General features: G+C 45.5%; 4 protein-coding genes across 13 annotated transcripts; 3 read left to right on the top strand and 1 right to left on the bottom strand.

Annotated features, from left to right (window-relative positions):
• Positions 1 to 10,003: 10,003 nt before the first annotated feature.
• Positions 10,004 to 40,580, top strand: mov10l1 (Mov10 like RISC complex RNA helicase 1). Of its 10 annotated transcripts, none has more exons than XM_049008422.1 (27): positions 10,004 to 10,158; positions 29,862 to 29,973; positions 30,242 to 30,429; positions 30,629 to 30,788; positions 30,904 to 31,016; positions 31,857 to 32,044; positions 32,130 to 32,264; positions 32,444 to 32,791; positions 32,910 to 33,104; positions 34,285 to 34,399; positions 34,584 to 34,761; positions 34,873 to 34,943; positions 35,522 to 35,613; positions 36,178 to 36,236; positions 36,309 to 36,400; positions 36,468 to 36,549; positions 36,636 to 36,817; positions 36,921 to 37,067; positions 37,338 to 37,459; positions 37,595 to 37,694; positions 37,878 to 38,024; positions 38,738 to 38,911; positions 39,049 to 39,198; positions 39,403 to 39,510; positions 39,919 to 40,059; positions 40,145 to 40,236; positions 40,319 to 40,580. In XM_049008422.1, exons 2-27 carry the CDS (start codon positions 29,874 to 29,876, stop codon positions 40,392 to 40,394), a joined length of 3,555 nt encoding a protein of 1,184 aa, XP_048864379.1. In that variant the 5' UTR covers positions 10,004 to 10,158; positions 29,862 to 29,873; the 3' UTR covers positions 40,395 to 40,580. The 10 variants fall into 10 exon arrangements, with proteins under 10 accessions (XP_048864379.1, XP_048864373.1, XP_048864383.1 ...); XM_049008416.1 differs by lacking the exon at positions 10,004 to 10,158 and adding an exon at positions 24,174 to 24,471; XM_049008426.1 differs by lacking the exon at positions 10,004 to 10,158 and adding an exon at positions 24,269 to 24,471 and having other exon boundaries at positions 31,944 to 32,044.
• On the bottom strand, positions 15,005 to 25,581 carry LOC125738905 (NUAK family SNF1-like kinase 1). Its single transcript, XM_049008428.1, has 7 exons — positions 24,572 to 25,581; positions 20,036 to 20,156; positions 18,373 to 18,524; positions 17,656 to 17,721; positions 17,412 to 17,531; positions 17,187 to 17,319; positions 15,005 to 17,083 (listed from the first exon to the last, which is right to left on the bottom strand). Exons 1-7 carry the CDS (start codon positions 24,839 to 24,841, stop codon positions 16,155 to 16,157), a joined length of 1,791 nt encoding a protein of 596 aa, XP_048864385.1. The 5' UTR covers positions 24,842 to 25,581; the 3' UTR covers positions 15,005 to 16,154.
• A 3,399-nt stretch (positions 40,581 to 43,979) lies between the features above and the next one.
• On the top strand, positions 43,980 to 84,977 carry LOC125738904 (protein kinase C-binding protein NELL2-like). Its single transcript, XM_049008427.1, has 20 exons — positions 43,980 to 44,406; positions 44,737 to 44,865; positions 51,196 to 51,346; positions 53,358 to 53,531; positions 53,655 to 53,751; positions 54,484 to 54,556; positions 54,663 to 54,745; positions 55,244 to 55,372; positions 55,921 to 56,023; positions 57,934 to 58,025; positions 58,106 to 58,208; positions 58,606 to 58,734; positions 64,724 to 64,849; positions 70,212 to 70,334; positions 71,215 to 71,310; positions 77,545 to 77,685; positions 78,298 to 78,491; positions 79,844 to 80,020; positions 81,504 to 81,728; positions 82,021 to 84,977. The coding sequence occupies exons 1-20, from the start codon at positions 44,355 to 44,357 to the stop codon at positions 82,060 to 82,062; spliced, it is 2,439 nt and encodes an 812-aa protein (XP_048864384.1). The 5' UTR covers positions 43,980 to 44,354; the 3' UTR covers positions 82,063 to 84,977.
• A 17,573-nt stretch (positions 84,978 to 102,550) lies between these two features.
• LOC125739274 (twinfilin-1-like) lies at positions 102,551 to 110,508 on the top strand. Its single transcript, XM_049009177.1, has 9 exons — positions 102,551 to 102,725; positions 103,617 to 103,694; positions 103,943 to 104,121; positions 105,218 to 105,313; positions 105,425 to 105,529; positions 108,147 to 108,266; positions 109,056 to 109,206; positions 109,519 to 109,640; positions 109,749 to 110,508. The coding sequence occupies exons 1-9, from the start codon at positions 102,701 to 102,703 to the stop codon at positions 109,845 to 109,847; spliced, it is 975 nt and encodes a 324-aa protein (XP_048865134.1). The 5' UTR covers positions 102,551 to 102,700; the 3' UTR covers positions 109,848 to 110,508.
• Positions 110,509 to 126,696: the final 16,188 nt, after the last annotated feature.

The following is a 126,696-nucleotide window of genomic DNA, read 5'->3' as shown; positions in this document are numbered from 1 at the left end:
AAAACATACAATATTGGTTAAAGGCATGATAATTTCACCTATGGTTTTACCATTTGAATATTTCAGAGTGAATCCTGCATGTTCCGCTAGCTTCGTGATTATGTCCAAAACAACGTGATCGTATCTCCTTATCAGAAATCGGTATGACTCACTGCCACACACTTTCGATTACCCCGCATTGTTTTTCAGAGCTACCAAGATTTTCATATTTTTTTCTCCTGTAACTGTGCACCAAACTGAGGTAACTGTATCACCTTTACCTTGGTAATGAACAGGCTGAGATACACGCTACTTAAATATTAATGTTGAGGCCTGTTATTTGGGATGTCGGCATTACACATATTAAGTGGCTACATACCTTGCTTGTAGTATAACTACAGTTTAATTGCTCGTTGCCGAAAGTTATTCTAACAGTGGTAGCAGGCCCCGTTGATGCTGAAGTTCTCTTGTATATACAGTTACGTACCAAAACCTCGATCCAAGGTATTTTTATGCTTAGAAATATCCTTTCTAGAGCTATACATCTGGGTACAGGAATTACGTTAAAGTTATGCCTCGTCGAAGTAATTTTTCCCCCTGTAAATATTTAACCTCCCTGAGCTGCTCTAAACCATAGTAGCTAGCAGTGGACATGTAAACCTGGTTTGTTGCTGCCATCTCGTGGCATGAAATGGAATTATTCTAAAGGTTTACAAATTAAAGTAGTCTAACAGCATAATCTAACTTTTTAAAATATTGTGGTCTGTTATCCATAGCTGCCTTCGTAATTATGCATTGCAGTAAAAAAACTGTAGGGAAGCAGTGTACAATATAGTTACACATTACATATATATTCTTACTACAATGTTTATTTTTGCGGTCATTTAGGACCATTAACGTGAAACAGCTCTTAAACCAGGTCTTGGAAGATTATGTAGGGTATGTGCAGGTTTCACTTCTAACAGAATTGGATTAAACAAAACACTTTGTTAATTTAAACTGTTTGCTTTACCCGAAGCGTATCCCAGGCAGCATAGGGCATGAGGATGGGGTACAATTGTGATAGGATGCCAGTTCATCAGAGGGCACATATATGCATATGCACAGTCATTCGCTGCACACAATTTAGAGCTGTTAGTCTAACTGCATGACATGGTAAGAACTCAAACTCCGGATGTGTGATTCAACAGTGCCACCCACTAAGACACCTTGTCGTCCTGCCAGGTTAACACTGTGTTCCAAATTCTTCTGGTAACACATTCAAGAGTATAATTACCTACAGTGTGATGATGCAGTTGATGAGGTTTGATCAAATTGACCTAAAAATGACCAATAAATGTGACCCTTAAATTTGTCCTGCAGTTGAGATTTTCTGCCAGTTGATGGCAGTAGTTACCCTCATTCCACTTGATATACGGTTCCTAAACTAAGAAAAATAAAGTGCATTGTACAATGTGCTACATGTTTTTTTCAGAATCAATTTTACAGTGATTCATTGCTCACAAGAGTCTCACTTCTCAATGGTCTCAACGTCATTAAAAAACAACAACTAGTCTGGTGTACATGGTGTTAGATTACGTTACCCTGCAGTGCATACATGGACTAGATAGACACGCTTCTAGCAGTATATATTTCAAGTCCATGCATATTATATAAACAGTATTTATTTTATTAGTTTTCTCAGTGTTTACTGAGATAGACTGATGCACATGATTTAATCGTTTTTCTTTGTAATTTACAAGACACTATTCTTTGTGAGTAAACCTTCATGTTTCATATAACATAAACACAAAATACATGTTGAAAATAAAACTGGAGGATCTACATAATTTTCAGCGACAGCACCCAAAAAAAACCCACAAAATATTGTGTAACAACAATATTTAAAAAAATACTTAAAAAAATAAATAAAATAAAAAATTACACAACATTGAGTGAGTTGACACTTTAGGCACGGAACTGGGAATAGATTCCACAGAAGCTAAAAAGGGAAATTGAAAGGCTTAAATTTAAGCTGATAAAACGGCGAAGTTAAACTCTAAACAGCAATTAAATGTCTATTTTCAGATTCTTGTCATCGAACTGTTTCTTCCTTGGTTTACTCTTGGAACACCCGTAGTGGCAACAGTTTAGAAACGATGTCCTGAGAGAATTTTTTAAATGATCAGATAGAGCCAATCATTTTGTTTGCAAGTAATATCAGGAAGTAGCAGATTACAGGCGATTAAAAGTTCACCCCAGAGATAATTTTTGGATCTTTCATGCAAATACACAAAGCTCAGAAAATTTATTCTACTGACCCACATCTCCAGGCAGCAAAAATAACCTGTTTTTTCAGGGTCTGTCCCCCCCCCCAGCTGTTCAGGATAAGCGGGAATGAGCTTTAGTCATACAGAGAAAAAACAAAAATACAACTGCAGTAATTAGTCCTGTGCACAAGGAATGAGGTTTTTAATTTCAACATGGACTAGAGTGGAGGTATTCCCTCGTGTTGTAGGGGAGTTGGGGGACTGAGGATCTGAAACCATGGCAAAGTCAGAGGGTTAATAGGTAAGAAACTGGACTTGTGACAAAAAGGAATTTTAGAAAGGAAATGACAAAAAATGGAATTTTACCAGAATATTTTAATTAAAGAGTTTCCAAAATATGTAATTAAGAGTAACACCATCAGGCCAGTGGCCTGAGTACAGTCCCAGTCCACCTGTTTTCATTGCTCACAGGAAGAGGCTTCATTAGTCAATTAATGAGCTGTACCTTAGGATCCGATTCTGGCACAGTATGTAGTGGCTATCAGCGGTACAGTCATCACCCTCCCCTTCACAAGCGCAGTAAATAACAAGCTTGACAAAAAATCTTCCTGCCTTTTTATTGAACTGTTCTGTCTGGGACAAGAAGTCAGAGATCATTAAGAACTTTTAAAATATGTTCCATTTGAAAGGAGGTTCCCCAGGGAGTATTTGGTTTGAGACAGTGTGGTCATCGGGAAGCATGGTGGCACAGTTGTTAGCAGTGTTGCCTTCCACCTCTAGGACTGCAGTGCGTGCCTCTGCTTCTCCTCTCGAGCTTGCATGTTCACCCCATGTGCTTGTGGCGTTTCCTCTCTGGGTTGTCCAGTGTCCTCGCCCACTCCCAAAACATGCTGCGGTGAATGGGAGTTGCTGAATGTGTGTGGATTAGGTTTATATTTCATTGTGAGGACCAAATGTCCCGCACAATGTGTTAAAAACCTGTTATTTTGACATTGTGAGGACCATCTATGAATCCAGTCAAAAAATGCCAAAAATCTTGTATTTTGTTTGGTTATGGTTAAAGTTATGGTTATGGTTAAGGTTAGAGTTGAGTAGGGGTTAAGGTTGTATGTTGGGATTAGAGGTTTCCCCATAGAAATGAATGGAGAGTCCCCACAAAGATATCATTATAAACCTGTGGGTGTGTGTCTGTCTGTGTGTGTGGGTGTGTGTGTATGGGTGTGTGTGTGCGTGCCAAACAATGGGTTGGTGCTGTGTCCTGTGTTATTCCGTACCTTTGCGCCCGTAGCTTCTAGGACAGGCTCTGGGCCCTGAATGGACAGCATGAGCACCATGCAAAGGAAGCGCGTGTCATTTTCTGATCTTCCACATTGAGTCCAACTGACTCAATGCTGCGTAACACACATAGAGTTTTATTTTAAAAATGTATGCGGTTATCAAAGTAGCTTATTGCTAATAAGCACGTTCTGGATTATAATGTGTTTAGGGAATTATCTCCTGTCGAAAATAGTCAAAATGTGTCTGCAGTCCAGGGCTGGAGCTCTTAATTAATTGACTTTTTGCGCTGAGCCATTGACCTAATGGATCTCACAATTTAAATCACTAAATGAAAAGTTAAGTCTGACTCGCTGTCATTTTCAGCTATAATAACTCTCAACTGTTATTTGAATACTCCTATAAATCCCCCCCCCTTAGTGAATTCATTATGTCCATCAGAATATTTGTTTGGTTTCTTTCTACAGTCGACAAAACACGGTTTAAGTGGATTGCTGCCACTAAATTGCCATTTACAGGCCCTGCAATGGACTGGCACCCCACCCAGGGTATCCCTGGCATGCTGCCCAGTTTTCTCTAGGATAGGCTCCAGAATCATCACCAACCAGTATTACCATAGGAGTTGGAGATTTATACTAGTGTCAGTATAGTATGCGTTGTATTTTAAATTGCTTTGTTGCTGACATGAAAATAAACCAGCATAATTAGCTGATTTTTTTTATTTGCAGAGACGGTTTTCTCTTTATCTCTTTTCTATCCAAGGGTTATACTGTCAACTTTCGTCAAAGCAGCGATTTGGCTTAACCTTCCTCTCAGACAAGCGGATTAGCTGACTTGGGAAGAGAATCATCATCTCTGTCGGAAGCTGTAATCTGACACGTGGCAAGCTGCTCGTCTTGGCGTACAGTTTACTGGGTAACTTGGGGGTAAGAGCAGACCTTCTGCTGTCTACAAATAGTGGTAAAAACAAGACTGCAGTCGCTGCTTGGAGGCACATATGACTGGAAGAGCAGGCAGTCAGGAAGATGGAGACTAGTATGGACATGCGGCTAGAAAGTTCCCGACATGTATGTAATCTTTATGTTCATTGAGTCATGGGTCCAGGAGAACCTGAGTCACAATTTTCTTGTCCAGACTTAATTTGGCAATGGACAGCTCGTGTACAGGCCTGGAATGTGGAGTTAAATGTCAAGGGTCAGATGTTAGAAGTATGCACATTCTGAGTGTGTGGATACAGGGCAAGAGGGACATATGGTGAGATCAAGTTTGCCCCTACAGCCATATACTTTGTGTCATCTAACTACATGTTCAGGACTTCATTTAACAGGAGTCAGGGTCCATAGAAAATACGAGGCATTACATGTCAGTCTTAAAGCTTGTCAGCTTTTAGGCTTTACCAATTTGTTTTGGTTTCATTCCATTCACAATCTCACACACTGATCATTTCTGCTGATGCATGTATAGCGTAGCCTACTGTGTAAGGTGCCGCTGAATTCGGCAGCTGTGGATGCCCATTGGCTGGTATCTAACACAGATAGTCTGCCAAAAAAGTACAGAGGGGTGTGTTACACTGGAGAAAAACAAAACACGCTATGGGCCCTGTTGACATGTCAGGTTCAAGGAGAGGTCAGTTATGCAATGCCTGGCAGCTGCTGTTTGTCTGAATCGGTACCTCTGTGCATTTGACTTCTGGGGGGTGGTTAGGGTGTGTGCATCTGTAACATGTCCAAATGCGGTTGATACCTGATTTGATTGCGTGCTGGTTTCCAAAGTGACACTAGTGGTGGGAAATTTTGGAATCTTTCAACATTGCACAGCTTTTGTTAATTCACAGTTTGTCAACAGTCTTCTAGTCTTTGGGTGGATCCTACCTCTGATTCATTATATTGTCACCACTTAAAGGCCCTTGGAATAATATACTGGCAGTGCTATAATCTTGTAGTTCGGGCAAAATATTCAACTTGTGTCAACCTGCGGGGCAGCGTGTGTCTCAGCGGGTTAGGACACTGTGCCTGTGATCAGCAGTACACAGGTTCAAATCCCAGGAACAGTAATTTCACCACTGAGCAAGGCTCTTAACCCCCAGTTGATCCAGGGACCGTTTGACTCCGCTTTCTGAAAGATGTACATTGCTTTGGCTAAATGAATAAAAGAAGTGTAATGTCTCATAGGAGCCTACCTGACACAGAGGGACAATGTGTGGTGTAAGTCTGGGTTATAAGGGGGCAGTGTTTAGGGGAAGCAGTTTTATGAAAGAATGAGCCAGCTGGTTCTATGGTAGACATGTGAGTCATGAACAGTGAGTGTGACAGGAAACTTACCAGGTGATTTTCAACGTGGGTCTTTGAATAGGGGTCTCACGGTGACAGAATTAGACTGGAGGCTAGACTGTTGCAGGCTCAAGTCCCTGGAGGGCATTTTGAGTACTTTTGCCTGAATTCTTCATATGTGATGTAAAAAGTAATCTGCCATCCAAGCAATGAAATGTTCTAAACAGCCTTTGACTGGCAACGGTTTTCTTTGAAAACCCAGCCATGCAAATGTTTCCATAATGTCAATACGCACTGGGAGATGATTGTATGTTAACTAGGTGGACTTGGGACACGTTTGGAACACCAACATGTGCTGTGCCAAAGCATACAAACCCTGTCACAAACAGGACTCAAAGCACTTAGTGCAAACATCTTATTTACTTCCACAGCTGACAGAGTCAAACAGACCTGGCTCAGTCCCACTATCAAAACACAATTTGGTTATAATAAACCCAACTGTTTGTCTAGATATTCTTGTCTAGATCTTCTACAGTGTCCAACTTGCACTACGGTAAAGTCAAAGAGAGCAACGGCCTGCTAGGCACACAAACATTGTACCAGGAGCAGGCATCCATACACATGTTCTGCTTTCTTCTGTGCTTTTCAGTACAGCTGTCTTGTTATGTGACTGTGACCATCGTAGCTATTCATAGTCCGTTCAAAGTGTCAAGGACGTAGGGATCATCTCTTCTGAATGTTGTGTTTAATGATGAACTCCCTATTGTAAAGACTGGCCACTTATCTACTTTGGGAGCTATGTGTGCCTCCTTTGGCCTTGATCTAACTGTCATGTGGTTATAGCCCCCTGCTAAGCTTAGAAAAAAAAACATCTTAGACCTGGAACTGAGGAACTGGTTCGTGCACATGTAAAATAGCAGCAGAAGCTGACATCACAGTAAAATGATTCACATTATTTCGGCTCTGCAGGTTAGGACTCTGTGCTCATAACTGGAAGGTAACTGATTTAAATCGTGTGACTGGCAGAGTGATGTCACAGTTGGACCCTTGAGCAATGATCATCAGTTACATGTTGCTTTGGACAGAAACATAGGCTAAATATTAATGCAAAGATATGAAGGGTTTTTTATGTTGCTTTGTCACTTCTAGGTTGCAGTGGGGAAATTGCACAAATCTTTGGTCAGGTTATCATTTTCCCTCTGTGTTGTTTGTGCTTAAACTTTCATTATCAGTGAAAGCATGTTTTTGTCAAGGTGAGTTGCATGACAAAGGATTGGTGTGTGTGGATAACCTGACTCATAAAAGGGTTCAGTCATTCCCGGCTGTCTCACTCCAAGCTATAGACAGGAAGCTGTGGATGCCACCTGAGCACTGCTCTGAATCACGCAAGTCCATCTTCCTGTTCGTGCTCGACAGCAGAGCCAGTGATGAGAGCTAATGCAGCTCACCAGTGACAATCAGCAAGATGTGGCTGCTTAGCCTCTTCTCAAAAGTCTGGCACAACAGTCAGCTAATGTGTCAGTTATCAGTTTCACTGACTGATACTCCTAGTCACAGTGTACTAATGAGAACAGAGTTTGGGAGCCTCTCAGAGCCAGGAGCCAATGGCAAATCCTCTTAAAATCTCAGGAACTGAAATGATTTGTGCCCCTACCGAGAAGTCAGTTTGCTGTAAAGTCTTCACTGTATTGGTAAGTAATAAATCTTACATTCTTTTCCAGATAGTAAAACAGATCAACATCATCCTTGTTTTACCTTTTCATAACATTAGACTGATTCCAGAATGAAGAACCAGCCAAAAATGCCCTTTGTAGATTCACCCGTGTAGGAATGTGAGTGAAACTCGCTCACCGGTTCCATCAATTACCTCACTGACCCTAAGAGCTACAGTCTGCTGACCCCCAGGGGGCTGATTCATGGCTTTCCTCCTGCGCTGTCTGCTGTCCTTTCCAGTTCACTGGTACTTGATGCCTAACCATGCAATTATTTCTTTCCCCCCCCCCCAGAACAGCCCCACTGCTGGTGGTGCAAATTCCAAAGGCAGCAATGTAGATTCCACAGGCCCACTCAAGTCCAGGGGGTTGGGGCTGGGAGGGAAATGCACGGTTAAGGGCATCAGTGATCTGTGAAACTCCTCATTCATTACACCAGGAAGGAATAGTCTTATTTTAACATTGATTGAGGCTGGTTTCAGCCAAGCTGCATACTAGCATGTGCTTGCACACTGGCCATAAGTTTGGCACAGTTCCTTTCATTTGTTTAGTGGGCAGACTTTGAGGAGACCATGGGATTCACACCTGGAGCAGTTAATCATGTGAGCACTGCTGCCTTCCAAAACAGGGCAGCCTCAAAACATTTTGCCCCAAGTATTAAAAAAAAACAACAGACCAGATATTTTCTCCTGAAATATTCCCTTGGTAGTGCTTGATTATTCTAAAAATATAAGGCTGTAAATTACAATGAAGAGGACACGGAAAGCTGGTCTTGCTTTGGTGCAGATATTAAAGTAATTAATACAGTCTTTGGAATGGAATTTTGCAAAACCAGCCAGCTGTATTTTATTTTATTTAGCTGGGAATTTAAATGAACTCATTCCTGTCAGTTATATTGCCAGATCATAATTTATCAGAAATTGTGCAGACACTAAAAGGCCTTTATTTAGAGAATGAAGCAGACTTGCCGTAGTTGAAGATTTCATCGAGTTCTTGATTCCAGGACGTTCTACGCTGCTGGAACTGAGTGGTCGGCTGTTTCTGTGCTCAGCATTTCTTGTGACCACATACTTTTGGGTGCTTATGAGAGACATGTACCCATGTAGCTCTGCAGCTGTGGCTGATGTTGGCCCACTGGACACCAAAAATGCATCATTGTTGCATCCTAGGGGTGGTTTTGATTTTTGACTTTCTTGGCAAAATAACTATGACTGAAAGACCACTTCAAAATTAGCTGACACAGGGGCTAACACGGGGCCATTGGGTGGTTTTCAGTACAGGAATACCGTCACACTTTAGCCAGCATTTTGTATACTGGTGACGGATTGAGTTATAATACATTTGCCAATACATTAATAAAGGGCTTCAAACCCAAGGTATCGCTGGCCGGCACGGTTCTCAGCAGACCCGGGTTTATAAATGTATAATTGTTAGTGCAGAGCACTGTTGCGTCACCAAAAAATAAAATGAAAACATTCCATCAGTTTGGTTTGGTAGGAGATTTATAGCCGTACATTAGAAGTACATTTTCTCTGAGTAACATCAATTGTTAGATGCCCACTTTAAAGGCGACCTGAAGACTTTACTAATGAGGAGAAACAATGCATAACAACAGGGGAGCATCATAAAAATACTGCAACAATGAAGTAATTGTTGAAGGAGCTGTGTGGATTCTAGAAGGTTCTAGAAAGTTAACCAGACACACTCCCTTGGGTCTTCGGGAATTAAGAGGAACCATCTAAATTGTCGATGTAGTACATGCTGGACACCATTTGCCCCCACATTACTGGATCAGAATACAGGCCTCGTCTTGTCTGTCATGAGCAGTGTCAAATGCAGTGCCTGCAGTGATCCTGTTACATGCAGGGCACTGAGGGCAGCTGACTTTACCCCTCTGTTTAAAACCTCTGCTAACTCTGATACCTTTATATTGCAGATTACATACTTACAGAGCTTTTTATTTTATATAGTATTCTTAATCACTGTATACTTCCATTATTTCTGTTCAGACCTATCCATGCACACCTCCCAGAGAGACAGCTTAGGTATATTCTTACTTTCTCCTCATTGGCTGTTAGATATCTTACACGAACCTAAATGTTGATTCATTACCCATAAATCATTTGAGATGTTCTGCTGACCAGCTATCTTTGTTAGGTCTTAAAACTGTCACTCAGACAGGACTTACCTGCAGGAGCTCTTAAAACTGCTTGTACAGGCAAGACTTACCTGCAGGGCAGACATTTTCCAGGCATGCTAGAGCCCCAAATAAGACTTCGTGCCTCCCATATGCCTCCTCTTAAACATGTAAACACCATCTGTTCCCACTTGTGCAGCAACAGTCAACAAGAAATTTGCATGAAAGACATCAGTACTATGAAGATTTGAGGGTTTGACCGTGGCATCTAGTCTCTCCTTTCTTCTTGGTTTTAATGACACGAAAGACCCCTTTCCCTTGTTTTGTTTCCAGCCAGAGACTGTAAACATGTGCATTACTTATTATTTCTTTGTATTTAGCCAGGAGATACTAAACAGCAGCCTTGAGTGATGAATAATAAAGAGCTGGAAGGGAACCTTGGGGTACAAATGGAAACAGAAAATCCAGGAATGTCAACATTGGGTCTGGATGGAGTGAATGGACTGCAGTGATGAAACATCGACTCGACTGAACTAGTAAGTGGATTAGTCTCAAAATACAGCTTTGGCATTGTAGACACAGCATTGGTGGTAGATGATTGAAAACAATGTGTTTACGGTTACAGTGTACTTCATATTATGACATATATACATGCCTAAAGAGTCGTTTCAATAAAAACACAATATAAATGTTTACAGAAATGTCCTGTATAATAAAAGCTCGTTTAGCCATCATGCACTCTGACAATGTTTAATTCACGCACATTCTTGCTGATGACTTTGAGTAAACTCACCGTTACTTTCCACACGATATCACACAGTCTAGCACAATGGTCACCAACTGGCAGCCTCCAGTCCACATCCGGACTGAAGCAGCTGAATCTGCAATCAATCCTCCTGGCATTTTTTTCCCGATGCAGCAGACCCTTTGTGTATGTCGCTAATGAAATTTAGCAAACAAGCAATTTCACCTGTGGAATCTCTGTTAGGATTCCTACTGATTCAGGCCATAGACCTAAAATGTAACAGGCAGGAAAATGTCTCTTTGGGACTGTAATGCTCAATCGGAGGCCCTTAATTCTTGAACAGTTGTAATGAGACCTAAACTAAACTGCTTCTGGGGTGGAGGCAGTTCCTTTATGCATATCTGTATCCGTTGACCAAAGTTAGTGTTGATGGGGGTTGGGGAGGGGGGACAGATCAGACTCCAAAGCATGCATATCGGCCTGGGGTAGAACAGTGCTGCATTTTCTGTGGAGTCCAGTGACCACTGGTCATGCTATCTGTCCGACATGGTGAATGCGATTGTGTGCGCTAAGATGACAGATGCAGTCATTAACACATTATTTATTTATATAACTGCTGTTATACGAGCCAGTCTAATTCCATTTCACTTACCTCACTTATGTACAAGCCCTTCTGTACTAATTTCACACATATTCACACCAGTTCTCTTGACTTCATACAACTTCAGCTGTATGTGGAGCTCTTGACATAAATATAAAAATTATATACTTGTACTGGCTTGTACAATGAAACACATGCTACTGATGAACCATTTGTGTACAGCTCTACAGATGTAGAATTTAACACAGTAGATTGTAGAGAAACTAAACTGTTTATTCCTAAGGCTGCATGAAAACAGTAATTTGAGGGTGAACTAAAAGCTTTGATTTTGTGGCACAGTGCTGGAATCCTGAGCTGACCCTTAGTTGATAACATTTCTCCAACTGGGAAACCAACATTTCCATCACGTTAGTTTCTTAATCACAGTATCTGCGGTGAGCCATAATTAACTTAAAACATAAGTATGGCATCCGGATTGAAAGTGCTTAAGAGTGTATAGTTTGAAGGCGAGCCAGCATGCATCAGAGTCTTAGTAATATCTTAGTAGTATCTTAGTAATCATAGATGCATTTCAGAACTGTTTGCTAAAACGCCATGTTTGTCTCTTCATCTTTATTCAACACCCCCTAACGTCTGACAAAGACATATTTGAACTTCACATGTCACCTAAAGGCTGCTTGTCTGATGGTGATTCTGTTGGAAATCGATTATTTCCATTTCCCAAATATAGCATGATGCAGATGCAAAAAGCATGAATCACAAGGTGCTGAGAGAGACTTTCTATCTTGGGCGATTACCTCAGGTGTGAACAGCTTGCTGCTTGTGACTTTACTTGGGCCTCCAGGCCGTTGATGATGTTGATCCAGCACCAGGTGTGTGAGAAGGGCTGCCCTGGTGACGGTGCTTCATACCACATCTGGATCTGGCCTAGAGATGTGTCTGGTTTTCTCTGCAGGATCCATGCACACCTCCCAGAGCGATCCATCAATAGGGCAGAGAGACACATCTCTGTCCATTTTTGACACTGCACACACTGCAGGTCAGAGGGCTTGTGGAACATGACCGAAACGGTCAGAAGCTTTTACTTCTTCAGGACATTTTTACATGCTTTTCTTCAGATACTTCTTACCAGATTCTTCACTGTAAGCATTCAGGGAAGAGTGTGCACCAAATTTTCTTTTACCCCTTATGAGTATAAATTGTATAGCTTTTTTAAGTGTTTGTGCACTACATAAAAATATGCAGAACACATTTTTATTCTTAGAAAGATGGTCTTACAATGTTTCTGCTTAAAGAGGAGGATGGAAATTGAAGGCCAGTGTAAAGGAAGGCCTGCTAAATGCTGTGGCTTTGAGACAATCCCAAAGCCAGATGCCACGTATTGCTGGGCTGTGGCTAAAGTTCTTCCCAGAGGCCTCTTGCCCGTAGCTGAGAAGGTCGGTTCAAATCTTAACGAACTGTGTGTGCATGGGCCTTCCTGTCCAAATGCAAAACCTCTAGGCCAGTTCCTTCAACCCCATGTTGTTTTAAGAGTAATGGCCACTAATGACTTCCTTGCATTTCCCCTGCAATTACTACATAGCAATTACGGTTGCTGCACATCCCTGTGATCATTTTCCTTGCCGAAATCTTGACTTTAGTGCTGTGCTCGGGAAATTGTAATGGATCAAGTGGCTTTTGTAGCAGGATTAGAACACAAAGTAGCACTTGGAATTTTGAGCATGGGACAAGTCGCATTAAAGATCCATCTGTAGTCAAGAATTCCTATGAGTGCAGTAGAGGTGTTTCAAAGAACATGAAGGAAGTTCTTATCAGCACAGTAACACTGAAAGCAAACCAAATGACTGCGACTTACCTGGAATTGTTAGCATGTAACGGAGTGTGAGCTTCGTGGTGAAAGAAGGCGTACTAGTTCTCAAAGGGTGCTTTTAGAATCCATGAAAAGTGCAAAGGAAGTGTGCTAGTACATCGCATCCTAGGTTAGTTGTCACTGCCTGCAGTAGTATGCTTTGCGTATCAATACCTGTGGATGGACGTCCATTTGCAAGTTAGGTGTCTATACCTGTGACTGCACATCCCTCCCTGAGGTGGCAGTGTCTTTTCTCGATTGGCTGTCTCTGGCCCATTTCCCAAGCTCTACTGGTACTGAGTGCAGGCCAGACTTTTCCCACAACGTCATAGCTCAGATGACCTGGCCTAAAATTCCAGTGCTACGGGCTAAAAGCAGCCTGACTAAATAGGAATGGTTGGTGGGTGGGGAAGGGGTGCAGCACAATCCCTCACAGGTTAGCAAAGGAGAACTGGGTGACCCAAAAACCACCAAGCATCGACCTCAGCAGTGACGTCAAAGGAGACCTCATTGTGGAAAAGCCATCAGCTACTGTTCAGAGTGGAGTATGCAATCTCCTATTACAGCTACTCTCAACAGACAACACTGAGCAGACTCTTTAAAAAAAAAAAACTTAAATCCAGTCCGTAACTCATTATGTCATTCATATCTATATGTATATAGATATGAACTTTAAAAAATAAAGTTTATATATATATATATAAACTTTATTTTTTAAAGTTCATTCACTGCTTCATGGCTTCATGGATCAAGATATTGCTTATGCCATTTTTTGCTTGAGTCAGTTTTTATCTTAAAAGACTCCCACAGAAAACTCTTACCAACCTTATTAAAAGTTAAATTCTATAATGCTAACCAGGGCCTATAAATGTCCCATTAACTCCAGCTCAACATTTTTATCTATAATATACAGTTTTATAGAAGTATGAGATGGGGATTATTGAATTATTTGCATTTATCAGGACAAATAACAAAAGAGATGATCTGGAATGTTCAGTTTATTTGAAAAGACAGCTAAGAGGGAGCAATAAGCTGGAAATGGGATCTTGCCCGCGATAATGTTTTCAGTGACAGTGCCAATTCACAGGACAAACACGGATGCCAGTTATCCGGCTGCGCCCACAGGCCGCCTCAAAGGATCATGGGAATTGTATGCTGTACCTACTCCTGTCACCATGTTTTTAACCCTAATACATACGAATGAAACGAAAAGGTAGCAGTTATCACATTCATAAACAAACAAGATCATGTTGATATCAAAGGCACTGAACACCAGCTAAGTTATCCATACCAGAATGACGACCACGATAGTGTCAGTGATTACCATACAGAACAAAATGCTTAAATAACATACTATTTTTAAATTTAATATAAAGCCATTTTTTTCCAGGAAACTTTCTTTAAAATGGACATGCAAGATAACTGAAATTTAATTCCAGTTTAGCAGAAAGTTTAAATTGGCTTACATAAAAAAGAACAATCTTGATTTAAACAGTTTAACTTATAATAATCTTGGTAAACCTGCAATAGTATTAACAACATCTGTAAACCCAAATGAGGCCAATGAGAAAGTATAAAGGAAAATATACATATTTTAAGACCACCAACTTGCTGTGCTTGGGATACCCTACTGCATTCTGCTATAGACCCGTAAAGAACGGCTGTACAGAGGGTTAAAAAGCATTTTGGTGCTCTGGCAGCAAAACAGGGATGTATGGTAAACATCTGTACCTGCTTCAGACACCCAAATCAGCTTTCAAACAACTATTTTTCTCCACTGAGGTTCAACAGCACCACTGCTGGTAGTCAGGATAAAAAAAAGAAACTTACCATTACACAACGCAATATAATTTCTGTATTCTGATCGACAGTTTTGTAACAATAAAAAAATACTAACATAGTATGAACAGCATAATCCAATCACTGTAAATCCAGTTGATGACAAATGGTTGCAAAACACATTACGACATAATCTGCCATTCCCATTCATATCCAGTAACTGGTTACACACGCTGACACTACTACATACTAAACAGGATGGTGACATTTCCTTCGCAAGCAGAATGTGTATATAAATGGCATTACTTAATGCTGTGATCAAGAAATATCAATAGATTGGCTTTCAGTGCATAGTGATGTTGTATCACAAGACCCCCACCCACCAGCAAAAAAATTTAAACATGGGGGGGGGGGGGGGGGGGGGGTGGATTCCCTGTTGGGTAAACCTGATGTCTTCATATGGCTTCCATTGCTTGCATCTGCTCTTTACAAGGGTTTATGATTAAACCCTACTGTTGCCTTTAACAGCCCATCTCTGCCCCAGGGAGGGAAAAGCAAGTATCAGAGTACTGAGGCCAGACGTTTTACTATCATTGCTTTCAATTCTCATTTCATCCAGGGAAACGTTAGAGTGCATTTTACAGAAGCTTTCTGTCCAGACAATTACTGCATGGTGACAAAATACAATCGTAATCAAGAGGCAAGAGCAACTCAATATTCTCTCTCTGTTACTTTAGGTTCTCATTTTACTGTTTTCCACTGAACACATTCCCAACCTTCCATCCCTTAACTCAACATTTTTGTTACTTCCTGCTTAACTGACTCTCCGAACCAGGTGGGTGGCCACTGCCTCAAAGAGAAAATGGCATCCCTTGGTTCTCCCTCAAAGCCATTCTGTCTCTTAAGATATCTCCCCCAATCATCTCCCACATTTCCTACATGCACTTCCTATTCACATTAAATCAAATGGAGACATGTACAAAACATTCATTTACATAAGGCACTTCCTACAGCGGAAATATCTAACACTCTATATGCATAATCCTTTCATAAAGAGGGAATATAAGCCTTTATTGGTATATACATGCACTCGTGTTTTCCACATGAAGGTTACATCCATGATGCACATTTAGATAGCAGAGTATATAATTTATACGCATGTCAGTTCCATAACAGCAGACATGCCAACTCTTATTTGCAATGATGCATTTTCTACCAGAAACTGTGATCCACATTACCAGTCTTTTGAAGTTTGATCTTTGGGGTTTTTTGTTTCACTGAGGTCCAGGCACCTAAACACCAAGTAATGTGGTGCTTCTTCTATGAACTGAGCCCTTCCCCACTTGGTGGACCTTCTCTACTTCTGTCACTGGTGTCTGTAAGAGCAGTTCCTACTAGGTTTTCTGGTAAGAGTGTAAACATCTGGATGTGGAAAGCACTTGTACAGATGAGACATGATTTCTACAATGAATGTGCACACGTGGCAGGGGCTGTTAACACCCTCATCGTGGTTGGATGGCAAACTCACAAAAACCCTCCCAGCCAATCCACCACTGGATCACAAGTATATCCGACGAGTGATATCCTTGGCTTGCTGGTACACTCGGTTTAGGTTGCCCATGTCGCTCAGTATTGAGAAACCATCGTTGTCTCTGGCGGAAACTCGTGTTGCATGGCATAGCTTTGCTGTGGGGAAGTCCGGCTTGACCCTGAGGCTCCCAAAACGGCCTGGCTGGAGTATACTCTCTGCTGAGAGAGATGCCCTGACGTGGGGCCGGGAGACACCCTCATTACCTGCTATGCCAGAGGGCCGCTTCTGACTATGGAAAAGAACGGGGTCCCTAGTGCACACCATGGTTGGTATGGTATACTCAGTTGGGTACTTCCCACTCCGTTTCAGAATTCCTTTCTTACCCACTGCTCTCCTGGGGTGTGTGCCAGTGGGAGAAATTGGCACAGCTGCCCCCATCAGCTCAGAGGACTCACTGCGCTCTGGTGAAGAGTAGTAGCCCGATTCCCGCTGATTGTTCTTTTTCAGAATGCCCTTCTTGGGCAGAGGAGGTGGTACTTCAACTAGCAAGCCGCCTGCTATGGCAAGACCCCCTGTTTCATCCTCTTCCTCACTAGAACCAGAGTTTACATCCTGTGTAAAACGTGGAGCCTCTGGCATGGGAACTCCCAGTATTCTTGATTTCAGGATGCCCTTAGGCCTCTTCAGACCCGGTTCACCCTCTCCTCGGATGCAGACCTGTCCCCCGTCGCCTTCCTGACTGGGCTTCCAGTATCGCAGACGGCCCAGGGTCCGGGTCTCAGGAAGGTTTTGCCGCCGGGGCGGCACCGGGGGCGAGCTGGTCGGGTGGGTGGTGACACAATCACAGACGCTGTTCCTGCAGCCCCAGTTAACCCACCAGTGGTGGGCGATGTCCTCCACTGTGGCTCGACGTTCCGGGTTTACCATCAACATCCAGCGGATAAGGCCTCGTGCATCTACAGGAGTTGAGAGGGGCAAGGTAGAGAGAAAGAGTGTGAAAAATAAGCAGAGAGATTGCAACAGGGCAGAAAAATATCTAAATATTCGAAAGTACTGTACCTGAGGGCTGGGCTGGTTCTCGATATTCCCCATTGCTGATCTGACGAACAAGGTTTCTGTGATCTCCTCCATCAAAAGGCATGGTTCCATAAATTAGAGTGTACAGCAGCACTCCCAGTGCCCAGCTATCCACCTGCAAACACAGGATACCTCAGTCCCATACTTATGTGCACAAAAGTCCATTCTGGGCCCACTTACGGGGACAGCATGCCACGGGCCGTGTACCTCTGGGCCGCGGTAGGGCCGTCCATTGATGATCTCAGGCGAGGCGTACAGAGGGCTACCACAGAAGGTCTGTAGGAGTTTGTCTTTGTGGTACAGGTTGGAAAGGCCGAAATCTGCAATCTGGGGGAATGGAGGGGGGGGGGTCAGTTTTGGGAATTGCAAATTTGGTTTGTAAGTTTATCATTGGTTGACAGTCCCTTTTTAATTTATAAGAAGAAATGTATCTATAAGGAGCTCTCCATACCTTGATGTTAAAGTTCTCGTCCAGTAGCACGTTTTCCAGTTTCAGATCCCTATGCACTATCCCATTCTGTGAGTAGCAAAAACACACGTTAGGATAAAGTTTTCGCAAGGTGCACCAATATGGCTGATGGATGTGATGCAGGAAACCACAAAGAAACAAACATATAATGAACGCATTACCATTTCTTAATATACAGGATTTTTTAAAATTATTATTCTAGTTTAATTGTTATGTTCGTGTTTTGTTCTTATGATTTTATATTCTGTGTGTGTGTGTTTATATATTTTTCTTACAAAGCATTTGCACACTCTGGCTTGAAACATGCTATATAAATAAAATTTATTATTATTATTATATGAAGTTGAGAATTTTGACCAGGAAGTTGCCTGAACGTCACGTGTGGCTAACTGATTTGGCGTATCGTACATGGCCATTCTGTACAGTGACATGCCTCACTGTCCACCCTATCCTGGTTTGCCCCAGCTGGGACTAATTTTGAATGGCTGGCCTATAGTAATCGTTTAGCGATGATATCATCCTTCCGGTTTTCAGCTGTGGGCATACTGGGACATAGGAGTGATTTGCTCTGCCGATGGGACGTCGACTGGAGGAAGGAATCAGGTGGATTATAGGATGTGATCTTGTAAGATGGTACAGCCTCTCATGGCTGAAAGCCAGGCCAGCTGCTTCAAGTGTGTCAACTCTTGCCTCCCTCACCTTGTGGCAGTAGTGCACAGCAGAGACGATCTGCCGGAAGAAATGCCTGGTTTCCCTTTCAGTGAGCCGGTGCCGCTCATTCAGGTAGTCGTACAGCTCGCCCTTGCTGGCGTACTCCATCACAATCACGATCTTGTCCCGGTTCTCAAACACTAGAGGATGACACAGAAAAAAAGGCCCGTGAAATGGGAGCAGCCTTCTGGTGACAGTTTTCTGTCAGTCTCGGATCCGGGTCAGAGGCCTACACTGAAGCCGTCGGTCTTCTTCACGTGCAAACACACTTAGCGGGATGCCGAGAGGGACCGTTTAATGCAAGTCCGCCTCGCTGCATGGTATTCCAAGGCAGGCCGAGTGCACACAAGGTCCCTCACCGCCTTCTACGGCTTTGCAATTCAGCCAGATATCACACTCCCCCACAACAGACGCTGTTAAGGGAGGGTGGGGGTGGTCAACAGATGGAAGCTTCTGCTGGCTAGGTACATAAGGGCTCCCAAAGATGGTACCATCTACTGACTGCCATATGGACCACCATATTCACGATCTCAAAACCAAGCCCTGGGACAACAGGTACCAGGTTAAGGACCTGGTATAATCCTGCCCTTCCTCCACAAACTGGCACCGCTTATGATTTACTTTCCTGCAAAGCTGCTCATCCTGTAACCGATGCATGCGTCTCCCTGCCAGGTTCTCGTAACCTGGCTACCGGGGTTGGGGCTTGTCTGTTGCCGTGGCGACATGTAACCTGACACCAAGGCCGTTTCAGGATGTGTCCTGCACCTGGCTCTGATACTGCGACCGTGGGATCTGTGTTTGCTGATCTGTTTTTAGCCTGATGGATCTGCTGATTGTCTGTGACCCACCTGTCAGCAAGGTCTGTGACCCAGTTCACAGAAGCTGAATTATCACTGGCCACCGGCCTGCATTAAGCGCTATCCCATCCGCTTCAAAGACACCCCTCAAATCGCGTTAGATCACAAGGGCCTGTCAGCCTGCCCATAGCCACTGGCCAAGCTGTAGGGTTCAGCCACTAGCAGGCTGGAAACGCCACCTATGATTGGAGGGCAAACGAAGGCTTGGCAGGCCTCGAGTTTGGCACTGAAGTGACAGATATGACTCCTCGTCCTCATTTTCACTTGGCTGTAGAATAACGCTTCATTCAGGAGCTGCAGTCCTGTTTCCTTACTTTCTCATGTCTCTGCCTAGGAATTGTCAAGCTTAACCTTAGAAGTAGGCTAACAGACTACGAATGACTTTGTGCTGGGTATGAGTGACGGGCTGTTCCAGACCAAGTCCAGGGAAGAAGAAAAGTATAGTTGATACATGGTTCAGCCATTTCGCTTCTCCCATTAACTCTGGAAATGGGTGATACCAGAAATATGGGTTTCACACATATTCAACACACACAGCGGTAAATAAGGAGCCACCCCTTAAGCCTGCTTGGAAGATGCCTGCAGAAATGTTTTCTCGGGACAGTGACTCGAGTTTGACACAAGGTGGGGGGGGGGGGGGGGGGGGTGGCGTGGGAGGGGCACAGGGTGTGCCCTAACTGGGTCAAGAGCAGCATTTCACAAACTAACGAGCGTCTGGCTGGCAGATCATTGCCCCTGTGATGTAGACACACAGAGAAAGAGCCGCAGTGGCGTTTCTGCACAAGGCAGCTAACCTTCATAGATGGTGATGATGTGAGGGTGCCGGAGGGACGACATGATCTCGATCTCCCTGCGGATGTGCACCATGTCCTGCTCGTCCTTGATTTTCTCCTTGCGGATGGACTTGATGGCCACCTGACCAGAAAGAAATGATTTATCATAAGCAGTCAGGATGACAGACTGTGAAGTAGTAACACCAGAAGCCGGATATAAATTAAGGCAATGTGAATACACCAGATAGTCTTTCAAATTGCCCATAACAATACCTTCATAAGAAGGATACTACCATTACATCATAAGGTTAAGAATGCAGGACAGACATTCTTGAATATCTCAGCCTCATTTGGAATCTCACTGCTCTCCTCCCACTGAGTGGGGGGATTAGGCCTATGACCCCTGTAACTAAAAAAAAGACAAAAAATACCAACAGAATATTAAAGCACCAATAAGTCATACAGAGCCAACTGGATTTCATTAATTGAGTCGTCTGTGGCCTCAGTACCAATGATAAATCACCATGGAGACACAAAAGGCCTATTTCATTCCTTTGCCTGTGACTCCTGCCAGCTCACGCAATAACAGTCCAGCCGAAAAGAATCTGTATCTCTGCACGTTACTTAGAAGTAGAAGTGGCAAAGTACGCAAAGCACACTTTTCACAGCAGTACAGGGGAATCCTATTTGTACAAACATGCAGAGGTGGACAGAGCAATCATCGGGATGGAAACTTGCATTTTGGTTAACTCTGGTATATTTATGGTAGTGTTATTAATATGCATTGTCAAATAAAACAATAAGGCAACAGACACCTTGGTAGCAGAACGCAGCATTATGAAAGTGTTCAATCATCGATGCAAGAACAACAAGAGTCAGGCCTGGACAGCAAGTTTGAGAAGAAGATATTATTTCATTCTGTGGTCTGTCTGTGCTCCCCCAACCTTGCCTCAACCTTTCACGTTACATGAAGTGCTATGGACCCCTGTGGCTTAAATCTCCAATATCAGTGAGCTTCCACGCATCTTCCCGTTTATGGGGAAACATGCTACATTTCAGGGTCTGTTTGTAGGCAGCAATATGGGGCAGCTTCACCACTGAAGTGACCAGCCAGCACGGTGGAAGACTTCCCCATTTAACAAAGGACAATAAGAACCATATGTTGTTCCAAAGCCAGGATAATTACCATGTGCATCCATAAAAAGGAAGCCTCTCTGAATACCTCAAGTCGTTTGCTGATTATGTAGCGTAAGGAACAGAAATGCAAACAGGAAACTGGAGACATATTCCACCGGCACCGTGATGGACATTAAATGCTGTTCTTTGTAGGAGTCGTAAGCTGTCCTATGCCGTTTTCCATTACCTCATTAGGTAGAAAATAGGGCTTTTGCTGCAGCTCAACCTCTGTTTGGCCAAAACTTTTAACTATTCCTCTGGAATGAAGATCTTGCTGCATGCAGATGGGTAGCAGGCACTGGGATGAAGAACTGCAGCGTATACAGGAAAGCAGCACTATGAAAGTCTAGCTAGAGGGATGTGCTCAACCGAAAGACTTTAAGAAATGTATAACATTAACTTCCAGTCTAATTGTGCTTTCACTGCTACGTTATATAAAATAATTGTGCCAAGCCTATCTGTAAAGCAATTGTTACATCTATGTTAAGCCCGGTGGGAAAACCATACTTGGAAGGGTGCTATATAAAAATAGACTGAACTGAATAGTGGAGATTATAGAATACTTTTTAATTAATATTACACTTACCTGACATTTGTATACTGAGCCAAATTGGTTAAGTAGGCCGATAACTCTGCTCATAGAAGTAACAGCTGCTTCTATCCTGGGATTTAGTCTTACAAACCATTAGCCTCAAATCAATCTCCAGGAGACCATCTCAATACTGTAGGGCAAAGAAGGTTTTTACGTCTCACTCCACCATTTTTCCCACTGATTTTTAAAGCAAAAAATCAGGCCAATGACAAACCAGGCTGGATTTATTCGATTTTTCCATTTCAATCAGGAACCCGCAGTAAAAAAGGAAACAGTCACAGGGTTAGCCTAGTTAAAATGAGCAGCTCTAATCTGGGGTGAGCTTCCCGAAGCCTCCTTAATGCTACGTTGTTCGTAAGTTCTGTCTTTTCACATAGAACCTACGTATGGCTTCGACAAACGTACCCCAGAATGTATATTCATCAATACTAATCAGTTTGAAACAGCAGTAAACAATCATGCATGAATATGCACAGACGTCAGTTAAACTGAGTACTATTAACTTAAATAAAATAAGCAGAATTTTCTTAGGTTTACATCAACTGAAAAGCATTGGACTTTTAATTTAAAAATTGTGTGGTTAGCTATTAAAGTGCAACATATGAAGAGCCACACTTCGCTAAATGTTCTTTTATTTCACTTCATTATAGTATTTTATGAAAATCAGGAGAAAATGTATGAACAGAGAAAGATTCTGTAAAATTCTCATTGGTTGTAGGAAAAAGATTAAATAATAAGTAAACACAATGTGAAAATGATATAGCTGGAGCTAGAGTCTGGCTTTCCTAGTTCCCAGGAATAATCAATCCAAAAACCTTCATGCTTCAAAGCTGATGCACTACCCTGTTTTTAATAATGTAATCAAGGCACGATCCCTTTTGACTGTCCTCCAAACAGGCTTTGTCACATGTGGATGTCTGTCCTGCCGAGAAATGCAGTGTTCTGCATAACTTACCATGTGGTGGAAACATGTTTGCATATAACTAAATTAAAATGTTTATCGTACGTAGATGTTTCATCCATACAAACTGAGCCCATGAATGCAGAATGAAAAATTGAGATTAAGCTCCAAATGGTCTTAATTGTTTATTGAGAAGTATGAATTTCGCCGGGCTCCTTAAGTCACACCTGCCAGGAGGTTGTAGGGAAAAGACGTCTGATCATTCAGAAGGTGGCCTGCAGCCATGTCCTTCAGCTTGTGCTCTTACGGATCCATGGACATGAGTCCTTCGTGGGATAAACATAGACTAAGCATGACCTCCCAGAGCATTCTGGGAATGATCACATGATGTGCAGGGTAACACGCTCCCGCACAATCAGCCCACTCTGTCCCCTCAGTGGGCCTCCCTCTGCCCTTCTGGAGATGCTCCTCTCCTCTTCATTTCCCTTTTCTTGATTATTTTTTCTCTCTCAGAATAAAGATCATCAGAGCAGCAGACTCATGGGAGTTTTACTTACAGAAAAATGTTCTGAGGGGAAAACGAAAAACGATTGGTTCAGGGAGATAACCAATCAGATTGGAGAGGAGGTGTCCAAGCAACCAATTCCATATATTGGTCCCGCCTCCTCTAGTTGCTTGGCTGCAACTCCTCTACAATCTGATGAAGTATCTTTCTGAACCAATCATTTTTCGTCCTGCCCTCAGATGATTTTTATGTAAGTGAAAATCCCATGAGCCAGCAGCAAAGGCAGGTGAACAGTATCCCCTTCATCTATCAATCCTACTGGCAAAATGATGTGCCTAGCCATTCCTTTGCATATCACACAGATTAAGGGTTAGAAGTCTTACCAGATGGGCTATCACCCAACACACACCTACCTACAAGCATTCATTTCCTGTTACACATGGCAGTAACCAGCCATCAACATTTCTACCCACTGTCACTGTTATAGTCTTACAGAATTTTATTTTCCAGGAAAAAAAACAGTGTATGTCGGTTGTAACATTCTTTATTTCCCTGCAGGGACTGGTGTCGGAAGCGCTGGCAAGTTTTTGGAACGAAAGAAGCTTTTAAATACTTTTAGAACATGCCGCATTAACACAAACGTTAATGCGTGGTCTGGTTTTAATATTTTTTACAACAGGCTCAGTGGGCTAAACCTCTGTGCCTGGAATCGGAAGGTTGCCAGTTTAAGTCTGGCCTTAGCACACCTGCAGGGTCCTTGAGCAAGGCCCTTAACCCCCAGTTCCCTGGGTGCCGCTATGGGTGGCTGCCCTTCTTGGCCAGTTTGCTCTCACCTACGGAGAGGACGCTGGGGGAGGCATAAAGAGAATTTCCCTACAGGGATCAATAAAAGTCCAAAAAAAAAACAATTGGACCCTGGATGCAGACATCAGCAGTACTCAAGTTATTTGTTTCCTCCTGAACTTTTAAAGACAGGCGATGGCATATGAGGCTTTTTGTTTGTCTGTTTTTGGTCGTTTAAGTTCTGTCAATGGTTCTCTCTCCAGCATCCGTCACAATCAGAGGTGAGGACAAGGCCGAGTGACCGAGCTGCCTGCGCGCTCTGGCATCGGGAAGTCCGGCAGGGATCAGCTACCTACGTTAACATTTCATTACGGGGGCCTCAAATTGCAACCGCAGTGTTCTCTGCTGTGCTGGCAGCCGCACTTGGAAGAACGTGCAGCGTTAATTGCATGATTGGTAATTGCCAAACAAATCGCAGTAAATTACACCAAGGCCAGAAAGTAAGTCATGCGTTTCGCCGAAGTTAGAAGCTTCCATGCGATTTCCGGTCACTGTTAGATTGCTTGCTAAGCGATTTAACGTTTCGATTGTAACACTTACCTCTCTCCCGGTCTGCCTCTCTACGGCCCTTTTCACTTTGCCGTACGTTCCCCTCCCCAGAGTCTCCAACAACTCGTACCGGTGTTTCAGGTTGTGTTTATGGTGGTGCTTCTTAACGCTGGAGCCCCGTCGGATTTCGCTGGCTTTCTGCTTCCCGGGGTAGTCTGCACATAGAGCCGCGTCTTCTCTGCGATGCTTTCCTGCAGAAATCTGTGTTTTCTCGGCTCCCAAACGACACCGACGGTTCAATGACAGGGAGCTACTCTCCATCCTGTGTGCTGCAGCTCCGACACCTTGCTACCACTTTTTTTAAATCAAGTCGATTATTTAATATCCTGATCTGTATAATATGTAATAAATAAGCCAATGGCTATTTATAGATGAAGCTTTAGGGTTAATATTATGATCTGTAAAACAGTGCCTAACTTTAAACATGCCCGGTACATTCACCAAGCTCAATAAAAAAGATAAACTGTAACAGATATTAAACGCAAATTCGTATTAATAAGTGAAAGACCTTTAAAAAAATGAGACGCATGCACGCATTTTGAGACTTAAACCATAAATTTTAAAAATGTCAAATTACAGTAATCTGTGTAACAATCACTTCTACTTAAAAGTTCAAAGTGATGAAGATGTAATATAATGATATACATTAAAACCAATTTCCTCTATTTCTCTTGTCCCGGCATCTGATATAACCTAACACCTACTGCAGTGTTAAAATTATAAATAGCAGACAGTCATCTCCAGTGCGTCCTGGTAATTCGAATACAGCGAAGCCTAATTCTGCCTAATTCTGTCCCGTAAGCGACTGCTCGGTCCACCTTGTGCGTGATCCATGCCCGTGTCGTTATCAGAAACGTACAACATTCGGGATCCGAAAAGCGGAGGTTCCGTGCAGAATCTCAGCCATAATACTCCACTACCGCGCCTTTTGGCTCAATCCTTCGCCTCCTCTGAGCGGAGACGCTCTGAAACCGAGGAAGGGATCTGAGCCCAAGATGGGCGGGGTATCGGAGCTGCTCCCGTACTGTAGCTGTCTCGCTGTATCATGGGGGTGCGGAGGGACTCTCAAATTCTTCGCTACTCCAACCCCCACAAACACGAGCGCTACATACAAGTTATTTCTTTCACGAAGCGATATAGTGATATATATACACGTGTTTGTGCATGTATGTATCTACACATATATGATAATATGAAAAATGAATATCAATTACTGATACCGTTAAGTCCTCAATTTTTAGTAAATGTGTTAACTTGGTCTGTTGGATAATTCTTGAACAGCCTGGGTCTGCTTTGTGATTATTCAGAGAATCGTCTGAAATATCCTGAAAATATGAACATTTGAATTACTTGCAGAAAAATTATGAACCCTACATTTGTTCAGAGTTGCAGTGACCGGCTCATTAGTCTATATAGGCCTAATTTATAAACACGTCGTGTGGTACTTAAAAGTAAGAACTCAAGTGATTGTGATCAGGATAAGTTTTTGTTTTACTTTTATTTGCGACACAGAAAATACAAAATGACTGTAGCGTTAGAGAAGATACTGGTTTGATAAGCGATACCTTTTACAGACGACATTATTGTCCTGCAGGAGGAATGTCTGTTCAAAGCAATTCACCTTTACAATGTCCTTCACTATTGGAATGCGACGAATGCAGTCCGCTACCAATATCCTCTTCCATCAATACTGCTTTGGTTTGCAATATGACCCCAAAGCATTCCATTCTAACCCATCCCCTACCCCCTACGCTCATCCCAAGAGAGACATGACCTTATTTTTTATAACATCTGAAGACAGACAATGTTCAATTAGCGTGGGTGATGCCTGCCTTTCTTCCTTGAAAACAAACAACTTTGAAAGCTCCTGGAACACTTAATGAAATCAGAAATGTTTTTCATCTGAAACGGAATTCGGAAATTACATTCTAGACACAGTACAGTCCTACTTGCGTAACCTTTTAGAAACATATGTACACTGCCCTCTCGTGGATACAATGAGCAACGGGAAAGCAACGAAGCGACATCTGAGATATAATTGGTCACAACAAAAATAAGAAAAAGCGAACAACGGCTGACTAACCGTGTTATTAGATATTCAGTTTTCCTCTGTTAGCATATGAGCACGACATTTTTAAGCTGTGATGGGACTGGAAAATACAAAAAATGCTGAAAATTATTATTCTAGATATCACCTATGGAAAGAGGAGTTATAAATGCAAAAGAACGAACAAGTGTTCTGCTGCCTGTATGAAGTGTTCCTTGTGAGAAACCGCGCTAGAACATAATAATAGTGAATACTCAATTTTTATCCATTGTCCCAGTATGAAATTTTAAAAAATGCTTAAATCTGACCCAAGAAGAATAAGCAGGCATATATAAAGCTGTGGGGCGGCATGGTGGTGCACTGGTTAGCACTGTTGTTAAATTAATTTTCCATTCAGATTTTTTTTTTTGCCCGAGTGGAGAATGAGTACTATAATAATGTTTGGAAATAAAAATCAAGAGTTATGAATCTTTTAAGACTGGCACGTGAAACATTATTTCACAATCTTCTGATGAATATCTAGGGGAACAGTTAAGGAAGGAGACATCTCTACCCATGGCTTATCCTGCTGGGGGATGGGTGGTTGGGCTGTTTCTGGAGAAGGCTGCCATCAGCAAGAACATGAAGGATGTGAACTTGTAGCATTGTGGGATGCGGTCATCGCTCTTTAGTGGAGTCCTACCAAGTCAACTGGTTTTGACAAGAGATGTGCCTGTATATGCTCCTGTAGTTGAACAAGTAGAGCATTGTGTGAACAATGTGGAGGTTGTGGGTTTAAATCCCAGGGGACTCACATAAACTGTAACCTTTCAATCTACTGTAAGAAAAAAATCATTAGATAAATGAGCAAATGGCTCAAGGACTCCTCAAATGCTTTCTGGATAGTAAATGACACAAATTCAGTCTTAAAATAGCATTAGACCGTCTTGTTAATATACTGTTCTTAAGTTATAGCTAATATCTATGATGTTATTTCAGTTTTATTTATCTTCCATTCTTGGGTACACTGCTGTGCTGCTAGACTCCTTACTCACAGGAGACAGGAAGACGGCTAATCACAAAAAAATTACCGTTGCCACATTCAGTGACATCAGAATGTTAGTCAAAATTCCAGATGGATCCAGCAGGCACCTTCAGCAAGTTCTGAGAATTGACTGGTCAACATTACAGCATTACTTGCAACTTCATACGCTAATAGGTGGTAAAGGACATTACTGCAGTGTACTGATGTAGGTAGTGTATGTAGCAGTAGACTGTTCTTGCAACAGTACCTTAAGTATTGAGGAAAAAATAATAATCTAGGCCATATGTAATTATGAATCAGATTATCATTATTTTAACATTGAACAAAACATTGTTCAAAATTCTTCAAATGGCCTTTTATAACTTATCTACAGTCCCACACTAATCTTTTTACAGTATGCTAGATTAAAGCTTGAAATCCCCGTCCTGGGTTCTCCCCCGCTTCGCGCCGGAAGCTTCCAGAATAGGCTCGTGACCCTCGTAACGCTGCGTAAGACTTGCGGGTACGGAAAGTGTTGATGTTCTGCTCCATATAATAATATCAATATTTTAATTACTAGGTAAAATATTTTTATTCTCAAAATGAAACATTTGTACCGAAAAAGCGATTTTTGAGTCACACGTCTTTATGGCCTAGGCTAGCTAACTAGGCCGTGTGAGCTAAACGTTTAGTTTGCTGCTTTAAAATCTTTTAAACGTTTCGGATGTTAAGATTCTCAGTGATTTATGACAAAGGTGTAGCTGCAACGCGGCCCTTCGGAAATAGTTATATTCCAGGGGCGGAATTACTAAAAATTAAATCTAATTAGGCTCCAAAGTTTTCCACATCGGAGTGCCAAAGCAATTAGCAAATCTGCTGTTATTAACCCAATTAATGCACAGCATCTCTGTTAAACATGGCATAATTAACATTTGGACTGAATAAGGTGTTTTACTGCTCCGAGCACCTGTCGTCTGCGCCGTTTACCGGCGTTTAATTACAATCGATAGTAAGATCTAGCATGACTAATTAGGTCATTTCTATCAGAAATATGCCAGATGCATTGCTTTTTTGAAAAGGTAGTTGATTGGATGCCATGATGCCTATTCATAGCGTTTAATGACAAACTGACATCCATCCATGTTCTGTACAGAGTTTTCCTCAATTTTGACAACTTTTAATGGCAGCGACAAGTCATAAGTGACGGTTTTTATTATTGTATCACGCCTGCTCTGTATCGCACATTTCGTAATGCATTTGCTGGAATAGCCGCATTCAGCACGGAGCGTCGATCGCGGGGCTACAGCTCTTCGTTGATCCCTTCTGCCGGGAGGCCTGGTACTCGCATCTGTTTTTATCCGGTGAAGTTCGGCATGCACGCTGCTTGATCGGAACACGGTTCCCCTTTTGATATTATGATTTACTTTCATGTACTTTCCCGTGTTCTGGATATGGGTGCAAAAGCTGTCCTGGTGTTTAAACCGGCAGCGCCACGTGTGCCGCCTTCCGTGACAGGGGTGACCCCATGGGAACGACGCCGCTCCCTGCAGCGTGAACGAACGCGTGGAGGTTTATTTAACGCCAATCTCGCTTAGAATAGAAATGAATACGGCGTTGAAGAGGAATTGAATTCCGCTGAACCAGTCTCGTCACCTTGTGCGGGTCTGATATGTCTTCTAATTGAACATATTATTTGAATTATCCTTGCGTTATTGAGAAAATAAGACAGGCTATATGTGATCATGAATCAGATTATCTTTGTTTTTAACAAGAATTACAAAATATTGTTCTGTTGCCGATGCTTGTCGGGTTTCTAGGTTTTCACGAGGAATTGGGCCGGTTTGGGAAAAAGTCTGAGGTTTTTTTTAAAGCCCTTTCAAAAACAGACCGTGGTTGCAAATTTTTATTTTTAAAACGGGACTATTAAAATGAAATGTCAGTATCAGCACAAGCACCGGCTACGGGTAGAGATATAGGGCAGGCCGAGCGGTTATGGCTAAAGTAGCAGTCCAAGAATTAGGCGTCACACACACATCAAATTCCAAAAGTATTCCATGCAATGAAATGTCAAAAACAATGCCGTTTGGATCCCGAAAGATACTAATAGTATATTACGCGTGGATTCATGGCATATTGTGCAGTGATTGTGCTGGAAGTTTCGCCAGCACGCGGTAACCCTGCTGCTACGCCGTCCGAGCGTTTGTTACGCGCTGCTTTCCTTCCGCCCCCAGAAAGCCGGAGACATGATGATGATGAGCACGGTACAGAGTGTCATCGTTCGGCTCCTGTCACCCCTGTGGAGGGCCACGGAAGAGGACCAGGATGCCGCGTTTTATGGGGCAGGTTTGTTTCGGTGTTGTGGTTGATCAGAATGATCTGAATTAGGGATGGATTGACGCGTGGGTTAAAGCTCAGGGCCTCGGAACGGTATGACTTATTAAATCAGGCAGATTGATCCACTCCTTCTTTCCATCAGTGCTTGGAAACCCTTAAGTGTTTATAATGTCCGGGGATATTTGCTTGGTTTTAAATAAAACAATGAGTAACCACTACGTATTATCACAGGAATTTTTATGGTCTTTAATATGCTTGTGCTCGGCTCCCGTCTCAGCTCCAGAAACTGTCCGTGACGTGCGGGAGGGTGTGGTGACACAGCTATTACAGGACTACGGGCTGATCGACGAAACGGTGTACTTCACTGACGCGCAGGTGCTGGGGGGCTGTCCCCTACACGTGGGCGACCATGTCAGCGCCATCGCCGTCAGGGATGGAGCCCACGGCGGCTGGAGGGCGCTTAGGGTGGGTGAGCGCCCCCTAGTGATCAGGAGGTAGAATCGTATTCCAGGAAAAATTGGGGCGATTAAGTGTGTTGTTTCCAGTAAGTTATATATGTAAGGGGTGCTTGTTTTACATTTGCTGTTAGGGGCTGTAGCTTAGACAGCCTATTAGGTCTGAATGCACATGTGCTATAATCTGTTATTGGCCCCTCCCACTCTAGGTAGAGCGGTTGACCAGTACCTGGGAGGATGAGGGTGGTGCTGGCCTTCAGCCAGAAAATGGCGGGCTCAAGCATCTGATTGGCACTGTCACGTCATGTGACCAGGATGGAGGCTTCATAAACCAGAACACCTTCTTTCCACGACAGGCACTGTGTCAAGGTACATACCGGCAGGGTGTAGGGGTGTGACCGTCGCTCTGTGAGCTAAAGAGATGCTGTCCATCAACAGGGTGGACAAGGTGCTATATGTGTAACTAAGATGTCTGCTTGTTTAGGTTATAAGCCCATGAAGGGGGACTGGGTTCAAGCGCAGTATTTCATCAGCGCCACCCAATGGAGCAGCCAGGCTTGTTCAGTCGGGCCGCTACGGTACCGCCGCATGGACCAGGTCAGCCCCCCCCCCCCCCACTGGCCATATTTGGGAAATTCAATCAGCTGCAAAGAATCATCGAACATTTTTGTATATATTACTATTCATTACTACACCAGGACCCTCGGGGATTGGAATCATGCTGTGAATTAGCACTGCAGTGAGCCTCCTGTCCTGTGCATATGTAGATATTCTACATGCAGCTGTGTAAATTGACTTTATTCATGGTTTGGTATAGGGGTGTGCAATATGAACAATTAAAATGTCGTCTGGCTCTAATGCATCTACCGTTTCCACACACTAATAATCTGGTGGAATGGTAGGTGTTGCCTTAAATTTCTTCCTCTCTCCTTTTCGCTCCCTTATCCCAACATGCAGCACATTCCCTATCTAGCAATATAGCGGCCTGGACAACATGGAGTTGGTCTCTGAAATGAATTTGCCTTCAGTAATATGAAACTTGTTCGGGTTTTCTAAAGCTGGCATTGGTGCAAAGAGTTATTTTTGTTAACATTTGCATAGATATGGTTGCGTTGCCATACAACATATGAACGAGGCATTTTACCCACCTGAAAAGGAAATGAGTGAAGAGTGCAGTTATTTTAAGTTTTATTGCATTATAGGGCTGTGTATTTTTTTTTCCCCAAGTAGTGTAATTTGTTTGTACCGTTCAATAACTTGCAAAATAATCTTAAACCAACGTGAAAAACGTTCATGATGAAGATTGTGTTTTGTGATCCTGTCGGGGGGGGGGGGGGAATTGTGCACCCCTAGTTAATCTTCATGTATTGTAGAGAAGGTTGTTCTGTCCCGTCGAATTGAGGGGTGGATCTGGATCAGCATGCGACCTGTGCTCAGGTGCACGTCACGAGCATGTGCGGAGGCAGTGGCGTGGTGGCGGACAGCGTGTTCTTCAGCGCGGACTCCTTGCTCCTCCCGTCGCAGTACGCCCCCCAGCTCGGTGACCTGGTCAATGTGGTGGTCTTGGAGAGTAGCCAGTCCTTCTACTGTTGGAGAGCGCTGTGCATGGCTCCTGTGCACTACAGGTGACTGGAGTGGGGGGAGTTAGGTTGCCCTAGCAGCATGTTGTAGTTCCACTGCAGTGCCAAAACTGTCTTCCATGGCCTACAGCCCAGACCTGGGGAGGTCTGTCTCTGACATGGACATTCAAGGCCTCCTGGAGAACAAGGGTGGACTTCTGGTTGATGAGGTTCAGTTCGGGTCCCTTCCTCTAGGGGGTGCTCAGGAGCTGCTGGTCTATATAGAGTAAGTGAAGCAGCGAGAAAATGCTTTAACTTGCATATTGCCGAACGCAAGTCAGCTCTAAGCTAATGGCGCTGGCTAAGAGCAAGTTCTCTTGGAATGATACACGTGATTGAAAATGCTCACATGGGCTTGTGTGCCGGTCGAGAAGTACTCTGCCTCTGCCTCTGTTGCCGTTGTAGGAATCGGGGCACGGAAGTGCACACACTCTGCCGCTGTGAGTTAGCAGGCTGGGACCCCCAGGAACAGTTCACCCTGGGGCCCGTCGCGCCCAGTATCTCCAGCTCTGGAAAAGCAACTAAGCAGAGAGCCTCCATGATCCAGGCTGTCTACATGGGCATCCCGTTTGGGTCACGCATGATGGGCCTACACTTCTCGATAATGGGATCTGTGGGAGACTCAATCCCTGAAGCGGATGAGGATGGTGTGGGAGAAGGAGGGGCAAAGGAGGCTTCAATAAGGGAGAAGCAGGAAGACCTAGAGATCAGTCCAGGTGCGAAGGTGTCCATCACGGTGAGCTGCAGGGCCAGGTGAGTGTCTCCATTTGGGCAGCCATCTTGTTTTTTAGTTTTGACCCGTTTTAAGGTTTTCGAAATTGCTTGCTAAGGGTTGTTTCCTGTCGCCCTCTCCGCGTCTAACCTGCCTCAGGAACCTTGGCCGCTGCTCTGAGCTGCTGCTGCTGCACTTCCCCGCCTTCACCATCGGGAGGTGCCTAGACATTACTGTGAGCGGTGGGTTGGAGACCCTCTTGCAGCCCGCTGCCCCCTACTGCCCACCGACTTCTTCGCTTGCCAGGAAGACAGACACGCAGGTGGTCACGGTCCAAGCAGATCCACCTGCCCGGTACTTTAGCGCCCCCTAGCATTGAATTGTGGTATTCTGTAGCTTGTCCTATATTCCATAAGCTTCTGTGTCCAGGCATTGCTCACATATGTAACAGAAGTTCTTTCCCCGTGGATCTGAACATGTAATACTTTAGATCTCTGGCCGCGCTGCCAGCTCACCTGGCTGCAGTTTGTGTCCAGATGCTTCATTCGCGCCTTAAATGAGCGCCGTGCTGATGGAACCTCCACGGGGTAGAATTTTTAATCCGACGTTTAATCTAGTTAATGGTAGGCATGGGTCAATCCACATTTTTTCAGTTCTGATCCGATTCCGATACACAGCTGCTAATATGGAATCCGATACGAGCTCTCTCTACGTTAATATTTGAGTAAATATCTGTATATACAACATAAATATTTATGCTTTATTAATATTTTTAAGCTAGTAAATGCAAACGGGGGAAAAATGTCTGCCAAAAAATCTTTAATTTGGCTACGGTAATCGTGTATAACGTACTGTTCCACCTCGTTTGTGCATCTTGTTTTAAGCATTTATGAGGCATTTGCAGTTCAGCCTGAGTATCTTCCCAAGCGTGTACACAAGTGGTGAATGCTTAAATGACCCCACGGTTTGTCTGCCACTGGCGTTGCGATAGCGGCCCCTTGTGTACCACAAGCTACCGAGAGCGCGCAAAACAGCCCAAGCTAGCGACTCCCAAATCATCCATTGCATTCTTCATATTACTCTCATTGTCTCGCTTTTAGTGAGATTTTCCACTAAACGCTACTCCAACCTCTTAAAACATTTTATTTTTTTTTACCAAGATTGCAGTCGCTGTGCTGCTAATTGTGTTAAAGCGTAAAATCCTTCCAGATCGTCGCCCTCTTATCTGATGTTTTTACACTCCTCGTACTACAAAGGGTATGCGCATGACATCACTGCGCTCACACCCACTGAGTTGCAGCGGTAGCGGTCAGTTTGAATGCTGCAAAGAACGCGTCTAAATTGTGGAAGAGCTGTTGTGTGACTTGTAGAAATTGATTTTAACGATATAGGAGCGATCTTTTTACAGACTGCCGAAAACTAAGTATGAGGCGTCGAGCGGTCACATGGATCCGTCTAATCGTATCGGCACAAATCCAGACCCATCTGAATATGGGATGGGTGCACCTCTGTTAACGGTCACCGCGTCTCGCAGGCTCTCCAGGCGGCGCCTGCCCAACTTCCTGGGGAGCTACCCTGTGCCCAAGGCCCTGCGGGACTGCCTGGAGGCCAAGGGGGATGTGCTGCTGGTGCAGCCCCTCTTGGCGGAGGTGAGCGGGAAGAACACTGGTGAATGAAAGCGCTAGATTAAATTAGACAGTTTGCTTCCATTTCCCAACTTTTATTTATTTTTTTGTTTTACTGAAGCACTTCTAAATTGATTCGTAATGGTATTCAATAGTGACCCCTCCATTGCTGCTTCGTTTGCTCCATTGTGCCTCCTCCTTTCCCCAGCCGCTGTCCCCGGCTTCCTTGCAGCCGAGCTTCTCTACACTCCTATGGTTGGAAGAGCTACAGGCTGAGCACGAGCTGCAGGTGTTCAGCCTCACCGGCGCCCTCCTCAGGCGAGGCACGGCACACCTGCACCTGGAGGTGCCTGGTATCGCAGAGGGCCGCCCCAGCGTCTTCGTCGGTGAGGCCTGCGCCCAGTGACGCAGTCCTGGTTCACTCGGCCGTCCTCCGTACTTGTTTGGCGCTGCCGTGCTCTCATTGGCTGCCTGTCTCCCTGTCTTGTTGCCCACAGGTGACAAAGTTCTCCTGAAAAAACCGCTGAGCGGCGGCATCGTGGTGGAGTATGTGGCCTATGTCATCGAGGTACTGAGATGTATGCTCACACCTGAATGTCTACAGGGGATCCTTGCTGTGTATGTATAGGCAGGGGTGGAGATTTCAGGTCCAGAGAGTACAAATCCAGTCCAGGATTTTGTTTCAACCAACCAGTTGAGTACCCTGTGACTTATGACTCTTTATGCTCAACTGGTTGGTTGAAACAAAATCCTGGACTGGATTTGTACTCTCTGGACCCGAAATCTCCGCCTCTGCATGTAGGCTGTTAACAGTATAACCAACAGTAATGACTGCAAGTAAAACATCGTTTTGTGTTGGTGTGTAACGCAGGCAGTGTTAAAATGGACACAACAAAAGGTATCAAACAACCACAGGGCCCTTGGTAACTTTGGCCTTGGTGAACCTAGTCAAGCCATTTTATATTCTTGTATGGAACTAGGAACTTGTATGGAGCTACTTCTGTCAGTGAGAGGAAATGAGCATTGAGCATTTTGGGGAACGAATGCCCCCCCCCCCCAAAAAAAAAGGATTCAATGACTTGTGTAGGTTTGTCTCCCTGTTATGTAGTTTTCTCTGTGTGTACGTGTGTGTGTTTGTGCATACAGATCAAGCAGGAGGACCTGACCCTGCGAGTGAATAGTGAGTTTCATCACAGCTACATGGGAGAGCCTCTGGATGTGGAGTTCACCTTCAACAGGTATCATCTTGGGTGGGCCTGGGGGTGGGTCCAGATCCGAGTGAGAGCTCCTGAAATGCTGCTCTCTGATGGTCGAGTAATCGGCTCATTAGCACATTACTACAGTCCTCTGTAAAAGGGCAACATGGTGAGGGGTCAATGTTCCTGGGAGATGTGACATTTCACAGTCAGAGACGGCAAACACGAGAGGCTGGTTGCCGAGACATGATGCACGATGTAACCAGGCCAAGATAGGGTTAGATCCCACTTTTTTCTTTTTTGGGGGGGTATGCACTTGCACTAATCTTTGTGTTGTGTACCCTGTGATGGGTTGGTGCTTCGTTCTGAGTTGTTCCCTGCCTGGGATAGGTTCCGGACCGCCCGCGACCCTTAATAGGACAAGCAGTTTCAGAAAAATGGACTGATTGTTCCATTTCCAAATCATTTTTAAAAATTTTAATGTTCCAATTTGTATTCCGTTTAGTTTATATTCTCATGAATAACCGAAACCACAAATGTCCAACTTGCGAATCTGGAAAGGCAGCTGTACTCATTTTTCTAGCTCGATGTCACCTGTGCACTTAGGCTGACCATGCGGAGGTGTCACTGCGCCATTGACCAGGCCCAGTTTTTTGAGAAGAACGGTGAGTGCGTGTCCCCCTCCGTTCGGTGAACAGGTCGTGTTGAGGTCTGAACCGCGGCCTCCTCTTCCTCAGTGCTCTTCCCCAGCACCCTGAGCCTGCAGCCTCCTCGCTGCGTTGGCCCTTGGGACCAGGAGCTGACCGGAGAGCCCGATGGAGCCCAGGAGGTCAGTCTGCTGAGATCCTCCTGCAGCAGCTCCTGAGTTCTGACTGATCTCTCGCCTGTGCTTCTAGATGAATGACGTTTCCAAGACGGGTTGGAGCGTGCAGAGTCTGTGCGTTGACATGGTGTCCGTGGCGACGCAGACAAAAACAGGCGAGTGATTGGCTGTTCCCTGGCTAAACTGGCTCTTTTGATTTGATGTAAGTCTGAGGCGTGGCCACATTTGCCATCCATTCCAGATTCCAGCGTGCAGCACACAGAGGCCCCCAACCCGGGCTGCTTCTTCAACCCGGACCTGAACCCGGCCCAGAGGGAGGCGGTGAAGCGCATACTGGCCGCAGAGTGCCGACCCATCCCTTACATCTTGTTTGGGCCCCCCGGGACAGGCAAGACTGTCACCCTGGTGGAGGCCATCCTGCAGGTGACCGTCGTCTGGCCGATTTGGTTGTAGAGAGTCACGCCCAGGTCCAACTGTGAATCTCGAAACTCCAGCTGCGCCCCCTCACTGCATCTATCCCTCTCAGGTGCACCACCGACTCCCCGGCAGCCGCGTGTTGGTGTGCACGCCCTCCAACACGGCCGCTGACCTCATCTGCCTGCGCCTGCACAACAGCGGCTTCCTGCATATGGGCAGTCTAGTGCGCGTCAACGCCACCTGTAGGCAGGAGGAGGTATCGCATGTGCCGCAAAGTAATGCTGTTCTGTTAGTGTTTCCCACCTCGGTGCTCGGGGACCCCCCCCAGATGGCCCACATTCTCGCTCCCAGCCAATGGAAAAACACCAAATTCCTGATACAGGTGTGCTGGGAGTTTGAAGGAATCTTAAATGTAGGCTGTGTGGGGGGGGGGGTGTCCATGAACTTGGTTTGGAAAAGTTGTACTAAAGCGATTATAGGGGTGGCACAACCTGTCCCCAATCTCTCTCCCCCCCCCCCCCAACAGTCCACCCCTGAGGTTCTGTGGCAGTACTGCAGGGCGGGAGAGGACATCAGACAAGCCTCCTTCCACCGCATTGTAGTTAGCACCTGCTCCAGTGCTGGAATGTTCTACCAGATCAACCTCCAGTGAGAATTTGCCCGCACTTCCTCATAGCAGCAGGTGGCACCGCGGTTAAAGACTCGGGGTGCCATTCTATGTAGGATACAGACTCTCTGTATCATGAGGCTGCTCTCAGTGACAAGTCTGTCTCCGTCTCCTAGCGTGGGTCACTTCACGCACATGTTCATCGACGAGGCGGGTCAGGCCACGGAACCAGAGACCCTGATCCCCTTGGGCCTGCTGTCCGAGAGTGAAGGCCAGGTGATTCGAGTGGCTGTCCCCGGTGGTGCTGATACGCATTGTGTATATTACTGACGTCCAGAGTTCGTGCTTGATCTGCATGAATATCATATTGGGATTTTACATAATTTATTCATTAAACACCCTCAACACATGGGATAGGTGTCCTTCATTTGTGGTCCACTGTCCTCGTCCTGCCCCCAGATAGTCCTGGCGGGTGATCCCCACCAGCTGGGCCCGGTGGTGAAGTCCCAGCAGGCCGATACCTTTGGACTGGGCGTGTCCCTGCTACAGAGGCTCATGAAGAGATCGCTGTACTCGCGGGGCAAGAATGGCTACAACCCCCTGCTGGTGAGGGTGGGGACTGCATGCAGGGAGGGCTCAGGATGGCGGCGTTCTCACACCGGTGCCCTTTGTCCTGATGCACAAATCACGTGACTTCAAATTGTGTTATACTGAGCTTTAATTATTTTACGTTAGTGGAGTAATATAGATTTGTACATGATGCTGGTTTTAAGGATTTTTCTACTTCTGTGTAGTGAGTATTGTCCAGTGTTGTATTCAATGCAAGGTCTTAGATGTGTAATGCAACCCAGTTTGTTGTCTTTGGACAGACTAATTTTCCTGCAAATTCTCCTCTGAAATACCTTGGTAACAATGTGTCAAAGTCACAGAAATTCCATCTACTGGGTGGTGTGTGTGTGTGTGTGTGTGTGTTTTGTAAACTCTGCAGAGTGTGAGAATCCCAGGAGGGTGGCTGTTTCTGAGATGTATTGGAACCACAATTTGCGGTTCCAATATAATCGGACCACCTTCAGAATCTCTTGGATCGGACGTCTTGGCCGTTCTGCCGAGTCTAACGGAAGCCACGCCTCCTGCCCATGTGCTGTGTGCATTCGGGGGCAGTTGCACAGCTGGCTGATTGCTAGCTGATTTTCCTAATAACCTGGGCACTGCACACTGGGGTTTAGCTATTAATCCCGGTGGTAAATTTTGGGGACCCCTAAATTGCCAGGATGCTTGTGCCCCTGAATGGATGTACGGTGCTTTTTCTCCTGCCTCAGGTGACCAAGCTGGTGTATAACTACCGCTCCCATGAAGCCCTCCTGGCTCTGCCCTCCAGACTCTTTTACAGTGGGGAGCTAGCTGCGAGGGCGGACCGTGCAGTGGTGGATGCCCTGAGCAACTGGGGCCACCTGCCCACTAAGGGCTTTCCCATCATCTTCCACGGGCTGCGGGTGAGGGGCTGGGCGACCCGCTGTGTTTGGTTTTTGGGCCCTGAAGCCAGAAGGTTTTGGGTTTGAATCCTTCATACCCCAAATGACTGTTACAGGTGTGTTACATTTTTGCCCTCTTTTGTTCCTCTGGCGCTCAGGGCAAGGAGATGAGAGAAGGCAGCAACCCATCCTGGTTCAACCCCACAGAGGCCGTGCAGGTCATGTTCTACTGCTGTCAGCTGGCCAAGTCACTGTACAAGCCTGTCGCAGCTGCGGACATCGGGATCATCACCCCGTACAAGAAGCAGGTACAGTGTTCTCCCTCTCTGTACAGGTCACTCTGATGTCCTTAACATGTTTATTAAATGGCTTTTTTACTAGTGCACATCTGAGCAGTTGGCCTGAAGCATCTGGGCAGGCTAACCAGTGTATGCATGATCCTACTGCCATCCTGCATTCTCTCTCTCTCTCTCTCTCTCTCTCTTCCCCCCCCCCCCCCCCGTGCCCTGCAGGTGGAAACCATCCGTACGCTGCTGCACAGGGTGGGCCTGGCAGACGTCAAGGTGGGCTCTGTGGAGCAGTTCCAAGGACAGGAGTCACTGGTGGTGATCCTGTCCACGGTAAGGACACCCAGACCATACTAGGGGCTTCACTGGTGCAGTGATTCCCATTTTGGTTCTCAGGGACCCTGCAGACAGCCCATTTTTTTTTTTCTTTTTTTGTTCCCTTCCACCTCTCATTTGGGAGCAAGAATGGACTGTCTGGCAGTGAGCAGGGAAGGAACAAAAACGTGGACTGTCTCTGGGTCGCGAAGGGCTGATAGCGAGACACTGCACTAGTGCGTTAGATCCAGTGACCCCTCTTTTCTGTGTCGTGGTTTTCGTTTGTTAAAACCGCATGTAGTGCCAATGGAGATCCCTGTTTTTCACTCTCTGTCCGTGACCTCGGGGTCGTTTGCCTACCGGCGGTGCCCTAACCCCCAGTCCTTTGGGATCGTGACTAGTTTTAAAGACGAGCATGTCTGCCAGGTGCGCTGCAACGAGGCCCTCGTCGCGGAGGACGTGCACAGCGTGCTGGGCTTTCTGTCTAATCCCAAGCGCTTCAATGTGGCCATCACACGTGCGAAGGCCCTGCTCATTATCGTGGGCAACCCGCACGTGCTCATTAAGGTAAGATGCACCCATCAATCCCTGTGCTCCTGTACTGGAGGCGTGTGTGTGTGTGCTCACTCATGCATTAATATCATGTTGGCAGGACCCCTGCTTCTGTGCCCTGCTGCAGTACTGCCGCAACAACGGAGCCTTCCTGGGATGTGACCCCCCCCCCTGCCTTAGGCTCTCTCAGAGGTTGGGTTAATCCCGCATGCAAATCTGCTGATGGTGCCCCCCTCCCCCCTATTCTGATGGGCTTGATTCTGTCTACTTGTAGGACTGCAGCAGGGAAGCCCCCCCCCCAGGAGGAGAGCCGAGCCAAGCTTTTTAACACTGTCACCTGCGCAAAATAATCTGTCACATGACCCCCATTTCATTCACTTGGAAAAAAAAATAATAAAAAAATGCTTGAAGTTGAATAAATTGAATAAATGATGGTAGGGTGGTGGTCTGGGCCTCGGAGAGTGTGGCGTAACTGTGGGTGTAGCTGTAGGAGCTTGTTTTCCGTTGGGTGCAATTAAATTTTCACGCTGCCACAAGATGTCAGTGTTTTATTTTTGTACAATTTTGAAATGCTTCTATACATTTTCGAGCAGCTACTCCTGCTGAGTGTTGTTGCTTAAAGCGCTACTTTAGAATGTGAAATGGTCCGCCGACATCAAGACCAATTAACTGCAGTTAAATAAATGAAAATGCAAGCCCTGGAACACAACTATAAATGTTAACGGTCTTTCGAGTTGGTCACAAATCTAAAGGGAAATTCCACCCATCTTTCATAACCTGCTTATGCCGGACAGGGCTGTGGCACGCCTGCAGACTATCCCAGGAAAAACATATGGCTGGGGCCACCTCGGGTGGGATGCCAGTCTGTTGCAGGGCACACATTCACGTGCAATATGGGCTATTTGGAGACACCAGTTTGCCAACTGCATGTTTTTGGATTGTGGGAGGGAACTCTCAGAAATGCAAGAGAGAATGCAAAATTCCAGTGGGGGTGAGAATTAAACCTGCACCCCTTAGGGAGAGGTGAGCTAGTGCTACCCAAGGGGTAGATTTTTTATTTTTTTTTCTTGACGGCAGAACCAGTATGATGTGGGTTTTTTTCCAGTTGGAAATGACCTGTCAATTTAATGTAAAGCTGCACAGACTAATTGATCTCGCGTGTACCAGCTCGCTAACAATTTGCAAAGCTTACAGCACATGTACATTCAGGAGACCCTCAAATCCAGCGTCACAAGTGCTCAGCAGTAAATCACATTATGACATGAATGGGGAAAATTTGGACTAATTCTCCCTTTAAAAAATGCAGTGTTGCAGGCCAGGACAAACTCCCTTGTTCACTCACGATGTCCACTATCAGTACAGCTGATGTCACACAAGTGCACTTGCAGGACATTAACTACTGAACATGTACGTGGTAGGGAAAATCTAGGGGCCGAGTTGCTGAAAATAGCTTTGCATAGCATCTATGTTTTTCCAGAGTAGCGCAAAATATCCAGGTTTTATTTCCACCCTAACGGCCTGTTTTGTGCTGAGGTAAACCTTAAACGGTTCCTGCTCGCCGTGTTCAGTGGGAGTGGGAAGTGGGCCAGAACAAATACACTCTCAGAATAGCGGGACGGCATTAGGCCCAGTTTGCCACTTACGTCAGCGAGCGTCTGCCAGATCTTCCCTCCGGGCTCCCTCATATGGCTGTGTGTAAGCTGCACTCACCTTGGCACTCATTAGCGCCCCCTGAGGGTGTGCTGGCCAAAGCCAAGCGATCTTTTTTACCCTGGCAAAAAAAAGAAAAAAAAACTGCTGAGTTTAACTTCTTTTTGCTAAAGGTCACAGGCCTGCTTGAGGTTTAAATCCCTAAACAATTTCACCCCTTGTCCCCGAGGGAAGGTCTTAAGCTGAAATGGTAGAATCTCATGGGGAAGTGAGATACTTTTCACTATAAACTAGAAATGGACCTAAAGCATTACATTTTCAGATGAGGGATTTCATAAATGCTTTATGTGCTTTGACATCTATGCAGAGCAGATGTAGCAACGCCTTCAGCTGTTATTGGCTCCTTCTGACCAGGATTACCAGTTGGAAGATGGATAGATGGTTTGCCCTTTTTATTTCTGTATGTAAGTCGTGGGCTGGCCAACAATGCACCTGGCTTATTGAAGCTCATTGATTGGCTTGTTTTTATTGGTTGGTTTTATTGGTTGGTTTTATTGGTTGCCTGCAAATCACACGCATTGTTTTCGTACTGTTTGGTACTACTAGAGATTTTGAGCCACATACAAGCATATCATATTGGGCATTTAACCCAGATCAATCCAATTCTGTGACAATTCTTAGGACCCCTTTAATCGTCCTTACCCTCCGCCCCCCACCCCAACCCCATATGTGGCGCCCCTGCGTACTTTAATATAGTGCATTCACAAGGCCTAATACATGTTCTTGTAGTACTCTAAATGTACACTAGATGGTGGAAGAACACCATCTACTGTGCATCTAGTTCAAAACTACAATATCGTGGAGGTTGGTAATTTCCAGTATGACACTTAGCGAAATGGAATTAACAGGAATATTAGTTGTTTCGTCTCGACATAATTACGGGAAAATAGAAGGAAAGCCATGTGTAAAAACTCCAATCTTACCAGTGAAAATGTGGGCGTGATTAACAATTTCTTATTAACTCCGTAAAGAGGAGATTACTCTGTAAATGCACAAGTGCGTTCATAAGTGGACTCGGCTGCTGATAAGTGTGCAGTCCCTGTGGCATATAATTTTCTCGCATATGACCGGCCGCCGTGTCTCACTGCAGAGTGAAGGGCAGAGAAAGGTCATTCACATCTTACACGTGCCCTTCAATCTCCAGCCACAAGGAAGGGCTGCAAAGGAAGCGAGACTGATAACTTGCAGCTCCAGCCGAAAGGGTTTTATGGGCCTGTCTATATTGCTTGTGTGTTTCTATCCAAGCTTAGATTTATCGTGTTTAAGTAACAAATGAAGATTATTTACCACACGTACAGGGTTTCTCAGTCCTTCTTGAACTTTGCTGATGCAGTGAAATTTCTCCATCATCAAATGACTACTCACCCAACTGAGTAGTCTTATACATTCCTTTTACAGAGTAAAAATGTGTGTTTTATATGGAAAACGGTTTCTTAAGCGGGATCTTATCTTGAAAGAAGCATCGGTGCACATCAGAGCCGGATAATTCGCGCGACACGAAACAACCCATTGATGTAATAGCAATGAATGCTTAAGTTATAATTAAACTGCAATATCATCAATGCTAGTACAATCATAATGCAGATACTGTAGTAAAATTAAATTACCATCAGGAAAGGGTGTATTATTTAGTGTTAGTTGTTTATCGCCTGTTATGAAGTCGGCCTCTTTGGAAACTTTGGCATTGCACGATAATCCTTTCTGGATTTAAGGTAAAGCTTCATAGCGTGCAGCAAGTATTCATTTACTAGGCATATTCAAGAGCATCATCTGAAAAAGCCGGTATCATCAACGGAAATCGTTACCATAGTCCGCAGAAGTAGGTCTGTGATCTTACTTAATGTGCAAAGTTCACGTCTGCCGATTCCATGCTGATCTCCCAGTAAAGATAAGGCAGTTTCTTCTGTTATATAACCAAGCCAAAAATCGAGATTACAAATTTTAAAAAGCAGGTCGTATCTCGCATTACACAATTACTGATGAATGTCACGTATTGCATCTGTCATTTTGGATTAAATCCACGTAGACTACACAAACAAGCGTGCGGCTGTAGTATATAAAAACCAAGGTGACTTTTCGAAAGCCTTGTTCATCATTTAGCTACACATAGTTAAAAGAACATTTCGTAAACTTCTGTCACTTCTTTATCTCATTGTGGTCATTTCTATCTATATATATAATTATTGTCTTTGTTTTGTGTATCTGTGTATTCATTTTAGGTAACTGTTCAAGTCAATCGCACGTGTTTGGTGAAGAGCGACCGCCCAGGTCCAGCAGGGGGCTGGATCAGATCCGCTTTCCTGGCTGCCAGCAGCGGCAGAGGCGGACACTTGGCGGACGGGGCACCTGTGCGTTTGCGTGCGGTCAGGGTGTTTGCACGGCCAAAGCTGCACTAAATGGAGCGCTTGGTTTTAGCTGTCAGCCCTCTGCGCCTGTCCTGCATTTAAAGCCCCGGCGATGCGCTGTCCGGCGTCCGTGGATGTGTGATACGGCAATCCGGCTGTCATTATCTCTCTCGCCGGCGGCTCGTTGTTGTAGAAAATCTGTTTTTTGAAACTGCAGGGAACAACATGGACTAATCGCCTTTTTCCTCGTTCACGATGGGACTATATAAACTTTCCCTTGTGTTTTGTACATTTTTTGTCGTTTCAGGTAAGACTGGGATTTTATTTATTTACACCGCATTACTGTCACTAGATGGGCATCCACGCCCGAACTGAGTGAACTAGAATATCTTATTTTTCGAATTAATACGTTGCGGGTTTTTCCCTTATTGTATTGCGTATAATATGCGAAGTCATTCTTTTAATGTATATGAGTTTTTAACAGTATAATGTATGAATTCATATTTCAATGGCATTTTTGCCAGTTTTGATGCGGCTGACCAAACACCCTGTTTCAATAGCGATCTTTATTGATTATTTTATTTTTTTAATTTATTTTTTACCAACATCTATATGTTTTCCTGTTTCTGCTATTAAGTTTTAGGCTTCGGCGTGGATCCTGCTTTGCGCATCAATGTTTTCGATGAATTAAATCTTGGAGAGGGGTTCCCTGGAGTTTCTCAAGTCCAGGGTTTCCACAACGAGAGCCGAGCTTTTCTCTTCCAAGGTGAGGCAAGACAAATCTCCTGTTTATAGAAAAAAATGCAGTTTAACTGAGTACACGTTGCGGAACACTTCGTCGTAAAGCGCCGAGTAAGATGCAGAAATGTATAAGGGATATGGGGACGTCCTGTTTCTGCTGCATGCGTATGTGTCATTGCTACGCGGACATTCCAGGATTGGAACTAAACAAGTAAGCGGCTTGAGGAAATAAAATCAGCATTTCAAACAAAAGTTGAATGTTATTGGTTTATATGTGAAGGGCACCAGTATATATTTGAAGCAGCAGATGGTGTTGTGGTTAAGGCAGCGTATCCAAGCAGGGGAACCGCTGGTGCATTTAGAGGCACTGGACAGTCCGCAGCGGAACAGGATGGTGCTGCACTGTTGTAAACCGTGCTAATCAATTCACGCTCTGATATGCATAAACAATACTGTCAGCACACAGCTGTGGCTCATCTCTAGCAGGTAACATTTGGCTGAATGATTGATGGGTCTGTGACTGAAGGATTGATTGGTGCACTTACTGCCTTGATAAAATAATTAAACACGTCAGCACTGCGCTCAGCACAGTGGTCCCAAATGGTTACTCTCTACCTGCTGTCCAAAAGAGCTTCTTATAGGCTTCCGTGATTTGGAGTTTACTTGCCTTAACCATCTCGAAGAATAAAGGTGTTTTTTTTTTTTTTAATGTGTTTCCTTTCGGCACAGTGACGCAGTGGGTATGACTGTAACCTCGCACCTCCTAAGCCCTGTGTGTGGAGTTTGCTTAATCTCTGCATGTTGTGTGAGCATTTTTTGGGTACCTCACCTTTATCCTGTGGTCTAAAAACATACAAAATTGGGGGGGGGGATATTTATATTACATTGTGAGGACATTTAGTTTGTTTGCTTACTTATGGTTAAGGTTAGGACTGGGTAGAGGTTAGGGTTGATATTGTTGGGATTAGGGTTTTGTCCAAAGAAATGAATGGAAGGTCCCCACGAAGATATCAATACATATGTGTGTGTGTGTGTCTGTGTGTGTGTGTCTGTGTCTGTGTGCCTTGCAATGAACAAATGTCCTACCGAGGGTAATCCATGTATTGCCTGATTCCAGGTCTACCACAACCCTGAATTAGATAAACAGTACGGATGAATGGATGGTTGGATGGATGGATGGTTGGATGGATGGATGCATTTTCTTCAGCTTCCTCTCATCCGTTCTGTCAGTTTTCTTTTGAATTCTGGTATAAACGGTACCATTTTTAATGTAGAGATATCTCAGTGGTCAGGGATTCCAGCCGTGACATGCCAACACGGCACAGATCAGCAGATCAGCTCCCGAGTCTCATTGCCGTGCAGTTGACTTCCATCCAGAGATCCAGAGATCACACATGCCGCTTCTCTTGCACTATGTCGTTACGACACCTCGCCTACCTGTGTTCTCTCAACCAGCTCGCAGAAATCGGAAACGCTGAACTTCAGATTGCGTTTTTTTTTTTCCCGTATTTTATTTTATTTTCAGCACTGTCGTTTGAATACCAAATACAGGTGATGGGATTCCTGGGTTTAACTCTTCGCTGAGGCAAAGGAATCGGGATGTAGATGTTAATTCAAAGATAAAGTCAAGGCTATTCTGGTCAGCCATAGAAGGTGCTGCTGGACGTAGCTGCTGTGCTTCCTGTCTGCCGAACACCCTGAGGCGCAGGTGCGTGTTTGGGCTGGAGCGAGTTAATCAGCCGGTCCAGAGCTTTAGCAGAGAGTGTCCATTAAGACACCATTCCATCAGTCTGCTGCTGTCACCCACGTTCATGAAATCATGGGTTCCTTCAAACATTTAGAAACCTACAAATGCTAGAGGTTTTGAATGGTGGAGGTGACATGCCTATATTATGGACAGAGCTGTTAGATTGGAACATTTGGTTTGGTTCATCTGCGAAGGGCTGTTTCGTTTTATCTCTGACATCTGAGCTTATAGCGCCGAGGCTTACTGTTGCGGAGGCAGGAACTATGCCTGACTCCTTTTGTCCATCCTGTCATTCTGCCAGAGAAAAACCTTGGTGTGACGTGAGCTTGCGGTTCATTAGCATGCAAGACGCCACACCTGATGACAGGCACTCTTTGCGAGCGTCTTGCGCGCTGCTCCCCGTCGCCGCCCTGGTGACTGACAGGGGCAGGGCATGCCATTTGTGACATTCTCACTGGCATTAAACTCAAACCGGGTCGGCAGGCAGGAAGGGGGTGGTTCAGGTCGCATGACCAAAAAGGTCAGCAGTACCTGCCTTGGGAATGTAGCCGTGTGAAAACCGCTTAACCTGATTTGTGTGAGAGGCAGATGGGAAGTTGGCCAGTGGTGCTACAGGTTTAAGGAGCTGCATCCGACCATGAATGCAAACGTCAGCTGAGTGAAAAGATTACAGAGAGGGGTACAATGACTCCTGCAGAGCGTAAACAAAACTGACGCCATGGCGACCATGCCGACCCTTTGTGGTCTTGTTGTCTTGCAGGTGTGATGCTTATTTACCAACTGCCAGGCAAGGGAGGGGGGCAATGCTCTTTAATATGTAGAGGGCTTGCCAGGTGGTGCATGCTGGGCCAGGGGTGCCGTTTCCCCTGGGATGGAACAGACAGAAGGCATCTGACGTCTGAATGCTGGGCGGGCCCCTCCACCCCTCCGCAGGCGCTGCAGAGGAAGCCAGAAAGGGCTTCCTGTGTCATGGAACGCGCAGCGCAGCCATGGCCAAATTCTTCATGCTCTTCCTTTACCTCCTTTCGTGCGACAAGCCTGTGACCAGAACATGAAACCAGCAGGGATGTCATCTGCTCTGAGCGGCATTTTCCCACAGAGCCCTGTGTTAAAGGGGGACTGGAGATGAAGGCCTGTGTCAGAGTAGCAGCGAATGTGGTTAGTGTCTGGAGAATGGCTCTGTACAGCCGCACAGAAGCGAATGTGATTAGTGTCTGTAGAATGGCTCTGTACAGCCGCACAGAAGCAAATGTGATTAGTGTCTGGAGAATGGCTCTGTACAGCCGCACAGAAGCAAATGTGATTAGTGTCTGGAGAATGGCTCTGTACAGCCACACAGAAGCAAATGTGATTAGTGTCTGTAGAATGGCTCTGTACAGCCACACAGAAGCAAATGTGATTAGTGTCTGGAGAATGGCTCTGTACAGCCACACAGAAGCAAATGTGATTAGTGTCTGGAGAATGGCTCTGTACAGCCACACAGAAGCAAATGTGATTAGTGTCTGTAGAATGACTCTGTACAGCCACACAGAAGTGAATGTGATTAGTGTCTGTAGAATGGTTCTGTACAGCCGCACAGAAGCGAATGTGATTAGTGTCTGGAGAATGGCTCTGTACAGCCACACAGAAGCGAATGTGATTAGTGTCTGGAGAATGGCTCTGTACAGCCGCACAGAAGCAAATGTGATTAGTGTCTGTAGAATGGTTCTGTACAGCCACACAGAAGCAAATGTGATTAGTGTCTGTAGAATGGTTCGGTACAGCCGCACAGAAGCGAATGTGATTAGTGTCTGGAGAATGGCTCTGTACAGCCACACAGAAGCGAATGTGATTAGTGTCTGGAGAATGGCTCTGTACAGCCGCACAGAAGCAAATGTGATTAGTGTCTGTAGAATGGTTCTGTACAGCCACACAGAAGCAAATGTGATTAGTGTCTGTAGAATGGTTCGGTACAGCCGCACAGAAGCGAATGTGATTAGTGTCTGGAGAATGGCTCTGTACAGCCGCACAGAAGCAAATGTGATTAGTGTCTGTAGAATGGTTCTGTACAGCCGCACAGAAGCGAATGTGATTAGTGTCTGTAGAATGGCTCTGTACAGCCGCACAGAAGCGAATGTGATTAGTGTCTGTAGAATGGCTCTGTACAGCCGCACAGAAGCGAATGTGATTAGTGTCTGTAGAATGGCTCTGTACAGCCGCACAGAAGCGAATGTGATTAGTGTCTGTAGAATGGTTCTGTACAGCCGCACAGAAGCGAATGTGATTAGTGTCTGTAGAATGGTTCTGTACAGCCACACAGAAGCGAATGTGATTAGTGTCTGGAGAATGGCTCTGTACAGCCGCACAGAAGCGAATGTGATTAGTGTCTGTAGAATGGCTCTGTACAGCCACACAGAAGCGAATGTGATTAGTGTCTGTAGAATGGCTCTGTACAGCCACACAGAAGCAAATGTGATTAGTGTCTGTAGAATGGCTCTGTACAGCCGCACAGAAGCAAATGTGATTAGTGTCTGTAGAATGGTTCTGTACAGCCGCACAGAAGCAAATGTGATTAGTGTCTGTAGAATGGTTCTGTACAGCCGCACAGAAGCAAATGTGATTAGTGTCTGTAGAATGGTTCTGTACAGCCACACAGAAGCAAATGTGATTAGTGTCTGTAGAATGGTTCTGTACAGCCACACAGAAGCAAATGTGATTAGTGTCTGTAGAATGGTTCTGTACAGCCGCACAGAAGCGAATGTGATTAGTGTCTGTAATGGGTGATACTGCATGCTAAAACTTCATGCACCATTCATAAATTCTAGGCCAGCTTGAACAGGAATACAACACTTTCAAACTGTGCTCCTGCTGTCAGTGGACACAGTATAGTCAGAACATCTGCTCTGTGGCTGGGGTTTTTTGAGCCAAAGTTCCAGATGGGGGGCTGATTTGGTGGTTAAAAATGAGGCTGGCTACTGCCCCCTCCTGGACTTGGCTTTGACATGTAACTGTGGGGGAGGTAACGGCACATTCCCCTGTCACCAATCCCCTAGGATTTTACCATAACCCTAATATATTCTAGGGGAATTCTACGAATTTTAATTAAAAGAAGTGCCAGCTTCCTGCAGGCGGATCATCTCCATCTGCACCCCCAGATGAGCAGCACCTCGGATGATGTGCTCGACTAGTAGCCAGAATATCTTGCTACATGGTTCTTTGCGGACAGGAGGTGGTTTTCCTCCGGCTATTAAATGTCAGGGAGGTGCAGTTACGGTAGCCTCTCACACATCGATCCATCTGCCACTGCAGAGTGATTCAGTTCCCCCCCCCTCCCCTCCCCCACCCCAGTACAGAGGCTGATTGGGACACCTCTTCAGCAGGGAGGGTTTTTGGTTTTTGCAGGGGGAGGGGGGACCTCCTGCCATGCTTTACACACCCCCTCACTAGCATGTGCTCATTCTGCTAAAAGTCAATAATGTTTGGTTACTTTTGATTTTGAATGCATTTTTAATCCAGAGTATAAGTTGCAGGCTGCGCTTTGACCTCCATCCTTGTGAAAATTCTGTCCAGTCTTAATAAAAAGAGCATCTGGGTATTTGACTCTGAATAAGATTGTTTGAGCTGTGTGGAATTACTATTATTTATTGTTTAAAATGGGCTTACCCCATTTTAATTATTCATACGGCTTATTATATTCCAGCACTCTGGGTGCAGCTTCTGTGACTCCAACTTGGGATCTTTGTGTCCCCAGGCTTGTTCTGTAGTCACTGTGACATGGAGTAAAGTCGCTCTCTGATTCACCGATGCAGGTTGTTGTTCGGGGCTTTGAACTGTTCTGACTCCTCCCCTTCACCTCCCTGCCTCCTCATATGCCCCGCCCCTTCACCTCCCTGCCTCCTCATATGCCCCGCCCCTTCACCTCCCTGCCTCCTCATATGCCCCGCTCCTTCACCTCCCTGCCTCCTCATATGCCCCACCACTTCACCTCCCTGCCTCTTCATATGCCCCGTCCCTTCACCTCCCTGCCTCCTCATATGTCCTGGCCCTTCACCTCCCTGCCTCCTCATATGCCCCATCCCTTCACCTCCCTGCCTCCTCATATGCCCCACCACTTCACCTCCCTGCCTCCTCATATGCCCTGCCCCTTCATCTCCCTGCCTCCTCATATGCCCGCCCCTCTCCCCACCACTTCACCTCCCTGCCTCCTCATATGCCCCACCACTTCACCTCCCTGCCTCTTCATATGCCCTGCCCCTTCATCTCCCTGCCTCCTCATATGCCCGCCCCTCTCCCCACCACTTCACCTCCCTGCCTCCTCATATGTCCTGGCCCTTCACCTCCCTGCCTCCTCATATGCCCCACCACTTCACCTCCCTGCCTCCTCATATGCCCCATCCCTTCACCTCCCTGCCTCCTCATATGTCCTGCCCCTTCATCTCCCTGCCTCCTCATATGCCCCGTCCCTTCACCTCCCTGCCTCCTCATATGCCCGCCCCTCTCCCCACCACTTCACCTCCCTGCCTCCTCATATGTCCTGGCCCTTCACCTCCCTGCCTCCTCATATGCCCCATCCCTTCACCTCCCTGCCTCCTCATATGCCCCGCCCCTCTCCCTGCCTTCTCCCCTCAGACTCACGGCGAAGTGTGAGCTCTTCGCCCGATGCCTCCCGCCGCATGTGGCAGAAGCTGCATGGCAGCACCGAGTTCACGCTGCTGGTGACCCTGCGGCAGGACCGTGCTAGCTCAGGAGTCATTCTGTCCATCCGAAATGCCGAACACAGGTAGGCTCTCTCAGCTGATTAGCCCAGTGCCTTGGAGGGCGGGATCTTAGCCTCGCCTTTTATGTCACATATCCTACAAAGAAACTGAGGCATTTAAAAGATCATACATCACTGCAAGGTGGCTGATTAGCCCAGTGCCTTGTATAACACCACTTTGTATAACACCACCCATTGACAGTGGAGGGTAACTGACAGCAGTATGACATCACTCATTGACACTATTGGGTGACTGAAAAGAATATGACATCACCCATTGACTGTAGAGGGTAACTGACAGCAGTATGATATCACGCATTGACACTATTGGGTGACTGAAAAGAATATGACATCACTCATTTACTGTAGAGGGTAACTGACAGCAGTATGACATCACTCATTGACACTATTGGGTGACTGAAAAGAATATGACATCACCCATTTACTGTAGAGGGTAACTGACAGCAGTATGACATCACTCATTGACACTATTGGGTGACTAACAACAATATGACATCACCCATTGACTGTAGAGGGTAACTGACAGCAGTTTGACATCATCCATTGGCACCGGAGGGTGACTGACAGCAGCATAAATCCTTCCGCTTTGATGTTTCTAAGCGTGTTTCATTTTACAGTGATTAATAAACTTTGTCCAGGATGTCATCAAGCTTTCATGTTTTGTATTTTTACAAATAGAAATATTTCCAGGCAATGCCAAAAGTACACTTTCTGTACTAAGCTATTAAAAAAATCTAAATCTATATTCACGGAGGTCAGAAGTATTTTCAGTTCCTTTGTTGAGCAGGGTACTTCGGGAAAACAATCACGTCTCCCACCGAAAAGGGGATCAGACGTTATTTTTTCTTATTATTTCCCATTTATTGATCTTGATCCTTCTAAGCGACAGTCAGCGACTGCATGACGGACGTCGGTGAAGTGAAGCGCGAAGGCTAGAGAGCTGGAGGTGCTGCTGTGTGCGGGGAGGAGGCTCGTCTCAGGGGACTCACATGCTCAGAGGCGCCCGATTGTTTAGGTGTCAGTCGGGCTCTTGGTGGACGCCTAAGAGCTTACGGCCGGTGTCTGGGAGGCAGGGGGTAATCCTTCTGTCTGCCCGACCAGAGCGTCTAATGGAGCTGGTCAGGTTTCGATCGGTTTAGACTCGGAATATCAGTTTTAGAGTAATGTGATTCGGGAGCTCACACTGCGGTGGCACGTTTGTTCAGGTTATTGTTTCCTGTTTTCCCTGTAACACGGGCAGGGAGGATCATGCTCTTCTTCAGCTGATCTGATGACATGAAGCAGGGGCTCCCACTTGCTGGTGCCAGTATTCCACCGAGCCGCAGAACACTGGGGATTTAGGGGAGCGATTAGTTACTTTCCAAAAATAAACCATATCGGGGTGTCAAACTCCAGTCTTGGGGGGGGCGGAGCCCTGTGTAGCTTAGTTCTTTTCCTGTTCCACCATAAATGATTCAACTCAAGAGCTGTGTGGTAATTAGCACCAGGAGTTGAATCAGGTGTGTTAAACGAGGGGAAGCCCAAAAACCTTCAGGGCTCCGCCCCCCCAAGACTGGAGTTTCACGCTCGTGAACGATATACTTTCAAGCAACACCTTTATAACGACCCCTGACACTCACATGTTCTGAAGCAGTTAAACTTAATAATTCAAGCCCTTCGATTGATCCAAAGGCGCCCCCAGCCCCACTACCCCCCAAGGGCAAATTTTACTGCCAGCACCCATCACCTCAGCGGTTAACAAACAATTCATGTGGCAACAATTTTCTATTAAGCATCTGTAATCCAATCTGGGATATTTCTACGCATCTTGCTGATTAAAAGGTTGGGAACCTACAATAAGGGGATTGATAAGTGGGAATCTTTATTAGTTGACACTTATATTTGAGCTTAATTTGGTACAACATTATTATATTTAAGGATCTGGATATGTATGGGATCAGTTGTATTAAAGCAAGACGGTCGCTGTAATGCCCTGTGTTGTAGCCGTTTTTCAGCCCTCTGTGATGCCTCTTAGGTTCCTGGAGCTGGAAAGCAGTGGACAGCGAAGCGAGGTCCGCCTGCACTATCGGTCCCAGAGCCATCAGCCTCGCACCGAGATCTTCCCCTACGCTCTGGCAGATGGCCAGTGGCACAAACTGTCAGTGGCTCTGAGCGCCTCTCACCTCCAGCTGCATGTGGACTGCAACAGGCAAGCAAGCCCTTCCCGTGGCTGAATAGTGGGTGTGTCCACGTTCAGTGGGCGTGTCCAAGTTCAGCGGGCGTGTCCATGTCCAGAAAGCTCCTCCTCCATCAGCCCCTTTGTCTGTTTTAGGGTGTATGAGAGAGTGTTGGAGCCCCCAGGCATGGATTTACCAGAGGAGGCTACACTCTGGCTTGGACAGAGGGGCAGTGGCCACGCCCTGTTTAAGGTACTCACCCAGTAGCTTCTCAGTTCAAGGCCCACATCAAGATCATGCACATTCATCAGATCCTGTTAAGGCTCCAGTTCCAGTTCTTGGGCCGCATCCCCAGACCCATTACAGAAACTAGCCTGGCAGCTATGATCCTAACAAGCATCCTAAGCCTCCGGACCTTCTGAGGTTTTATTAGTTCATATTGTTGCATTATGGTTATTAGTGTCAGAGTTTGAGGATTTGATGAACTGGAGGACTTTTCTTCTGGTTGTTTTTTGACTGTCAAATTTATCAGCTCCTTGGTATAACTAATCTGAAATTTGTCTTGTTCGTTTGAAGGTAAAATACGATCAGGATCAGAGTTTTGTAGGTTTCCGTGGCTTCTGATCTAAATTTGACAAGATACAACTAAATATATCAGATGTAAAAAACAACCAAAAATAGTTTCTTCCACCCAATGTCCTGTATGATAACTCAATCATTTGAACAAGTAATCACAAAACAGCAGTAATAATGTCTGCAGCCTTTGCTCCTCACAGTTAATGGAACATTAATCACAGAGTACAAATTTCTTCTTAATTACATGACTTAATCACTATTCACATGGTTTCACTGGAACATTCAACACCCTTCTATCTGACTTATGGCCAAGCGAGCAACATGACGTGACTATGACTCGGAGTTAGCATCAGCATGCTAACTTCGATGGAGCCCTGATCTCATAAGATAATTTCTTGTTGCTCGCAGGGGATAATGCAGGACGTCCAACTGCTTGTGATCCCTCAGGGGTACATTTCACAGTGCCCTGACTTGAACCGCAGTAAGTTTTTGCTTCGATTGCCTTTTGTGATTTTCAAACTCCAGGTGGTTTATCCTAAGTAAAGTGTCTGAAATGGTGAGGGTTCAGTAATGCTTTCTCTACTCAGCCTGCCCCACTTGCAACGACTTCCATGGACTTGTACAGAAGATAATGGAGCTGCAGGACATTTTGGCCAAAACGTCCAGCAAGGTATTGATTGAAATGCCTCACTTCTGCTAGTGGAGAGCAGAGCATTATGGATACATTATGAAGGTGCACTGAATGTTCTACGGATGCATTATAAAGACATTTTGAGGATGCAGTGAATGTTCTATGAATGCATTATAAAGGCATTATGAAGGTGCAGTGAATGTTCTACGAATGCATTATACTGTAAAGGCATTGAGAAGGTGCACTGAATGTTTGAATGCATTATGGATGCTTTATGGAGATGCACTGAATGTTCTATGGATGCATAATGAGCGTATTACAAAGGTGCAGTTAATGTAAAATGTTACCCATCATTGCACATTTGTAATCACGTATGAGTTGCCATATCTGTAAGTCAGTTGTAGTAATGAAATAGTTGATTAATTGGAAAGTTATGCATGAAAAAAGAACTCGGTTCAATTCTTGATGTGAATTTGCTGATGTGCACAAACAACTGCACACTGACCGAGACAGTGGCTTGTCTGTTTCTTTGGACAGCTGGCTCTAGCTGAAGACAAGATGACCGACCTGGACCGGTGCTACTGCGAGCGAACCTGCGACGTAAAAGGCGTGGTCTACAGGGAGGGCGAGGCCTGGGCGGACGGCTGCAGAAACTGTTCCTGCATGGTATTCTCCTCTTTCTGCTTCCTCCGTGGCTTTGTTTTCTTCAGAAATATTATCCGTCGGTTTATTTGTGAGACCCCGACGGTATTACTGCCTGCCAGCTGCAGGTAGCTGCCTCTTCAAACTAAGAATCAAATGGCACCATGCAGGAGACCTAGGCGCTGATTCGAGGACCAGTGCAGCTCATTGCATTGCTCAGTCAAAGGCGCTCTTGTAGTGAGCAGCCGAGATACCCAGGCCTGTTAATCCCTTCATAGAATGAGATCTGCATCTTTCCTGGAGCTCCAGTTACAGGCCGTGATCTGAGCCATAGGTAGAGTCCTTACCAAGCTTATCAGAAGGCCTGGTTCGAAGGGTTTAACCCTAAACTTGGATGAATTTACACCCAGACTAAAACATAGACCTTATAATAAATCTGATAAACAGTTCTGTCATTCCTGAGGTTTCAGCAGAGGCCTTTTTGAAAGCAGATTTATATGAAGATGATTCAAAAAGTCTCGCATTTTGAGAGCGAGATGACACAGTGATCTTTTTTTTCTTCCTTCCCCCAGAACGGCACAGTTAAATGTGAGATCATTACCTGCCCCCCTGTCCAGTGCCCCCCAGATGCCACCCCCATTTATGTGAACGGCTCGTGCTGCCAGGAATGCCAGCGTGAGTAGACCCGCTATCCCAAACCCCATCTCCAAACCTTCGCGCCATCTCCCGACGCGATTGGCCGCCACCGGCTGACCGTGTCTCCGTGTTGCTAGGCTACCCCGCATCGCGTCTCTGGAGACGTTTGCATTTGCATCCACATAAATAATTCAGGGCGAGGTTTCCAAACACAGATGTTTAGAAGAGACTTAAATATGAACCACAAAAATCAAAGTTTGAGTAATGAAATTATCTCTCCTGTGTTTACCAGTCTGGGGGTTTTCTGATAAGAACTATGTCTCTTTGGTCTGTTTTCTTGTTTTAACGATTTTTCTCCAGTAGATGGTGATTTTTTTTCCAGATAAAAGGACATGTGCAAAGCCCTTCTGCAAACTGTCTCTTACAGAAATAACATTTAAGTTATATCTATATACATTTTACCAATAACCATTTAGCAGAAAAATTGGGCATTTAATATATCACAGTCATATAAATAATTCTGTTTTATTTAGGGTACCTGGACAGGGAGTGTCTGTCTGTCTGTCTGTCTGTCTATCTATCTATGATCTGCTGTGGCTGATATTCAAATTTAGAACTGAAGAAGTCTAACAGTTTAAAGAAGAGAGTTTTGTACATATACGATAATCTGTAATTTCCCGGTGATTAAATCTATTAGCAGTTATTAATATGGATCAAATATATATCAGCATTTTAATTATGCTAAAGGAGGACTTTGCTTCTAATCCATACGCTGAGGACACCTTTCCCAGCTGTTGCTCTGCTCATGGTGTTGTGGAACGTGGAAGCTCTGTGTTTCAGGAGGCCTGGATTAAACATCAAATGTGCCTTTGTGCCACAGACCTTAGGTCTCAGGAGTCCTTTGCCTGGTTTTTGCACATTTAATGGTGTCGTGCAAGAGTGCTTGTGGCACAGCTGTGGGGATTCATCTGGGGAAGGAGTTGATTAGCCTTGAGGATGCAGTTTTGGGTCCACGGTGTTTAGCATGTGCATGCAGTTGTTTATCTGGCAGAATGAGTGGTTTCTTTAGGTCACGTCTTTTTGAGGGTGGGGGGTGTGAGTCGTCCCTGAGAAGCACTTAGACCACTCCACACCCCCAATACGCTTGTCTCTTTGCTTAAAATCTGCCATTTCACTGGTAAATGGCAGGTTAATAAGCTTTTACACATGGACAGATACATTTGTCCGCGAGAAGATGGTGAATCTGACTTTGGTCTTTTGCAACCAATTTTCAGTCATTTTCGGTAACATGTATATTTTTTTGAGACAGAAGGTCAATCCAAGTCTTCACCTGCAACAGGGCACAACAAATCACCATTTTCTTGGTTTGCACCCATTTGTATCCAGCCTGATCTGTAATTTCATCCTTTTATTGTGGCTGAATGTTTTACTTGGGGGAGGGGGGGGGGGGTTTGTTAAGTTCCAAGCTCACGGTGATTAGAGAAAGGCCCTTTTTGGAATGTGACCTGCCAGTCTTCAGGTTAAATCTTCAAATGTCCATCTAATTTTCCCTCAAAAGAAAAAACAAACAGACATCACACATGCAAATAACATTTCCCTCCTGCAAAATTGTTTTTGCAAAATTTACTATTGTTATCCTCAGCTTTTGTATGTCCGTTAATGACACTGGGGGAACTATGTTGGGAAGGGAACTATATAAAGGCAAACTAAATTAAACTCAGAAACAAAGAAAATAACACTGATTTAAAAAGCAAAAAGCTGTTTCCTTTTCTGCTCTGTTAGTAAATTGCAGTTTTTAATTTCACACGCTGAAATTGTTAGCTGTGAGTGAGCTGTGAACACAGTAAATGCTTCTGTATTGGAGCTAATTCCATCCTGCGGGTGTGTGTTTGTGTGTGTCTGTGACTGAGCACAGGTGGTCCCGTTTAACTGTCTGTTTCTGTGTTCAGTGGTGTGCCTGTTCGGTGGAAGAGTGTACGTAGAAGGGGACAGGAAGGCCATGCATCACCCCTCTGGAACATGTACTCTGTTCGAATGCCAGGTGAGTAACATTTATAACCTCAATAGTGCTTTTTTCAAGAGCATGAGCTGCTGGTTGCTAATAGTTGCGTCTGCGATCAGGATAGGGCGATGCGTCGAGTGGAGCCCCCTGGCTGCCCGGAGCTGAATTGCTTGGAATCAGAGCAGATCACCCTGACAGACCGATGCTGCAGAGTCTGCAGAGGTGGGGAGGCATTGACACTTGCAAAGACTGGCAGAATAAGCGTGCGCCATACCTGTGGTTGGAAGACTGACGGATCAAATCCCAGGGTTGGCAGAGCGATGTCACTGTTGGGTCCCTGAGCTCGTCCCTTAACCCCAGTTACTCCAGGGACTTTCTGTCCCTGTTTTTTTTTTGTATGTTGCATTTCACAAAAGAATTAGCTAAATAAACACATGTAAATGTATAATAGCCAAGAACAGATTACTTGATTAACTGCTCCTGATCAGCAGTTCCTGATTGGCTGGATTAAAATCAGGGCAGTTAACAGGAAGTTACGAAATTCTGGGTCACAGCAAGCAGATGTCACCCTCTGATAGGCTACTTCCACTCCCCAACCACTTGTGCCCCCCCCTCCCAGGGCACGACTTCTGCGCCGAGGGTCACGGCTGCATGGAGAACTCGGACTGCATCAACCTGGAGGCGGCGGCCTGCTGCAGGTGCCGGGACGGCTTTCGGCCACTGCGCGCCGACGAGGCTTACTGTGAGGGTATGAAACCACGGCAACCACCTTCCGGGCTCATCGCCAGGGTGCCGACCCCTCCCTCGCAGAGATCCTACCTGAGATGCCTGACATTCCGAACGTGGCACGTTTTGCTGAGCACAGTCGTAAATTTCCCAGTTCCCGCACACACTGCACATTCCAGTACTTCCCTACCTGCTGACTAGTCTTCTGCATCTCGTTAACTGGCAGTTGGGTATCAGTTTATATGTTTTATGGGCCGGCTCCTTGGTCCTAAAGGGCTTGTAAATGCAATCTCCTGATGTATTTCTGCTCCAGCAGCCAGCTCTCCTCAGAACTATTGTTTGCTCAGTGTAGCAGTGGTGTGAAGGGTCTTCCCTCTGCTCCGCCGCGATGGGATCATGCCTTCAACCCGCACATATGTGATTAATGTGTAGCGCGGGCAGGAGACTGCCGTGGGACGGCAGGAAATGACACGCTCCTGCGACTTCGCCATGCCGCCATTCCCTTCTCCAGCTGTGAGGTCCCTGTTTCCGCTGTTAGGTGGCGCAAAACGTGCCATGAAGTATAGTGCGATGGTGTCGTATAGTGCAGCTGCGCGTGAAGCGGCTGCCGTCCAGTCAGACTCTTCGGTGTACGTTTGAACCCCTGATAATCGGTGAACATGTGCTGCAAAGTGGGTTTTAATATTTTGCTCAATTAAAATGTGCAGTAGAATCCAGTGTTGTCTCTCCTGCCATCAAAAGACATGCACTCAGGCTAATTGGAGTCTCTAATAGTGTAGGAGTGCATGTACGTGACCTGTGATGCGCTTGCCTCTCAGTTGGGGTGTACCCCAGCCTTGTGCCCTTTGCTGCCTAAAATAGGCTCCAGGTCCCTACGCAGCCTTGACTAGAATATGGATAGATGGATGGTGTAGAATCCATCATAGAAGCAGAAGGACAAATTAACTAGCAGCTCGGCATCCATTCCCACTTCGATTGTTGGCGTTTGGTCTGGAGAATCGGGTGGTGGCATGATTGTAGAGCACAAGGGGCTTCCTGCTCGCATCCCACAACCGATTGGCAGCTATGGGGGTCGGGGATTTTTAACAACGCAAGCAGAATTAAAGCCTTCAGGGGATTTAATATGTGAGCGTTCGGCCTGCTAATCACTCCGGCTTGGAATGTCTGCACAGTTGTCAAGTTCCCGGCTTCCTGCGTAGAAACCCAAGCATTCGGGGCGGCCCACCTGCTGGGTGTAGCATACACCTATCAGAGGCTGTCAGGCTGCCGGATGCACCCTGATTGGCCCTCGGTTTGAGTGGCGGTGACCTGAAGTGTTGGTGGGGAATGATGAAGGAGGACACACCCTGTGACAGAGACCTGAGGATGTCCTTGTGATTGACGAGCATAGAATTAGAGAAACGTTTGATAATCATGAAGAAAATATTTGACAAACATGTATTTGAAGGTCCTCCATGTGTTTTAATTGGTTGCGGGGGGGATTGTAAGTATGAACACGATTGACAACCTTCCAGAACTGAAGATGTGCCTCAGCCTTGCCCCCTTAAAAAAGATGGTGATATCATTTCTCACTAAATGTTTTATGAAAGTACTGGCATGAATTCTCTGGGGCATACGGCTTTCTCAGCCTGAGAGCTGTTCTGTCAGATTGCAATGACGTGCTCGATAACTCAACACTGCAGAAATGGTATTTTCCAGGACTCTGTTAAGTAGCAACATAGGAACATGGTATGAAGGATCAGAATGAGCCGTCGCTGCGAGCTAAAGAGACATCAGCGTCGGTCCTACTGTGTTGCTTGTTTAACTTGTGTTAACACGTACTGGCTGTTTTTATATGCTTTTGGGAAGCATTTTAATTAGCCTCACGCACACTGATTAATCTTGAGGGTATAGTAAGAGGGACCATTCAAGGGCCCGGAGCCCCGTGGATGATCATTTGCAGTATCGTCATGGGATGCGAGAGACTGTATGTTTTCGTTCAGTCTTGCACCAACAATCTTGATTCGAGTGATGAAGGACTGGATGAATAGCTGGCTGACTGAGGTGCGTTTGTACTGGGATCAGAACACAAACATGTCGTCCCTAAAGCTCTCCTGTAGGAATTATCCCACTTTACCATGTCCACAGTTCTTAAGCTATTGTTGTCCACCATCATTTATCCTGTATGGATTTTGGATGTAATAACGGATCCTTGGGACATTCATATCTATTTGATTTTTTTTTTTTGTCAGAAAATGCTTACAGTCATACCAAAATGTTCTTCTCCTGTGGGACAATGCATTGGTCCTTGTCATGCATGCGGTAGAATTTAAAGTCTTGATATAACCAAAACCTTCTCGCACCGAACAGCATATCACTCGATTGCAAATCACGCCGTCGGAGTCATGTATCGGGCGAAAGGCTGTTTTCTGGCAGTAACGAAGCATCGAGGGGCACTTCTGTGATTCATCGTGGCGGTCATCCGTTTTGGAATGTTCTTAATTTAACATCCCCCTCCCCACCTCGCAGAGCACCTATCCAGCAACGCTCCGGAAAACCTTCACTCTGCCAAAACTTCGGCTGCCTTCCGGCAAGATCTGCTCCTGTCAAAACACCGCCCCGTCTCCCTGGCGTGTGTCCCGCTGTAAACGAGGCGGCGGGTTTGTTCTTGCCTCGTGTCTTGGAAGCGTCTCGGAAAAGGAATGAGAGTGTGACGGCACGCCGGGGGGTCACCAGGGAACAAAGCCGCAACTCCAGGGTGCACTGACAGCGTCCCCGGAAAGGGGCTGCTTTTTGTGGGAGTAGGTGGGCCCGCAACTCAATTTCTCAAAGAATCCTGGGAAAAACACCAGCAAATGAGACCCGAAGAGCCCCCCTCCCCCCAATTGATAACGAGGCCACCAATGTCAGTGAAATATGGTCCTTGCCTCGCGTTGGCTGGGCCTGAGGGGATGCAGCCATGTTTTTCGCTGTTGGTCGCCTTAAACCAGAAACATAACTAGGTAAAAATAAACAGCAAATGCAATATTGCGTGATATTTTGTCACAGTGCCATGGTGCACTTTGCTTGTAAACAAAGTATGTTTTTTTTCTCTGTTTTGTTATAACAGCAAAGCAAGCATGACCACACAATTCTGTCCATGAGCTTGTGTTCTTTTACTCCACACTGATATTATCGACTTGCTCTCTTGAATCAGGGACTTAAATCGGCTCACAAGAGACTCCTAATCCTTTAGTGTATGTATTTTCCCCTAAGTCGGTCCAGTGCTAGAGCCCAGGGTTCGATCATGTGTTATGTGTGCAAATCTCCATATAGTGATGATGATCAGCAGTGCGGGGGCAGCCTGAGTGAGTTTCTACAGCCCGGCGATCGCATCGTCTGTTTCAGTATGAATGTCTGTTCCAGTATAGCTTTGCAGAACTGGATAATGCGGGCGTTGTGTATTTTTATGATTGACTTGCGGCATGGTATGAATCGGAATTCATTCAAACAGTCAAACGTACGTATTTACAAACCAAACGAGTGTTAGTTTGAATGAGAGTTACGTATAAATAAAGCAGTATATATAGTGTATCACCCAGAGATACAGACGTTAAGTATCTCCAGGGGAAAATGTTTCTGTTAGTTAATGTAATAGTGATGTGCCTATCCCAGCATGTTCCGGCTGTTTTTCCACTGAACAGACAAATTCGGCAGCTGAATTATCCAGTTAAAATCGGTCTGTATGAATGTGTCAAATTAGGCCTGTGCTCAGGGGTGGATCTAAGAGTAGTGCTACCACCTAATCCATGTCAGCAAGGACACTTTGAGCTAGGACAGGGTTTGTAAACCGTCTCAATCAAAAGGACCTGGATTACACTTTAGCACTGAGCTCTTGCTGTGTGCTGATTGGTCAGTCTCCTATAACCATGCATGTGTTATTAATGTTAACGTGTTAATGTTTCAAACAAGGAAACGAACCAAAGGACACAAAGAAATTAAGTATTTATCCAAGCACAGGAGCCTTTCAGTTTTAAAGTAGTTTGTAAAACCTGAAGTAGCTCAAAGTGCATAGGTGTAAAAATCCAAAGTAAAGTTTTGTTTCAACCAACCAGTTGAGTATAAAGATCCACAGTCACAGAGGACTCAACCATATTACCGTGACACCATCCAAGCCTGTTCTTGCCTTCTTGCCGGTTATTGCTAATCTGTCCACTTGAGCAGTTGTCTTGAAGCATGTGGGTCACCGTTTGGCTGAAGGGTCTGTTGGCTTGCCGTGTTTTTTAGATGTCCGATATCGTATTTCACTGCTGTGCGGCATCTCCGCTTGTTTTAACATCGATGAAAGCTGAAGGTTTCATGCGGGTGTTTTTCCTGCCGCTGAAAGAACCTTCGGTGATTCGGTAGCTGAGCCTGCGCTTTCCTAAAGGCGATGACTCAGAATGATAAGTCCACCGAGACCGTATCGCAGAAACCATGCGTTTATGCGATTGTCATGCTAGTCCTGTGTGGGACCAGCGGAGGCACAGTGCATCTCAGTCTCGCTGACGTACCGGACTCTCTCCACGCTGAGCCGAAGGAGGCACGACATAATTAAAGCCTCGTAAATAAAGAAAACATTAAAACGAAGTGCAGCGCTAACCTTCAGGGGATTTCCATTGGTCTTGGCACCGCCTTGCATTTAAAAGGCATGAAAAGTCACTTGGAGCTTGTTAATGATACGACTAGCCTTGCGACGATTAAACCCCATTGTCCCAGAGTGGGAAACTGCTGTTGTACTTCTTGCAGTAAAGAAAAAAAAATTTATGGAAACAGGAGATTGAGACTGAGACCAGTCGATAATTATGCTGCGTTTTATTGCTGTGGTGTGGCTCCCAACAGCTCGTTACATGTTACATTCTAACAGTGCTGATTTGTAGCTCTGTTAATTATACCAATAATACCTATAATTATCCCCAGCCATTATTTTCATTACGATCTTATGGTGAATGAGATAGAGAGGTATGCAGTAGCACACTGACCCTGGATCAGTTTACCTGCCCCTTCCTCTTGGTAGCTGCCTGTGGCCCCTCCTTGAGATGGACAGTAACAGAGGCATAAGAGAGGCAGGTATAAGCACTGTCCCCCCCGCCCCCCAGCCCTAGGACTGATCAGACCTGACATCTCAGCACCAGCCGGTTATGACTGGCTGCTTTGGCTGTGCGTGATGTCAGAATCACCGCGGTAACAAAACTTGTTGTTCTGTTCCCCTAGCCTGAGAATCCTGAATCGTGTCCCATTCCAGTGGCAGGATCCCGAAAAAGTGGGCTTCAGTCTTATGGTGTATATTACGCTGTATTAATATCGACTGCAAGAGATCCCCAGCTGATATGTTTTCATTGTTATATAACAATATATATATAGGTTTGTGTGTGTGTGTGTGTATGCATACAATATATCTGTCTGAGGTCCACGTTGTTGCAGCGACCCTCCGATACATCTTAGCGATGTTTCGATGCTTCTGAGCATCTTCCTGATGCCGATGACGGCGGCCATCTTTTTTTAGCCGGAGGAAACACAGATGAGGGGAGGACACTGCAACGGGAGATGTGAGAGAAAGCGAGGAGGAATGAAGGTGTGAAGGAAAGCGGTGGATTATAAAACCACACTTGGCAGACGTGTGGAGGTGGGGGGGGAGGGGGGTGATCGCTGGCGTTTGTGTAGATAAAGGAACAGAGATGAAGAAATTTGCAAGTAAGGGTTCTCTGTCGAGTGGAGTTCTCCCAGAAAACTCAATGTTTGCTTTAGCAGTGGCCAGTCAGAGTGAACAGATGGTATTTATCCAGTTGCATAGTCGGGCGAAGTTTGAAGGGTCTACAGAAAAAGTCAAGGATGAGGTCAGGCGATTATATCGTTATGCAGGTCGCAAAGAAGGTCTAGACAGGCCAACGAGTGCCTTCCGGACAGATTCGCGTTGAACAAAAGTCTTCTGTCGTGCTCCATCAGAGGACCCCGGGAGTGTTTGAGGCCTTAAAACTGACACATTCTCCTCTCTCTGCCGTCGTTTTCTGCAGATGTGGATGAGTGTGCAGAGGGCAAGCACTACTGTCGTGAGAACACAGTGTGCGTCAACACAGCCGGCTCCTTTCTGTGTGTCTGCCTCGCCGGCTACGTCCGGATCGACGACTACTCCTGCACAGGTAAGCTCTTCACGTTGGGGGGTCCTAGTGCCCGGCAGCCTGGGGTAAACAGGCACACTCCCAAACGATTGGTCCACATGTCCTCCGATGGCATCAGTATCATCAATCATTAATCATAATTCAATGTCGATCCTTGACTAAATGACTATAATTAACTCCAATGGGGATCTGTACTGTTCAAGTGGAACATATGGTCCAAGTCACACTAGGTATTATCAGTATCAAACACCTTTTCCTGATACTTTAATGGCCCTGAGGCTTAGCACCAACAATGCAGCCATCTCCATTAGTCTCCATTAGTCTCTAGATAAAAAAAAGAACCACTCGGGCTGATTTATTAAGTATCTGGACAGAATGACCCCCCGGGATATGCTCTGATGGAGACCCCCGCTGTCCGGGGTCACCTCTGATTCTGCATATCGCCTGTGTGATTGGCTGTGATTAATACGCACAGCCATGGGGGTTGGTCACCTGACCCATCATTTTGGCCCCACGTCGTGAGCGAGCAGGACCAGAGACGGAGCCGACCGTATCGATCCTCCCCGGAGCGTTTCGTAGATCCTGCAGCACGTCCACGTGGCTCCCAGCTTCTCTCTGCACCATGAGAACACCGCCTCCCCCCCCCCCAACCTGCACTTCACAGCTCTTCTAGATCGTTCTGTTGGCAGCGGAGTGCGTACCACAGTTCGCAGTTCCTCTGGGACACCCTCACTGAGCCCTGAGGCGCCGGTGAGCCTGTGATCTGTTTAACCCTCCCCTCCAGAGTGGGGGGAACAGGCAATTCGGACTGAATTATAAGCATCGAGCTGCCTCTGTGCACGGGACGAGTCGGCTTGTAAAGGCGTCCAATTCTTTCCTGCAGTCCCGTTTGATCTTCACGCTCCTGATCCTTCTCCCTCTCTGTACCCTGCTGTGCTGATCCCAGACCAGAGCTGCCCTTAGGTTCCACACCCACTGATGATGATTCACACACTTCCCCAAGGACCAGAGCTCCATTAAGTAGCAGAGGTAGTGCATGTAAAGGTCACATGGTCACATTACTGTACTATTAGCTTGTCACATCTACCTTGGCTTGTTTTCAGAGTCCTACACTCTGACGTAAAGCTGGTTCGATTGTAATAGGTAAGAGGTACATGATGGTCACTCCTTAAAAACAAAGCGTTTTATCACCTGGTTTAAAACCCAGTAAGGGAAAATACCAATAGCAAAAAGTGACATAATCAAGGAAGGATCCGGAAATGCTCAGGAGCAGGTTTTTTTGCAGCTCATGGGAGCAAGCTAATCTGTACCTGTGATGATCAACACAGGCGTGAGGGATCACGTGCATAATTAGCACACATGAGAATAAGCGGGTTGGATAAGCTGATTTACAGATATAAGAGATGTAGCTGTGCCCTGTTTACACCGTGGGTTGGAGGATTACTGTCAGAATGGTCGTAGATCATGGCCAGTAACAAACAATGCAAAATTACATACAAATCGGTTCATGTTCAGAAACACCCTCGAATCAGCACTGGGAGTCAAATCTGAACTAAGCTATTGTTTTATAATCATTCATAAATAATGATGTCGCCATAGTAACTCTGAGGGACATGTATTATATTTTTTCTATAAGAACTTGAAGTTAAATAGGCCATCTTTATATAGATGTTCAAAACGAGCTGTTACGGAGTCCTAAAACTATTTATCGATGTCGTTTGTAGGGTTCTGTGTCTGAACTGAATTCTGGCAACAGTATGAGACTGTTAGCTGAAACTAGCGGTTAGCAGTTATGTCTCGGAGGAGTCTGGCTGGAGAGAGGGAGACCTCATTTCTATTCGAGAGGCATCTTACAAACAAGGAGAAGAAGGAACATCACCGTGTACACAAATACTACTGCGTTCCAAACCAACTTATTTTGTAAAATGAGGGGAAACTGTGTTGTTTCCTCCAGTCCTGCAGAGGGAGCTGTGTTTGAATGGTCACAGTTGTTGTGTTGACCCTTCCACATCCTATGACCCAACCTGGAAGTGTTGCCAGTTAAAAAGCTCTGCTGGTTATATAAGGATTCCAGCTGCTTGGGACTTCCTAGTGTCAGATCTCATGCCTTAAATTAGGTAGAACTTCTAGTTTATACTTTTTCTTGGTGTTGGTGAATGTTTTTTAGCTCCTGACCCTCATCTCCTATACCGTGACTTTGTTCTGGCACCTGTCATACGTGACTCCACACCTCACTATTACCCTTGCCTAACGGGGGGGATGGGTACTCTAGTCTTGGGGGCAGTGTGTGGCCCAGCAGGTTATGACACCTTGCCTGTAATAGGATGGTTGCCAGTTCAAATCTGAGGGTCGGCAGAGTGAGACCCTTAACCTCGGGTTAACCTCAGGGTGTGGCAGGGGCCGCTGTGAGTTGGTCACGGTGAGCCTGACAGTGTGATCCCAGTCAATGTGCTTTGACATGCAGTTTGGGCAAAGTCCATTACATGGCCTGTCACTAAATTAGAAAGAAATACACACACCTTTCGGATGCAAAAGTCTTTACTTTCTCATGCAATATGTATTTAGGACAGCAGCTGCCCCCCACCCCCACCATAGCATTTTGGTATCTGCTTTTTAAGTGACTTCCTTATTGTAGCTCTTTTTAAAATTAGGTTATACTTTTGGGGGGAAAAAAACAGAAAACAAGAATAAAACTGGACCATTTGAAAGATGTTCAGCCCCTATTACTCTTTGCAGTTCTGCTTTGGAGTTTAATACACTTGGGGGTTTAGAAATGTGTTCCGAAAATCTTCTGTGACTTGGGGAGGTTTCATTTCTGGGTACATATTTAGAACTTGTGTCCCATTACTGTCTGTATGGGACAGACTCCAGAGCCAGGTGACTGGCAGCAGTTGGATACGTGTTCTGAAGTTCGGGCAGAGATTCAGAAGGACGGCCGTTATACATCTATATATTTAGCAGATGCTTTTGTCTAAAATGATATGCAAGTGGGGCATATAGCACATCACAAACATGCATGCTGCCAAGGAGGGGGACTAGTCCTAAGTGCGACTAGACTGAGCTTGAATGCTTGGGTACATCTGTAAGCAGGAGCTTCACAACCTCTACCGGACAAAGCAGGAGCCTAATAAGACCATTCAGGAGCCAGAAGTGCAACATAAGAACATCTTTGAAAGAAATGTAGTTAATGGCTGCTAGCAGATGAGGCCCTCGCTCTTCCAAGCATTTGGAGACCCTGACGGTCAGATGGACTCTTTTCGTCGCCATAGTGACCTTTGGAATCCGGGCTATCCACCAAGAGCTGTTAATCCCCATAATGAAAGAGCGAGCCCTGTCACAGATGGCTGAGAACCCTGAGTCATCCTCCTGGCCGGAAGGCTGTACCTAAGCCGTCGCCAAATAGCATTTCTGTGTCTGCATACAGTACGTATGCCTTTCCATCCATCATCCAATCTGCTTATCCGATACAGATTAAAGGTGGCCAATCAATGCACTCAATAGGAATGCACCTCTAAAAGTGGTGTGTGTAATTGGGAGCTTCAGGGAACGGCTGGGAGTGAAGTCATATTCATTTGCTCGTCCCGCTCTGACTATTCTCTGTGTGTCTCTGTCATCGGAGATGAAAGCAGGCCTGCTCGATTGCCTTGATCTACTTGGCGAACGCATTTATTGGTGACAGATTCCTGCCCAGTTTGTCTGAGAAGCTGTCACCAATTTGTCACCAATATTTAATACTTTGAGAGGAGAACGATCATTCAGTTTTACTTACACAAAAATGTCCTGAGCGCACAAAGACAAATGATTAATTTAGAGAGATAACCAATCGGATTATAGAGGAGGTGGGTTCAAGGAACTAGAGTAGGTGGATCAACCAGTCAGATGCTTGGCCCCGCCGCCTCTAGTTGCTTAGACCCACCTCCTCTACAATCTGATTGGTTATCTCTCTGAACCAATAATTTTTCGTTCTGCCCTCAGAAAAATTCTGTGTAAGTAAAACTCCTACGAGCTTCAGCTTGCCCAGTATAACCTAAAAAAAGCTGAAAGGTAAATGCAGCAGAATCAAGTTTCCTGTTGATGGTGGTTCAGGCATAAACCTGCCAATATCAATCACTAGCAGTTTTAAATCCCTTCTTATTGGTTACTTTCTTGCTTCCTTTTTGGTTAAACAGCCAATGATTGACAGCATCCTACCCACCATAGGTTCCATCAGTATTTATTTAGAGATTTAGAGCCTTACAACAGACATGGTGCCTGAGAATAAAAATGCAACTGTAGATTGTGTAAAGCGGATACTGTTATTTTTGGTATGTCATGATCTATATAGTGGGACATACTGTAGAAAGATGACAGGTTTACAGATTGTGTAAGTAGACGCTGTTGTTACAGGGTGCTCATTGTCGGTTAGTCACTCTGCAGTGAAACAGTGCTCTCCGCCCATCTCCTGCTAGGACATATGCCCAGTGTTATCCTGCCTGTTTCTGCTCACATCCAGAATTGGAACACCCAGTTAATATGCCCAATTTAGGTTTTGGAATAAAATATACATCATTCATACAAATATTTTATATTCAACTTTTTTTCCTGCATTTCTGCAGTTTTGGCATTTGGACAGTTCTAGTGTTCCAGTTACAGAGATCCAGATTTTACCAGAACCCAGTGCAGGGGAGGCTGCAGTATGGGATCAAGCTACATGCCGAGAGCAGGCACATGCGTTAAAAGAGCGTACCACCTGCAAGGCCTCACAGGATAAAAGAACCACCGCCGCTGTTTTGCTACTGCATACGCTGTAAAAAGCATTGCTTCATCTTTAAAGTTATTTGTTTTCCAATCTGAAAACCACATCTAACTAGCCATGTAGTCTATACCACCAAAACCCACACCAAGTCATTACCAAGACCAGAGTGTATCAACAGCAAGACGAGACCAAGACTAAGGCAGGGCGAGACCAAGACAAGACCAAGACTGATGTATTTTTGTTCTTGAGTTTCCTGAATACAAGTTATAAGTACACGTTCCTGAATGTAAATGTAAGTGTTGCAGTGTCTACCTATCAATAGACTGAATGCTATAGAGCGTCGGGGATGCTGTTGCCTGGGGGATCTTGTTTTGCTTTCAAGGTCACCTGAAGGGCATTAAGATAACGTCACCTGCGGCACACTGAAACTGTTACTTGAAGGACACAGGGAGAGTGTCACTCACCAGAAAGATGGGAAATTGAGCCAGTGCTTCTTGAGGTCATTATTGTGTTAGCTGAAGGGTATTATCCATACATGGTGCTCCTGGCTGTTGTCTGGAAATTCATGGGTAAATTCCCTCCCGTCACTGCTAAACGGAATGTGGGGGCAGGTCGCTAACATGTCGACACCCTCCCCCCACCTCGCAGAGCATGATGAGTGCCAGAGTGGGAGCCACAGCTGCGATGAGAATGCGCTGTGCTTCAACACCGTCGGGGGGCACAGCTGCTCCTGTAAACCAGGATACACTGGCAATGGCACAATTTGCAAAGGTGAGCCCATCATGTACTGCCCTTTGTGCCCAATTCCTGCGTTTCTGTTAACTTATTCAGTACCCACTTCCTGTGTGCCTGTTAATTTCCTCTGTACCCACTTCCTGTGTGCCTGTTAATTTCCTCTGTACCCACTTCCTGTGTGCCTGTTAATTTCCTCTGTACCCACTTCCTGTGTGCCTGTTAATTTCCTCTGTACCCACTTCCTGTGTGCCTGATAACTTATTCAGTACCCACTTCCTGTGTGCCTGTTAATTTCCTCTGTACCCACTTCCTGTGTGCCTGATAACTTATTCAGTACCCACTTCCCGTGTGCCTGTTAATGTTGTCTGTACCCACTTCCTGTGTGCCTGTTAACTTCCTGTGTACCAACTTCCTGTGTACCATTTACATCCACTTTTGCATAACTTCACAATGTCAAAATAAGGACCATTCTGGAACATTTTTTCCTCCTCTGTGCCTTGAGTTTAATATTAAACATTTAGTTTGCAGCACATCTTCCTTATTTCTGCCTGGGACTGTATTTAATGATCGTCAGTGACTGTGAACCCAGAAAAAATGTATCTCGCAGGACTATATTAAAAACGAGGTTCCTAAATTATACATCTGTAGATGTCTTCACTGTATTTTTTTGCCACCACAACTTTAATGAGATTTGATACCTAAAAAAGTAAGATGTTTCTAAATGATTATTTAAAGAAATCATAGGCAGCTTTGAGAGGATGCATAGTGATTGGTTACTGAAACGTTACACAAGAACAGAGCTGATTGGTTTTCGGATACATTGGCTTCATTATGTGGGCGTGTTTTTGGTGACCACCCCCCCCCCCCCCCCCCCGCACATCCTGTGACGCTGCGTTCCTGTTCCCAATGCCCCCAGCCCTTTGTGACGGCCGATGTGAAAACGGGGGTACCTGCGTCTCCTCGAATACCTGCGTCTGCCAGCAGGGTTTCACAGGGAAGAGGTGTGAGACAGGTAAGGCGTTCGGGGTGGTCGGGGAGGAGGTGCGAGACGGGTAAGGCGTTCGGGGTGGTCGGGGAGGAGGTGCGAGACGGGTAAGGCGTTCGGGGTGGTCGGGGAGGAGGTGCGAGACGGGTAAGGCGTTCGGGGTGGTCGGGGAGGAGGTGCGAGACGGGGCAGGAGGCTAAAGTTAGCCGCTCCACTTATGAAGTGCTGAGCCACTAAGGTATGTTTCAGGAGGCTGACGTGCCATTGGATGTAACAGAGGTAATAACATCCACAGTAGGTAAAGATCCCTGAAAGATGGCTTCTAATGCCGGAATGAAATTGCTCACAAAATGAAGAAGTGTAGCCTTTTTTCTTTTTTCTTCACCAGCAAAATCATTGCTAGGCCCGTATATCAGGCTAGGATTTACCATCATACAGTCACAAAGTTTCATTTCCATCTACGGTCTGAGTGTGAATGTTCAATTTACATGGGGATGGGGAGGGATATGGAAGCGTGTGATTTCTTTGGAATATTAATATTTGATTAACTGAGAAAATGAGTCGGAGCGTCGTCCTCTGGGGGCCCCGAGGCTGACGGATGACGTGATGTGAAAGCGTGCGGGTGAACGCTGTCTGCTTTTCCGGCCCAAACGCAGGAGACCGGAGATGGTCCCTCTGTCTTTTTGTCTGTCCCAAGACTGTGCACCCCCCCCTCCCCCCCGCTGCGGCCCATCAGCAGCACATCCCACTGTGCTGAGCGGCTGCGTTTCCACAGCCAGCCTTTAGAGGCTGTGTGTTCATAGTGCTCAGAATGAAGCTGATCACTGTAGGATAGACGGCACGGTGATAATCACTGTCACCTCAGTCCTCTGGCACCTGGGATTCAGTCTCTGTCAGGGTTTTATGCTTGTGGAGTTTGCATGTTCTCCCCATATCATCGTGGGGTTTCTTCTCAGTATTCTGCTTGCCCCCCCCATAGTCCAAAAACATGCTGAGGCTAATTGGCCGCAGACCCCCCATGACCCTGAATAGAACAAGCAGTTTCAGAAAATGGATGGATGGATGGATGGGGGTTCAGTGGTGGCAGATTCATGGGATCTAGCACTTTACAAGGGGCCTTGAATTCAATGTAAAATTTGGGGTGGGGGAGCAGAATTTATAGCTATGCCCTGGGTGCGGTAGCTCTGTTTTCTTAAGATTAAGTAAATTGTTAATTTAAGATGTCTGTTTTCTTACCTCTTTTCTTCCTCTGTGCCGGTGTCATTAAGTGCACCCCCCCCATCTAAATAAAGTCCCCTTTCCATGCTCCTACCCCCGTTCCTCACAACTGTATTTGCTGTCCCGTCCCCGGAATGCGTCGTAAAAGCAGGGGAATAAAGAAAGCACCTCTGTGAATGGCCACATCGTCCTTTATCTGTGTTTACAAATTCACGCTGCCTGCCTCACTCCATTTTTCACTCCAGTCAAAGGGGAAAAAGGGTCAGAATATCCAGCAAAGGAGGAGGGAGGCGGTGACACCCCCCTGCCTGTCGTTCTGGCTGGTCGGCGCACGAGGCATGTCGCGCTTCTGGCCGGGCAACGGGAGAGACGACTTCTGCCTCGGATTGGCAGCTAATTCGTCACTCACCGCTTATTATCCACCGCGATCGTCCCTGGAGGAGGCTGCGAGTGCCAGCTGGTGCCCCCTTCAGGCCGAGATAAGCATCAGCAGGTTGACAGGAAAGGGGAGGTGGGGTTAGGGACGTGAGGCTGACATGCATCACATCCTCTCACGCTTGCTGTGCCCGTGTCCCGTCACACAAGACGGCGTTCCCCGTCCTCCGTGTGCCGTGTTTGCCCCTCTGTGAGGAGAAACCTATTATCGCCTTCGAAATGAGGAAACGACTGAAAGACTAACAAGCAGACTGAGATCTTATCTGCGCCCTGTTTAGCTGATTTTATTCTAGTCAGCAGGGACGTGCCGGGGCGGGGGGAGGGGGGGCGTCTTGCCCCTGTCCAATCACCAACAATCGCCAATTTAACAAACTGCAACGCCCCCTCCACTTGACAAAATTTACTGTGGGTGACCCCCCCAGCCCCCAGCCAGTTTAGTCTCCAGAGCCCTATAAAAACAAATTAAAAAATCATTTTATCTAATCATCACCTTATGATGGATTTCTCCATTTTATTTACAGTCATTCTTACAGCCGTGTTCCGTCAAGGTCGCCGCAGAGATACAGTACAGACCGGACTGTTTTCTGTGAAACCCGGGTCTCGTAATGAGGTCCAGACGGCAGTCATTGGTATCGGTAATTAACCCAGGCTGTTAGCCGAACGGCATCATCCGTGAGATTCTCAGGTGGGCCACAAGGGGGTCGTTTTTATGGGGGTGGTGGGGGGGGGGGGGGGCGCAGGTGCTTTTTTTAGGTCTGGAAAGGGAAGGCTGGGAGAGTTCTGCTGATGGAGGACTTGCCACCACGGACCTTGTTAGCCGGGGGGTTGGGTGAGGTGTTGGGGCGAGGGGCAGTGACAGCTGGCAGTTGTTGGGAGGGGGAGCTGTGGGCATCCTGATGATGGGGAGGTGGGGCGTCCCAGGGGGGCGCATTAAAACGCCTGCACTGCGGGGGGGGGGGGACAGATGGGCGCAGGGTTGTGGGGGCCCCATCCCCGGCCTTGGCTCCTGAGGTGATCACGCCACACGGCAGTACAGCTTATTTCTGCCTGAGTCAGCACTTCCCATTGTGCTCTCCTGTAACGACCTAGACTGTGCTAACAGATTACGTGACATCTACCCGCTCCTCTCTGTTTCTCCGCGGGCTTGTTATTTCCTGGGCGGAGCTCCATCCGATCGCCCCGCCGGTATTTATGGAAGCTCTCTGCAGAAATGGCCCTGGGACACATAGGCATACGAGTGAGTCGTCACCTGGGTTTGAGGCCCCCTGGAACCTGTTTCTGAGGGATTTTTCTTAACCTGCCCCTGGTGTTATAAATAGAAAGAGCTGTAATAGTTGAACGTTTATTATTTTAACTTTACCATCCATCAGGAAAAATGTTATACATTTTTGTTAGACATTTAAATTTCACTTTTATTGTAATTACTTTCATATATTAACATATAAATGCAGTTATGAGAGCTGTGTCTTGATGTCTCTCATTTGCGTGTTGAGCGTGTTTCATTCTTTAATATTACTTTTTGCCGCCCGTCCTAGCACTTGTTAATAACCATTTTCCGTGTTATCACTTTCTCTGCAGGGAAATTTCCAATCTTTCACCAGGGCTACTTTGCAGCCAGCAAAGTTATTAATGTTAACCTTGCTTGCGACCGAACGGAGATATCGGAAGCACCTGTAGGGGGCAGTAGAGGAATCTGGCTGCTAGAAGCAGTTCCTCTGCGGTATTGCGACGCCTTGATCCCGTCACCAACATTTTGACAGCCGTCTCATTGGTTTGTTCCACAGCTCCAGTGACTTGGCCCACCCCAGCAATTCTTTGAGTGGGTCTGTCTAGTTGAGGAGGCTCATTGATCAGTCAGTTGGGTCTCTCTTGTTAGTCTGTCTTGTTGACAGCAGCAGCTGTACGTCTCAATGGGTCATAGTATTGGAAATGAAAGAACGGTTCCACCCCAGTGACTTTGTGGGGAGACAAAAATGACAAGGAGCACCGAAGACAGACATGGCTAGAGGAGAACAGTCTGCCAGTGTCTTATGTTTGATAACTCTGAAATGGTTTACCCAGAATAACCAGGCCACCTGACCTGAATTTCAAATTGCACGTTTTCTGGCTCAAAGCGATGTGTCAGTCTAGCTGGCAAACCCTAAATAAAGTTAAAAAAAAAATAAAAAATAAGAACATATCCAAGATATTTTTTTGACTTAGCCATGACGGGGCTAAACTGCCAGACGCCATAATGGTTTAGGCATGATGGGTAAACATCTTATTAGCGAAGCATTAACTTCCGCTGCACTCGGGGTAGAACCTAAAATGAACCATCTGCTAACTGTTAAAAATGCAAAAATGTCAGAAACAATGAAAAACATTAAAAGCTCATTTTCTTTACCACACATGTCTCTGGGGTAGTCTATACCCACGATTTCTGATCTGCATGGAGTAAATTAATCAATGGGCGCTTTTATGCAACAAGAATTGCTTGAAGTCGTCCCGTACCCTCAGGCAAATCCTGAAAAGGATATGTTTTGGAAATAAAAGAAGGATCATTGGTCCTCTGATGAATGGGAGGAGTTAGGCAGAATGTAGAGCCAGCTTCTACTGCCAGAATATGGTTTTGCCACGTAAAATACGGCTGCATTTTCTATAGGAAGCCGTTTGTATGGCAAACCGCTTAGCTAAGACGACCTGTTACTGAACTGCCTTTGGTGTGTGATTGAGGGAGTCTCAGTTTGAAAGTGAGTCTCCTGCAGTGGACTTGCCTTGCATACAGGATGAGCTGTGCTGCATTCAGACCATCGATTTTTAAGGCATGTCTAAACATCCATTGAAATTCGATTGACAGTGCATGCAGCCCCAAGTAGATGTATATGAATTGTGTGTGTATTATGTATTTACGCATGTATTTAGAGTATGAACATAGCAAATAAGGATCTTAGTGTTACACTTGTTGGCAAATTTACGGCTTTGAAATCTGTAGCTTGATAGTGGAGGGATTTTATTGGGAAAAGTTATTGATATGTCAAGTAATTGCAAATAAGGTATCAACTCAATGAGTTTTATGGCGTTTTATGAGAGCATAGCCGACAAATGACTTGAAAATTGAGTGACTGTTTGAGAATCATTCATTTTTTTGTGCAGTTTAAAGGTTGACAGTTTGTAAGTATCATTCTCTTCTTTGTGGTTGCTGTGCAGCGCGACTGTTGCACAATTGCACCTGTGCTTTTGGAGGGGGGGGGGGGGGGGGTAGGATTGTCCAGATGCAATGACTTATATATGATGCAATACCAGAATAGTTTCTGGGTTTTTTTCTGCTTTCTGCCTAAGTTTGATTAGTTGCAGAGCTGAGGTCTGAAGATCAAAAAGAATAAAGATGAAGAAATAAGCATAAATACATTTGTATCGTTGCACCGTGTGAAAATTGAGACTTAAGTAAATTGCGGTTTGACAGCTCACAAGACAAAGGTATCCCTACATGCAGATGCCAAAATCCTCCCTGGGTAACCATTCTGCTTTGCAATGATATTTCCAAGTTTCATTCAAGTTTAATTTAAGGAGCATCAAAACGGGAGGAAATCGTCTACGGAAAGCACAGGTTAATTACGGTTTGCATTGCCGGGCATTGTTTGAATTTCCCGGTTAATGGCCTGTTTGAAATGTTATTTATAAAGGGACAAATACTGATTAAAAATGAGTTGTGAAAAGCTGCCGTACCTCTTTTAAAAATCCCTTCAGGCATTGAGTCTGAAGCTCTCTATCCTATATTAGCCGTCGGCCAGTCGGAATCTGCTGTGTGACCGGGGCTAATTAGGGGCTGGCTAAGAGCACAGTCATTTGCATAATGAGAGGTCTGAGCGCGGAGCTAATGGACGACCACAGGCCTCGGCGTCGGCACCCGAGAAACGTTTAATCAGAGTAAAACTTTTTCCAAAATTCCCTCAATCGGCCAGGCACTGTGGCAGAAGGTCTAATAGGCTATTATTTGATTTATTATGCCTGTTTTGGTTTAATACATTGCGCCGTCTTCGACGGTATTGGGTTTGCTTTGGCCCTGGTGAAGAATGACCTGTCATTAAACTGTGCACCAGACCAGGTGGTTCAGCTGAAGCTGAAGATGAGAGTGGATTCGAGGGCGCAGACCCCAGAAGGCGGGGCTGGAAGAATGGAGGGAGATTGCTGTTTAGGGGGAGGTACCCATGCGCTGTGCGGGTGAGGGGTGAGAGTTTAGCTCAAGGAAGTATAGCTTTCTTATTGTATGTCAGAGCAGAGGATTGTGGGTAAACTGTGTGGACAATGAAAAATTACACCAGCGCTGAAAACTACTCATTCAGCAGGGAGAAAAAATAATTTGCCATTATTCTTTTGTTTAGCTTAGTAACCCCTGCTATATTTTACCGCATTTCACTGGTATCTTCGTACAGATACCAGGCTTGACTCCTTCATGAATTTGAGGCTGCATGAAGCAATGGCCGACTGTTCCTAAAGATCCAATTCCGGCAGAAAAGACCACTCTGACATTTGCTGTGCTGTTTCTCTCTCGCCTTGTGTGTGCGTGTGTGTGTGTGTGTGTGTGTTTGTACACGTCCACGTACGACTGTGCGCATGCGCTCGAGGCAGACATAGACGAGTGCTCCGACGGGTTCGTGGAGTGTGACAGCCGGGCCACTTGTGTCAACCTGCCAGGATGGTACCACTGCGAGTGCCGTGATGGTTACCATGACAACGGAATGTTTTCACCTAATGGAGACTCCTGTCAAGGTAGGAATGAGGCTCAATGACTGTACCAGGACTGGGCAATCTTGTCCGTATGCGGGTTTTTGGGATAACCTGTAGGTCAGCTGTTCACACCCTGGTGTCAAGACTCTTCAGCCAATCAGTCTTCTACTTAGTAATCTATTTAGGGAGTTAGAGTAAAAACCCGCATACCCAACGGCATCTTCTGGTGCTATACCATCATACAGTCCAGGCATTGTACTGAAGAATACAGTATTTCCATTGTATTTATAAAAGAATTTTGCCAAGTGGCCTGATTTTGTCACCATGATTTCCAAAATAATGCAATGCACCCAAAATATGGCAGTATCCTGAAAATGCCGTTGGGTTGGGAGCCCAATATTACACGCTGTCTACTTGTATGTGAATCCAAAAAAGGTAATTTCTCTGCGTATATGGAGCAATAAGTTCGAGGTGCATGGTGCACATGGCAGTGGGTAATGCTAAGGGTGGCTAAGGCTAATATGAGCTCTTATCCAGGCTAATCTGCATGCAGGCATGCTTTGGTGAATCAGGTTCTGCGTGGGCGTGTGTGTGAAATCCTGTCTGCGACTACGGCACATCGTGTGGCTGTGCAAACGTTGTCCTCCGCTCCAGACATAGATGAGTGCCGGACGGGGAGGAATACCTGCGCCAACGACACCGTCTGCTTCAACCTGGAGGGGGGGTATGACTGCAGGTGCCCCCACGGGAAGAACTGCACCGGGGACTGTATCCATGAGAACAAGGTCAAACACAACGGACAGATCTGGGTGCTGGACAGTGACAGGTGCTCCGTCTGCTCCTGTCAGGTGAGTCCCTCGTAAATGTAGGGATTTTATTTATTTGTTAGTCTCAGATACATTTTTAATACAGTTTACATTATCAGTTGACTATATAAGTGTGTGACTCAACGGATTAGGACACTGTGACTGTGACTGGAAGGTTGCTGGTTCAAATCCCTGGGTGGGCGGTGATGTCACCATTACGCAAATCCCTTAATCCCAAATTGCTCAGTGGACCGGCTGACACTGTCCTCTCAAAAAGTGTCACTGTGGTTAAAGTTTCAGCCAAAATAAACAAAGTATAAGATTATAAACATAATTTGTAGAGTTAGGATTAGGGTTAGGATTAGGATTAGGGTTAACTGCAAAACAATTTGAAGGTGCCAGATTGTGTGAATGGCCTGTGTGTGCTCTGTGATGGGTCAGTGTCCTGTAGCTTCCGGGTTCGGTTCTGGACGACCCATGACCTTGCATACGACATTCGGGTCTCAGTGGGTAGTACTGCTGCCTCCCACCTTCAGAGTTGGTATGTGCCCAGTGATGAACTGGCATCCCACCCAGAGTGCACTGCACCTCTGCCTTGCACCCTGTAATGACTGGGATATGCTCCAGGCCCCCGTGACCCTGAGCTGAATAAGTAGTTTGGGGACGGGTAGATTTTTTTGTAGATTGGTAGCATCACCTGCAGTATTTAAGCAGAGAAGCAGACGGGTCCAGCAGCTCACTGTAGATTATGTACATTAACAAACGAGCTGTTCAAATGAGTATTGGGTGGGGGGGGAGTATAGCGCCAATGGGCTGAAAGACAGCTGGAAGTGTGGCATGGCCTGTTCACCAGGAAGCGTACCTCTGGTTACAGCCAGCGAGTAAGTAGGACAGGTTCTGGGGGGCGGGGCAGCTGCCAGCTGATAAGTAGGTCCCCCCCCCCACATATCAGGGACAGGATTAATGGGCGTGCCAGGGTGATGAATGAGTCGCATCCACGCTACAGAAAGCAGGTCCCTGTTTCCCCAAACTGAGTAAGCGGCCAGGATCCATTTGTTTACATCCTAATGTGTTTGTTGCAGGGTTTTTTCGCCAGGTGGGACGCTCCGCCTGTGTGCCGTTATACAGCAGCCTGCTTGTGTGTTAGAGCTCTGAGTTCATTTGCTCGTGTCTGGGATTCTGCATTTTTTTGCTGTGCTCCCACTGCCGATATGCTGTGCCGAGGATCTGCGTCCGACATGCCCTTCTCCTACTGTCTATGTGTTGTGTTGAGGCTCCATGTTCAATTGCTCACGCCTGGTATTCTGCGTCTGTCTGTTCTCTCACTTACGTTGTGCCGAGCCTCTGTGTTCGATTGCTTTTGTCTGAGCTTTGATCTTATCCGCACTTGGCAGAGCGGGCTGGTCCTGTGCCGGCGAATGGTGTGCGACTGCGACAACCCCACGGTGGACCTGTACTGCTGTCCGGAGTGTGACCCACGTCTCAGCAGCCAGTGTCTGCACCAGAGTGGTCTGAGGGCTTACAGCAGCGGGGACACCTGGTTGGAGGGCTGCCAGAAGTGCCAGTGCTTGGTGAGCCAATCACACGCTGTGTGTGATTCTTTGACCCGCCTTCCTCAGCTTATAAATGACCCTGCTGTGTGGTATGATTCGTTTTTTTTTTAAATAGGTAGTTAGGTATAGGTGTCTTTAATTTTACCCACAGCTCCATACATTAGGGCACCATAATAGACTGTTGATTTTCTGCACGCAAAAATAAAACGGAACAGGATCTCTTAGGGATTTGGAGCGTACATGGTAGGGCATCACAAAACTCCCGCCATGCATCTTACTTGCCCTCCTGTTCTCTTTGTTCCTACTGCGTGCACATGATGGTCCTGGATCATGGTCCCGTAGTCCTCCGATGAAGTTACACTCCTCTCATTCAGGAGTGAGTGATGCCACAAACACTAGGTGGCGTAGAGGAGTATCGTGGCAAATCGGAGGGCTGTTGAGAGCAGCCTGAGGCGGTGCAGCCCGGTAGCGTGTCGTCGAAGGGGCTGCATATAGGGCTGGGAATGAACACTCACCATTGGCTGCAAGTTCTGACTGAAAAACATCCAGTTTCTGGCTGAAGCACATTTCAAAAGCAACAGCAGAGCACAGACGACAAGGCTCTCTCAACAGCAAATACAATTTGGTTCATATGCCAGTTTTGAAGAAGAAAATCTCCCACAATGACGTTTCCGTAGCACAGCTTTGTTGGATGATGGGTAAGAGAATCCCATAATCCCCTGCTTCCCTGGGTTACAGAATCCTCGCTAAGACCTCTACCAGGAAACATGGAAACATCGTTGGAAATGGCAGAGGTTCTTCGGTAGAGTGTAATGCTCTCAGATTTAGTGATCGCTGTTCTGTAAATGTCGCAGTGTACTCCCGGACGTTTGAGCCAATGAAAAGAGCGGCTTGCAGAACGCTTCGGGGCCCGTTTTGTAACGTTGCAAAGGGGCGAAACCACAAGTGGTCACGTACTGTAGCTGCAGACCCTGGCACTGAGCACTTTTATAACCTTGAACACGATTCACTGCAAGAGCCGTTTCAAAACGCTTTCCGTAAGAGGAAGCTCAGTGCTGCGTATTACAGGAAAACCGAACAGGACATTGCCAAATTACTCAAGGCTGAGAGACATAACCATAACTTATAAATTCTGATGCAGAATGCCCCCCCTCCCCCCCCACCACCATCAGGGACCTGGCAGGGGACATGGCCGCCCACGTGGAGACAGATCACTGGGCCTGCTTGTGGCAAGAAACTGAAGAAATTGCAGCCATATTACCCAATCTGTCTGAAATACGCATAATTATTAAACCTATTAATTAAGTACAGGGTACAAGAACACTGCATTGTGCTTCATGAGAATTAAACCTCCTGAACACTGGTATTCTGGAGAGGTCACTAATGTTTGTTGTAATCCGTCAAGTTTCCTTCTTACCTGTGATCTTCCGGTCAGATCACCTGTTGCTGTTTTCTGATCTTCCAATCTCACCCCCCAACAACTGTCTGCTTCGGGCCACAGCGGGGAGAGGTGGATTGCTGGCCACTGCCCTGCCCACTGGCTGACTGCGAGTTCACAGTGGTGCCCGAGGGCGAGTGCTGCCCACGGTGCGCCGCTGATCCTTGCCAGGCCGACGTCATCCGCAATGACCTCACCAAGACGTGCACCGACGAGCTGGGCATAGCTCGCTTCAGCGGGGCATCCTGGACCAAGCACGGCACTGAGTGCACGCTCTGCCACTGCAAGGTAAGGCTTGTTAGCTATGTGCTAACTGTGCTAGCTGCTAATAGCCACAGGCTAACCACGCTCACCACAGACAGCCTTAAACTAACTGCGCTCAGCAACGATAGCCTCAGGCTAAGTGAGCTCGCCTTCGGCAAACCATAGCCTAACTTCACTGGCGATTAGCAGCTGTAGGCTAATTCTGCTTATCTGCTCATAGCTAGTATATGCAGGCTAGCTCTGTTTAGCAGGTGACTACTCACAACAGTGACTCTAACGTGACCACCCCCCACTTTGCTCTCTCCCCACCTCCTAGAATGGACACATCTGTTGCTCAGTGGACCCCCTGTGTCTTTAGCTGCTGCGATTGGCCTGAGAGGCTTTTGTACAGTCTTCTTTCCATAAGAACTACACTTCCCAGAAACCCCTTTATACCAAAAAACAGTGTTATGGCGCACCAAACAGACGATGGACCCTCGACCCTCTCCCCGCAGTATTCCTCAACACGCGTGCCGACCTGTTGTGAGGAGACGATCTACATCGACGACAGGACTTTGTAAAAAGTACCCGTACTGGCATGAGCCTTCTAGTTGTTGAAAACTGATTGATTTTTTTTTATCCATTTTCAATGCAGAATAAGTGTCTGGGAATCCCCTTAAGTAATGATTTTGGATGTTTTATTTATGACTTCATGAACGTCGTGTATGTTCAGTTGTTTGGTAACACTGTTTTGTGTTTAATTTATCCTGTAACTTGCTCCTGTGACGTGGTGAAGTAAACATGTTTGTTTACAGTTCCGTCTGCATTCGCTCCCGTTTTTGCCCGTATTATGATCAATAATTAAAAGACTTTCCCCAGGATAATAAAAATATTCTGATTCTGATTCAATATGATATGCACCATTAAAAATATTCACATGTAAAATGTCAAACGGCCCATGGTTCAAGTTGTAAAAAAATCACTACAGCTGATGCAAATCCCACAGAGTTACCGATATAGTGATAGGAGAAGCTCAGACACAACAGCGCGGTCATGGGTTCCAAAGGCTTGTTTCTTCCACTGCTATGGGGTGTAGAGTTTTCCAGCCTAGTCATAGTAGAGTATAGAGCACTCAGCTGTCCAGACGACTCAAACTTGCTCCCTTTTCCAGAAAATACTGGCCCCGTGACTCTGTTAGACCCCATCAAAGAACCAGGTAGCCATGAGGTCGTGGATGTCGTGTGAAGACAAATCATGCATCCACAGAGGGGAAATGCAACACCAAGCTTTCGTCCCTGCGATGTCTTCTCCAAGGAACTACCACTAATCTGCGGAAGTGCATAAAGTGCATATCGTAAACGTGCCGTCCTAAGGCAGTCATTATATACTTTCCTATCTGACAGATAAATCGTTTCTCCTATAGCAAGGTTCTGTTTAAAAAGATTGTATTATAATTTAATGTACTTTTACAAGGAATAATAATCTTCTTCAGTAGAACCTGGTCAGTGAACTGCTACTGGTCCTTCATTGGTATTACTCCAGGTTGCACTGGGGGTAGAGTTACCACCCAACCTGTATATTCCAAGATCGTCCCGCATTTTACAGATGTGTGCACTTTTTGTGTGACTATGAAGCGGTGCAGCAGACATAAGAATGTTAGGAATCCCTAATCTAGAGGAACCTTTATCCCAAGGTAAATGTTCTAATAGACCTAGGAGAAAATGGCACGAACGAACTGTCTCTCTATAACATACAGATCATCCCTGCCCAACTCCATCAGCCTTGGGTAAAATTCCTTTCATTCGGTGACTTAACGGAGCCATTGTCTTTAACTCGGTCTATCGGACAAATTTAAACAGACTGTCTCAGACAACACTAATTCACTCATTGTTTTATTTCTGTGAGGTTATTTACTAGAGCACAAAAATGTCACACATGCCCACCAGTTTAGAGTCTCTATTTTCCATTGCTTCTGAATGCAAATTATAATTAATAGCTGTAGAGAAAATGGAGATATAATTACTGTGTCTATTTTCTTTTAAAGAATGTGACATTGACTGTTCAGTTAGTTCTTTTGAATGCAGCCATACATTTGCTAATTAACAGTATTTTTTCTGTTTATGTTAATCAAGATTTGCTCAAGAAATTTGAATTTGGCTATTATTTACAGGGTTTATTTATTTGAGTGGTTTTGTTATGTAGCCTGATTCCAGCCTGTCACCTTAACAACGGTTGCTTAGCGACTGCACCGATGGTGTAGTGGGTGCTGTAGATCATGAGAGTTTACTATGACAATCGAAGTCACAAGGTTAGGTATGGTTTCCTTGGTTGCTTTGGCCCAGATTGAGATTCTTGTGGGTACAGGTTTGAAGTTGCTCTTGTTTGGATACCAATGGGAAAACTGAACAGGAGAGACAGCTTCAGAACCTTCGAGAATAGAGGCGGAACTCGTTAACTAGCCACACCCGGACCGGAACACCATAGACTCTTCCTTTTTCACTGCAACCCTTATAACATTACTTATTCAGATCTAACTCTTTATGATATAACAGTCACAGTCTTTCTCTTTGAATCCATTTCCTTAAGGAACTGAATCTGCTGTAACAGAGTTGGGCTTTCATTGGTGCTACTCAGCTAAACTGACAACAGCAGAAGAAGCGACATAATAGTTGTAAAATACTGGTTATATGTTGTGCAAATGTAAACAATCTACCAAATACGATCTCAACAGGAATGGCTCATTGGGATCTTCACTGCAGTGTTCACTGCGATGTTCACGGGGATGTTCATTGGGATGTTCACTGGGATGTTCATGGGGATGTTCATTGGGATGTTCACTGGGATGTTCATGGGGATGTTCATTGGGATGTTCATTGGGATGTTCATTGTGATGTTCACTGGGATGTTCATTGTGATGTTCACTGCGATGTTCATTGGGATGTTCATTGAGATGTTCATTGGGATATGCATGGGGATGTTCACTGGCATGGCCATCTGGATGTTCAGCAAGATGTTCACTGCAATGTAATTGGGATGTTCATCGAGATGTTCATTGTGATGTTCATTGGGAGCTGCCTATTGAGATGTTCACTGAGATGTTCATTGTGATGTTCATTGGGAGCTGCTTATTGAGATGTTCACTGAGATGTTCATTGTGATGTTCATTGGGAGCTGCCTATTGAGATGTTCACTGAGATGTTTATTGGGAGCTGCTTATTGAGATGTTCATTGAGATGTTCATTGTGATGTTCTTCGAGTTTGAGTATGATCCCGAAATAAAATTGTTTGACCTGATCCCAGAGGGATTTAACTCAACACACATGATGGCTGGAAGAACCAAGGGATTCCATAAAAATCTCTCCACCAACCAGTTATTACATAAAATGCAGTGAGAGTATTTGGGCTGGGCTGTGACTGTGACTCGGACCTGAGACAAGTCAGCCTTTAACAAGATCTCCCAGGAAATGGCCTTCCTGAACCACATTGAAATCCCCAGGAATCCGAGCGTCGTTAGGTCTTCTGAGATGGCAAGCTTGCAGTGACTAATGGGGGCACCGTCATACTGCGCTGCTGTACAGCTAATTAAAAACTGCCTGTAATAAGGTGCGTCGCCCAGAAACATTTTCACCTAAATCACTGGTTTGATTAATTTCTTAGCAAGCCGTTTTCCTGTAGTTACTCACTGTAATTTAATCTCTTAATTACTGAATTCATTTTTTCCACATATCTTTATTGTTTTGCTCCTTCATTATAAAATACATGAAGAGGGCAGTTATTTGTGAGACTTTTGGCATTTTTAGTTTTTTGATTGCATTCACAGATGTTTGTGGGGACCTGAAAAATGATCCCCACAACATTAAAATAGCACGTTTTTATTACATTGTAGGGGATATTTGGTCCCCACAATGTAATATAAATGTAATCCATGAACACAAACACACACGTGCACACACACACACACACACACACACACACACACACATGTGTCTGTGTACTTGAATGTTGTAGCTATTTGAATCTGAATACTTGAGTCATGTGTCTGTATAAGTTTGCATACTAGCTAGGTAGCCATCAGTTGATTGGTTGATATGTTATGAAATGGTAAATTGATTTTTTTAAAACATCCATCCATCCATCCATCCATCCATCCATCCATCCATCCATCCATCCATCTTCCCTAAGCAATTATCCAGTACTGGGTCGCAGTGCTGTTCTAAGCCGCATTTCTCGACTAGGGAGTCGAGAACCCAGCACTTCCTGAGTACTGCATAGGTGGAATCAGGGAGGGTCCTGCAGCAGAGTTTGGGGTTCAATGCCTGCTGGAATGCGTTAGTCATCCGTGTCCGGGAGCCTCCGGGACTGCAGGCTGGCTGGCGTTGTGCTGGGGGAGCGCGGTGGCTGGCTTCCCCCCCCCCCGCCGCCACTCTCCGCTGACACCTACCGTCCCCGGAAGGACTGTGGGTGGAAATCGGACTCCCTCTGTCACACCACTCGAGAAGACCTGCAGCGCGAGAAGAGGAGGTGGCTGGAGGAGGTGTGCGCTAATCCTGCATGGGGGGGGGGGGGGGACTGTAATGGAGCCAACTGGCTAATTCCAGATTGGGACAAAATTGTGGGGGAGGGGGTGAAAGCACACAGGTCAGCCTGTGTGCTTTCTGACACAGATTAATTGAGTAAATGGCATTTTAAACTCTGAAGCCTCCAACTGTCATAAAATTAAACAGATTATTTAAGATTCTGATGACAGAGGGAAGTCCATGAATTAAAATGTACCACATTTTCAGAAAAGCCTAATCAAACATTGAGATTTAGTTTTTTTGTTTTTCATTTCGTCTATACAGGCTTCACCCGCAGAACTATCTGTTGTATAATGCAATGTTTCCCAACCTGATGCTCGGGGACTGTAATGGACCCCCCCCCCCCCCCCCAACTCCCAATGTAACCGTAACCCTCCTGCAAGCTGAGAGGGAGTAAAAACATGGACTATCTCGGGGTCCCTGAGGACCGGGCTGGGAGACACTGCTGCAGTGAAGACCCCCAATCACACTGCACTCTCTGTCATCGGGCTCTGGTTTGTGCACAGACGCATGGACAGTCTCCCACTTCTTAGAGCACATGTAGTACTGAACAAATATGACTCACTGATCCACACTGAATTGCATCCAAAACTCTGCGTCGTGTTCTCGGCCCATCTGGCCGGAACGTTACCATCAACCGGCACCACATGCACGCCCTCAGAGGAGCGGTGGGGGCTGTTTTATCCACCTCCTTTTGGCTTGGTAGTCTGGGAGGAGATCCACGCAGGTTTGTAAGTTTTACTGTCAGTGTCCCTTTGATGAGATCCTGTACGAAACTTCGAAATGTCAGCCGAGATGAACGATGTCAGGTCAGGTGAGCGAGCATTTGGAGGGGAGATTTCAGCAAGGCAAGATTCGGATGCAAACGTTTAGACTCTAAAAACCCTGGAGAGTCTTTATGGCTTCTTTGGGTCACAGCACATCTACTGCAGGAACACACCAGGGAGTTTGCTCAAGAAATATCCATCCATCCATCTGTGATGTTATTTTTACAGTTTTCTATGCATAACAAGGCAGTGGTGTTTCTCTCGTACTACTGTATAATTGTGTAAGGCTGGCACGACAATAGAATCCATGTTCATGGTCAAGTCATGATCCAAATTCATGGGGGGGGGGGGGGGCTAGCAATGGTGAAAGTTGTTGACTGACAAAGAGAGGAGGGATGACAATAATTGTATTTTTTTTTAGCTATGCACTCTACGACCCACTGAAAATCAGCTCACGACCCACTACCTGAGGACCACTACGATAAGGCTCATTAGAAAGTTTGGTTGCAGTACATGAGCAGCACTCACTCTGTCACGGCTCTGCCGGCTGCCCAGGCCACAGCGTGCTCCTCCCAGGGTCCTGTGGGCGTTCACAGGCTACTCTGATTCCCTCACACAGCTCAAAAACATGTGGTGATGTAAAGGTGCCTGAAAATTGCTTTTACTATATGATTACGTGGATCGGAGTCTTGCCACGCACTGGCATCGCATTCGGGTTGTGCCTTTCATCACATCCTGTGCTTACTGGGAAGGCCACTGCGATTCAGACCCTTAAGGCTGAAGGTGTGACATGCAAGGCTCCCAGCCGACTACCCAGGCTATCCCAGGAGCCACTGAGACAAATATAAATAGTTCATTTATCACAGGGGGACAAAAACTCCACTCGACCTTGTTTTAAACAAGTTAAAGTTAAGTTAAGGCTTAGCCGGTTTTTCTCTTTTTCATTACACGGTGCAAGAAATCGATATCTCATTTCTCTCCTTGGTGGTAATGGTGGACTCAAGAAAAAAACATTTACAGGTAGGGCCTGCCTGTCCTACAGAAGAGGACAAGAACACAGATACTGTACACGTCACTGCTGAGCTTCTTCCAGCGGCAAAGTCCTACCCTGTCCGCTGGCCAGTTTCTGGGAATGGCCCCGGGCAGTGACTAAGGAGCTGAACTCATCGGTTGCATGTTCGAGTCCATGCTGTTCCCATTTCGGTAAACCAGCTGATCATATGAACCGGCAACTGCTGTCGATGCTGCCACATGGGAATGCCGTCAGATGGGAATCCCGTGTGGCTCTGTAGGCTGCATAATCTGTGCTTGTCTTCAGAAGGTTGCTAGTTCGAATCCCAAGACTGACAGAGTCACGTTGCAGTTGAGCTATTGTGCAAGAACCTAAAACCCCAGTGGGATGCTGACTGATCCTCTCTTGAACTGAATAAATATTTGTCCTCTAAATGTAAGTACTTTCCAATAAGAACCCTGCCTTTTAAAGCCAGACTATCGCCTGACCAGCATCCCAGAGGTGTGAAAGCCACTGAATTAAGGTGACATTCTGGGAGCCAGAAACTATTATGGGAGCTGTTTGCTGTATTGAATTGGTCTGTGTATGGCTGCTGGCTTTTCACTGGAGTTTCAACTGGGCTGTGGCCAGTGTTTACACTGGTATCGTCGTCACTGTGATTCAGGACAAAATCTGGCTTTATTACAGCAGCCCACTGCTTCTGTAGTAAAACATCTGGTCGTTTTCCCAAAACAAGACCGTCTTGTGCGTTAGATGCACATGCCCACAGAACTGGGATGAGACTAAATCTAAGTTTGCCAGAGTACAAATGAATCCAAGATGATATAAAATATTGATTGCGTGGGCAGGCCGTGCTGAGACCTTAAGGCACGCTATTTATATTAGATTTAACTTTCATCGTGTGACCGAAATATGAAGCCACTTTCACATGCGGCACCAATATCTTACATTGGCCATTCTGTTTCATATAATGCCTCTGAAATCCTCCTCTCGTTCCATTAACTGATATCTATTAATGTCAAAAAAGCCGCTTCACTGAAACAGAGGTCAGTGTCATAATATGAAATGCATCAAAGTGGCAAAAAAAATAATAAATCATACAGTATCGCTTCCGACAAAATTGCTTCCATTTGGTTCATTTTGTCCTTTGTTGGCACAGAAAGTGAAGGCTGTCGGTTGCATGTGCCGGGCGGCATTGAGGAAGCGAGCGCGCAGGTCCACTCAACCTTGTTGAAGTTGCCGGGTGACATGGAACGTCTGATGGCCCGTATGCGAGGAAAGGGCTGAACAGAGGCATGTTCCTGACACAACGTCTTCCAAGGCCAAGCCGGCGGAGGTGAGGAGAACATGCTATTTGGCTCATCCTTGGCTACCATGACAACTCGCTAACTGAAAAAGCCGGCCTCCGATGAACGCTGCGATACTCCTCATTCGATGGTGTGTCAGTACACTCCCATGGCCTGACAATCCGGGGTTTTAAAACCTATGACTGCCATGCTGACCCTCTGTCACAATAAATCATTATCGAGTGTTTTTTTTTTAAGTCCTGAGATTTGAGAGTATTGGTTTTAAGAAGCAAAGTCCAGACACGTGGATCCACCATGACCTTGACCAATGGCCATAGAGCTTGTGGAAGACTAATCCGGTGAGCGGAACCGGAAGCTGACTAGTGCGTCAGTTTTGTGGTTTTCTCAGAAGGTCACGTCTGGTTTCATCCCTCATGGTCCAAAGGCTTCTCTAAATTGCCAAATTACCTCATGCCCTATTCAGGCAGGGCTAGACTTCAGGATCCCCTCCACAACCCTATTCAACATTTCAAAGTCAAATTAGAATGTGGCTATAAAACCTCCTCGTTCATTTTGCATGTTTTCCAACTTTTCCTTTCATGGAGCGAAATGATTAACATCTTATGACATTTCTAGATATAAATTCACTCATCCATCCTTCTTTGGATAGATATAAAATTGAATAAATGCAAACCCATTTTCTGTCAGGGACATTTAATTAGCTTGTCAAAGCAACAAGGCACGGTTAATTTATTAAGCTGAATAAATATGCAACGCAATGTGTGAGCTGAGGAACATTTCGGCGATTTAACATTTTCCTCGTTCACGTCGCCCGCCGCCGTATCTGTGGCGTGACAACCTCCGGGTGGCAACGACGAGCACCGATGGGAGCCTTTATGGATTTGGCAAGTTGGTAGGTGAATGCAGGTGTCTCAGGCTGCATGTCCTGTCACTGAGGCAGAGCCAGAGGAAATCAGGCCAAAATCACTCAGATGTTCCTCCCTGTCTGCAGGTATAATAGGACGGTAATGCTGTCAGAGTCACCGGTTAATGGCGGGCTATTAACCTGGTCTGACAAAAGATAAAAAGACTTGCAACGATAACCTCTGCTACCAGGGACAGTCACACAACTTCCACATAATGATGTTCAACCCCTGACATCCTTTGCTCATTATGTAGAAAATGACTATGTTGGAGAAGGTGGTCCTTGGAGAAGGTGGCCCATCTGGTGGAATGTGTTCCTGAGATGCCTGTCTGTGATGAGGGTGGCGTATGTGCTGAGCACGTGATTCTCGAGGCCCTGAGGTACCTGCGACGGAGCTGGAACTCAAGAACGAATGTGGAATTACTTTGTATGGTGACTTACAGATTTTTGCTGAGTAAAAATTCCAAGTAAGTTTTCTCTTGGAAAGATGAAATGTACAGTGTCCCTACTTGCAGTTTTTTGTCTTCTACACCAGGATCATGCACCCGGGGTCTTAGCACCTTACAGAATTCATGGTTCAGCAATGTATTGTCACATGTGTAGCATCTACCAATGAAATTCTTAATTGGTTTGCTCCTCCAGATGCTGCAAGATGTTTGCATGCTCCCCAGCATATGGTCCAGTCACACGGCAGCCCTGAGCTTAAACATATTCCCTCAAACATGCCCAGATCTTGCTAACTGGCTCCACAAATGTTTACCTCAGATGTCTCATCGCTGAGCAGGGGTCACTAAAACTCTGGTTGAAGCCAACCCTAACAATTTCTGTCCTCATTTACAGAAACTGCCCTGCTATGGGGTGGCCCCCCATCCTGGGTTATTCCCAGTATAGGCTCTGGAGTCCTACGGTCCTGCATAGGACAAGCAGGTATAGAATGGATGGATGGTTCGATGGATTGATGCTTGCTGCAAAATAACGACAGCAACAACAAAAATGGAAACTGAAAACAACAGCGCAGTAGATAAGCATATAAAATATACACATACACCACAGATACAATTACTAACGGTCTGTTCAGATTCCAGCAAGTAGGAGTCACTGTGCTCTCTCAGTGATCTGCGTAGGGGATTTTCGGCACACTGTGCTTCAGTTCCCTCTGATTTCCAGAGTGGTTGCTTGTCCAGCTTGTGACATCACTGTAAGTATATTCATAAAAATACACACAAAGAGTTTGGAGGCGACAAAACCCACACTATCAAACCACATGCTCTGTAATTTAAGAATCAAATACGCCACAAAACACTTGTTTACTTCTTAAAAAAGAGCAGAAGTGGGTGTTCTTTGGACGAAGCACAGATGTAGGTGAATGAAACCATTTTCAAGGTGGCGACAGTGGTGTGTGGTTTGAGGACACTGAAGAAGATAGATGGATGGTTGGGATAGCCAGCAATAATGGCCCGTAGTAATTGGAATAATAAAGAAGAATGATGGATATGAACAGCTCACTAGACAGAATACTGAGATCTAATCAAAAGCAGATTGATGTGAATGCTGATGGAGCACTTGAGGAAGAATGAATGAAACAGGTGGAGAATGTGGACAAAATTGAGTCGCCCTGGTGCGTCAGGATTGCACACGCGCATGAGTGAATGAGTCACTCAGTGTCCAAATTAGTTAAAAACGGGTAAAATAAGGGGACGGGAAGATGAGTACACTGACTGCTGACATTCAGGCAATTTGCGACAGTGAGTCACTGTGTAACCAGTGGGAAAACGACGAGCTCGGTAATCATAAACAAATCAAGTGTTCATGTTGCTCCATAGACAGGAAGTAATCAAGTTGTAAGTCTCATAAACTCCAGCGTGGCCAATAAATTAGGCATCCCAGCCAAAGGCAAATATGACAAACATGCCAAACAATTTCTAAACACAAACAGGCTAAACACACTACACTCCACATACAGCATGCTAAGCATACTAACACTACACACACCACATGCAGCATGCTAAGCATACTAACACTACACACACCACATGCAGCATGCTAAGCATACTAAACACATTACACACACCTCATACAGCATGCTAAGAATACTAAACATGCTACACATGTCACATACAGCATGCTAAGCATACTAAACACACAACACACACCACATGCAGCATGCTAAGCATACTAAACACGCTACATGTCACATGCAGCACACTAAGCATACGTAACATGCTACACACGCCACATGCAGCATGCTAAGCATACTAAATACATCGCACATGCCACATGCAGCATGCTATGTGTAAGCATACTAAACACATCACACACGCTACATACAGCATACTAAGCATAATAAATACACTACACACGCCACATGCAGCATGCTACATGTAAGCATACTAAACACACTACACACGCCACATACAGCATGCTAAGCATACTAAACACATCACACAGGTTTAGCATGCTAAAATTACTGAGCATGCTTCATCGAAATGTCTGCGTTTCCTTCACTTTTAGAAGCACAACCCTTCTCTGTCAGTGCTGGGACATCTCTTGCTCCCATGGCATAGATCCAGCGTATCATGATTTTATGGCTTTGCTTTCACAACATACTCAATTAATTTTTTTCTAGCGAAATTTTGGGTTGAGAATCCTCCTGGAAGCTGAGGATAGTTTTTTTTTTCTTCCTGCAGAGGGTGATAAAGAAAACGACTCGCAGGAAAATGTTCTGATGGCATGGCACTTTAGAGAAATGGCATGAATAATTCATGCTTACAGTTGGTACGTTATATAATTTTAGCTGTCAAAATGTCCCAATTATGGTGTACCTTTTCTGTCCTACATACTCCTCAGGAGAGCTTGGAAGGCCATAATAGTGTCCCCATTGGTCACATTTAATTAATAATGTTAAATATGAAAGATTCAATGTTCAAAACAAGAATGTGCTGGACACAGGTGGATGGTTAAATACAGTGGAGAGAACACATGCCACATAAGTTGCGGTATAGGTAGACAAAACCACATTTCCCATCAGCCTCTCTGGCAGAGTGGAAGTCCACAGAGCAGCACTCAAAGTAAAAGGGGGGGGGGGCAGACATGCTCTGTTGTGTAGGTGTGAACCTATAGAGAACTGAAGAAGACTATGCCGTTCTGAAGGATTAGTATGTGTATGGATGATGACGTGTGAAAACAGGCGAATACATTTACGGAGCAACAGCTATTAAGTGCCCACCTCTGTCATTCTGCCCTGATTCTGTGACAGGCCTTTATTTTTTTAGGTTTTTGAGAAGCCACTATGACTCTCGGGGGTCGACCCTCACATCGGCATCTGTGGCCACCAGCGGTTTGACAGCGGATGTTTATGAAAATGTTTATCTTCTGGCTCCCGTTGACAGAACAGCACCTTCTCTGAACCCCACTCTGCCGGCTCTGGGCCCTGACTCACTGGATCAGAGAGACAGCAACCCGGATTGAATTCCTGCCGCTTGGATGTCAGCATGCTCCCCAGCATATGGTCCAATCGCATAGCAGCCCCTGAGTTTCCACATCTCTCCTCAAACACACCCAGATAGTCTTGTGTACTGCCTCTGTTCCACAAATGTTCACCTCAGAAGCATCACCGCTGGATAGGAGGCACAAAAACTCTGGATGAAGCCAACCCTGATATTTTCTGTCCTCACTTCCAGTCCATGCCCTGCGATGGTGTTGGTACCTCATCCTGTGTTATATCCGGCCTTGCGCCTGTAACTCCCGGCCCCGACGACCCTGAATAAGACAAGCAGGTATAGAAAATGGATAGAGGGGCTTCCAGAACTTCTCATCACCTTCCCCAATAGCTATGACTATCGTCAAGAATCCATCACTTTCAAGTAACAACAGCCGTTCGTTAAGACCCAACAATACCAAAATCACCAGAATCACACCTTCAAAATCCAAACAAAAAGGAATAGAATCAATATTCTGCTCTTGACTCGACATTTAGGGAATAGCATTAAAAATGAGTGCTGCATTTTATATTTTCATTTATAAGTATTTATTTGCCGCAACAGCTATCTGAGGATTGAGAACACCTTGATGAGTCTATAAAAGGTCTGAGAACCTCTCACAATCGATTACTGACTGGTGCCATGCTCTCGTTCAGCTGCTTCGGGTACGAGAAGCATGGGGATAATCACTCAGGCAGTAATGCAGATGTTTTGCATTGTGACCTGGCTTTATGACTGTCGTTGCTGCTCAGAGACTGGGGAGGATGAGGTAACGGAAAGCAGCCCATACGTAGACAAAGACACATTATAAATCACATGCACTGTATATTCCCCCTGGGCTGCCAGTGGGCTGTAATTAAAAAAATATATATATGTTGGGTTATACGTATTTGGCAGGCAGCTGAATAAGCATGTTATGGGATTTGTAGTGATGATTGTGGGTCTCGAGATGCAGCTCAGCTGCAGGATCAGCTCACTGTTGTCTTCTCATATCAGCACCATAGACTGGAATCGACCATCTCCGCTTGTTTTCAGATGACAAGGCAAAATGAAAACACGGCTACCTCAGGGGTACCTGCCACCCCTTTTTTAAACTGTAACTCACTGTTGTTTGTCATTTCCTCACTGCGTAACGGCTGAAGAGGAACTGGCGAGGAACCTTTGGCTCGGTCTTTTTAAAAATCCCAAAATCATTGCAGTGCAAACGAACGGATTGAGACATTTCCAGGTCGCTGTGCCAGCAGGTCAAAGCGACCAGGAGGCACCTGCGAATTCTGCATTCAGAAATGCCCAGTAAAACACTATTTTGCACCTTTGCAGAGCCTTCAAAAAAGATCCAATAAATTACACATACTTAAAAATGTAGGCCAAGCTAACAAGTAAGGCTTCTTGAGTGTCATTGGTAGATGCAGTTTTGGGGCTTCGCCACTGCACAGAGCATGATGACGAGTGCACTGGAGAGTTACTTTCCGCGTTGCAGCTCAGGTGAAGAGCAAGCTGATCTTTAGACCAGATCTCAACGTGCTCCGCTTGTGCCTGTAGGCGAGAGTGGAGTGGAGGCTGGCGTTCTGATGATGTTCTGAACTCCCGCACCCTCTCCTGCAAGCTTCCACGTCCTTCCAGAACTTCCCGCTGCTTCAGAGCCAGGCACAGGAGGTACCGTTAAACTCTTCTAAGGGGGGCTAACGAAACAGTTTGCCTGAGACGCCCAAAATCAGCCACACACACCGAACCTCACAGAGAAGTTGCCGATTGGTTCAGTTCCTGTGTGAAGAAAGGCAACGATCAGATTGAGCAGTACTAAACATCTGGAAGCCCGATTTTTAACAAACCACACTGTGTTATTATAATGGATGCTTTCTTGTAATGAGTTTCTTGTACAATTTTTCTGAAGGTTTTCTCTGTAAACTTTTCAAAATAAGGTCAGGTAATGATTTTTCCCCCTGTTATTAAATCAAAGCTTTTGGGGGGGGAAATGTACTGCAAGAAGCACTTAGAGAAAATGAGAAAATCGTTTTTTTTTTTTTTACACAACAATGAGACTGATCGCTATTCCTGTGTGCCTAGATTTGGGGGGGTTAATGGGGGGGAGGTTGGGTCAAACAGATGAGAGGAGTGGGGAGGGGGAGAGGAAGGGAGGGAGATGATGGACAGGAAGGAAGGGAGGGCGACGATGCAGGTCAACTGTTGACCTGATGGGCGTATTTACAGCCTGTCGCTTTGTGGAAAAGAGAAAGTGAAGCTAAGAAAGTGAAACAGAAACACTGTAATTTCACTGCTGCTCCTCCGCGCTGAGGTCATGATGAGGTCATGATGAGGTCATGATGAGGTCATGATGAGGTCATGATGGGCAAATCGAGGATATAAGAGACAAAGACAAAATTAGTACTACAAGCCCTGAAAAATGCTTAAATATTTATTATTTATTATACTGTAGAGTTACATCTCATCAGAAGACAGTACATTCTGGAGGGATGACTTTGTCACTTAATGATAATACTGAACTATAAAAAGAATCTTTAAAAAGTCAGCATTCTCAACTGTGACTTGGTGTTTGACCTTTATAACTGTCTAATTTAATGTTTAAAATGAGATGTTTGTAACTCTGCTTTACAAACAGCCAAGGGTTATTCTCTTGGCACACCATAAATAAACTGCTTTCAGCTTAATTGCCTAAAATGTTACAATTTCCTTCCAAATGCTGAATTAATTAGGAATGGATTTTGATTACTATGCAAGCCTTCGCAGAAACCCAATATATTCCATAAAAAGTTCGACTGTAAAAAAAAATTCTGGAAGGAACGGAACTTGAAGAGCTGGCAGGTGGCTGTGACATGCGACGACTTCTGTGTTTGTGAGTGATGACACTTGGGGAAACTTTGCGTGGCTTTCGGAGACTGCGGTGTGTGTGTGTGTGTGTGTGTGTGTGTGTGTGTTAGTTGGCGGAAAGAATAGCACAGAGCTCAGGGATTTCTTGCACTACCATGGTAGTTTGTCACCGGCTCTGTATCTACAGAAGCCGCCGTCAATGAGAGTCTCTGGTCCAGATATGCATCCGTGGAACTTGGCAGCTTCCACTTTCTGTTACCACCTCATTTCTAAGCCCACTCTTGGTTTTTGCAGCTCCCATTTGCAACAAAAGTGGTAGCATCCCAGAGTTCGTTTGGTTTACAGGGGGTTAACAGAGTCCTTAGCGCACATTTGTGTAACTCTGTCATCTCCTCATCGCTGTTGAAAATCTGCAGCCGTTTGACTGGAATCGTTTTAATAATAAATGCGGCACTAAAGCAACTCCTGTGTAACAAAATGCTAATAAAATGTGAAAACTCACTGAGCGTTTCTTTAAGGTTGCACCATAAATTGATCACTTAATAAAAGCCTATTTATTAGAAGTAAAATGGACAAACTCGGACTGACATAATGGTGTAGCTTGAAATCGCTGATATTGTTTAGGCAAGACCTCATTTTCCTCGGAGACTGCAGCCAGGGATAAAATGGGCTTTTGTCTTGAGCGAATGTTAATTGCTTCTCCCTCCTCTTGGTCATTAACTCATCCTACAGCTGAATTTTAAACCCGCTACCGATGGACGGCGTGATCCGTGATTACGACTCGCGATTCCACTTGATATTCATGGGGGCCCCTAACCTTGGCACGCCACCTGTACTTTCAGGCGCTGTGAAGCCAGCCCTTGTTGGAAGCCCACGACAAAACGGTCCCATTAAAGCCAGATAATAAATCACATCCCCCCCCAGCACAATGTTCATTAGATTATACCGACACGCTTTCATTAACGGAATCGTGGGCTGCGTGTTGAGCCATCACCCCAGCTCACCCGCAAATTAGGATGAGGATTTATATCTGTGTTAAGGCGGCTGGATCCCGGGCTGGCTCGACGCTCCTCTGGTTTCCACGGATACCCCGCGGGGAATCGTTTCCTTGATGTGAAATTATGATCGATATCTCCGCAGCTTCCATCAAATGGTGGGGCGGTAAAGCCGTGCGATTGTTCTTACCGTAGAACCGTAGACGATGACGACCCCCCCCTCCCGCCCCCAATGCAATAGATAATTAATGGAACACTGTTTTGAGTCATGTGGTTTTGCAGGCCACAGACGGTCCAGCAGGAGACCGAGGACTTTTCTCCATCCGTGATTAAAGGCAGCATATTCTGACTTATTCATAGACGATAAAAGTTTAATGACTGACTTCTCTGCTTGGCTTGAGTGGTGGTGCTTATTTGACCCACCCCACCTCCACCGCAGTCTTGCAGTTTTGGCACAATATCTCCATGGATATATGCATGTCAAGGAGCAGCCACCTATCAGTGCTTATCAATAAAAAAAAAAAGTCTAAACTCTCTCTGCAGAATGCATGTCTGCCCCACGCTCATTTGTTAATGCTTAATTCTTGGCCCGATACTTCAAGATGTATTCAGATGATTGGCTCGGTTCACGTCTTGCACGTGGGATTCTCCGGTGGCATGTTGGTCACCCTCAGGTGCTGGGGACTTGGGGGCTGCCGTCTCGGGCGGCGGGGCAAAGATGGTCGCCCTCGCCTCCACATCTGATCCGGTTAGGATTCCTCGCCCAGGATCACACAGGGCTGAGATCCTGAATCTTCACTGCATCAACCCCCCCCCCCCCCCACCCCTGCCAGCCGCTAATGGCGTGTTCCTCAAGAACATGTCCAATGGGTCCCACCGAGCAAATCCCAGAGGGATAGCTAAGTGTTGGGGGGGGGGTTCATCCATTCTTCATGTCACCATGCGCACCCCCCCCCACAACCCCCATCCTCTCCTCGATAAGAGCAGTTGCTCCGTCATGAAGCTCCCCTCCTGGCCTACTTGCGAGACAGCCAGTGAGTGCATGCATCCATTCTTAAGAGATGTGATCTTACTCCTCGCTCATTTTTCACTAAGATCTGGATGTTCATCGCAGGAACTTATCTGAGTTCTAAGCGGGGGCTACAGGCAGGTGTGGCGGTGGCTGTAATTAAAGACTTGCTTCTCCCTTGTGGATAAGGGGGGGGGGGGAGTAAGGAGCACCGGGCCTGTTCCACCTCCAGGCGACTAGCACATGTTGCCCAGCGTTTTCCATCTTGTTCGTGCTCTTTTTCATGATAATGCCTTGTGGAGGGAGCGAGGGAGGTGCTGGCTCTGCAAGACAGCGAAGAAGGAGCACATGCGACGGCCGTGGGGCTCATAAAATCAACACGTCCCAGCCATACACGTGCAGTGGCCCAGAATCCGGCAGCGACCCCCAACCAGCCCCTCGGGCCTCTCACCAGCTGTAATTATACTAAGCAATCAGGCCCAGCCTCTGGGAGGCAAGCTGCAAGAAATGACCTAAAAGTGCCATTTTTTCACCCACACCCTCCAGATGTGGGGGGAAGCCCCGGCGGGCGGCGGGGCGGGGGGAGATGGGGGGGGGGGGGGGGTAACGGCTGCCTGAACCAAGAAATCGGTTGTTTCTTCAGCCAAAAGCCAATTTGTAACAGTCAAGGAAGGTATTTTTGCAGAAAGGTCCCTCACTCAGAGAGAAAGGTAAGAAAGAAATGCTAAAAGAAGCGGATAATGGAAGGCAAAAGTGACATGATAATAATAATAATAATAATAATAATAATAACAATAATAATAATAATAATAATAATAATAATAATAATAATGGTCCTATCCTGCTGTCTGTCTCAGGCAGCACAGGGCACAGACTAGCATACAGCCTAGACACTATGTTAATAGAAATAGCGTGATTTACTGTATTTAATGGTCCAGTTTCCTCTCCTTCAGTGACCTTCATCTGCAGCAGCATCCCAGCTCCGTCTCCCCGCCCCCAAGCTCAGCTGGGGCTGTCTTCTCCTCCCTCTTTTCAGTGCCCCCGTCTTCTTTGATGCCCCGGACAAGGCCTGGTTTGATAGGTGTGCAGGTTGCGCGTCAGCCCCCATCCCCATTTTGGCATGAATTACGGCCCCCGTGAATTTTCCGGCAAGCCTGCTCCCTCTGTTGATGCGGGACCCATGGCGAGCCGCGATTGGTCAATTTATTTTCCCATCAGGAGGTCCTGAATGCTCCGAGATTGCCATTCTGTGTGACCTGACTCCCGCCTGTGTTGTTCTTTCCATATAAAAGCAATGTTATCACTCTTGCATAAGGGTGTAGGAAGGCTAACGCTACCAGCACACATGTCCGTCGGAACGCCCACCCACGCTATTCATTTCAGTCAGACGCGGAAGAGATGGACGTGGGACAGCATCCTCACCTGTAATTCGCGCCACCTGTCACTCATTCAGGCCTGTGTCCCTCTTCTGCTCTGCTTCCAGTTCTTCGTTACTGGGCTGCTGCTGTACCACTCCCACCCCCATATGTGGCCCAGTTTCTTATAGTTTATTGCTCAGTCCTTTTTGCTGAAGGAGGGACCCTAACCATCCTGCTGTCCATGGTCTGCTGAGTGTGCTGTTGAATGAGCAGTGGGCTTGTTTGAGTGTGTGTTTGTTTTTAGGTGCTGTTGTAAACCACAGCGTGCCCCAAATGAGTGCCTCAGTCACTAGCATAGCCCTGGTACTGAATTGTGATCTCTAATACTATAATCTGAATTTTTATGTATTAGTCACATCAGCCACAAACAACATTTAAAAGTCGGTTTGTGTGATTGCAGAGGTAATGGAGACAAACTGCATTAGAACGAATAGATCTACATTGTATTCTCAGTGGATGTATTTATTTTTGTTTCATTCACTTCTGGGGGCATAAAACTTAATGACTGAATATTTTTTAACACAAAAAAGAAGTTTGACAACTATTATCTTCGATCAAGAAAAATCTGTCTAGCCTAGTGATATAACTTGGAACAGTTTGTAGACGAGCACCGGCGATTAAACGTTGGAAGACGGCGCCATCTGGTGGTTGACAGTGAAATATTACGGATGTACCGACTGAGGTCGTGTGGTCGCCCAAATTACACGCCTGGCCATTTCAGTAAAATGTGATCACTGGAATATATTTTGCTACAAGCAACAACAGGCTTTTGTTAAAAAAAAACACACTGAACACTGAAGTTTTCTAACAAAATTTGACATCGACGCCAAGCTTTTCAAAGGGAACACCGTGTCATACTTAGAAACATCGTTACGAATGAAAAAATGCATTCAATATCCGCAAAATATTTGTCTAAAGACCTATGGTTTTAGTAACTGGACTGTAATTCCATTCAGGGTGTTCATCACGCCATGCCCAGTTTTGTCTCTGTGGCTAGATAAGCAATTATTGACACTGGATAAACGGACAGTGGACGGGAAGTTTTATAGACGTGCTTATAATTTTATATTAAGATAAGATAAGACTTTATTTCATTGATAAATCTTTAAGTCTTTGTATGTCTACGGCAAAATTTTTGTGGCAAGTCGCAGGCAGAAACCAGCAACAAGGATGAAGATGAATATACATGAAACAAGATATAATAATTTCTATCAATATACACCCTTAAATTAGCAAACAGGATACCACAGTAGCAAACAGCATACCAAAAGTACCTACTGTTTAGTTGAGAATACTGAACCGCCAGTATGCACAAAAGGGACAGGTCACAGTCAGGGGCGCCGTAATGGGGGGTAAGTTAGTCCACAGGGGCCCTACAAATGTGGAACATAATTGGATAGGTCTGGGTGGGGGACCTAGTACGATACGCTTTCATTTACTCAAAATCTCTAGCAGCATCCCTGCTCACTGTAAATGCTCGTGTTCTTTTCTGGGAAGCCGAACTCCCCTTAGCTGGCCCGTAATTCGAACCACGACCCCTTTGCCTTTAGCACTGGCACAAATTAAATCTCTAGAGGCAGATCACAAGGATGAAGGGAGGGACAGGTCCTTGTGGCTATGCTTTGTGCACGGAGGGGCATAAGTTAGCCTGCTGTTTGCTTTGTTTACCCACATGCTACTTCCTTCCACGTCACCATCTACTGGTAAGGATGAGAATTATGTTGTCAAACTGTCATCCTGGGCTGTCAGTGAGAGTCAAGCCAGGTGCAGCCCCCAGGAAGGCTCCCAGGTAAGTGGGTCGATCCTGCAGTATCCCTCAACAATCCGATGCATGCAGAATCTCCTGCAATACACATTACGCAAGCCTATTGCGTCATTGCCCGGTGCTGCATCTCTGAGCGATCCTCTTTTTCAGCAGCGTGCCACGCGATGGATTCATTACGGACTCTTTTGAGAAGAAAACCTGTTCGACGTATTGATGTGTCCTGCACTGTGAAGGCAACAGGTAGATTGTGCATATGCCCCATTGACTGTAATTTTTTAAGGACGGATATGTTCACGCTGCACTCCACATGACAAGCCGTATTTATGCGGTAACTATGAGTCCCAGGCCAACGTGTTATCTTCACATGTGAAATTACAGAAGAACGTTTTGCAAAAAGCATTTCGGAAACTTCGTGGCTCTCTCGCTCTCGCACGCACACTCACACACATACGCACACACACACAGAACTGAATATCAATAGAAAAACACATTTTTGTTTCGGACCATTAAGAACTTTTATGTATCTAAAGTAGATCTTTATATGAATATTTTCAGGTACGTCATTAATCCTGTTTTTGTACTCCTTGCACTGTGTTTCATAAGAAATGATCGCCCAAGAAAACGCACGAGACAAACTGAAATCTGAAAACAATTTTAGGGTCCCTGTATTTCGCGCATTCATTGGATCGTACGCTTTACGAGGCGCACCCTTTAAAAAGACACGTGTCTTTTATACACCATACTTACGCCGAGCACAAATGTTGCCCATTATACAGCATCATTAAAAAAATGTGGAACACGATCGGGCCACATCAAGCCGGTGACAGCTCGGTCACGTGGTTTGCGGGCCGATGACGACACCATGTAGTGGGGCTGACTTTGCTGTAGTTCACTTTTTCTTCTTCCTAATCCTGCGCATCCCGACAGCGGACGGCGGAGACGGATCGGGGTCGAAATGTCCCATCAGACTGGAATACGAGGTAATTCGCATCCATTGTTGCTTATTGCTGAACTGCGCAGAGGAAACGACGGTTTGGGTCTTGGTGCTTTATTTATGTGCGCTTATTTATTTTCACAAAAGCTGTAAATGACAAGCAGCTTGGATTAAACCTTATATTTTATAATACACCTGGAAACTGGGATTCCTAGGAGGCGAAGTTGAATCGGGTTTATTTTCAGACAAAATCGCTTTGTAATCGGGTCATGCGGTGCATGCTGAGCTGCCCCAGTTAATTGAGAATGGACGGCTGTTTGTTGATCTCTCTCTCTCTCTCTCTCTGCCCCTCTCTCTGAGTTTGGCCCAAGATCAGGCGCCCTTGCTAAATAATACTGAACACTTACTTAATTTACAGCCTCTGTTTTCGGCGAAAGGGCATGTAACTCAACCTACACACGAATATAACTTCGAAAATCTTTTTAGGAAGCTGGCCCTAGTTTAAAAAATGTTGCACGCAGTACATTCCTGTGGTATTCATAAGAGTAACTGCAAAATGTAAGCCACTGTGCCTTGCAGCGAAATGGGGAAAAAAGTAACAAAAGGGCAGCTACTCATCATTTGTGTTGACATCTCAGGTGCTACTTTATGCACTGTCAGATTTGTACCCCAAGGTTTGTACCCCAAGGTACAAATAACAACAATGTATCAACAATGGTATAAAAATGTTCCCCAGAGTCCATTTCTGTATCTTAAAAGTTACATTTACCTCCAACTAAGGATACAGCTGGCAGAACCTTGAGGGTACAGCCCTAGTGACAAGTAATTATAACCTCAAAGGTACAAATTAGTACCTTTTTTTTTCCGACAGCACAGGGTTGAGTGGGGGTTTGTTGTCCTTATAGTAACATGTTGTAAGTGTACTATGTCTTCACAGCTTCTGTGGAAGTGAGAAATCTGTTTGCGAAAGCGAAGAATGGAAACTATCGACTCCTAAAAATAGTGATTGAGAATGGTCAGTACCCGGTCACTTACATTGGATGTGGACAGTGGATTGGAGTAGATGCTAATATATCTACGGCTTGGAGTTGCCTCCCTTTGTTGTAAAATCTCAAATAAATGTTCTCTCAGTGCGCAGAAATTATGCTACTAAATTTTAGCTCAGTTGATCGCTTTTCACTCACGTAGATGCTGAGGAGGTGTTGTCATAAACGTGGCTTCTGCAGTAGCAGGATTCTGGGTAATCCTTCACTTCCCCTTCAGAGCAGCTTGTGATGAGCGCCACCCATAATGCAACGCGAAGGTGGGACCAAGAGTATGACTTGCTCGTGCTCCCTGTGCTGCAAGACGACATGCCTGCCTATGTCTTGTACCGCCTGGACTCCACCAACAGCCAGGGCTATGAGTGGATCCTCTTGGCTTGGTCACCTGACCAGTCATCTGTAAGTGACATGTGTGATGTCTGATGGCTGCTTAGGGAACCTCTAGCAGATACAGACCACCTGGATTTCCTGCACAGATTTAAGACCAGGTTTTAATAATTTATTGTATGTATGTAGTATACAGCAAAACTGGAATGTTCTGACGATTCAGTGCATCTGCCTAGACATGCTGGTGAATTCCTGAGCACCCTAATGAGACATGAAGGAATGTTTTGTAAGCATGGAGCCCCAGGTTTGGCAGTGGGTCCGACAGCGCAGGAACTTAGCAACACAGTTTTTTACCTGGTGTGCTAGGGCCGGTGGGCGTGGCTTTTAAGAGGGATGGGCGGAGCCACTGAGTAGGTAGACTGTTGCCAGGGGAAACTCCTGCTGTGAGGTAAATAGAGCGGCGCTCCCTCAGCTGAAGAAAAACATGTAAATGAATTCAAAGTCTGTGGTCGATGTGAAAACAAACAAACAAAAAGACCAGGACTATTACAGGGATGACCCGTCCCAAACACCCACATTTAAACAGAACAATTACAAAAAATAAACGGAATAATAGGTACAACAGCTTCACACAGACGATTAAAAAATCTAAAAATCAGCTCGACATTACCCTTTAACATTAACATTAAATGATACTGTAGTGTAGAGGTTTACAACCCCACCCCCCACCCCACTAGTATTCCACCAGGCCACAGAATGTTGGCTGGGGGCTTGGGATGGCTTGGGGAATTGCCAAGAATTAAGAATATATATTTTCATGTTGGGCCTTCTTTTACGGCTCCTGACTGCATTTAAAAAAAATAGAAACAGTCTATGAAATCCGTCCTGCCAATCGGTCTGCAGCCGGCACCCCCATGTTTCCGGCCCATGAAACTCTCACACAATGTTAACCGGTCTGTGGTCTTCAAAAGGCTGGGAACCCCTACTGTAATGCATTAGTGGACACTGAGACTTTGCTCGTCTATGGGAAGTGCCCTTCTGCACAAGGCGAGCTGCTGGAGCCCTAAGCACTGGCTAGGCGACCTTTAGAGTGTATGCTTGCATGCCGTCTGATATCAAGACAAGTTTTTATGGAGAAACCCCTTCTTTTTCTTTTTTTTTTTTACAGGTGCGTCAGAAAATGTTATACGCTGCAACTCGGGAAACGCTGAAGAAGGAGTTTGGAGGCGTCCATATTAAGGATGAGATTTTTGGCACCGCAAGGGTATGACCATGCTGTCTGACCTGCCTGAGGTCATCCCCATGGCGACCGTTAAAACGGCTTGTGACTTGGGCCTAACCCGTCCTCGCGCTGGGCTGTCTCCTCCCCTCCCAGGATGATGTGTCTCTCAGCGGCTATAGGAAGTACCTGAGTTCCCAGGCCGGCCCCTTGCCCCTAACGGCGGCTGAGGAGATGCTCAAGCAGATCAGGCTTAATGAGGTAGCATGCATGCTCACACATGCACACACACGCACACACACACACACACACACACACACACACACACACACGCTTGTGAGCACTTACACATATAAACATGCACACTCTTGTGCAAACACATTTTAAGGTATATTTGCATCCCTTTTGTTTAACTCTCTTATAGCATCTTGGCTTCGGCATTCGTCAGTGACAATGTAAAGCACTTTGGGACAGTTTAATGTTTTGAAAATGCGCTATATGAGTAAAAGTGAATTGAGCTGAATTGAAAGCACACAGGTCATTCTTGTTGGTCATGGTGCAAACAAAACATAAATAAAGTGATATACAGACCAGTCAGCCATAACCTTAAAACCACTAACAGGTGAAGTGAATAACACTGATTATCTTGATACAATGGTACCTCTCAATGGGCAAGCGTAAGGATCTGAGCGACTTTGACAAGAGCCAAGTTATGCCGACTGGCTCAGAGTATTTCCAAAATGGCAGGTCTTATGGGCTGTTGCTGGAATGCAGTGGTCAGTACCTACTAAAAGTGGTCCAGGGAAGACCAACCAGTGAACTGGAGACAGGGCCATAGGCGCCCAAGGCTCTCCGATGCACATGGGAAGTGAAGGTTAGTCTGGCCAGGACCCACAGGAGAGCGACTGTAGCACAAATTGCTGAAAAAGTTAACGCTGGTTATGATAGAAAGGTGTCAGAACACACAGTGCATCACTGCTTGCTGCGTAGCCGGCAGAGACAGTGTGATGCTCTGGGCGATGTTCTGCTGGGAATCCTTGGGTCCTGGCAGTCTTGTGGATGTTACTTTGACACGTACCACCTACCTAAACATTGTTGCAGACCAAATACACCCCTTCATGGCAACAGTATTCCCTGACAGCAGTGGCCTCATTCAGCGAGATTTTTGCCACACTGCAGAAATTGTTCAGGAATGGTTTGAGGCACATGAAACAGTTCGAAGTGTTAGCTTGGACTCAAAACTCCCCAGATCTCAATCTGATCGGGCATCTATGAGATGTGTTGGATAAGCAAGTCTGATCCACAGAGACCCCACCTCACAGTTCTCAGGACATAAATGATCTGCTGCTAACGTCTTGGTGCTAGATACTACAAAACACCCTCAGAGGTCTTGTGGAATCTGTGCATCGATGGGTCAGAGCTGTTTTGGCGGTGCCAGGGGGACCTACACAACATTAGCCAGGTGGTTTTACTGTTGTGGCTGATCTGCGTAAGCATAATATTCATAAGATAGTCAAAGATACACAGTTAACCACTTGATTGGTGGAAAAAGATGGTGTAAGTTTGAAATGGAAGTTTGGCACAGAAGCAGTCTGTACAATAAATAAATAGACGTAGATACTGGGTTTTGAGCCCAGAGATTATCGTAACATATTATAAACAGTTGGGAATCTTCCCTGACAAAACTGTGAGACTCTAAACTGATTACAGGGCACCTCATGACCACTGAAAAGTAACTGCAGGATTAGCGGAGTGTTGAGTAACTCAGAATAGCCAGAAAGTCTATATGCAAACAGCAAAGATGACCCCAACACACTGACTCCCCCGAATGAAGGTCTGCGCCTGAATTCACTGCAGTGTAATACGTTTACCGTTTGGGTGAACCGTGTCATAGCTGCACATCCAATTCCTTAAACGAGCGCTTCTCGATGAGGCAGTCTCCATTTGCAGCACTCTGAGCAAACAGGAGATGTCATATCTATATCTGCGAAACCACGACACGCGTATCTCAGGCTTGCACAAATACGATCCGTTCCCCCAAAAAGCCGCTTGGGCTTAAATGATCTAAAGCAGGAAGGAACTGGTTAGATGTCAGAGCAAATATAGTTTCCACTGGTTAACAGCTTCATGGGTTCAGTCATACCTTATAAGGAAACTAGAAATGTTTGTACATATTTAAAGTTATACATTCGAAACAAACAGGGGGATAGGAAGTTGCCCCCCAATTACAGAGAGGATAAGAGATGCAGTGTTATGCTGTGTGAGAGTGTACGGGATTTGAGGTATTTGCTGAGAGGAGTCACTGTCAAACCAGATCTTTTATCCACTGGAATTTTAACTGCACAGCAGAGGTGTAAAGTTTAGGTTCAGAAAGTACAAATAAAGTCAAAGATGTTGTTGGGTATAAAGAGTCACATTCAAAGAGTACTCAATAGTACTCAATGAGTACTCAAGAGTACTTTCTAGAGCAGAACTTTCCACCTGTGCCGCACAGCCCTCTTGTCTAACAGGGTGTCACACCTCAGTGAACAGGAATGAAGGGATAAGTGAGTCATTGTCACAAGGGCAGGGGGCCTGTCTCTCGGCACTGAGTTTCAGGTATAATGTCTGGTTAAAGTGCACTTTTCCTATTTCCTTGTAAGGCGGAGTGTATGAAGCCGGAGACCATTTATGGAACCATATCTCTGCATGTTAGACTTTATCATCTGGGTTCCATATGGCTCATGATATAATTTTTCCTGTAATACTTGCAGCTTCATCCATGTAATATTAATGCCAGTTGCCAATCAGATTCAAAGGTCCGCCGCCCCCCCCCCCCAGACCTCAGCCCAGTTCCTATTCCGTGACCCCCCCCCTCCTGTGTCTTGCATAATTGCAGATGGACATCAGCCTGAAGGGCAAACAGCAGACACTGCAGGGCGTGGCTTTTCCTGTCCACCAGGACGCCACTCGCGCTCTGGAGCAGTTCCGAGAGAAGAAGCTGACCTATGTTCAGCTGGTGAGCCCCCCCCCCCCCCCCCCCAGCGCTCCAGGCAATGCCGTGCCGTCTGCTGCCTCAGTGGATAGCGGTCTATTCATTTAGACTGCATCATGTTGGGTATTTCAGTACATATTCCATCATTTTTGTGTTTTTAAAATTCAAAATTTCCTGCAGGATTCTCGTATCTTTCAGTTGTGCCCCTCCGAGCCATTTATAATGTTTAAGTGATCTTCATGTTGGTGTAAAACTATGATATTATGTTATGTATATTATTGACTCAGCCACTAGCATACCGTGTTTGGCTAATCAATACCTCATTGAACTAATTAATTGAGTGACTGATTGATTGATTGACTTGGTATTGACTTTGAACGAATGCAAGGGAATGGCTGGGGTGCCCCAGAGGAGAGGTTAGGGACCTGAAGCCGTTAGGGACCTAGCCATCCAACAAGATATCAGTAACTTTTTGGAGAACAGAGGAAATTCCCGATAGTTTTTATTGTGTTATTCTTAATTTACATATCTTCTAATGTTAAATTTTGTTTTTTTTTCTGAACAGTATTGTGCATTTACTTATATTTATTTAGCAGATGCTTTTGTCTAGAGTGGGTCCTTGGAGCAATTAGAGCTAAGGGCCTCTCTCACGGATCTAACATTGATGTGATTATTCTGTTGGCCATGGGACTCGAACCTATGACCTTGTAAGCATAGGTTACCCACTGCCCCCTCCTGTGCACTTTACGTCTTTATATATAGGTCATTATTTGGCTCTTTGTTCTTAACTCATTGGGCGGATGTTGTCATCAGGAAATAGATTTCCCGAACGAAACGATCAAGCTGTCAGACGCGACGCCCACCGAGCTGAAGGACCTGCCGAAAAGGATCCCCAAAGACTCCGCCCGCTATCATTTTTTTCTGTACAAGCATAGCCACGCAGGCAGCTACCTGGAATCCACGGGTGAGGACGCTTTTCGGGAAGCCAATCGGTGTGTTCGGCCCAGTCCGACGATTCGGGGAGCCTTTGGATTCGTGATTGGCAGACTGCACCTGCTTCTGCAAAAGCTCCTGTTAGAATAATCAGGCCAACTCATCTGGAGTTTGCAGCCCAGCTCTGGACAGACTCCATCTGGGGATAACAAGCCCCCCTATTCTTACATACTCAGGCTGGGTAGATGGGTACTCTGACAGTGGCTGTATTGAGTAATTGAGTTTCATTCCGGTTTGTAGACACTGAGTGACTGTGTTTGTGTCTGTGTTTAAATCTGTGCAGTGTTCATCTACTCTATGCCTGGTTATAAGTGTAGCGTCAGAGAGAGGATGCTCTACTCCAGCTGTAAAAGTCCCCTTCTCAACACCGTGGAAAAAAATCTTCATATCCAAATAGCGAAAAAGGTAAATAACGACATTCTCCATATATTTATATTGATTGATGAATGTGACTGGAACTGTGACATTCATTCTTTCTGTCTTTCCCGGGCTCCCATTTCTGGCCCCTATCAGCTGGAGGTCAGCACTGGGGACGAACTGACCGGCGACTTCCTGTATGAGGCGCTACACCCCCAGTCAGAATGTACACAGACAGAACTTGGCCAAGCCTAGGGGCCCGACAGGGACGTGTGGTGTGCCCAGAATGGTGCACCCCCCAAGGAGAAGCAACACAAAGGACTAAAGCTACCCCCCCCCCCCCTGCCTCCCCCATGCGGTGACACCAATGCCTTTAACCCTCTCAATAACCCCAATTTTGTCCCACTTACTAGCAAAAATATGCGATATAAGGGATATTGTGTTTCTGTGATATTTTAAAAACTAGACTTGCTTTTTAATTTTAAAAAAAAAAAAAAAACAGCAAGAAGCTGATTTGTAGATTTGAACATTATATGGGAAATCAGGGAGGAAGAGAGACTGAAGAGCAGTTTATTCAATAAACTGCATTCGTGTTCATAAATAGGATTTGTGCTCATTTTAACGCCCCACATTTCTGCTGACCGGTGTCGTTTTTGCAGGTCTCTTGATATACTGTTTAAACAACTGGTCATAGGTTGCTGTAGGTGTACTGTCAGTACTGTATTTCCTAGTTCCCAGGCACTAATATTGGCGAGATACAAGTCATTCTGTTCATAGTTATTCATAAAGGGAAGACCACTTACCTAGACATCGTTTTGTTGTTTGTTTGTTTTAAGACAGTTATGTTGCAGTCTTGTCTTTTATATATATTCCTTGTTTAAAAGGCAAAAAATAAATTTCATTTTCACATTGCTAAGTAAGTGTAATGTGTCACTGATTCAGTACTAATGCGCTCAATTCTCACAATTCATTTGCCCCCTCTAGCCCTTGCTGTTGTGCTCTGTTTTTGGGAGCTTAAAGGGTTAATTGGTGCCGTTTAAACCGTGGCAGAGAATTCAAGGCTATCTTGCTTTGTACTTTGCTGCTAATGGAACTATAATTAGTCTAATCTTAATTTACGCTAATTAGGCCAATGTAGTGACCCTTTTTTCACTTCATCTTAATAAGGAATAATAGGTTTTCTTTTAGCACTGTGGAACCAAGGAAACAGAATTGAAAGAGCACTAGGGGGGAGTTTTTTTGTGTGGAAGGTTTTAGCTATCGGCTCCGACCGCGGAGAGTTTAAACTGCATGCCTAACCCCAGTGACTTCAGTGAATCAAACAGCTGGAGTCCGTAAGTGGTTTTCAGATAAAGGCATCACCTTAACAGCCGGATGGTCCCAGAGCATAAGCATTTCCCTGGAACTGGCCGCTTTTCGGCGCGAGACCTCATCACCCGAAGCTTTCAGGAACAGGTTTATTTTTTGGGCTGCGGACGGGAGTCGACCCTGCGTAAGTGCTAAGAGTCATGTCAGATCCCGGGGCGGCTGGGATTCCCACTGCGGCAGTCGCCGTCCGGAATTCTTTGTGATTTTTTTTTTCCCGCCGTGAATGAAGAAGCGGGAGAAACAGGGCAGGCAGAGGAACAAATGGAACAGCAGGTGCAGGCCGGAGCAGGTGGTGCCACTCAGACACGACAGGCGTGACGTGGCACCCTGGGGCTCCGTGCCCAACTCCCCGCTGGGCATAGACTGGCATCTGCGGGGGGGGTTCTGTGCCGGGTAACAGCTACTGCTGCCGAGTACCTCTATCATTTCCCTGATGATGCGGCCAATTAACCTGACAGCAGAGCATGGTTTACATCAACGCCATTACATATCACAGCTCCATAGAATGGGAGATGCTCGTGATAATGGTGTGTGGTTCATCACATTCAGCCTCAGTTCGGAATAGCGTTGGTTCGAATCCCAGTCCTCGGTTGAATAATCACATGTCTGTCGGGCCCTTAAGCGAGGCCTTTAAGCCCCACCCCAGCCGAAATGATAAATGGCTTATCCTGTGCTTGGACCCCATGTTCAGCTCTCTCTCTCTCTCTCTCTCTCTCTCTCTCTCTCTCTATATATATATATATATATATATATATGTGTGTGTGTGTGTATGTGCCTCAGAAGAGAGCATGATGGGATATGTGAAAAGAATCATTTCATTTCACCTGGCTCAGTGCAGCTGTGAGCCCCGGCTATACACAGGCCATTTGTGCATGTCGGATCAGTGTGTCTCACTGAGTCGTTGGCATGTTTGTGTTGAGGCCTACCAGGCTTGCTTCCGCCGTGGATCCCCGAATGCCCTCCTCTCTCTCTCCGAGGGCCGGTCCTGTCTGCACGTCGTCCTAGTGACCGGCAGCTATGATGTGTTCTGTATTCTAGGCTTCACGCACTCCTTTGAGTTCTGCTGCTTGATTATTCACGGCTCCCTACCCTTTACAAATCAATAAAAGGCCGTGTTTGTCCTGTGTGGTCAGATTTCACTGAAAACAGAACCTCTGGTTAAATATAGAGGCTGTTGTGTGAGCCTCTGCATATTGAATAATGCAAAAGTGTGGCTGATAAGTATTTTTTCTTTTTTAATAAACGATTACTTAACTGGGTTAGCATCTTGCGCGTGCTTCGGCACGCCTGCGGTAAGTGTTTCTTGTAAAGGACTGGAACTAATTTATCATTCTCTCTCTATTACGAATTCCCTGTTTATTTTTTTGCCTGCTAGCGGTTGCTAAGTTGAAGATTGTGTCATGGCTACGTGCTCATGTGTGTTGTGTCCCATCCAGGGCAGATTCGCATTGTTTTTCTTCACTCATATCCTGTGGTCATTTTGCTGGGCTTTGCTCTGGTTTCCCGGTAATCTGTATAGCTTTTAAGCACCATTCCAACATATGGAATGTTTTAGAAATGCTGAACATGTCTGTGAACATACCTCAGAACCTCTATTTATTTAGTATGAAGCGACGTAATTGAAACCATTAAGAGATTTGCCTCAGGGGTGAGTCCGGACCCCCCTGTGCGCTGGTGCCACAGGAGAGGGAGACGTCTGGGGCTTTGTTCTGGTTCTCTGACCCCCCCCCCCCCCCCCCCCCCCAAAATCCCAGTTCGGTTAATGAAAAACACCAGTGGCCATGTGTGGCTGATGTCAGCCTGAGTAGATGTGAGGCTGCGTCCTTTGAAGAAATCCGATTGACGTAAGATATTTGAACCTAGTGTTGTTGCTGAGGTGGGTACCTGTGTAGTGGGGAGGGACATAAATAAGCCAGTCACACAATCCCCACAATGAATACATGAACGGGACACCCATCAAACACACACATATTGGAACTGGTTTTACAGGCTCCTCTATGTGGTTTCAAGAGTGAGGGGGGGGGGGGTGGGGTCACCCCAGGAGGAAAGGCAGTCAGGCAGGGTCTGTGCATATTATTGTTCAAGGGTCACAGTCTTCTCCTGTGAGGCAAGTTTAGAGTCTTGGAAAGCACGTTCAAAATGAGTTGTGGCTCACAGGACAGCTCTGCTGAGTAAGTACCCTGGTTTTGCATGCATCTTCATAGAGCCACAAACTTCCTGGTTGAGGACACTGTTTCTTTGAACCGCAGAAGACACAGGGCAGTTAGTCCCCGCACTAGCAGATTTAAGAACAGCTTTTCCCCAACGCAGCAACCAAGCTGAACCCTCACATGTATCTCCCACGCATCTCACCACCACATACTGATTATTACGTTCGTACTTTAGCACATATGCACATACATTATAGGCCATTTTGTATATATTGTTTACATATTACGTGTCTGATGCTTTTATTTGTACCGCTTATTGAGTTGCCAACTCATCTTGTTGTGCTGTACAATGACAATAATAAAGAACTGAATTGAATTGAATTGAACTGAATTGCTAGGGGGAACTGGATCAGAACTGCAGGCATCTTTGAGGTTAAAGTGTACAGATATTATCGTGCAGATGTTACTGCCCTTTCACCTCTGACACATTTATATTTTTATTTCGGAAGCCACTAGATTTAACCAGAGATTGCTGTGGTGCAGACATTGAGTATTCTACTGCTGTTGATGATAATTATGAAATGACACAGCTTGAAACCTCTTGTGGATATGACAGTCCTTCTTCTCAAATGAAAGCTGCTTACAAATAAAGTTAAACCTGAATGCTCTGTGCTTCGAATCCCTTATTTGTATTGTTTTTATATACTTAAGTTTTCGCGTTACAGTTAAAAAGACTGGCACCGTTCATGGACTTGTAATTGCTGAAGTGACACCTAGGTGGCAGCAGTGATTCAGAAAAAATCTTTTAGTGCAAAAGCGCCTAGACTAGACCAATGCAGAGGATTCTCTCAGGCTGCTGTGCACTCAGATACCCACTTGAGATGGGCAACGCTGCCACACAACGCATGTCAGCTCATGGCACGGGATATAGCATTCTTCATAACCTTGTATTTTACAACACAAGTACATTTCTCAAGGCTATAAATAAATGTTTCATACATTCCAGTCACATCAATGTCCCTTAGCTTCAGTGCTACGCCACAATGTTGGCTGATCACGTGTTATAATTCTTAATTAATAAATCTTTCTGTAGCTCCTGACCTTCAGCAAGTAGAGCATTGCAATAACGACGCAAAAGTCTGTATTCAAATGGTTTCTTCTCTTCATTTTAAGTTGCTTTGGATAAAAGCATCAAATAAGTGAGTGAAATATTAGATTCCGTAGTTTGGGCTACTCACAACAAGCAGGATAACCAATTAGTGCTTTTCATTTGGTTCTGCCAGATAAAGGAATCCCCTCAACTGACATGTGGAAAAGCCGAATGACCTTTGAACTCGCATCTTTTCTGCCCCTTTCATAGAAACTCCACCGTGTGCCCCTACTGGCCTCTGTGTGTCACATGATCACACTGCAGGTGCGGACCCACATTGGTCTGAGTTGGAGGCTCCATTGCTCCATGCTGTGCTACAACACTATCGCATGGTGGTATGTGGCTTTGCAGGTTAAACCTCTGTGCCCACGATCAGAAGGTCGCTGGGTCAAGTCCTTTGGTTAGCAGAGTGATTTCACTGTTAGGCCCCTCAGCAAGGCCCGAAACACTCCCCCCCCTTTGTTCCAGGGACTGTCTACCCTACTTTCTCAAATGTATGTTGCTACACATGAAAACATATGCTAAAAAAACAATTCGCGTTAATTCTGAGTAGTCTTATAGGTCTGTGGCATCTGAGCTTGAAGTGAAGGTCTGCATGACAGACTTCCTCCAGGTGCAAAGAATACGGGAAGGAGGTGGCATGGTTTAGGGGCTTCTAAACCCTATTTAGGGGGGCTTCAATCCCCCTATTTTTTGTCTGAGCCTCCCCTGAAAAAAAGAATATTTTTGTATACATTTCGTCCCCCCACTTGGCATACTTTATCATGAAGGACACATCCTTATTCAGCTAATTTTATTACCTGGTGGGTGGCATCCCATACTTCTTCAGGAGGGTGAGTCCCCTTAAGGGGCAAATCCTAGAATCACCCCATATAGGAAACCGTGAGGGATGGAGGACAATCATCCCAATCTGACCTCCTGAGCTTGTTGTATCGAGTTTGGCCACAGGAGCAGCTGAACAAAGCTCTGTTTGGTTTCTTTGAGAAACAGGAAGGAGAACAAAATGTCTGCCCTCACGGCTCTTATTACTTCCTGAACACTCACGGGAAGGTCAAAGGTCAGAGGTCATGCCCGTGGTTTCTAGGCGTAGGACTCTCGACGTTCTCCCTCTCTGCAGCTGCATGGGATGTTGTAATACTCTGGTGAGTTTAAGTTAAATTTAATGGGGTGATGTTTGCTGTCACATGCACCACTGCCTTTAGTCCTGATCCTGAACTGCAAAATATCTAGATCATATTTCGTATGGTGCAATATTTGGACACCCTGATTGGTGAGCTGCATTCTGTTTTTAATCCAGTAAGGAATGAATTCATTCTTCTTTTGCTGTAGTACTTCAAAGTTTGTTTTGTGTCATTTGTTTGAGGTTGAAATATGAGTTATCTATACTAGACAGGCTTGAGAATACAGAAATGTGTAATATGCACTTCAAGGGATCACTTGCATCATTATCTTCCCAAAAATAGGGTGGCTGGTTCTTGGGTTCTCACTTTAGTTCAGGGACTAACCCTAAGCAGAATTTGATTGTGGAGATTGCACGACTGTGGGAATTGTGAAGACTTCAAAGCGAGAGAAAGGCTTTTAGAAAGTATATTGAATATGATGGGCTTCAGACATGTGAAATGACAAAGAGGAGAAGCAGGTGTCCAGATCTTCAAACCGCTCCCATCTGGATGTTGACTTTCTTGGCTGTGCAGACTAGTAAGGGCATGTCATGGTTGGGCCAATCTCTTGCTCAGAGCTCTGATTTTGTTACTTTTGCATTGAGTTGAAATGTCTGAACTCTCTATATTTGGGAGAGAAAAATATGTGTTTAACTTCTTCCCCAATTAATGGATTTCTTTGGTCACATATGTTTCTCGGCTCTGCCCCTCACACACATCGCTACCATTTTGAATCATCATATCGATTTCAAGAATATCTTACAGGCAGAAGTATATTTTGGAACAATGAACATGACTTCTGAGGAAAGTTCCCAGTATGACGAGTTTATTAATGACAGAAATTGTATGACAAATATAATTTCATTGGTCAGCATGACCCCAGAGCTCTGCTGCCACATCTCGTATACTTGAGTTAGGCCGAAGGACATCTAGAACCAGAGCTTTGTGTCGCGGATCACTTTGATCCATTCCCGCACTTTTTAATTTGCAAGTTCTTGCATTCCATCCCAAAATAACCTGGCCAAAAGCATGGGATCCCTGGCCAGGAGCAGGTCATCCTTAGTGTGACTTTTCTCGGGGTAGACTCTCAATGAGTTCCAGCTGACGGTTCATACCATTTCTAAAGAACAAAGCATGTTGCGGTGTATCATTAACACTTACACAGCACAAATTTATGAGTGCCTAAAGACTAAATCGGGCTAATTCCCATGTGCTATCCTCTTTGTGTAAAACCCTGTCTGAATGTTGATGTTGCTGTAGGGGTGTCTTGATGAAGAGGCCAGGCCTTCATCTCGTGAGTGTGATGTTTAATAGGTGTAATGCTGCACATTGAATGCTGCCAGTTTTCATACTGGGATCCTTCAAGCTCAGGGATTCTGACTGTATTAAGCAGTGTTGCTATGATGCGAATGCTAAATGCTAAAATCATCTAATTGTATGGACCTTGTTGTCCAGACAAAACCAGAGAGTTAGTGTAGCTGTAGTTCACTTCCTCCTGCTTTAAAGTCCTCGAGGGGAAAGCCTTTGGACGGCAGAATGTGTTGCCAAAATATCGTGAGGAGGAGCTTTTAGCCTCAGTGACTTTGTGTGATTTGGGGAGGGGGGGGGGGGGCTTAACATAGGCTATTATTAAGCAGAACATCAAACACTCCTGGAAGTGTTGGGTTGACATATGGACTATAGAGCACAGATGACTACATAACCACAGACCAGCAGCCAAGAGTATTCTCCTTAGGAAGATTATAGTTTAAATAAATAAAATGTAATAGTATTACAGTATTACAGGTGTGGAGTATGAATAGTATTGTGTGGTTTATCTGTCCTCCGTAGGCACTCTGGTTTTCTAACCCACAATGCTAGCATGTGTAATTAGGATAACCAGCATCTCTACATTGCCCTCAGTGAGTTTGTATTTATGCCCTGTGATGGACTCGCATCCCGTCCCTAGTTTTGTGCCCTGTATTGCTTGGCATAGGCTCCAGGCCCATGCCAACTGGATAGAATATGAGTGGAGGAAAGGACAGATGTATCATAGTGACTGTAAGGGTAATAATTACTGATTTTCCAAATTAAATCGAAATTATACAGGAGGCACAGTGACAAGCTGTAGTACCTCCTGCCCCTAATGGCTCTTTCCCACTGTCACCAGGAACCAAGCTTTACTGGAACCGTACCACAAACTGATGGTTTTCCATTGCAGAGTATGCAAGCCGTATCCGTACCCGACCGGTACCTGTGCCGACGTTGCGTCACCACCTAAAAGGCTGAAATGCATGAAGTTACCGGTGTTCTGTGAATGGATTATCTGAAGGAAAAAAAAGGCATATTCTATATATTATTCATTATTAGTAACATCACACATCAGACTGATAGTTCAAAAGATGTCAAATGAATGGAGGGTATTTAGTTGTACAAAACCAATGACTTTGTCCCTCAATAAACTGCCACTAAATCTGAATCTGAAGGCATCTTGGCACTAAAACATGATCCTTTGCTTTTCCCCAATGTTTTAATGCTACATTGTCGAAGCATTTGCTGCGTTGGTGCCTGACTTTCTATGGGCTGCATTAGGCCGCTGCTCTGATGAACAGCTTCTTCATTCGGAGTTAATTCCTGCGTAACGCATTGTCGTGTTTCTTCAGTAATTCTCTCTGGCTTTTGTGTGTTTCCTCCCCTTTTATCCTTTCGTTCCTTTAGTGTGGCACCCTGGTTCCTCAAAAGATCTTTGCCAGTCACGTTATAGGTAATTACTAAGGGAGGGTTTAGGCACGGGTGGAGCTGGGGGGTGTCGTCGGAGTACAGGGTTAAAGGGTGTCAGTGGACTTCCATCCCCCTGTAGCAGGATTTGTAGGTCGGGAGGGTTTCTTTTGTCAGGTGCTGTGTGGCTTTTTTGTCTGTAACAACTTTTTTTTTTTTTTACTCAGGCTATTGAGGGGTCTGGTAAGCTAAGTGCTGATAGATCGGCCATTTATAGTTGTATATGCTAACAAAGCTATAGTGAACTGTGAATGTAGCAACTACGAATCGTGGCTCTGTTGTGTCAGTCAAGTGCCCTTTCTCTATAGAGACCCCTAGAAACCCTAAAGGATTTTTATGTCAAGCTAGGGCACTCGTTAGTCTCTCTCTCTCTGTTTCCCATTATCTTTCCCATTCTGACTCCTTCTTTTTTGTACTATGAAATCTGATGTGATGAATGATAGTCAATAGTCTGCTACATCCTGGGCTTTCTGAGGTCCTTAAAACAGCTCCACTACATTCGTAATTAGTTTAATTGGACTGATTTTGCAGTGGTTTCTAAAGACTCTAATGGCTACAAGGATTTAAGTACATTTTCCCCCTCAGCGGCCTCGTGAGTTTAAATACCAACCCCTCCCCACCTGCCAGAAAACCAGTCAACCACAGGCCTGACCTCTTCCTACCACCACTAAAGTTAGTTTAAAGTTTAACAGGTGAAATATGCTGGTCAGCACTGTACGGGTACCTTAGCATTGTGACTAGCAGGTATCTGCTTTCTCCAGTCACTTGTCCTTAAAATCACTGTGACCCCAAGCAAGTAGGACACAGTGTTCAGATGCACTGCTGTACTGGATTAATTGACTGGAGTGGTCATATTTACTGGGTTAATGGACCTGAATGGTCAGATGAATGGGTGTACCAGATTAATAAATGGAATACCTCAGCTGTGCAGGTATACTGGGCTCACGGAGCAAGCTGTAAAGGCAGAGAGGTCGGATTCACCAGTGAATCAAACCATGCTAGGGCTCGATCTTTTGTATTCTGCATTTGTAGGCATGAGAAGATTAATCCATACAGGCTGTTCATGAACATTGTTTCAATTAACGCAGAATTTGATTTGTTATTTAAGAGCTACCTCTCTTGGAAATTATTGTGATTTGTATGGTGATTTATGTGCCTTAGTGGTGGTTGAAATCATACGTATATCCTGTTTTATCATGTTTATATATAACGGCAATGTGCTGGTAATACAACAAGAAGTCCTTTCCGTGGTGGGGTATGTGTTTTGTGACTAATGAGGGTTTGAGAGAGAGAGTGAGAGAGAGACAGAGAGAGAGAGAGAGAGAGAGAGAGAGAGAGAGAGAGCTTATTAATCCCTTAGAGGGAAATTCTCATGTTACGACAGCATTAATAACAACATGTAACAAAATATAACATACCTCACACCAGGCATGTTTAATTGGATTTTTTTTTCCCTTTTTAATTCACGGCCTCCACATCACATACAACCAACTGGGCACCAAAAGCTGACCCATTAGACACAAGTTATAGTCCTTGACAAAGTGTGGTGGTTCACAGAGCCCTGCTGGTTTTCTGGGTGATGGGTAAGAATGTGGGAAGGTGTTACCAGCATGGAGCGCCTGGCCGTTCACCATCACCCCCCCCCCCCCCCCCCCCCATTCGACTGTTTGACTTCAGTGGGCTTTGCTGCCTGGGAAGTCGAGTAGGCGAGCTTCCCCAAGTCATTAAGGAGAGGCTTGAAAAGACTGTCACCAGGAAGGAGATAAGCTGCGTGGTGGGGGTGGGGGATAATGGTGGCTCTGTGGATGGGGGGGGGGGGGGGGAGATTAGGGTGGCCTGAAAAGGAGGAAGCCAGCGGCCTCCAGTAGGTGTGAGAGGCGCTGAATGGGGGAAATCCCTCAGCATTCCAGGGATCCCCCTGCATCCCGGACCTCTTGGAGCCGTGGCGCTTGCTGGACCAGCCTCGCGTGAGGAAGTCGACCCCTGTGGAGAAAACCCCGCATCCCTCAAGGCAGGCTGGGACCCTCATTCACGGCTCAGTGGAGCAAGATCCGAATGACAGACTAACAGTTAGATCACGGTGTTCTGCCGCTGTTATTCCATACCGCACCAGCAGCCGTCACACCAAACCAGTTCAGGCTGCATTTACATGGATGGGGACGTCCAATGGGCAATAGCGCTGTAGTACCACCCTAACCACCCATTTACATGGGGCCCTTCGAGGTCATTACATTAGGTGCGGACCCCAAAATGACTTTTCGAATGGGGCCCCAGAAATGACAGACCGGCCCCTGCCGATGGCCTCAGCTTGACACTTGCGCACGTAGCCCTCGAATAACTTCTTCCCACAACTGTAAGCGGGTTCTTGCTACTTAGTAATCAACATGCAACGAGCATGAAGCTTTTCATGTTACCATCCTGCCTGATATCCCGCTGCTTGTAAGGGTCCTTGGGGCGGCATGTGAGACAGGAAGTAGCCGGCAGGAAGTTGCATCGATGAGTTTGAGCGTTGCATCTCTTCCGGTTTTCAAAACCATTCAACGATTGACAGAGCAAGGCCCTGAGGTTGCTGAAAGACTGTGTGGTAGAGTAACGGGTGTCTCTGTGTGAATACTCCTGCAGCATATCCTGCACAGTTTCAGGAAATTGCAATAAATGCACAGTACAGTGACAAGTCAGTCAGCACCCCAAGTCTGACATTTTTGCGCTATAATCTGCTGCTGCTGGGTAACATCGATGACTAGCGTGATGAATGGGCATTTTGTCTGCATTTATCTCTGAATGTCAGATTCAATGCACGGAACATGGCTGAAGGAACCGCCATACTCTCTTCTCACTTGCTTTCCGGTCACGGGTTTCAAGCTCGTAATTCATGAAACTTTACTTTCCAAAAGGACAGAAGGACGAGGGCTGGGACACTGGGGTCAGTCATGTGACCATCCCCGTTAACCTTGCTTTGCCTTGTGACAACCTCCCCACAGACACGTCAAAGTCGCAGATCGCTTTTGCGTGCTCTGCTCACCTTCCCTTTCCTTGTCTGCAGAAACGGTGATTATTATTTTTTTTTACATTCTTTTATTTGAGATCACAGCTCCCCTTGAAAAGGGAATCCCCGAAAATGAGGCTCCGGGTCGAATTCCCCATTTTGGGGTCGCTCTCTGTGCCCAGAGCAGTATAAGCTTTCCCACAGGACAGTAATGACTTGGGAATGATCTTTCACGCACATTAGTCTCCTGTTACAAAATGTAACCAGCTGCCTCCTTCAAAGAGGATGAGTGTCGACCACACTGGGTTTCAGCTTTAGCTTTTAGTTTTGTTCCACAGAGGTCTCCGCGCAGGAAGACCGGCTACGGGGACGGACTCACTAAGCAGCAGCTCTGGAGAAGAGACGGAACGGCCTCAGTGTTTCGCCTCCTCGCCTGACCTGGGGAGACACGCGTAGAGATCTTGTTTGCCCGTTAAGTGGGTGGCTTCTCGCTCGCCGTAGCAGTGGCCTGATTGGAAGCCGGTCCCGAAGAACGCACGGCATAAATGAGTCACGTCAGGGAGGTGCTGAATTTCGCGTTTAAACAAACACGCAGCGTTTGATGCGCTCTTCACACGCAACGGGCAGGCAGAATGTCATCCATGCTGTTGTCACGCAAGATGCCACCCAGGACAGGTTCCTGTGTTCCGTTTATAGAGTTTGAATAGGAATTTCGTGCATCTTAATTAATGTGGCCCAGCGGAGGTATCTGAGGTCCGGAAGACTCCTTTTTGATGTGGTTCCATGGAGACTCTGTCCCGAGTTTAGGATGTGAGTCATATCCATAGATGGTTTTCTGGGTGATTCCTTCCGTGCTCTGGGTCTGGAAGATACAAAAAGAAAACTAGCAAACACTTGATTTAATGGTGTTGTTCGCATGACGTGATAAATCTCTAATTTTGTCTAAGATGGGTTTTTTTTATGTAACATATATTTCATGCTGAATTTTCCATTGGGATTCTGTTCTCTGCTGAATATTTCTATCACTTTGTTGCAACCTGCTCCCGTGCATGTGAAGTGGTCATGTGACTGCCATGTACACTAAAGACGCACACAGACTCCGTCTTGCTCCCCCCACCAAACGCTTTAGGTCCTCTGTGCAAATCCTGCTGCAAATTATTTAATAATTAGCAAAAATAAAAGAACACGGGGGTGTTCTTTGTGCTTCTTGCCACAGTGCCACAGCGGTCTGATAAACCACAGGCTGGACAGGAACAGTCTTTACCCATGAGGTCATCAAACAGGCCCTGTTTAGAAATTCAGCCTGTTCTGAAAATCAGCTCCCATGAGTCATTGCAGCTGCGAATCAGCCTGGTCTTTAACAGGTGGTCACAACCTCAATCAACACAGGATTATTGTAGTGTGTCGGCTCAGAGCCCCATGTGTGATTATACAGTGCCCCGCATATATTATTCCGATGCTGTAGGGGGTCAGCTATATACGCTATGACAGCACATTTATGTTCCTGTAATTATTGAATGTCTTAAGGTAAACTTTACAATACTGCAGTGCCTCACTTTGATTTCATTTCAGTGTAAGAACTTGGCCTTGCGCCCCGTTTCCTAAAGAATACCAGATTTCATTAAATCTTCATGAATAGATCAGACATACAGCCAGCTGTGTTCGCATTCTTGGTGCTGATGGGAAGGTGTGGAAAAGTTTAGTGCATAAGTTTTCTTATGGTCAGTGTGTGACTAATTCTGCCCCCCCCCTGTGTTCAGAAACAATAAGAGTGGAGTGGGGAGGGTCTCGTGCTTGAGTAGAAGGAACGGAATGGATCAGAACAAATACACAGATTGAATGAGTGACTAGGGCAGCAGATTGCATTGTGGTCAGTGGTTTGGTCTTTGGATCAAAAAACTTTGTTGCCTCAAATTCTAGCAGGGACTTGAATAAACAATGAAATGTAAAGTAATCATTTAAAAAGGCAGGGAGAAGAAGGAAGCCAATTCAGACACGGCTATGGTCATACCCGCAGGTGCGGCGGGTGCATGTGAAGGGGGGTGTATTGTGGGGAAAGGGGATGCTGTTCAGGACTGGTGACAAGGGCAAAGAACTTCCCCAGTGTAGGGGTGGCTGATCAGGCCCCAGCCTGAGAACCATGCAGGTGCAGCTCTGAAACGTGATAGGTCTAGTGATTGAAGTTCTTAGCTGATGAATACCCGTTAAACGTACAGCCTCCCATTGCTGAATACCCGTTAAACGTACAGCCTCCCATTGCTGAATACCCGTTAAACGTATAGCCTCCCGCTGCTGAATACCCGTTAAACGTACAGCCTCCCATTGCTGAATACCCGTAAAATGTACAGCCTCCCGCTGCTGAATACCCGTTAAACGTACAGCCTCCCATTGCTGAATACCCGTTAAACGTACAGCCTCCCATTGCTGAATACCTGTAAAATGTACAGCCTCCCGCTGCTGAATACCCGTTAAACGCACAGCATGCCGACGTTGAATACCTGTTAAATGTACAGCCTCCCGCTGCTGAATACCCGCTAAACGTACAGCATGCCGCTGTTGAATACCTGTTAAATGTACAGCCTCCCGCTGCTGAATACCCATTAAACGTACAGCCTGCCGCTATTGAATACCTGTTAAATGTACAGCCTCCCGCTGCTGAATACCCGTTAAACGTACAGCCTCCCGCTGTTGAATACCTGTTAAATGTACAGCCTCCCGCTGTTGAATACCTGTTAAATGTATAGCCTCCCGCTGTTGAATACCTGTTAAATGTATAGCCTCCCGCTGCTGAATATTTGTCAAATATATAGGCTCCTTGGTATAGACGTCATATACCAAAGTTGATCTGTACAGTACCTGGGCTGGCACGGTGGTGCGATGGTTGGCATTGTTGCCTTACACCTCTGCAGACCTGGGATGCAGTTTTTGTCCTGTTTCTGCTTGCAGAGTTTGCATGTCATCATGTCATTTCCACATGAAACAACCCAAATCTCTTCTGCTCTGTAAATCCTACTTATTGTACATTTACGTTTTACATTTCACCCCTTGGGTCGCCAAAAAGCATCTCTCTATCTCTTCAGAACCACCGAGAAACAGACACTAGATCCCTCTAAATGATTTCGAAAGCCAGCAGGCCTTTCCAGAATGATCCTTGTTAACTGGGACCTCATGCAGCATGCCAGGCAGAGGAACTGGGTGACCAGGTGGGGGCAGAGTGAGGAATGCCAGCGGGGAGAATGTCAGCAAGGAGAGAGGCTGGCACATAGCCATGTTTGGGGAATAACAGACACGTTTAATGAGCATGTCTCCAGATGGAGGTCAAGCCCATAGGAACGCATTTAACCCCCACCAGGGAAGGGGATTCTAAAGGACACTATAAGACTTGCTTGTCTTTCAGCTGCTTCCAATTAATTAATTATTAACGAGTATGTCAGCTCCTACATGTAAAGCCTTCACTGTCCCACAGCACCTTTCATTGAAACCATGAAAGTGAAGATCTTATTCACATCCAAACGGCTGTCAAGTAGGTGAACTCAACTGCCGTTAGTAGCAGCTTTATCTTCTGCTTTGAGGTTTCAGAACATTTTCTCTTTCTTCCAAAAGAAGGGTTTTATATGCAATCTGTTTTAAGTGACCTTCTGTGGTGGATGCAGTGGTTCATCCCTGCATGATTCTGTAGATATATCCCTTGAATGTTATTATTTACATCTGCATATTTCTTAGACACTTTGAAAAAAAAAACATCTGTTTTTTTATACTGGAATATAATCACCTCTTCTGTAGAATGACATTACTGAGCTTTCTGTAATGAAGACCCCACCTGACATGCCAGGTCTTGCTAAGTGGAATGGTGATATTACAATACACAAAGGATCTTTACCTTTCCATAGCTCGATTTCTTTACATGTTCATACATATCAAATTTAAGCACTGGGCAGTTTAACAAATATAGGATTAATTTGTCACAAACACAGGTGAGGGTATCATTGTGAATTTGGCCTGGATTTGAACGGGGCTTCCAGTACTGGGCCAACTGTCTTGTTTTCAGAACGTGGGACAACTCTTTGTTTCTCTCTGCTTAAGAAATAGGCATGATTTCTGAAGTTTTGCAATAACATCTTGAATCTGAAATGTGATTGTACCTGCTGCCAGTTACCAGGGCTATTTTGTTGGGGGGGGGGGGATTCGTGTTGCTCTCAAAGAAAGGGAACTATGAATATTCAGGAAACGGTGGTTGTTTCCTGCCACTAAATCGTCCAGCATCCTCTTCTCACAAAGTCCGTAGCAGAAGCTTGAGGGAAGCTTCTCGGCATAAATTAAGCCTTTTTTGTTGCAAGTCTTAAAAGCTGGATATTCAGAGAGTGGCACAAGTCACTACATTATGGATGGGTTAATAGAATGACTCTTGTTTACTAAGTAAATAACATTAATCGAGACTATTTTCTTTTTTGTTTATTCTAAGATAACAATGTAAACAGCACAAAGCTTCTAGGTAGAGAGATGGGGCAAATAATGAGTCTGTCACCTAAACGCTGCCTCTGTGAACCTGATCTGTTTGGGGTCTTCATGAATCCAGGGGTTAGCAAAGACATACAAACGAGGCCTGAGAACCTGGCAACTCGGTAGACCGTGTTTTGTGCAAAATGGTGTTTATCTTAAAGTTTGATTGCAAAATCACAAATGACAGCAGCAACTTAGACTACGCAGGTGTGTTTAACGTATGAAGAGGATATATGAAATAACAAGTCTGGTAATGGATGATTTTACAAGTTGCTTGCTTGCAGGGCTTTGAAAAGAACACTCTTGGACCAATATAAGCAATTTAATACTTTAGATTAAACATGTCCAAACTTTCCATAACTGAAAATAGGTTTACACAAGACTCATCCTTAATAAAAAAAATACTTCATTTAATCTTTTATTTGAGAAAAAAAAAATTAAGAGCTGAATCGCAACATAATTGTTTTGTGCACTTGCGGTAGAGTACTTGTCCTGTCCTGTAAAAGAGGGTAACTGCAGCCTTTTACTCTCGAAGTAGGTCATCACTAACTGAAGAATTAAAAAAAACAATTGGTCTATAAGAGATTATTTAACAGTTCTTCCAATTTTATGTTTCGATATTGCATTTGCTGAGTTGTTTGACTCGAGAACTCACTGAAATACACGACGGTCCCAGTGGTGAAAAGATGAGGTTGCAACCTCATGAATCTTTGTCTTAAGATGCAAGTCCCAGTGTTCGCACTCAGTGAACCTTATACAGAGGGTGTGTAGTTGTTTGAATACTCACCAGCCAACCTTTTTCAAGCAGGCGGAAGAGAGAAGCCAATCACTTTTCTAGTTTGCCAATTACCCCATGTATCAGCTTAAAGAGACTAGATATGTAGATTAACAAAACAGCACAGAAATTAATGCTCTCTCACTCTACTCAACTCTCACTCTTGCTGAAATACCGGCTTACATTAGACTTAAAAAATATATTAAATACCATTATATATAAATTCTCAGATGTGCGATTCTCCCAGTGTGTCACTAA

The sequence above is a fragment of the Brienomyrus brachyistius genome, chromosome 3, assembly GCF_023856365.1.
Source record: "Brienomyrus brachyistius isolate T26 chromosome 3, BBRACH_0.4, whole genome shotgun sequence".
NCBI lineage: Eukaryota > Metazoa > Chordata > Actinopteri > Osteoglossiformes > Mormyridae > Brienomyrus > Brienomyrus brachyistius.
The sequence above is the reverse complement of the archived record's forward strand: the minus strand, read 5'-3'. Positions and strand labels throughout refer to the sequence as shown.

Excerpts from the sequence above, each read along its gene's own strand:
- mov10l1 (XM_049008416.1), top strand. The coding sequence starts at position 24,421 with ATGATTGGTAATTGCCAAACAAATCGCAGTAAATTACACCAAGGCCAG. Across the intron at positions 34,944-35,521 it reads ATGTGGCCTATGTCATCGAG|ATCAAGCAGGAGGACCTGAC; the intron begins GTACTGAGATGT and ends TTGTGCATACAG. Across the intron at positions 38,912-39,048 it reads TCATCTTCCACGGGCTGCGG|GGCAAGGAGATGAGAGAAGG; the intron begins GTGAGGGGCTGG and ends TCTGGCGCTCAG.
- LOC125738905 (XM_049008428.1), bottom strand. The coding sequence starts at position 24,841 with ATGGAGAGTAGCTCCCTGTCATTGAACCGTCGGTGTCGTTTGGGAGCC. Across the intron at positions 18,525-20,035 it reads CATCATCACCATCTATGAAG|TGTTTGAGAACCGGGACAAG; the intron begins GTTAGCTGCCTT and ends GTCATCCTCTAG. Across the intron at positions 17,084-17,186 it reads AGAACCAGCCCAGCCCTCAG|ATGCACGAGGCCTTATCCGC; the intron begins GTACAGTACTTT and ends CAACTCCTGTAG.
- LOC125738904 (XM_049008427.1), top strand. The coding sequence starts at position 44,355 with ATGGGACTATATAAACTTTCCCTTGTGTTTTGTACATTTTTTGTCGTT. Across the intron at positions 51,347-53,357 it reads ATCCGAAATGCCGAACACAG|GTTCCTGGAGCTGGAAAGCA; the intron begins GTAGGCTCTCTC and ends GATGCCTCTTAG. Across the intron at positions 54,557-54,662 it reads GTGCCCTGACTTGAACCGCA|CCTGCCCCACTTGCAACGAC; the intron begins GTAAGTTTTTGC and ends TTCTCTACTCAG.
- LOC125739274 (XM_049009177.1), top strand. The coding sequence starts at position 102,701 with ATGTCCCATCAGACTGGAATACGAG. Across the intron at positions 103,695-103,942 it reads AAAAATAGTGATTGAGAATG|AGCAGCTTGTGATGAGCGCC; the intron begins GTCAGTACCCGG and ends CTTCCCCTTCAG. Across the intron at positions 105,314-105,424 it reads AGATTTTTGGCACCGCAAGG|GATGATGTGTCTCTCAGCGG; the intron begins GTATGACCATGC and ends CTCCCCTCCCAG.